The sequence below is a fragment of the Ruditapes philippinarum genome, unplaced genomic scaffold (assembly GCF_026571515.1).
Source record: "Ruditapes philippinarum isolate M1 unplaced genomic scaffold, ASM2657151v2 ctg1296_1_1_1_1, whole genome shotgun sequence".
NCBI lineage: Eukaryota > Metazoa > Mollusca > Bivalvia > Venerida > Veneridae > Ruditapes > Ruditapes philippinarum.
This window is the reverse complement of record NW_026855956.1, coordinates 38,107-173,656: the sequence shown is the minus strand read 5'-3', so window position 1 is coordinate 173,656 and position 135,550 is coordinate 38,107. Positions and strand designations below refer to the sequence as shown.

Sequence of the window (135,550 nt, the reverse complement as noted above, 5' to 3'; positions counted from 1 at the left end):
TTAAAAGGTTTTTATTACATTTTTCCCGTTATAATTATGTTTTCTGTTTACATGACGCTTAATTGACATGGGGTGTGAAGATTTATTTATCGAGCACTTTTGCAAACACAATACGCTCTTGTTTGGCACGTAAATTTAAAATGTTGAAAAATTTTTAAAATAATCTTTGAAAAATAAGGTGAAACATTTTTTTTCTCATTGTTTCTTTTTTATTTTATTTTGTACCTTAGTGGAACAGCTCAATACGAAAATTGGCAACGGAAAAAAAGCATTTGTGGTCTCCCTTATTTTGTCATATTATTAGTCAGAGCGTTGTTTATCGGGCATTTAAATGTATGGTAAAATGATCCCTCGGTAGCATTAAAACCGTAAGACTACGTGAAAATTGCAGACTCGGTTTGTCGAACACCGGATTGCAGAACACATGATTGTTGGTCTGATTTGAAAAAAATTAACCAAAAACTTTCCTACACAAAACTCCAAACCTGTGTTAAATAGCCGATAACACCCAGGAGACCGATATTATTTCGATTCAAACATGACCAAATACTAGTAAGCAAGACAAAACAACAGCAACGGATTTGACGAGTGTTAAAAGTAAGTAACTATTGAAATTCTAGAATAAGTTTTAAGTGATTTTCTCTGTTTTTTTTAACAACAATAAATACGCTGTATGAAATAAATAATAAGTACAAAATGTATTTTTTACAATAGGCAGGGACTTTGGAAGTTCTTGTAGATTTATTAAAAGGATTATGGAGTCTAAGGCCGCGTCTACACCTAGTCAAGTTTCTTACATGTCACATTTAGATAAGCTAAACAAATGGCCCTTTCAACATTTTATCAGGCACGGTTTTTACTGAAATGTCTCATAAAATTGCCCAGGATTTATACCATTGTCTTTACAATACTATCATGTTTCTGTAAAATGTGTGAATAAAAAAGCGGAAATTGATGCAATAAGCTAAAAACAATGGAGTAAATGAAATGCGTACATTGTTTTTAAATAAATTGAAAACGTGAGAGAGAAAAAATGAGCTTATAAATTGATGCAAATTCTTTTTTTAATGAAAGTTATTTACTAAATGAACAAGGTCATTTAAAAACCATTTTGATTCTACTTTTGAAAATTAGATCCTTTTTTGCTCTTCTGTGTATCAGTGTATCGATTTGTTCCTTGGACCAAGACATTATAAACATTTACTGAAATTCACAGGTCGTGTACACTGAATCAACAACAAAAAAGTGAGAAAATAATAAAAATAACAGCCCTAGCACACCTTCGGGGACACATGATTTGTGTCAATCTGTGTTATCAGTGTCTTGACAGCCAAAAACTTGTAGAAAAATAGAACGTGTTCTAATTTTCTCGCAAGGTATTATCTTCATGAATGTCACATAATTTCACTTTAAAAGTCATTCAAGTAGGGTGTCTACACTATGCAAGTCAAGAGAATATGATACTTGCATTCAAGACTTGAATTGGTGTAGACGCGGCCTAAGAAGAAAAAACAAAGTTAAGTGAAAATAGTAAAGTAAGATAAATTTAGTGAGAAAAATGGTTTGCTGTAATAAGGTATTTCGTTGTACTAAGAGGCTATAACTAATAATTTATTAGATGCTGTTGGTTTTAAGATACCTAAGCTGAGACCACAAGTGATTTATGCCAGATGATGATAGAAAGTACCAGTAAGAGATCAAATTTAATTACCTATGGTTTTTAGCAACACACAGAGCACAGAACACCATTTCATGATCACCACAATACATCTCAATATCCCTGTCTGGATGGTAGAGACATTTGAACATGTTTTCTTCGTCTGATGTGTTGTTAACGGAACCTTTCTCACAACGTTGAAAATCGTTGTCTTGTAGCTTGTGTTTTTTCGTTGCAGACACTTTTTTGTGATGATTCACACATGTTTCACACAGAAATTCTTTACATTCTGGGCAGTATTTCAGAGATTCTTGAATAATGCCGTCTTCAGCACATGGGGTGCACGTGTACTCAAATATCATATCAGAGCCTAGCACTGGGCTACTGTATTCACCTCCTTCTGCCATCTGATAAGATATAAAAAAATAACTCATTAAGTGAAATATACAAGGAAGCCAAGATTTAATTGAAGACAATACTTTTTATCATTTTCTCTTCATGTGGTTAAGACATAAAACTTTTTCTTTACTTTAATTCTTTTAAGCGACAAGTAAAGAGAATATATCTACTTGAAATAAATAAGTTCCTGTAAAACTTATGTCGAATATCATAAATGAAGAAAATACATTAATAAGAAATTTATCTGCACAATTTCACATTTATATATGACATCATTCACATATCTATTCCTCATTTGAAAAGATATATCGTTCTAAAGTATTTCCCGTTATTTATAGATACCAGCATATCATTCTAAAATGCAAGAATCGGATGTTAGCCGTAAACTATAAATTTATCTTTGCGCCCAAATATGTAATTACCACTGAAGACTACAACATGCTGATGAAACCTAAAATCCGTGTACATATTTCATGGGTTAACATAAAAATAAGTCACATTATTTTCGGCCACAACTTTCATTTTCAGAGTCTAAATTTGTTGTATTTTTATCTATATATTTTTTATAATTGTTGCTGCTACTATAATTTTCACCTCATGTACAGTGCATTCTAACAAATAATTAGTTTCTTGATAATAAAAATTAAACTGCCGACGTCATCGTGTAACATACTGTTTATGCCATAATAACTAAGTTAAACTTGCCTAACCTGGTTACTGGTGTATTGTTTAATACTTTTATTTCTCAATATCTTACTTAATATATTGCTTAAGCTAACTGCTAACTTAACTTAAGAAAAATACATCAAAAACACTTACTTTAGTAATTTTAGTTCTCCTAGTTTCGATTTCGTTTACCTACAAATTTTTAACTTGGTGAATGTGTAACGCCGATTTACATTTCTATGCGTAAACAAGATAACCGTACAGCATATTTTTTACATTTTATTGCATTTTTAGAACAGTAAATCTACTAATAAGTACACATATATGAAAAGTAACTGATATGTGGTAAATATATTTTATTTCAATGTTAGTTAATATGCAGTTCGTGAAAACCCCATGAAGTTGAATATTTTGGTATAATCAAAATGTATTACCGTTATTTTGAAATAGATTTTAGATTATTTTAGTAGATTCTTGGATCAGAATATATGCATTTAATATTCTGCGTGAGTTTTAAGTCACACACAAGCACACACGCACGCACGCACACACACACGCACACGCACGCACGCACACACACACTATGATGCTGGAATTTTCCAACTTTTCTGGTGAAAGAAGACTTCCCGCTCGTGCTTAGTTTTAGTCACGAGTGGGCATCTGAGTATTACCACTGATGTTTCGTAGACTAGCTGGATAGGTACATATAGAGATATAGATGAAATGTATGAGCCACCATTCGTTAAACACGTATAGTAACTAAAATAGAAACAAAAGTATCATTAGTTCACAATAATAAACAAATATTAATAAAAACACTATGCTTAGAACCTCGCATCTGTGTAAATTATCTCAAGGAAACAGGAGCTTACTTTGCAAGATTTGTGCTATTGCTAAAAACGTGTAACCCCCTTTAAAATTACTTGATTTTACCGAGCATATAGTCCAAAAGCATTGTTTATAAAATATGGCATCTTTGACGCCATGTTTTCGAGAGAGCTAATATAAGCAGTCTCAAAACAAAATTTAGGAATTTAGGAATCAAAGAAATTATTCTTGGCCAGTCGAAACTGCTGTGGCTACATTTAGCATGCTCTGAGACCTTATCTACAACATTTGGAGATTGAATTTGGAAGCTATTTGTATTGATATTGAATGCTATTTTATGAAACTTGAAACAATTTAGAACATTACATTAAACTGTATATATTTTTGTATCTAATACTTGATATGAAAATTAATTGAAACAAGAATTGGTGTCTGTTGGTATATACAACATTAATTAACGAATAAGTTACTATGTTGTTGATGTTGTGTTTCTACTTTTTCTTCTTCTTCTTCTGTAAAGGTTTACTATTAGCACAATGTCTTATAGGAATGGCTAATATTGTCATTAATTGGATAAAAGAGAATTGTAATAACATCTTTATTCATTACATTTTCACACGATTTCGCGATGAAATATAGAGGAAGATAAAAATTTATCATGAATTTACAGGCATATTATATTTTGTAATAAAATGTTATAATAATCAGATGTTGAAAATAATTTTATAGCCAATTAAACGCCAAAAATACTTACTTTCTAAGACAAGTACAAGTGTGGTCGTTTTTACAACGCCAATGGCATGTTTTGTCATTTAAAGCACAACTGCATTTCACTTATCCATTCCCCAATATTTAAGCTTGAATCATAGTCTCTTAATTATATAACTCGGTAAGACCAAAAGAATGCAATTGTTTATATTTAATTCTCAAAAACTAGAAGTTTGCTTTTAAAAATCGGGAAACAAAGTGATCCCTCGGAAGCATTGATCACAACAAAATTACAAGAGAATTGCAGACTCGGTTTGATTGAGTCTGTACATTGAGGGATAATGAATACGTGCAACATCCCTCACGCCCCCTAGCACCGGCTTGAGCGGTACTCAATTCTCAACACTCAATAGTGCTGGTATCAATGATCCCGAAGGACAAGAAAAATATAACAACACTGAAGTGAAGTACGATGCATTAAGTCATTAAGCCATTTGTAATGTAACGGTTACTTATATGGTATTCTAAGAAGAAATACAACTTTAGTATCGTCTTACTTCAAATTATATAATATAATATTCAACACTGCTTTCTCCATTATAGCCCTATAGCCTAATGATCACGGACAACATTTGCAAGCAAGCAACTTGTGTTAGACTTAAAGTTATATGCATTAAACGACACCTCAGGTATCAAGCTATAGACAGTCGCCGGTTTTTGTTTTTTGTTGTTGTTTTTTTTTTGTTTGTTTGTTTTGTTGTTGTTTGTTTTTGTTTTTTTGCCATTCAAAGGAAATTTGATAAAATTTAGATATTTAGAAATTAAGCAAACGATTTCAGGAATCAGAATTTCCAATTGTCACCTCCTTTATTATATAAAGTAAATAACACAGTTGGGTGTCTAAAATCTTATGGGACTTTTCAATTACTTTTCATTGCGTCGTAGAAAATTAATCCGAAAGGTAAATGGTGGAATAAACCCATAAAGAAGAAAATATGTTAGTCCCAGGTGCTTTTATTCATTGTTGCAATATCAGATTAATAGTGGGAGTTTCATAATATAAAGTTATTGTCATTATATGTTTTGTTAAGTTTTTTATTCTTATTCAATTAATTTAATATGTTAATAATAATAAAATTATTCAAGGAATGACTTAAAGTATCAGATTTAGCCATTCGAGTTTGGGTTGTTTTGTATATCGTGAAACAAAATTAGATTTTTATGTATATTGTTCCTTTGTTAGATTCCTTTTTAAGGAATTGGTGATTTAAAATAGTTTAATGTATTTTTTTTAATTCTAAATGTCACTTGCTTAGACACATGCTCTAAAAAAACTAAAAATCGAGAAACGGTTAATTCTATGATTTCTCGGCTTATAAAATCATATTTAGCTTCATCGGGAAAAAGATCATTTCACTTAATACTGGGAATCTCTACGAGTGAATCGGGGTGGAGCAATTCGTTATCAATTCAGTATACGGTTAAACAATAAATGTGAAGGTCGTTTAAAATATTTTAGCTGTCCTTTAGATGGATCACAGCTCTCCACACGTGTCCTTTCGAACGAGTTGATATCTCTAGTAAAGACTGACATGTACACCAGAGAAGGCAATTTGTGAAATATGACATCTAAGCTAAAAAGATAAAGCCCCCCCCCCCTCAAAATAAAAAAAAAATCAAAAAAAATCTAAAATTACTTTTTAAGTGCTTGTTATGGATACATAATTTCAGGTGTGCCTATCATTCAAATTTAAGTTTCGAACAGTTACTGGTACATGTAAGTTCTAAAAGAATAAAGGAATGTCTTGTGAAAAGGGGAGAAGATTTATAAAACATAGACCAACTGTAGACCTTGAGGAAATGTATACCTTATTCATGACAATGCAGAAACTAAAGAATGTAGGATGCTTTAAAGAAGGAATATGATGGTTTATCTTCATTTGTTCCATTCGCCTGTCACATCTTTAATCATGTTACATTTTTGATTCCATTTTTTCCAACTCTTTTAAGAATAGTTATCTGGACGCCGATATCAAGCTCGCAATGCAATGATCAGTTAATGTGTTAGTTTTCCAATTGTAGGATTGTTCCTATTAATGTCCTGACGGGCTCCTTGCCGGTGGGTAGTGTTGGGGATGCGTTCACTGAAGGTCGCTCTTCCTTGTTGATCTTATTTTTCATATTTGTGTTACATCTTGCGTAGAAATTTCAAAGAAGTTACTTATAACTTATTGTGCAGGTATCTATTTGAATACTTACAAAAATTAATTACATACATTATATATTCATTATTTTTCAAGCCTATTTAAACATGCTCTGCTGATATTAGTTTTATATAGAAATGTTTAAAATGTAAACAATGTGTAATAACCAAATATTTGTGAAATGAAATATTTCTGTTGATATGTCTATTAACAATCCCTACTTAATGTACAATGCACTGAATCTGTTTTCGGAGGAACGTGGAAACATGATGATTTCGTAATGTTCTGAATAAATAACCAACAACAACCAAATGCCTAGGACAGACAGCCCTTACTTTTTATGTTATATTGAAAATAAATGTCAGACTCTTTGTCCTTTTAATATTTTTTACTATAACTACGAGATGATTAATGATATTGTAAGTGTCATTATTCAGAGCATGCTACATGCTGAATAACAACAAAAGGGTAATTTAATGTTGTTATTTATTGACAAATATCAAAAACTGGAAAAAGAAAGTGTCATTTTCGTGTTTTTTCTCCGACATTTAAGAAAGGGATTAATAATGTAATGAGAACATGAATTTTACGAAAACATTTTCAGATGTACATAGCTTCTGAGACACCTTTAATGTTTTTTCGTAAATTTATTATGACGGCAGATTGAAACGAATATATTAAACCCAGATTAAAACGAATATATTAAACAAATGCCATAAGTGATATCCAGTGCCGAATGAGCTTTACCCTTCTGTCGCCTACATCACATGTACCACTCTCAACGCTCTTTATTATATTATGTATTAGTTTATAATTCTTATTCTAATGGCTTTGATAAAGTGGCATAAAACTATTGAAAACAAAAGCATCGCTCTAGAATTTATTGTTAGTTTTACGCGAGGAATTCTTCCGCTTCTATACTCTTGATAATGACACGAAAACGTGATAGCCATTATTAATAGAATCAAATAAAAGAAAGTATGGTTTATATAAATATATCATTTTCTTTGTTTCTTAAAATCATTAAAGATTGGTATTGTGAAGATTTGCAATAATGTTTAGTGGAACCATCATTTTACATCCAAGCCCGTGTCACACTAGGACCCAGTGCAATCACAAAGATTCGCCACAGTGTTTGATTTGCAATGCAAGATCGAGTAGAACGCCTATAGCGATATGGTGAACAGTTTGTGCATGCCCCAAAACAAAATCTGATGCTTGACAAAATTCTTTTAACCTTTTAACAGTATTACTTTGTCAGACTGCATGTAATTTCTATTTGGTTTATACAAATTTAATTTAGTTCGATTGTGTTAGAAGCTTAAAGCTTATTGAAACACTCTCGAATCCGTTCCTGCAACCAACCAGTACTAAGCAATGAATGTAAATTTTCTTTCTCAAGGAAATAACGGCTTGCCCCTGACAGCGTTTGAACCAACGCGGTCAGCAATCATTAGATTACTAGTCCGACGCGTTCAACACTCGACCACGCTGCCACTCTTTAATTTCTATTTGATTTATTATGGTGCAAAAGGCAGTTCCTTTGCCTTTGTGAAGGCTACTCCTTTGCCTTATTATATCAAGGAAATGGTTAAATAATGATATTATTATCAGGCTTTGACATGTTATTTAAATGTCAATACAACACGAAAGTGTATTCCTCGAGGTAAGTGACCTCATTTGCACAAACACACCAAAACTATTGGTACAATTACCTGTAGATTATCATAGATATTTGTTTTCACTTACTTGCAATTTTTCAGAAAAAAATCAGGACAATATTTCGATCTTTATTCTATTATAAATTACAAAAACAGCCCACCTGTTGCCATTACAATATAGTTTTATCAGCTTAATGTAAATATATAGGATGTGAAACCTTTGTATCTAATATAGATAATGGATAAAGTAGGTTGATTTGTACTTTTCCAGAAAAGCTTACTCTTTGTAAAAATGCTACTAAAGGTTTGCTATGATTATAAAATAATAAAGAAATTTAGTGGTAACAATATATTTTTCATAGTAATTTCTCACGATTTCTCACCATTTATCACTGAAATTTATAGGAAAATATTATACTGGCGTAATGTAATCTGTTCTGTAGTAAGCAAATAGTTTAAAAACGTTACTTACATATACTTGTTAACATTTAACATTAACATAATTTATTTCATAACTGTAATCAAATTGGGTTAAATAGAACATATTACAACTTGCAGAAACTGTCGACGAATGCTGATCTCATTGACTGAAGAACAGTTCAAGACTTTTCAAAACATGTTGCCATTTTTATGCATTCCATTTAATTTGTCGTGTGTCAAATTTAATTCTATTAATGCTGACCTATGATTTATAATTGTTATTAAGATAATCACACTTAGCACATTTGATAGTAATCGTATTTGTGACAAAGCTTATAAAACAAACACATGTTTTTACAAACGAAATAATACATAATATACATGATAATACATGAGTACAGATGAAGATGGTACCTGTAAACAGTATTTTTAAATTCAAAATTTCACCATCACCATTTTTAACGTTATATTCTGCTTGAGGCTATGCTAGGAAACGAGGAGAGAAGCTTGCACTTTTCAGGACCGTTTATGAAAGGGGCTACACTGAGGTCTGACAGGTAATTTGGTGTCCAAAAAAAAAATGTAAACAAATTTCCTCACAAATCACAATATTATAACTAAAATAACAATAACATTCACTTTAACCAACCCTCTAACAACAATTATGCTAGAAAATGCATTTTCACATTAGCTTTTGATGCAAAAATGAAAGTTGGTTTTCCCAGACATGTACAGAAGTTACCCACAATTCATCGGGTATGACTAAAATACGCAACGGACATTTTTGGGAAAACGGAGTAAACGGGGTAAAAAAGTCTATTGATTTTTTCTCAACACTCTAACCTATCATGTTTATATAACTTGAGTATAACGAAGAAAATATAAAAGATAATCAAGGTAGCAATTTCGTTGTCTTGAAAAATCAAACGCCAGCGTAGCGGACATTTTCTAGACAAAACGGAAAGATATTATATACATGTGCAATTATTTTCATTCACATTTCAGTTTCAATTTCAATATTTTAAGGCAAACATAATGCATCGGTGATATTTATACTATAACGAGCACAGTGTTATCACACTAATAAATGTATTTAACGCTATCTATAAGACTATAACGTATTTAAATCAAATACAGTTAATGACATGTCTCATTTGATTTGTTTGTTTTTGGGATGGAGTGGGGGTTACGTCACATAAAACTCTGTAGGTAATTTTGGCGACTCTTCAGTTTTACTGGTGGAGTAAGAACTCAGGTGCCCCCTTTGCAAAATTGTTTCTGGCACAAACGGGCATCTGTGTATGTAATGAGTGACGTTTCGTAGGCTATCTTGATAGGATCGTACATACACGTTCCACACACAATTACATCATATTCATACCATAGGCAAAATTAAATGCACGTTCCCTGTTGTAACAATATGAAACCCCAGAAAAAAAACCTATGAAACAGCTTCTGAATGTGGCATTTCTATCGTTATTCCACAAAAAGCACCCCCCCCCCTAAAAAAAACATCAATGGGCATGCTCTGGAGTGTTGGGAACTATTACCTACACTCCAGTTACGCACTGTGTATGTATATGAATTCGATTTAACTCTGACACGTTTTCAACAGAAAAGTCTTCAAACTATGATACAATAAATGTTTATGATTCTATTAGAAACTTGTTTAGAGTTTAATGATTTTTCGGTGAAAACGATATAGTTTACTTGTACTACAGATAAGATCAAAGTGCTGAAGGCACTGAAGAAAAGGCCGGATAAACTAACACATTTTCACTCCAGTTTCACAGGTAAATGAATTTTATATGTCACGGTTTACATCTTAATATCAGCTAACCTTTGCTTTTTGAGACTTTTGTTTTTGAAAATAATCTAAACGAGTAAAATAAACCCTCTTTTATGGGCAAATGATTAAATAAGTAGCACCCCCCGATTTCTCTTTCATAAATTGGCTTTGGCAAATTCTTTTCTATTCAAATATTAAGAACATTCTGTCAGTTACGTGTCTTTTACTCGAAATCTTCCTGGTGTGTATTTTTTGGTCACAGGAAGAAAATGACAGTCTGTTCGTATCTTTCGGTAACAGGACGAAAATGACAGTCTGTTCATTTGATCATGACTTTGAAAAATCATGTTTTGTGAACCAATTTATCCTGCCGATAAAGATTTTGCAATCAATCTGGTCGTTTATGTTCTAGTGCTTACACTTAGTATTTAATTCCAAAGAACATTTCTTAGGAGACCTTTAACGTTTGATTACGGTATAATCACTATAACTGAAATACTTAGGAATTAATTTTAATTCCTGTTACTGTGAAATTTTTCGTTCATGTGTTTAAAATACTTAAGTAGCTCTATAATTTTCAAAGCGATATCCAGTATTTCTGAAACAATTTACAAAGGCTTTTAATGCACAATCTTATAAATCTTAAAGTTTTACGAGAACCACCAACCTAATCTCCAGAACATACATACGAAAAACAAGATAAATCAAAAGGCTGCAAGCTCTGTGGTATTTTCTGATCTTTGCAATCTAAATCGCACTGTATAACTGTATTATTTTCCAGTATAAGTTTATTTTCATATACTATAATTCTTCTTGCTTGGTACCAGAGTTTGATACATAAGGAATTTTGCATGACTAGAGTTGCATCAAAAATCATTTATGTTCATTTTTATGACAGCCACATTTTATCCTTGCATATCGTGGCTATTTCCTTAACATAGAAAAACTTATAAAAAATAATTGCCTTGAATTGGATTTGAACCCCAGATACACTAAACGAGCGCGTTACCCTTGCACCACGGAGAAGATATACGAACAATGTCTGAATAAAATCAAGTAATACTAATTTTAGATTTTCCATTGCATTTCGGGTTTGTAATCCTTATTAATTTCGAGGTTTTTTGTTCAAGATAAACCTGTTGTTTAACATTGATTGTAAATAATTTTAACAAAAATCTTCTCGCCAAAACAGTCCGACATGTATATATTCCACTACTCGACAGTCAGATTTATTTGTGAAATACGCTCTCGACATCGCTTAAAATAGCATTTTCATTGATTGAAATGATATTCATCCGCGTAATATGTGAATGTGCATTCATTGACAATTCTATAACCCAAAGCTACTTTTAAACTTTGAATGCGTTGTAATTTGTTAGATACTTATAACAAAATGAAAATGTTTCTTTCTTTTAAATCGCTAGTTTTCAGCTGTTTTAAGAACTGCTTGTTGTTAGGTTTGTCGTGAAACCGCTGTGTCAGAGATTGAATGTTATCTTTGTATTTCCTGATCTTCGATCAGAAATACAAAAAGGAATGGTAACATTCAATGAATGCAACAGCCAACACAACCAAGCAACACAGGACCACAGCTAAATTATCAATGAAAAATTAATTTCAGGCTTTCAAGTGGTAAATAAAAAGACTAAACAAAAAAATGAAATTCAGGAAGAAAGAAGAGACAAAAGTAGAGAAAAGTAAAAGTTTTAGTGCTATAAAACAAGAAAAGCAGGGTTCTCTTCCTAACTTATTTATGCAATGAAATGCACCCACTCAATATTTAGCCATTGCAGTTTTTGAAACCAGTCACTTTGTTTTCAAAATAGTCGGGAAATGAACCTGACCTTTTTTATCAAAATATTTACAAAACTATTAACAATGAGTATGCCATGAAAAAAACAGGCTATAAGGAGCAAAACAATGGTTAAGATATGCATTGCTCTTTCCCAAGTTTGTATACCGTTTAGGAGTTGGAAGTATTATAAAACATAGTTTAAGCAATGGTTGTTGTATGAGATGAGGTTAATAATAATCTTACTGAATTCTTAAAGTTACTTTACTTACCTGCCCTTCACATTTGTCTTGCAAATATCATGATTTTATTTGTTTCGTTTAATTTGAAAAGAAAGTTTAGGGTTTAAAGAACAACAACTATATAATCAGTTTTAAGTTTATTTCACTAGTCACGCAATAACCCTGCTGTGGAAGCTTGACTGTGTCGGGGGCTGCGTCCTGTTGAACGTTGCCGTCGCCTTGTTTGTCTTTATTCCAGTTTTCCTTTTTGTTACTCTTATAACGCTCTCAATTTCTTTTCCACCGGGAAGCTTCAATATATTGTTAACATTAAAGCACAGCCCAATTGACCCATCACTAGTACGGAGGCCTTCCAATAAGAAAAAGAAATTTATCAGGATATCTGCTAAATCAATATATGATAATAATAATATTAATAGAGCCAGATTGTAACTCTTTTCGGACCTTCTTGATAATGTTTACCATTGCATGAAACAGGTATCAATTATATATAGTTTTTGAATGTCTAGATCAAAACGTAAGTAATCTTCTTATCACAAAGTTTATATCCAATGCGGATAAATATGCAAGTATGTATGTAAAATGATAAATATTAAATTTCAGATCTATCTAGCAAATGAGATCGATTTTTTCTTTATAGAATTTTAATTACATGCACTAGACATACATAAGAAATATTAACTAATAAAGTTGAAGCCTAAATGTCCTATAATGAGGCCGGATTTCATCTCGATTTAGCCAGTGTTTTCAGTGCTTTGATCAGAGTTAAAGAGAAATCTCTGGAATAACATTCTGTGTGTGCGTGTGATTTTTTATGCTTACAATACTCAAGTTCATGTTCGTTGTATAAAAGGTATTACGAAGTTTTTTTCTTGAACGGGTGTCAGATAAACCAAAGTGACCTTTGAAATAGGACCCATTACACTGTTTGACAAAGTAAATTTTCTTAGCTTAGATATCATGATATTTTAAGCCATTACAAAGTTAATACATAATATATAATAATTACACGAAAGCTCTCAAATTAACATAGAATATTTGTAAAATTTGTGAATGTCAGTTTCCAACTCCGTACGTTTAGCTAAATTCATCATTGTAATGGAGAAAAAAACATGATTACAACAATGTTATGCTTTAATATATTGAAATTGCTTTTGAAAGATTTTTCTCACAAGAACGTATGTGAACAAAAAGAAATTTAACAAACAAACCCAATAATTTGCTTTCAAATTTATGGATTGTTGTTATATTCCACTTTCGCACTTACGTGCTGCCGATACACAAAAATTTCTCCGTTTCGCTTTTTAGTCATCCCGAGAATCATCACGTGACCGTTGTTTTTATCAGATTTGCAAACTGAAAGGTGTTTTATAAACGCTTTCCCACAAAAATTGGAGAAAAATGTTTATTTCAAACGATTTGCCAATCCAAAGAATACATATCAATGTATCACTGATTCTGTTTGAATGTCCCTAACACGCAGGTAACAAAAAATTATCGGTTCGTGAAATTTTACTTTTTTTTGTGACATTCGGCCGTACCTCAGTGGAGTACCTTGAACAGGCGCAGTCAAACCGAGCCTGCCACATATTTAAATTAGTTTTGCCGATTTGGGCTTTCTTTTTACGATTCTTATTTCTCTTTATACTAATTTAATAGTCAATATAAAAAACGTAAGCGCATTACTAAACTTAAATAGCCCATTGCTTGTTGGAAACCGAGTGTAAATTGTCATTGTCACAAGTATAGAGCCATACCTGCCCAATGTTCTACATCGTTCGATGACTATATCTAAATATTCATCTTATCGATAATGCACTGTTCAATATGGAACTTGGACACGTCCTTTTAAGAAATTCAGCAGGTTAACCCTTATCATGGCAAATATTTTGAATGCTTTTGTCCAGCAATTAAACCTGGACAAAATCAAACTTCATTTAGGGAAAATTTCAAACTATGTACCGACAGAATAGCGAACAGTGTATACATGACCAGACTGCATGAAAGTACCGCCAGATCTTGTTCTGCAATGTCGCTTTAATACAGTCAGTTCCCGACAGCAGGATAAGAGTTAAAAGATACATTGTATCTGAAGAGAAAACTTAGTACCGTTCAAGCCGTTACTAGGGGCGTGAGGGATGTTGCACTTTTTCATTATCCCTGTTGTACTGACTCGATCCAAACGAGTCTGCATTTTTTCATGTAATTTTGCTGATTTTAATGCTGCCGACGGATTCTTTTCCAGATATTTAATTATTTAGGTATGTGTCAGTAACATCGAATACAATAGGTTTGAGAAACAATAATTAATTTTAAGTATTAATTTTACTTTATCAATGCTTCTTTTGTTTTTGAATGCCCATTTACAATTTTAAGCCATGAATATTGCCACCGTCGGAACTATGTTTGCTTAATACAATTTGTTTTTTAAATCTTCAGTATTTATAATAGAATTCACGTTGGTCACATCATCGGTGAGCATTAAATTCGTTGAATAACTTAAAAGTATTATCATCACAATGTCAAAAAATTGATAAATACAGAATCCCTAAAGAAAGCCCAACACGGCAAAATTGAAAATGTTGCAGGCTCGGTTTGATTGAGCCTGTTCATGGACGGTAATGAAAAGATGCAAGTTACCGTCCACGCCCCCTAGCTAACCGGCTTAAGCAGAATTCAACATTTAACATGAAATAGTAAAATTTTGAAATTTAGAAACATCCGCAGAATGTGTTTCATACGGCGGTTATCATGGAACCTCAATGTGAGCACTTCCCGTGCCATTCCATGAAAAGCGGCGTATGGTCCCCAAGTAATAAAAAGCCGTGTGCCCTAAACGAGAAAACAATGGGCGGAACTAAATAAAATGTAATTTTGAAAGGGGATCAGAGGTTATGAAGCCTGCGTATCACAGATAAGACGCCAAAAGACAAATTTAAAAAGCAGGCAACATATCCTAAGGGTGATTCAACATTATTCAAGTAGGAATATTGGAACCACCCAACTAGAAAATGCCGAAAAGTTGAAACTAAAAATACCACAAGCACAACATATAATGTCGTGCTGAACGATCTTCAAGGATCGAAACATATAACATCATTGATTAAATGTACGGGGGAGACTTTTTTACAGCCGCCACACGGCACAAATAACACGGATGTGATCATAAAATTGATAAATACAGAATCCCTAAAGAAAGCCCAACACGGCAAAATTGAAAATGTTGCAGGCTCGGTTTGATTGAGCCTGTTCATGGACGATAATGAAAAGTGCAAGTTACCGTCCACGCCCCCTAGCACCGGCTTAAGCAGAATTCAACATTTAAACATGAAATAGTAAAATTTTGAATTTAACCTTACTTTACTACAGGTTAATGTACATAAGTTATTACCAACCACATATTGTAGTGTCAGATTTTATCAATTTCAAATCAAACGCTTAAAAGTGTTTTATTTTACTTTTGTGGTTTGCTATAAGGAGACATAATACTTTTATACTGTTACCGTGTTGCATGTATCTTTATGAGTGTTGAAGAAGAATTTACTACACCAAACTATTTTGATGAATTTATAGTTTGTACGCTAACACAGGTAAATATAGATATTTGTATTATTTACAAGATAAAATCTTGATTAGTTTATGTAAACAATAACTGCCTACGAGTTTAGTTAACATAACATAAATTCCGAAATGATGTAAAAACAGACCTACGTCTTTTTTTATAAAAATGTTATATTAAATCATCTTTATTTATTGGTCTAAATTTATATTTAACTTATACCTGCCTTTAGATGTTTGTTTAAACTACTAGAAAAAGGATTATTCATTCAAAACAGACATTTATATCAAATGTGGTTTGGGTGACATGTCTTGGGTTTTTCCCTTAAATAAAAATTTTCCTCCTAAATATTCAACTTTACTGTAATATAAACAATAAGGGTTTGTGAGATTTTGCATGTAGAACAAGCTTGAACACAAAGAGCTTACTGTAGTTTCGTGTTCTTGCTTTCGGTTTTCAACAGCCGTTTAGTTAATTTTATACTAATTTATAGTAGTTCGATTTGTAGGAAGCTATAAGCTTACTATAACACTTTTGAATCTGTTCCTGGAACCAACCAGTTCAAAGCAATAAATTTAAAGTTTCTTGCTCGGGGAAACAACAGCTTGCCTCTGCATTAACCACTCAGGCTTGTCGCCACTGTTCATAATTATCATAATTATGCAGTGATATTCAGAGTAGAAATTCGCAGAATTAAGATTAGTTAAATATTAATTATCTTTGTGTTTTTAAGTATAACAATACCTGTTGTGTAAAGATAATTTCTGAGCACCAAAAATAAAATGGTAACTAACCAAAATGGTTAAAATCAAACGACGCATAATATTTTCTTTATTTTGTCACGTTATTTGCGCGGAAATAACAAAATTCACATGTATGCTTTAAGTTTCATGAAAAAAACAAACGGAAATTTGGATTTATCAATGAAACACCATACAAGATTTGTATCAGTATCTAACACATAAGATGAAGCAAATATATAAATAAATATTCCTTGACTGAAAAATGAACTTTGTTATGTCTTGACAAATTGTCTTTATAAGCAGAATTGTATCTCTAATACTCGTATCATATTTAACTCCTACATTACTAATTCCCACTCATGATAGAATAAAAAACTTGAAATTATTAAATTATGACCCTTGACATTTGAAAGAATATAATATAATCTGAGACAATACAAACTAAAATAGTGTTGTTTTTTTTCAAATTTATGGAGAATGAAACCAAATACCAAGTAATTTGGATATTTAAGCAAATGGCTTTTTAGAAATCATTCAAATTAGTATATACCCGTATCAGTACTCGCTTTTTAACCTGGTTTTCAACGAAAACCGGGTTATTGTAATGCTGAAGTCGGCGGGCGGGAAGGCGGGCGGGGGCGTCAACTTTTGGATACCGCTCAATGACTTTAGTTTGCTTTGGCCTATTGGCACCAAATTTGGTGTGTAGGTAGCTTATATCAAGAGGCAGTTTGGGATCGCTACCCAGGGGTCTGTGATCAAGGTCAAGGTCACTGTTGCTAAAAATATAAATCCAGTTTCCGCTCAATAACTTTAGTTCACTTTGGCCTATTCATACCAAACTTGGTGTATGGATAGCTTATATCAAGAGGCAGATTGGGATTGCTACCCAGGTGTCTGTGATCAAGGTCAAGGTCACTGTTGCTAAAAATATAAATCCAGTTTCCGCTCAATAACTTTAGTTCACTTTGGCCTATTCATACCAAACTTGGTGTATGGATAGCTTATATCAAGAGGCAGATTGGGATTGCTACCCAGGTGTCTGTGATCAAGGTCACTGTTACTAAAAGAGAAATTCATTTCAGCTCAATAACTTGAGTTTGCTTTAACCTATTGACACCAAACTTTGTGTATGGGTAGGTTATATCAAGAGGCAGCTTGGGATCGCTACCCAGGTGTCAGTGGTCAAGGTCAAGGTCGCTGATACTAAAATTAGAAATTCAGTTTCTGCTCAATAACTTGAGTTTGCTTTGTTCTATTGACACCAATCTTGATGAATGGGAAGCTTATATCAAGAGGCAGCTTTGGATTGCTACTCAGGTGTCTGTGATCAAGGTTAAAGTATTCAGTTTTCACGTTTATAACTTGAGTTTGCTTTGACATTTTGACACCAAACTTGCTGTGTAGCAGCTTTGGATTACCACTTAGATATATGGGAGCAAGGTCAAGGTCATTTGCTTACAATAGAATTTCAGCTTCTAATCAATAACTTAGGTGCACTTTGACCTATTGATTGCCGTCACATCAAAACTTGGTCGTTGAAAACCTGGTTTTCGTCGCATTGCGGCGCTTCTTGCTGTCGTTATGTTTAAGTGTCAGGAACTTTGAAAAGTCATGACATGAGTCTAAATGTTTTAAAAATTAAATTTAAAATATTATTTTAAATTTTACATTTATTTTAAAATTTATTTCAAATTTTATTTCAAATTTTATTTTAAAATGTTTTCTTTGAATAGAATAGTATCAACTTGAAAAGAAGAAAAAGATCATATCCTTTTATTGTGTTTACATTTTTATTGTACAACCTATATCATGTTATGTTAAGTATTTTTTTTTAAAAATACAGCAAATACAGTTGTTCAAATTTTTTGAACGTCCGTTGTATAAAAATAAAGTTTTTATTCCAGCCGGTTACCTTTTGCAACGCCGGTTTTCGGCGATTTCAACCTATTTTTTATGTGTTGTACCAATGGAAAAAAACACAAAATGACATATTTACGGTAAAAATTTCAAAGTTGTTGTTTTTTTTTCTTTATAGATGTCTTTTAACATTTAGTATGTCAAGCAATGTATTTCCATGGGCGTAAAAAAGTATTTTTGGGAATGGCAGGGAATTTGTATTTACATGGAATTATGCCCCTTTTCCTAAAATATCTATATTTACATACGCGCTGTTTTTTAAAAAAATGGGAATGCCAAAGTAAAAAGCAAAGGGGAAATTACAATTGTTTAATTGGGAAAAGGGGGGCAGTACAAAAAATTTTTAATGCTTTTTTTAGCTAATTATTGCCTCGGCAAAAATTTTGTTAGAAAATTTTTCCATTGCAAACCCCTTTTTATGAACACTGAAAAATTATTCATTTTCGGTATAAGACACACTCCTGATTTAAAGTGCTGATTATCTCCATTTACAAGGATAGAAGTAAGTTCACTTGACTGTTGTTATAATATCATCGAAAATACCAGACTAGTCTAAGAGTCAAGAAATCATAAGAAAAACTATGGTAATCAAAAAATGGATCTCCGACAATAGCCTGTTATTTTTATCAAATCAAAGTAACAGGCAAAAATGGTATCCTTATTGTATACATTTACTTTTAAAGTGAGTTTAAGTTTAAATAAAACTATGCTGTTTCCTCCTATTGTTTGAAATAATGTGTAGGCAAATCGTTTGAAAAGATCAAAAACCACAACGGGTCAGTCAGTTAAATCAGTACTATACTTTATACATTTTGAACACTTTAACGTTTTGCAAAGAAACCCCATGTGAGAAAAGATTGCCACAGATGCAAGTGTCAATTAACGCTTTCATTAATAAATAATAAATCAAAATATACGTTATTTCTTATTAAAGGGAAATTCAAAATAATGAGAGAACAAGAGTTTTCACGCAAAAGTGACGAATGTCCCCGCAAAGGTTTCTTAAGCATTGCAGAAAGATATTATGAAAGGAAAGAAAATGAAAGTAATTAATTACTTAATATTGTTCTTGTGAAATGAACTGCTATTTATAGTAAACTACCCATCTTGGTACAAGGGTCTTGGATGCGACACATCATCTTGATGTGGTAGACATTCATGCCAAGTTATTTTAAAATCCTTCGATGAATCACAAGGTTAGAGTTTGGAAACTAATGTGTACCTTCAAACTCTTCTTATGACCATAAGTACCTTCAAATAATTAGAGTAATCTTGACTTTGGAGGACCCTAGATAATGTTGGTATAACTTTTGGTCTAACCCTTTTGTATGTACATTATTTTTATGCTTAAGATAATGATGTTAGATTGTGTAAATTTATCATGTACAAAATATACAATAAAATATTATTAAACTAAAACTAAACTTTTAGGAAGGACTGGGTCTTACACACAAGACGTCGTCTTGATGTGGTGGACATGTATGCAAAGTTATTTTAAAACTCTTCAATACATGACAAAGTTACACTGCAGACACGAATGTGTATCTTTCAACTCTTCTTGAGAAAATGAGTACCTTAAATAACTATAAGATTGACCTTGGAGGTAGAGACATAGGTCTTGAACGCGTCTTCATGTGGTTGACATATATGCTACGTTTTTTAAAAATCCTTCTGTGCATAAAAGTTACAGTTCAGACACAAAGCTGTCCCTTTAAACTCTATTGTGAGAAAGTGAAACCCTTTTAACGTAATTGTGACCTATTTTGTAAAGGACATGGGTTTAAATGAAAAACATACGATGAAAGTCTTTGACTTCTTTTGCCAAGGTTTTTCAAATGCATGACAAAGCTACAGTTTCGACACAAATGTGTACCTTCAACCTCTAAGTATGACCTTGACCTGTTAGATAGTGATATGGACTTAGCTGCGACAAATTCGATGTGGTAGACACTTGTGCCAAGTTATTTAAAGATCCTTCAATGAACGACAAAGTTTTTTGTTGTTTTGATTTCGTTTTTTTCTTTTGATGCATTAAAAAAGTCAAGAAACGAATTGTGTTCCTATAATATTTAATATTTAATTGTCACAGCATGAACTTCAAAATGTAAGTGTGACCTTGACCTTAAAATAAGGGAGGTGGTTCTTGAACGCGATACAACGTAGTGATGTGGTAGACATTTGCCAATATATTTTAAAATCCCTCAATGCATGACAAAGTTACAGTCTGGACATGATTGTTGTGTGAGGATGCACAGACGGACATGGGCCTTAGTCGCGACACATCGTCTTGGTGTAGTAGACATTTGTGCCAAGTTATTTCATCATTTGTCAATGCATGACAAGGTTAAATGTGTATCTTCAAACTCTTCTCGGGAGAATGTGTACCTTCAAACTTATTTTGTGACCATGCGCTTGGAGGTAGTGACATGTGTATTGGACAAGACATGTCGTCTTGATGTGGTAGACATTTGTTCCAAGCTATTTCCAAATCTCTCAATGTATGACAAAGTTACAGTCCGGACACGAATGAAGTGGGAACAGACTGACGAAGCGATTTTAATATTCCGCTCTTCGTTGCCTTAAAAAGTTACTTTTCACTGATATACTAGTGAATAGAACTTTGTACAAACACATTCGCATTTAATGTATGAAGAAAAGAATGAAGCTAACATTTGATGTGTTTTATCAAAAAAGATTTGTGAATTTCTTTCTCATTTTAGTTTTGTCTGCTTTTCTTGGAAACACTCTGCGTGTACTTTCACGATAAGGATTAAAACATACATAGAGGTCTGTGTTAATAATGAAAAAGCTTTAAAGTTACAAAGAAAACAACACTTAAACAATCTTCATCGATTTATAATGACTAAGTATCACATGAGCTATTAAGCAAACCTACGTGAAACAAACCTGTGTTTTAATGTATAGACTGTTTAACCCTAAAGAAATTAAACAAATAAAAAAAGCTCTGACGACGCTACTATAATATGCGTGTGCACAAATAAAACTGGCTGTTTTATTAAATGCGGTTTTGATGATTGGTCTTTTCTCTCATAAATTGTTGTCCCTCTAATAAGAACTATGGCGTTGACACGTACACCCAACCTACATAAAGAGTTAATGTTTCTAAACTTTTCCTTTTCCATAAACTACTGAAAAATAAATTAATCTTAAAAATACAATTATGTACGGGAGCGCAGAGGGTACATTCCGATATTTTCTTGCCCTATCCCGTGGGAACGAGATATAACACAGAAAAAGAAGAACACAATGCTATCTTGTTCCCACGAGATACAACTAAGAATATAACTGAGAATAAACAAAAGACAAATTCCTAGAGATGTAACTCAGATAAACAACAACAAAAAATTCGCTATTATCTTCCCTCAGAAAATAAAGAAAATCTATTTATTTTATTTTTCCATAGCTGCATTTTTTTGGAACGACAAAGCATTTTGGCATTTTGTTTTTCGGGTTTTTTTTGGTTTGTTATCTTTTAAATTAGTTTCATCTCGTGGCCACGAGATATAATATTTTTGGAGTTATATCTCGTGGCCACGAGATAGGAAAAGAAAGACAATCGAAATATCCCCTCTGTTCTATATTGTAAGAATACGTGAAATATATCTAGACAGTGAGTGCATTTTAGATATAATATTATTAAACCTAGGTGCGATGAAAGAGAAATAAAACAGTTTTACACTTTTTACCATTTATGCAAATGATTGAAATGAGCAAATATTGATTAACGTTATGTAAACCATCTGTTTACTATGTTAAATATATAAGGGAAATCTCAAATTTTTGGATCAGGGGAGGACAGAAATGTGCAAATCATCACGTATATGCGTCGTATTTAGAAAAGTGAACGTCAATGTGTTGTTGTGAAATGACGCACGTCTCCGGTCAGTTTTATTTATATTGGAAAAGATTCGATATAGGTAGAACAAAAGTTACTCTTGAATTATACTATTAGAATATTTGGCAAATTCAATACTAATCCGGGGTTACAAAGAAATTCTTAAAAATGCAACTTCATGGTGTTATTCTAATTATGATAAATCTATCAATTATAAGCGAAAACAGATTTTAATATTAAAGATAATAACACTGAAATTTCGTTTAAACTCTTTTTTAAGCATAAAATGAAAAGAAATTTTGTTTGTTTGTTGTATAAGATGTAATTTTATTTAATCTCGAGAACTTTAAAAACAGAATACTGTTTATAAAGCCCAATCGATGAAATAAAATTTCATCTTACACACAACCAAACAAATACCCTTCATATAAACCACCAAAAGCATCTAATAAATTGAGAATACTGAATGAGTGTAAGTTCAATACAGAATTTGTTGCACTCGTTGAATGAATTATATTATGCGAGCCTCTGGCGAGCATGATATTATTTTATCCAACGAGTGCAATAAATTCAGTAATGAACTTCCACGAATTTAATATTCTATTTATCACTTACCCAAAATAAAGACCGTTTAAAGTGAAATAAGAGTCATTTTTCATTGACGCGCCTATAGTATAACGCTAACATTTAGCGCGTCTTTAAACTATGTTTGTATAATTCTAATGACGTCAAGTCGCCGTGCAATACCATATTTACGGAGTCGCAAAATCGGCACGGGTGTATGATAAATAAATTTACTTTTAAAAGTGGACGTGTAAACGTTGTTATTATATAAAGTAACGCAACTAATCTGAGCAAATATATTACTATTTATTTGCATTTTTTTCGTAGCGTAAGTCAGGCCGAAATACCTTATGCATTTTGCCGAGACTCTTATCCGAAAATTGACGGAAAGGGTCGGAAAATTATGATTGGAGATTTAACATATCTTAAGATAAACATAGTAGAAAATAAACCCTCAGAAAAAAAATCCGTATTCGTTTGAGTAGCTAGCTATTAAACAAGAATATATTAAACAAGCATGTAAGAGCATTTTAGAGCATAAAGTACAAATATGTTTTTAATAAACGGTCTACTTTTTGGCGTTATAGAACACCGATTAATTCAACACCGGTTCGAGTATTATTTTGATAAGGGGGAAAAAGGAGAAGAAAATACTGTTTTTTTATACGACTTGCAATTGTATGCGGCTCATAACGTGATTGTTATAAAGTAAAATGTCTTCCTGAATCATGAGGATTTTTTGCTACATACCTTCCTTGTTTTATTCTAATTTGCGGTTAACTCAGACATATTTTAAGTATTTTAAACGCTAGAATATTCACAATTAAACACTGCATGCTTTCGTTCAGTTTCTTTTCTGCTTTACGACTGTGTGATTTATATACATAGGAAGTAACGCACTTGGCGACAGTTGTAATCTAAAAGTACGCTTACTTTTTTAATACACTTCAATACATACAAATGAAGAAAAAAATATGTCGGGCAAAGTAATACACGTTTTAATTTTAAAAGGCGAGATTTGCTTCTTTGGACTGTGTAAAGGTTCAAAATAAACAGACAGCCCAGCCGGCTACGTAAGATTTCCGAAAACGCCATAATTATACTTTCTACGATGGATAACTTAGTGCAAAAAAGTCACCAAGGACAAGCGTTCATCCTTATTTCAGAATCAACAGACTGACACTTGAACTTAATTTAAAATATATTAACTCTGTATCAAATAAAAAAGACACATTTTCTATGTTAAACATACAGTAAATTATTATACATTGTATTATACATTCAGAGCTTTAACTACTGTTATTTGTTCCAAAGTTTGATACAAAAGTTCATGTCGACGGCCCTATATTCGAAATGATCAAATAATAATTACCAATCCAAAAGATAATGACGTCATGTTAATGAAGTGCCAAGGTAGCAATATTTATCCGATCAATGCTCTTTTTCAAAGACATAATTAATTGAATATGTATTGAAGGGTATATCAATTAACGGCAAAGAAGCCAGTTTCAATAGCGATCGATCGTGTCAAATTATAAGTCAGAAATAATTAAACTTATATTATTCTTGTGTATGTAACTGGAAATAAGACGAGATGGTTTGCTTTGAGTAATCCTTCAAGTCGGATGTTTTGGCATTTTTTGAAAGTACACCAAGAATTAATGCGCTACCAATCGATACTTAATACGGTTACAAAAAACAATTGTCGGTGTTCTTTTGATGGAGTAGAACTAGTGCGTGGGCTGCTGTTTTCATTATTTTGTTATTCAGCAAACAACAACAACTTGTAAAATATCAAGGAATATGGATACTGCAGGTTTATTTTAGTAGATCCATAGATGGTGACATTGATTTCATAAGAGTTTAAGTTCATATGTACCATCGTTGTTTCGTTGTTGTTGTTGTGTTTTGTTTTTTGCCTTATACAAGCAAAGTATTTTCGAAAGAAAAAAATGGCCGAATGGCAATCGCCAACAAATTGATAATTTTCTGAGGTATTTTGTAAAAAAGAAAAAAGAAAACGAAACACAAGACCACAACTCATCATTACTTTTAAGCGTACCGCGCATGCGTGTATTATATAAAATAGTTCCAATTATCAGACGAGTTTTATGGCTGTAATGCGTGCAGACGATGTGATGTATCGGAAACAATGATTTGATGACATTTGTATCAGACAGACTCCCCTTTCAAGTCCCTCTCCCACAGAGCTCGTTTATTGCAAAGTTCAAAGCATGATTGTTTCAAGGTTGGTGAAGAACAATTAATAAGATATGTATATCACACTATAAGGAACTCAGTATACTGTAGTTAAATGAAAAATATATGACTAATCATTAATACTACTCTGTTGTTGTTTACTTTGTGTCTACTTGGAATTTGTTATTTCAGGTCAATGCAAAATTAACCACAACAAAGAAAATTTCAAGTACAGTGAAGGTAAATTACGATTTGGCATTTTCCGCCGTCAGCACAAAAGAACACAAAGGATTTTAATCGATGAATTATTTCTTGTAATACAAATATAACAATACCTATTGCGTAAAGATAATTTCCGAGCACCAAAAACAAAAATAGAAACTAAACAAAATGGTTAATATGAACCGACATATAACAGTTTATATAATTATCTGGTTTTATTTTCGGAAAAGTAAAAATTCACAATTCAAAAACTGAATGGATTTTATCAATTAAATGACACACCATACAAGATTTTATCAGTGTCAAACACATAAAATGAAGCAAATATATAAATAAATAATCCTTGACTGAAAAATGAACTTTGTTATGTCTTGACAAATTGTCTTTATAAGCAGAATTGTATCTCTAATACTCGTATCATATTTAACTCCTACATTACTAATTCCCACTCATGATAGCATAAAAAATAAAAATAAAAAACCCTTTAAATTATGACCCTTGACATTTGAAAAAATATAACACAATCTGAGACAATTCAAACTAAAATAGTTTTTTTTTCTAATTTATTGAGACAGAAACCAAATACCAAGATTGCTGTTACTCACAATATGTGTCCGGTGTTTCTCCGGTCTTTAAAGGTAAGATTTATTCTAAATAGATCTTCATTGTTATAAAAGAAGGGCGTGATATACAGATTTCATAGGAAACAGATATACCAGAAAGTTCAAACTATTCCGAGATACGAAAACAAACACCTTTTTTCTTTTGCTTAAAGTGATTGCTTTTTCTATCATTTTGCATGTTTGTCAGTTATGTTAGTGAGAGTTATTGTTGTTGATATTCTTCTTTGATTAAAAAAGCTATTTTTAACAAAACCGTGATATAGCATATTGTTCTATATTAATCGCTGCTTTATTTTCAGTGTTAAATTTATTTTAATTTTTATTCTAAATTTTATTTTAGATTTTATTGTAAATTCTATTTTAAATTTTTAATTCAAGTCTTATTTTAAAATGTTTTCTTTAATAAAGAATGGTATCAACTTGAAAACTTAAACGATCATATCCTTTTACGGTGTTTACTTTTTATTATACAAACGTTGAGTATTGTTTCGAAAATACTGCAAAAACAATGAAACAAATTTTCTGAACGTCCATAGAAATAAAATTTTAATAGCTGTCGGTTAGCTTTTGCAACGCCGGTTTTCGGTGATTTCAGGTTATATCTTTATACGTTGTACAAAATTGAATAACACAAAATGACATATTTACAGGTAATATTTTCAATGTTGTTATGTTTTGCTTCTCTATCTATAGATGTGCTTGGAACATTTATGTATATCATAGCAGATAGTAGTTTACCAATATTAGAAATTTGGGTTAAAAAATTTTATCTTAAATTTTCTGTGACAAATTAAAGGAAACAAAAAAATGTTTTTTTAAATTTCTATTTTTGGAAAATTTAATACCTTTTTTTCTCAAAGATGAAAGGTAGGCAATGTTTAAAAGCAAACCAAAAGTTCGTCTTCCATGTCTTAAACTCAGGGAAAAGAACGTTTTCAAAAACCCTGTGGAAAAGTTAACAGTTTGGACACAAATTTTTGTGTAAATTTGTTGACCGACCAGGAATAATGGCTTAGCCGCACACAGTCTTTGGTGAGTAACATTTTTGCCAGTTTTTTAAATCCTTTAATAAAAACAAAATTACAGTCCGGACAGGGAAAGTTGATTTAAATATTAGTTACCTCAACTCGCTTTATGTGTAAAACCTTCTGAAATATTTAAAGGGGCTTGGGCACGACATTCGTCTTTATGTGGGTTTATGACATTTATGCCAAGTTATCTTAAAAATCTTAGATGCATGACAACGTAACAGTCCGGACACTAATGTGTGAACCTATTAACTCTTTTGTGATAATGTGAAACTTCAAAATGTTAGTGTGACTTTGACCTTTGAGGTAGGGACGTAATTCTTGGACATGATACATCGTCTTGAAATGTTAGACATTTGTGCCACGCTATTTCAAAATTCCTCTATGTATGACAAAATTAAAGTCCGGACACGAATAAAGTGGGGACGCATAGACGGATAGATAGACAGACAGACGGACGATGCGATTTTAACATGCCGCCCTTTCGGGGGCATAAAATAGGTTTCTATTCACTTATATACTAGTGAATAGTACTTTATATAAATATATTTGCATTTAATGTATAAAGAAAAATATGAAGCTAACGTTCGATGTGTTTTGTGAATTTCTTTTTCATTTTATTTTTCTCTGCTTTTCTTCGAAACACTCTGCATGTACTTTCCCCAAAAGTATTAAAACCTTGAAATGGATCTGTGTTATTAACGAATCAGCTTCAAAGTTACAAAGGAAACAACACTTAAACCATCTTCATAGGTTTATAATGACTAAGTATTATACGAGCTATAACGCAAACCTACGTGAAACAAAAATATTTTAATGTATAGAATGTTTAGCCCTTCAGAAATTGAACAAATAAAAAAGCTTTGCCGACGCTAGGGCAAAAATAAATTAAACTGTTTTATTAAATGCGGTTTTGATGATGGGTATTTTCTCTCATAAATTACTGTCCCTCTAATGAGAACTATGGTGTTGACACGTACACACAACCTACACGAAGAGTTAATGTTTTTAAACTTTACCTTTTCCATAAACAACTTAAAAATAAATCAAAAATACAGTAATATACAGAAACACAGAGGGTACATTCCGATTTTTTCTTGGCAACGAGATATAACTCAGAAAAAAATGGTATCTCGTTCCCACGAGATACAACTAAGAATATTACTCAAAATATAACAAAAAAGAAAATCCCTAGAGATATAACTCAGAAAAACAACAACAACAACAAACATTCTCTATCTCCCTCCCTCAGAACTTTTTTTTTCTTTGGAAGACAGCATTTTATTTTTTGTTTTTTGCTGTTTTTTTTTCTGAGTTAAATCTCGTGGCCGACAGATAGGAAAAGAAAAAAACCAACGAAATGTCCCTCTGTTCTTCCGTAGCCATGCAGTATATTTAGAGAATACATTATACTTTTGATCTGGAAATATATCTAGACATTGAGTACGCTTTTCGATATAAGATTATTAAACATAGGTACGATGAAAGAGAATAAAAACAGTGCCCATTCATGCAAATGATTGAAAATAGCAAATATTGAAAATATTTAATTAACGTTCTGTAACCCAGTAGTTTACTTTGTTAAAATATGTGGAAAATATAAAATATATATAAAATATAAGGGAAATCTCAAAATGTTGGATCAGGGGAGGACAGAAACACGCAAATCATCACGTAAATGCGTATTATTTCTGAAAGTGAACGTCAATGCGTTGTTGTGAAATGACGCACGTCTCCGAACAGTTTTGTTTATATTGAAAAAGATCCGATATAGGTAGAAAAAAAGTTACTCTTGAATTATAATATTGGAATATTTGGCAAATTCGATGCTTATCCTGGGTAACAAAGAAATACTAACAAATGTAACTTCGTGGTGTTATTCTAATTAATGGTAAATCTATCAAATATAAGCGCAACACGTTGATTACCCTATTTTGAAAGGCAGTGCACCGTGAAGATATACGATAAAAGTTAACATAACGTTACTCCCGGATTAGATGGAGGAAAACCCACACTTGCCGAGTTGCGGTTAAAATATATTATTATAAATACTCTTTTAAGGTTAAATAAATAAATGCAAGATATATTTATTGGATAATCAAATGCCATTTTGCACTACTTAACTATAAATTACATAATTGACTGCGGAACTGATAACCTTTGTTGTATTGGTATATCTTACATTTTTATGTTTTTACATGTCAATTAACCGTTGGTGAAATCCTATTCTTTTAATTGTCTATTTTGTTCAGCTTGTGAACATAGAATATATTACCTGATGAAATTATCTTAAATGGACCATAATGAAATATCTTAAACCATTTGGATGATCATATATTTTTCTATATCAAGTATATACTTTGCTATTCCATAGTTTTTTCCAAACCGCAAGTACCCAATAATTGATGGGGGGGAAAAGATCTTGAGTGTGATCCCTCCCTCGGAAGCATTAATCACAACAAAATTACATGAAAATTGCAGACTCGGTTTGATTGAGTCTGTACATGAGGGATAATGAAAAGTGCAACATCCCTCACGCCTCCTAGCACCGGCTAGGTAAGTCGCACATTATATTTTCATTAACGGTAACAATCTCGGTTAAATTTACATCACAAAGTTACGATGTGTCAACAAACCATTTTATGATCACTTTGTAAACAGAAAGGTATTGTTACAAGTTATTTAGTTGCAAAAATTGCATAGCACACAGTTTTTATCTTTATGGGTGCAGGTTTCTGTGATAAATATTTTATATTTGCAAGCGCTTTTATCGTGCAGTGAATAAATAGGCAGCTCTAAATAAAGCTCTAAATAAACAAATAAAGAAAATGCTATTCCATATAAAGCATTTATTTATTTTAACTCTTGCAAAACAAGTCAATCAATAACATAATTGTGGTAAGGTATCACATGATATGTTAAGCGAAACTAACAAAAACAACGTTTTCATATGAGTCATGATTAAAAATATCATGACTAATACAATATTAAACATTGGTGATTAATGACGTAATGAGTGTTTACAAATGATACAACAATGTTTAAATAAGAGAAAAGAAAAATACAACACAAAAAAATAACCTATTGCACATAATAAATCAAACTGATTCAATGCTAAATTGCATTTGCAACTATTTGTGATATGTGAATAATAAAAGTTCCATTGAAGATCCGTAATAAGGCAATGATGTGTTCACATGTTTAAACTGTATAGAAGAAACATTTATTTATTTTATACATGTTCGTCCAGTCCAGTTTTCAAATAACATTATTATGCATGCATTACAGAGCAAAGGTCAAGCAATGGTTTGCATTCTATTCAAACATGCAATTATCACATTCAATTAAATATATTCTGCACCAATATCTTTCCCTTTTTCCTGTCGTGTTTCAAACTTTAACAGCGTTACTTCAACATTCCTTCTAAATAGTTTAAAGCAGCATGCAACCAGATTTATGCTAATTTTTATAAAAATGTTTAAAAATGTGATAAAAACAAAATATTGTGAAGTGCACAAAAGAAAATAATTTCATATTGCAAAAGCACTTACAAACTAAAGTGAATTACCAAAAAGATGTCAAAGAGTGCAAAAATTACTGCGTTATTTAAGCAGTAGAAATATGGTGAAAAATACTGCAAAATCGGTCATAAATCGCACATAACATGGAAATCATTACTTTCATCTTGAATCTTCTTACTTTTCTTAAAATGTTTTTCTCATGTTTGATTTTCTTTAAATATTTTGGTTCATCTAGAGGCATGCAGCATTTAAGAGATATTCTTCTGGGAGCGTTATATGAAGCAATTTAAGATTTAAATTTAAGTTCTACCTTTATTTAACATGTTTTATTATCACTCTTACTTGTATGGTATGTATAAACTTTCCTAGAAAGTTTATTCAAAGACAACTCAGTACCTATGTGCAGTTTTTTAATCTTTATAGGCACTTTTATGGGTCATTTATATATTTGTTTTTAATAAATAGTGAATTATCCTGCAAATTAGTTGTTCTATAAAAGGAACACATGGATTATAACTGCAAACCACTTAGAAATGGTATTTTTCAAAAGTCAATGCCCCTTTGAGTTTCTACAGCTAGAATTTCATTTGAATATGTTAATTGCATGAACTACAGAAAATAATCTAACCAACATGTTTTATAACATTTGAATTAATAGGAATTGTATTACTAGTAGTATTGTACTTTGAACATTTTCTATATCTCTTATAATCTTGGAATAAAACATATCATGTAAAATAGTATGTGGACGGATAAAAAGTTCACTGCACATTTGCAACAGCAATAACTGATAAAAAAAAGTTCTTTATGAAAGAAACAGTATTTTGGCCATTGCTTGATCCATACGAGGTCTAACACCGTTAACGATTTACTACGCAAATATATATCTTGTTGAAACCAGTTAAGTAGGCCAACCATACAGATATTGCAACAACCAAATTAAAAGTTGTGCAACACCATGACAATGGACTACTACCGGTTATCTCCGGAACTGTCAATAGTTTTTTTTTTTTCATTCTCAAGTCGTAATTGGATACGAACGAAGAGTAAGTTCTACAAAAACGACCACGTGGCTATATTACAGATTCCCTCTTCAGTTACACTCGGACACAGTAGTGTAGTGTGGATGGGCGTCTATTCCCGTACTGATGTGAAACCTCCGTATACAACCGTCCATCTGTCCATCCTTGCCCTGTTTGAAAAGAAAATTCAAAGTATATTAATAAAAATCAATGGGTTTAAACAAAAAAAGAAAGTAATGACCCATCAGCAGTCATATTCAAGTATCATTGTTCAATAAGTACTAACATTAGCCAAGTATGTCAAATAAAAAATATTTAAAAGAGCATAGAGTTTCGTTATATCAGAATCGATTTAAAAATGCGTATTAGCGAACAATTTCAACCGGTACACATTAATTTTACTTCATCTAATGATATACTGTTTACTTTTATTTCTATATAGTTACTTTTTAAAGTGGACGTGTAAACGTTGTAATTAAATAAAGACATGCAACTAATCTGAGCATATATATATTACTATTTTGTTTGCATTTTTTCGTAGCGTAGGTCAGACCGAAATACCGTATCCACTTTTCCGAAGATTGAAGAAAGGGTCGGAAAATTATGATTGGAGATTTAAAGTATCTTAAGATAAACAGAGTAGAAAATAAACCTCTAAGAAAAAAAACATTCCGTATTCGTTTGAGTAACTAGCTATTAAACAAGAATCTATTAAACAAGCATGTAAGTTCGCATTTTAGAGCACTTGTTTTCAAAATCACATTATTAAATACCCATTTAATAAGCGATATGAATTTCTCTTTTCACAATTGAGTAAACATATCATTATTAAATTAGATATGTAAATAGTAAAAATACGTACTTAAACACCACGCCCTACTTTATTCGATATTTAACAGTAATGAAAAATCAAAATATTATTTCAAATTACAGACTGATATTTAGGGCCGTGTTTGAGCAAATAGTTTGAGATAATTTGCAAATTATATTTAACTGCACAAATAGGTTTTTAATAAACGGTCTACTTTTTGGCGTTATACAACACCGATTAATTTTAACTCCGGTTCGAGTATAATTTTGAAAAGGGGAAAAAGAAGAAGAAAATACTGGGTTTTTAAGCGACTTGCAATTATATGCGGCTCATAACGTGATTGTCATAAAATAAAATGTCTTCCTGAATCATATGGGATTTTTGCTACATACCTACCTTGATTTATTCTAATTTGCGGTTAACTCAGACATGTTCTTTAGTATTTTATACAAAAGAATATTCATATGAAAACACAGAACGCTTTCTGTTTTTTTTACTGCTTTACGACTGTGTGATTTATATACTTAGAAAGTAACGCATTTGGCGACAGTTTTGATCTAAAAGTACGCTTATTTCTTTAATCCACTTTAAGACATATAAATGCAAAAATAATGTCGTGTAAAGTAATACATATTTTAGTTTGAGATGGCGAGATTTGATTCTTTGGACCGTGCACAGATTCAAAATAAACAAGTCTTGCCACGATAGACAGAATTCTAAATAGTATGCCCGAAAGCGCCACATTTATACTTTCTACTATGAATATGTAAGTGCAATAAAGTCACCAAGGGCAATTTATCTTTTATTTCAGAATTAACAGATTAATACTTGAACTTAATTTAAAATGAATTCACTGTATACACTCTGTATTAAATAAAAACAAGATACATTTTCTATGTAAAATATTTATTATGATATTTATTTAGTGCTTTAGGTACTGTTATTTGTTCCAAAGTTGGATACAAAAGTTCATGTCGACGGCCCTATATTCAAAATGATCAAATAATTGTTACCAATCCAAAAGATAATGACGTCATGTCAATGAAGTGCCAAGGTAGCAATATTTATCCGATCAATGCTCTTTTTCAAAGATATAATTAATTGAATATGTATTAAAGGGTATATCAATTAACGGCAAAGAAACCAGTTTCAATAGCGATCGATCGTGTCAAATTATAAGTCAGAAATAATTAAACTTATATTATTCTTGTGTATGTAACTGGAAATAAGACGAGATGGTTTGCTTTGAATAATCCTTCAAGTCGGATGTTTTGGCATTTTTGAAAGTACACCAAGAATTAATGCGCTACCAATCGATACTTAATACGGTTACAAAAAAGGCAATTGTCGGTGTCTTTTGATGCCGTAGAACTAGTGCGTGGGCTGCTGTTTTCGTTATTTTGTTATTCAGCAAACAACAACAACTTGTAAAATATCAAGGAATAAGGATACTGCACGTTTATTTTAGTAGATCCATTGATGGCGACATTGATTTCATAAGAGAGTAAGTTCATAGGTACCCATTATTTTTCCTTATGCAAGCTGATTATTTTTGAGAAAGAAAAAAGGACCGAATGGCAATCGCCAACAAAGTGATAATTTCCTGAGGTATTTTGTAAAAAAAGAAAAAAGAAAACGAAAGACAAGAACATAACTTATCATTACTTTTAAGTGTACTGCGCATGCGTGTATTATATAAAATAGTTCCAATTATCAGACGAGTTTATGGCTCTAATGCGTGCAGACGGTTTGATGTATCGGAAACAATGATTTGATGACATTTGTATCAGACAGACTCCCCTTTCAAGTCTCTCTCCCACAGAGCTCGTTTATTGCAAAGTTCAAAGCATGATTGTTTCAAGGTTTGTGAAGAACAATTAATAAGATATGTATATCACACTATAAGGAACTCAGTATACTGTAGTTAAATGAAAAAATATACGATAAATCAATAATACTACTCTGTTGTTGTTTACTTTGTGTCTACTTGGAATTTATTATTTCAGGTCAATGCAATATTAACCACAACAAAGAAAAAATTAAGTACAGTGAAGGTAAATTACGATTTGACATTTTCCGCCGTCAGCACAAAAGAACACAAAGGATTTTAATCGATGATTTATTTTACTTGTAATGAAATTCAGAACATTGCATCATTTGGAAAGATAATTACTTAGTACTTAATACGTACAGTAACACCGGTCTTAGTAAACACCTTTACAAAACGAGGTCATTCCACGCAATGACTTTGTAACAGTCAAGTGTAACAAAAAGAGAACATCAGTACTAAATTGTCATGCATTTTCGCCTGAATATGGTATTAAATTTTGATTGACATTTTTCAGAACTTAACTGTATTTGTTATTCAAAGCAAGCTGGTTTTTTTTACAGCAGACGAGATAATAAAGAAGGTAATAATGGTCATTTGCGTAGGGATATATCTAGCCGTGATGCCAATTCTAAAAAGAAACAACAACAAAAACCATAACTGTCTCGTACCTGTAATTCTTTTACACTTTTAGATTGATAGTGCGCCGGGTTTCTGTTGCCGAAATTGATTGACGTAAAGCCCCCGCAACTGACGTAATACTGTTCGAAGTACTCTAATTCATCTACGAGAAATATACCTTTTCCGTGCCGTCTGATGAATCGCACCTGAAAATAAATAATAATATTAAACAAAATCGCGGGGAAAAAACGTACTGCAGTAGACATAGGTTTTGAACAGTGGCCATGTTCAATAACATTCAAAGTATAGATTTTATAATTTCATACTTCGGCTACAAAGTTTTTACACCGAGCTTAAATTCAGATATGCTAACTATGATCGCAGGAAGAGATGATACTTTGTACAAACGTTCATCATATTGTACTGATATTACTGAAAATTGTAGTAATAATTTAGACAATCGCTACAAAACAGTAACAGTAATTTAATGGACAAATAAAAGACGAAAAATGCACATACGAAAGAAAAATATTCCAATTAAATGAAAATCACTATAATTAAATGTAGTATTAAATAAGTGTAAAGGCAAATTTACAATCCGAAGAAAGAATCTTAAAAGAAGTACGTATGATACTATGCCACTGTGCCAAAATGCGCTAAATATTACGTTTGAAAGAATTAATAAATTATTAAAACAAGTACTTATAAAATACCAATTTATATGATATGAAAGAAAATATAAATAAAGCGTTTGAAAATCCGGAGCGTGTGTTTTATTGAACATACCCTATGCCATTCTCCGTCATCAACTCGAACTGGAATCGTAAAGTCAGCGAAAGAACTCATGCATCTGATCTTGAACTGTGGGTAACCTTCGTGCAGACTACCGGAAACCATGTCTTGAAGGTCGTTCCGCCTGACTGCATAGAATAACGTGCCGTTACCGGAAGTTGTCTTGAATTCAAATCTCAGTGAATGCCTGAAATATTGATGATGGAACTATTTTCTTTGGCGCACCTTTATCTGAAGGGGGATAGGGTTGTAAATGGTCACCGAAGTACTGATGTTAATTAATAAAGCGCGAATGCCCGCAATTATGTACCAGTTTAACCTTACGTTTGAAACATTTCCCGAAGTTCACTTGGTGCAATCGCTGTTCATAAAAAGTACTGAAGCTTTTCAAAAAAGATTGGATTCAAAACAAAATAATAAAATTAAACTTTTCTTATTTAATATAGACGTAAATTTAAAATTACCGGCAATTAGTTTTCTGAGTTTGGCGCCATTTTTACAATACGCAAATATAATTTGTTTAAATCATTAATAAAAATAATGTTTTAATAACGAAAATATTTTTTTGATCGTTTGAAATAAAATAAAATATTACAGACTTGTGTCTGAACGTTGACAGGAAAATCGTTCCTCTTTATCAAGGTTAAATACTTAAAAATAAAAATTGCGGTTTACTTTGTCAATAAAAGTTTAAACATGAAAAAGATAAAGCCGCGCGTCAAACAATGTATCATTAAGCATTAGGAACAAATTGACCGTGTAATGTCAAAGGATGGGGTGAAAAAAAACTGTGCGAACAGAAGAGTATAAACATAGTAAAAATACCCCTTACAGCTTTTTGGGCCTTCAAAAATCATGCTTGTTTGCAATACTGAATTATATGGTCCTCTTAAAAAATCCTTAAATAGAACCTTATAACATACGAAAAATTGAATGCATGATTTTTATTGAAAGCAAAACTTTATCCACATATTTGATTTCGTAAAGAGCCTCTTTATATATCAATTCTAGAGTAATAATAATAAAAAAATTGTTATTCTTCAATATTGGACATAAATATTTCAAAGCATGTTGTTAACACTTCTTTTATTTTAAAGTGTTCGTCTTTCTGTTGCCTATATTTCTATATCTATCAACTAATTAATATATATAATACTGGAAAAAAATGGAATCTTATGTTACTGGGAATTTGGCGTGGGAAAGGCAATGTCATTGAAAAATGACGAATCACCTTGACTTTTCATGACTTTGACTTCCAGACAGGTCAACGGAGTTTTTAATATGTATATTACACGCACCTGTCCTCGAAGGGTTCTGAGAGTGAGTCTATATATACATTGCTTTGATCAAATGGCTCGATTTTGACACCATAGCTCGTCTGTATGTCGATCTTCGAAGACTGAAAAACAACAAAAATTAAAAAATGAAATATACTATAATCTAATTTTGCCGTTTGCCGACATGGCAGTGGTACAATGTGCAATATAAGAAAAAATATAAGACCTATTCATATTTAGTCAAGGAAAAACAAATTTAGATTTAAAAGGTGCATTGATATCATGCGTACTACTTAGTTTATTCAAAATTATTTTAATTCAATTGAGTTGGAAGCAACATTCTCGAATCCATTCCTGAAACAACAAGTACTAAGCAGTTAATGTAAAGTTTCTTGCTCAAAGAAACAACGGCTTGCCCCTCACAGGGTTTGAACCCACACGGTCAGCAATCCTTAGATTACTAGTCCAACGTGTTAACAACTCGGACAGTGTGTACTGCTTAAAAGCGAATGGTATGAATTGAAACCTGAACAGTTTGCACTTCAACTTAAAAAAAATATTGAAACTGTTTTATATGTTTATAATTGAGAATGAAATAATTTATGATCTTATTTTCCTGACCTGTATCCAATATCATGAAATATGTAAACCTTTTAATTTAAAGACGGTAGAAAAAATGAGTAGACAAGACGCGATCTATCATTTTCCACCCACCCTTCATTATCAAATGTTAAAAAAGTCCTATTTCAATTTCTTTTGTGGTAAGAAAAACTCCCTGTGGCATTTATACAAATATATGGAAAATGAAATGTGATAACTTATGGCGTTGCCAGCATTTCTCAGAACACATGAGTCCACTGGTTTGAAATGTCACTCAATGATGTCTTTTAGATTGAGTTAGAACAGAAAGTGTTGGCATTTGTAATTAAAGAATGATGCAACGATCGTTTACGGGAAAACTGCTGGACCCGTGGGTGGTAAGTCCTTGCCACCAGTATAGAGCCAGGCCAGCCTGTATACCAGTGAAGTTTATACTGTTGGCTGACTAACATAAAAATAAATTGTCAGCAAAACACGGATAACGGACAAGTCCAAAAACGGAAAGTTGACAAGTTCATTTAAGAAATTCTGCAGGGTGGGCGGTAAAAACGTTAATGCACGTGGAACGGCCAATGCGTCGAGAAAATAATACACTAGACTTTTATTGTCATCTTGTATGCTAAAATACTGACTTTATAGTTAAATTATAATGTAGGTATATAATTATTTTACCTTTTGTATAATAGATTTGTTGCGGTTTGTTTCTGTCAAGTGACTATAAATGTATATTATAAATTGCTTTAACGAGACCCTTTCTCCCGCCAGTCGTCAGTACTAATTACTTGTGAGTATTTCGTAGGTGTTAATATAAAACATTACTATAAATAGAATCAACTTTTTCTCTTCCGATATATTTTTCTATTTCTACATTATGTATATTTGTTAAACACTTTTAAATACGATAATAACTCAGATTTTTTTTATTGTATAAAGCATAAAATCAATGATCTTTATCCTGCTATCTTGTTTAACTGAAATAAAACATTTGGAAAAAAAACATAAAAACACATAAATGAATGAAAACATCCACAACAAAAAGCCAGCAACATTGGACCATCGGTCAAGAGCCCAGCAGGGCACCGAAAAAAAACAGCAGGGGGCAAGGGCGAAACACCAACAACGTAGAACCACCGGAAAGGAGCCCAACAGTGCAACAAGCAAAACCAGCATGGTACTGGGGCAAAGTACGGGCGGAAAACACATTATACAAAAAAAAAAAAAGAAAAAAAAAATTCTGAACATTCGGAATGTTACTTTGAGAAAATAAGAATGCTTTACCAACAACATTACAACATGATATGGCTTAGATAAATTTGTGATAGACGCGGATCGAGTAAAAAATATTTAAAAAAAAACGTCCAACTGGTTTATCTTCCAAAATGTCATTGAGTCAATGATCTGAATCAGTACTTTTAAGGACTTCGTCAAGCATAATAAATAATGATAAAAAAAATCATGCGAGCTGTTATCATACAATTGATAAAATAAATTCATCTGATCTTGATATGAATACATTTCATCTTGATAAAAACTCATCGGGTCTTGCATTTAATCGATCGATCTTCATTTAAATTAATGATATCTTAATGACATAACATAATATATAAATATACGGGATCTCGATACAAATTTATCAGATCCTCGCCTCGAGGTTATGAACTTTGACCTATTTTCCACCAAGTTCTGTCTTAAATCTCAGGATTTTTATTGACAGTTTCTGACCAATTAAGTACTTGAGATCTTAGTTTGAGTTCAGAATTATTATTATTATTATTATTATTATTATTATTATTATTATAATTATTATTATTATTATTATTATTATTATAACGGACTTCGGTTTAAAACATGTAAATCACGAAAATGATTTTAATGAACAGCAAATAAATGTTTCATTTAAGACAACATAGTATCATATTAAAAATTCAGCGTCATGTTTTTCTTAATTACTCAGACTATTTTGCAAAATCCTTGTGAATACCTTACGTTTGATGGTGCTAAATAAATTTGTACATTCTTTCAGACTCTAACTGTAATAGTAAGGTAAAGCGTGATTTTCATATTTGTAACATTATAATAAGCTATATCTTGAGTGAAACCAAAAGCAATGCAATAATTCATGTCGTTTTGCTTAAGATATAAATAAAAAAAGAAATGAAATAAAGTGATAGCTATTGTAATTTATGTCTGACAAATTCATGACACGTGACACTTTCTAAATTTTCCCTTATTTGCGTTTGAATCATTTTGTTCGTGGAAAACACTCCTACTTAAATAATTAACTATGTAATTTAACGCTTTTTTCAAACGATTAGATATTCCATTTTAAACTACTTTAGTTGTATTCCCATTGATAAAAGTAATCAAATTATGTGCTAAGATTTGCGTGCACGTTTCTAATTAATTTCCGTCTAGATAAAGTTTCCTTTAGGTAATAAAAGAACTATGCTATGATATTTGATCCTTTTAAGAATGATAAGTTTGACCTTCAAACGTTTGATAGAATAAATTATGAATGACAAAAATAGCTAGCATGAACTTTATCGGCAAACATATAACATAAACATATGACTTTTAAAGCGGTAAGACTCCAGAGTTGTATATAGGCACATTTTTAAAGGTATAACTTCAAAAAGGTATAATAAGTTCGAGAAATGAATTAACATTTACAATCAAAGAGTAGCTGTGATTGTTTTATGTAAAAGGTATACACAATTTGATATTTTCATGTGAATAATTTTACCCCGTTCCTAACTTAACTCCGCGCCTTGACTCGTTATAACTTTTAGTTTCAGTTTATTGGCAAATCGGTATATACAATATACCTTTGGCCATTTACAACATAAAAAGGATGACCAAAATATCACAATTTACATAAGACAGTACCACAAATGAAACAATACCGGACAACTGTTATACAAAAAAATTAATAAGCAGTAATATATGCAAGTCTTTCCTTTCTCAGCGGCAAAGCATAAAATACAAATTTGGCAATATGTCTTAGAGTTCTGTATTATTTGTAGAATAAGTGTCATGTGTTGGTATGATTCTAAAATCGTGTGTTTCGAGCAACTCGACCTTATCTATATCGTAAATATCACTTTTTATACCATTGCGAAAAAAAACATCCGCTCCGGATGTATGTGAATTTGAGAAAAATGTTTTTCTTCTTTTTTCTAAATGGCGCTATTTAATACAAATTTATTCATGCCTTTTAGTTACGCTGTAAATTAAGTTTTCAGCTGGTGATATTTTAGTGGTTTTTTTGCATATAATTCGAAACATGAATTTATTTTCAATTATCTTCTAAACTTTAAACCTTTATTTTTTTGTGTCCATTCCGGTTTTGTTTTAAAGAGAGCCTCCTGTGTCACGACAAATACTAAATTGGATATTACATGCATAATTTTACACCAGCTAAGGGTATTTTTCCTTAAATGTTATTTAATGTCATGGTTAAACAACCTAGCTATACAAAGGTATATCATTAAATTACGAAGTATTTAAATGCAAAACAAAAATACAACAGCGAACAATAGCATAACAAATTCTCTTTATAGAAAAATAGCAATAAACATGCAATATTATAAACCTGCAAAATTAAAATCATGAAAATAATAATCCTATTCTCTCAATAGGAATAACAAATTATAACTATTCAAATAACATTAAAACTTACTTACCCCAGAACATATAGAACGATCACGACGCGAACTTCTTCCTTCGCAGTAAATTATCAAGGTAAATAACAAAACATAGATCGTACTAATCATCTCAGAAACAAGCATTTTTCGTATTATCTACTTAAATTAGATATTTCAAACAATTTAAATATACTTGTTATTATTAAGCAAATAAATTGTATCTAAATAGTACAAACTACAATGTTATTTAAACAGTTTATAATATAAATTTCGAATATTTGAAAACACAAATTATTTGAAAGTATTGTCTATATAAGAGCACTGACGGTAACAACTGCTTTAAAACGTTCTGTATTCCGCTTAAATACACCTTTTTCACCGCGCACCTGGTATTTCATAATCTAAATCTCACTCATTCATAAAATACTCCTTATCGGTGGGAAATTACTTTACTACGTTAGAAGCACGTGACATGGACTTCAATTTTCCGATTTGACGCATTTTTATGACTTTGCGCATGCGCTTTAGCACACACTCTGTCTTAAATGGATTATCTATATTTTTAATTTATGCTTCACATGATGTCATCATTTAAACATTGAATTATTCATTCGAATGTGAATAACCCATAAGTTTTCAATTGAGATAATAAGGGCATGTAAATAAACATATTTACTTTGTTAAGCTGATAAAAGGAAGTTTAATACACCATCCAAGAATCTGAAATCTTAAATGACGGTAAATGTTTATAAACCAAGCGACTTATTCATTTGCATATATATATGGAAAGAATGTTCAGGCGAGATACGATTAATCGACATTATTTGATATAAACAATATGCGGTATGTTAGAAAATATCCCTAATTTGTAATAAACAATATTTGATAAAAACAATTCAATGTATGTTAAAACACAGGGCAGTATTTTCATTTCTGCATTATAAGTGTCTGGTCAAAAAAATCCCAAATTTGTAATAAACAGTATTCGATATAAACAACACACAATATAGTAGGATATATCCCCAATTTGCAATAAACAGTATTCGATATAAACAATGAACGGTATTTTAGAATATATCTCAATTTGTGATTACAGATTGGAAACGATGTGGCCCAGTGTTACCTTTTTCCCCAGTCTCCTTCGGACCCTTCCACTGAAAACATGTTTTACATTTGACCGACCAACCAGCCAATAACTTATCATATAGACATTCTCTGTCATTTTTATCAGCCAACATCAAAAGATGTCTTGAAATGCAACCAGACTTGTAATACACTGTATCAATCAAATTTGATAATCCCAAAGACGAACAATGACAAATCAAGAGAGAAAAATGTGAATTTTTAAACAGATGATATAAAAGATACACACGTATAAAAAACTAATCTTTAGCAGCACAGGCAGGAACAAAAGAATTTGATAAGCATCGTCAAATTTCATTTATAAAGATATATGGTCGTTGCCTTCTCACATACACCAAAATTAGGTTCATTACACTGTCATTGAACCTTCGCAATTGAAATATTCGCTGGGAGAAAATAATTGATACAATTTGATTAACTTGATAAAGGTGGTATAAAACAAGGCACATCACAGCTTCTTTGCCGGTCAGAATCTCATTAAAATATATATATATAAAGATATGTCTACACTGCAAAATATCGAACCTACTAACCTTTGGAAAGACAAATGACAATTGGTTGTTGTGTTGCTTAAAGATACCATATGCTCCTCCTTGATTAATGTATTTTAATCACAGAAATTTATTGAAATCTACGACATTCTTACTGAATGAGTCTAATTTTGAGTAAAAGAATGAATAAACAATGTATGGGAGCTGCGTTCCCTTTTATAGGTCAAATAAATTCAGTCCTTTCTTTTAAAAAAAACTGCCAGTTTTTTAATGACTCAATAATTATTGATACAATGTATATTCATATTGTGACCACCTATAGTGTGTAGAATATTAAACATTACACATATACTTTGTGTGAAGTCAAAAGATGTGTATTTCATATTTACACCGAGACTGTGGAGTAATTATCAATATTTTTTAAATATCAAATTTGAGCCATTAATATAAAAAGTACAAATACATATAGGTCTAAATTTCCGTAAGTGAAAATCATTTGCTAAAAGTATTATGACAAGATTTAAAAAAAAAACCAGTCCCTATAAATCCCTTCTTTGTGACTGTAGCTCAAAGAAAATATTATTTAATTTGACGATGATCAACGTTCATTTTACAAAAATGTACACATTTCAACAGTTTTTAAATTTTCATTAAAATATTGAAGGCGTGCTACTTTAATAATTCATACCATATTTGCTATTTGATGTTTTTCTTTCTGTCAGTTAGCTATAATTGATATACGTCGTTATTTCAAACAATTTGTTATATCAAACCCAATAAGAAATTTTGTTCACCTACCACAAAAGGAGACTTTATTTTATTTTATTTCATCTTGTATGATGCAGTGAAGGCCTTTTTATGCTCCAAATTATTCCGGGTTCCACTCCATTACATTCATGCTATCTTTAATAAAGTAGACAGGGAACCAGACAATTTTCCTAATTGGCCGTCAAAGGCTTCTATTGGGTTTCCACATTTTTTTTTTTAAAAAATCTTTGGTGTTACTAGTTTTTTAATTTTTGGGGGTTTAAACTTTTTTAAACAGATGGTTCACTCCTTGTTATGGCCCTTTTTTTAAAATCAGTTTTACTTTAAACTTGCCCCAAAATAAAACCAAACAAAAAAAAATTTAATCCCCTTAAAAGGTCAATGATCACCCCCATATAAAAATTTGGGAAATGTTTCTTATAGGACTCCACTAATGCCCAAAAAAACCTCTAACATAGGTTCCCCTGGGGTTTCTTAAACAGAAAAAAAAAAATGAAAAAAAAATTAAAAAAATTTTTAAAAAAGAAAATTTATAACTAAAAATTTTTAAATTTAAAATCAAATTTTATTTATTTGGGGGAAATGCCCCAGGGGCATTTAAAAATTTTTTTAAGCTTTTTCATTTTTTAGGTCATTTTCCCAAAACCCAATGAGTATTCTTAAAAAAACGGAGTGATTTGTACACCCCAAGTTTTTTTTTTGGAAGCCCGGAAAATTTTTCGCCCCGTTATTTTAAAAAACCCTTTCATTTGGGGGTTTCTTTCTTGAAATTTTACCCATTTCCATTTTTTGAATCGGGTTTAAATGGGTTTAAATAGGGGAAAACGTTTGGCATTTGTACTTATCAATTTAAATCGTTTTTTAAAGCAGATTCAATCAAAAAAAAACCCTGAGATTTTCTTTTCGTTTTTGGCGTTTCTTGAGGGGTTTTAAAAATTATTTTTGTTGTGAGTTTAAAGGTTTTTATTTTACAGTTTTGTTCACACTTGTCTTGCCCGTTTTAAAGTCAAGAAAATTACTCGTATCTCCAAACTTACAAGCGCTGTGTATGTTCATATTTCACCCACCCCTTTCTAAATATTCTACTTTTTACACTTTTTTGCCTACACATTTTTAATGAAATGAAGTTTTCTCATAAAACAATGACATGTCAATTTGTATAAGATATATGTTACGCTGTTAAACGTTTTATTATAAAAGGTATGTCTGTTCTGTTAAAATAAGACAACATATAGGTTGTGTGTCGGTGTATATGTACAATTATACGTGTTGTTTATTTTCTGATTCGTACAATGTAAATTATAATTGTGTCATAGCTTGGAGACCTTTTGTTACCCGCACTCACTGTCTGTCTAGAGCATGCTCGTTGACCGGTTCATTTTTTGGGGGTTTACCTATTGTGACGAACAGGGAAAGGTGATAACGATTAGAAAAGTCATTTCAGATGCTCGTAAACATTGGTTACTTTTTTCTAGGGGTTTAATATCGTTACGCCGGGGAACGTGGTTTATTTGTGCCTAAGATACAAAAGAGAAAGAAACTCAAAACACACGGCAATATGATTTTTTTTTGGGGCTATCCCCCCTCGTAAAAAAATGGCCCCTCTTGTTTCGGCTTTTCTTTTTTTTTTACACTTTTAAACCAAAGTAAAAACCCTTTTTAAAAAAAAAATAGAAAAACCCAAAAAAAAATTTTTTCTTTTGTAAAACGTACATATAAAACCAAATGTTTTCTCCCACGGGACTTTCCGGGGAAATAACCTTTACATTTCTTTTCCCGTAGTCACACTTAAAGATTTTATTTTTAGAATTTAAAATTTTAGAAAAACCGCTAGGGTTACTCACATTCCCAAATATTTTTACCCATCTATGAAACCCCAAACAACAGCGATGATTTCAGCCGTATTTGTTGCTTTTCAATCCAAATTAAAAAACAGCTTTTTATAATACACAAATTAGGTTTTAAAAAGAAACCCAACTCAGGGTGCCCGGTTCCCAAATTGACTTTGAAATTCCCTTTTTATTCGTTATAACTATGGGGGAATAAAGCAAAAAATAAAAAAAATTGTCATCTCCAGGTACAAAATTTTTATAAAATTTTAAAAAGAACATTAAAATATTTTTAATGGACCATGTTGTTTGACACAATAACTACAAAAGTTTGAATTTTAATCAAATTGATGTTTAACCCTTGAAAAAAGAAAAGAATAATGTGAAATGACATGTTTTTTTTAACTTTCCCCTTGCGGCATCTTTTTTGGGAATGTTTTCCACTGTTCCTTTTACCGTTTATTTTTTAAAAAAAGGGGTAGTGTTTTTCCCCCAAAATTAAAGCCGCTGAGGGAGATTAATGACTCCCCGGGGAATCTTAAATTGAAAAGGGAAAGAAAATTTCTGAGCAAGGTCTAGGCCAAGTTCTCTAGAGAAAACTTATTAATATATAAATATATAATAAAATATAAATATATACGAACACTGCTTTTTAACAGCTTCTATATACAAGAGTTTAAACAATAACTGGAATTTGACGTTAATTCATTATTGGTTGATATCTTATCGTTTTCTGTTTGTTTGTGTTTGTGTGTGTTTTGTTCTTTGCTGTTTCCTTACCAAGTTTTGAGCAATATATATTCTCGACAAAAATATTTTAATAAATTGTGTTTGAGGAGCTTTGACAAAAGATCAAACCATTTTTATAAGATTTTTATAAGTTTTAATTGGACATCATCATTAATTAGAATTTGTTAATCCTGTGTTGTCTTAAGGGTGTTTTTAAGCAGTTTAGAGCATAATAATAGTGGCTTTAAATGACTAGTCTTCCCGATATTTTCTAAAAAGGGGCAAAATTTTAAATTTGGGTTTAATTAAAAAAATAAACAAAAGGCTCGCTTTTTGGGTTCCATGCTAAAATATTTGTCTGTGAAATAGGAAAATTTACTTTTTCGACTCCTTTAACATTAAAATTTGAGATCATTTTCCGGGGTTTCAAAAAAACCTAAACCCAACAAAAAAAAAGTAAATTTTAAAAAACAAAGATAAGTTTGGGGCAAAAAAACAGAAATTTTTTAAAATGAAAATTAAAGAAAAAATTCTAAAATGTTTTTAAAAATCTTTTAATTTTTTGGGCTTTCTGGTTGTAAAAAAATTTTGCAACGTTTTAAATTTTTTTTGGGTTAATTTTTCCCCACCCCTTAGAAAAATTAAATTCGGGGTTAAAACGAAACACGCGAATGGATCTAAATCTTCTGGGCCCCTTCGTAAAATTTGAAACATTAACCCTCGTTTAAATTATTTCCCAATTTTTCCCTATTTACGGTACAAGGGCTGCACTGGAACCGGTCGCAAAAAACCCCCTTTTTAGGCGGGAGGGAAATTTTTAAACAAAATTTCCACGACAAAGGAAAAAAGGTCAGGACTATAAGCGGAAATTTTAAAAAAAAACCATAATTCCTCAAAATTTAACGTTTAAAACCAAGGGTGACCGTTTTGCGTTAGGTGCATTAGTCCTTTTGCACTCGGATTTTGGGTTTTTTGTTATTTTAGTGATTTTTTTTAAAACCCAGTGATAACTTTGGTAAACAGCAAAAATGTTTCCAGGGACACTTACCCCCTCGGGCCCCAGAGCGGCACGGCCCACTTTTTCCCAAAATAAAAGGGTAAAAAAAAACATGGGATTTTTTAAAAAAAACTTTTTAAAACCTTTTTTTTTTTTAAAAAAGGGGAACCCTTTTTTGGCCTTTTAACGTCAACATCAACTGGGGACCGCGTTTTTTCCCTTAGGGCTTTTTGTAACTGAATTTATTGTGGGCTCAAAACCCAAAAAAAGGCTCGGGGGACCAATTCTCCTCGGGTTTTTCTGGGGTTTTGATCGAAACCAAAGTCAATAAGGGCCTTTTTTTCCAATCCTTTTCCTTTTCTGGTCAGAGGTTAAAAAAAAGGTTTTTCCCGGCGCGAAACACTTTCCTTCCTTTTTCTTTCAAGAAAGAAAAACACATAAACCACAAACTAAGGCCCGAAATGTCATTAACCCTCCCCCAAAGGGTATATCTTGAAATTTTTCCATCAACAAAGGGCTTTGACAGTGAAATGATTTTTTCCGAAGATTTTTGGGGAAATTGGCCTTCCAGGGCGGGGATCATCCTTAACTCTACCTTCCTCAAACATTGACACACCCAAAGAAATTTGCCGTTTAGGGAAGGGGGCCATTTTTCTTCAAAAAAAAAATCTAAAACCCGTTGGGGGCCTTTTAAACCCAAATCCCCAGGGACTTATGACTCTAAAACCACAATGCAAGCTCAGTCCAAAAAATTTAAAACGTTTTTTCCCAAAACCCCCAATTTATTTTAAAAAAATATGTTTTTCTTTTTTTCTGTCCTTTTTAAAAACCCCCCGGGAACGCCCCTACGGGCTGAAAGTTGGGCTTGCCCTTAAAAAACACTCAATTTTAGCGACCATTTCCCGGGGAAAATTTCCCTAGGTGGCGGATGTCATTCCCAATCCCTGGGGGATCACACTATGCGCGGGGAAAGAATTCTCACTTTCTTCTATGAAAAAAAAAGGGTTGGGCAGGTCTTCAGCCCTTTATCTTTTAAAATGTTCTTCTGGTCAAAAAATCTACTTGACATTATTTACGCAATCATCTTTGAATTTTTTAAATATAAATTTTAAAGGGGGGGCATCCTAAAAAATCAACCAGGGCCCCCATGTCCCCCCCTTCGCGGTCCTTCATCTCAAAAAAATTTTTAAAAGTGTAGTAAAAATTTAGTTTTTTATTTTTGGGCCCGCTGGAATGAATATATGTCCAAATTTCCCTTTCCAGCGTCCATGTGGGTCCACTGTAGAAGTCCCCTTTTGGGGACGCCCTTCCCTTTCAGGGCTAATTTTTCCTTGATTTTGTTCTTCTTTTGGGTGGGTTTGGTGGAGAGGAGGGAAAATGAAAATTTACTGCATGGCATCAACGTTTTCTTACGCAACATCACAAAAAACGGCTCTTGTTTCGCGCCAACTCTCCGAGTTAGTCACGACAATCCCCAAGCAATCGTCTCTTGTTACTAGAGGTGTATTTGACCTTGAACGTGTGCCTTCTCCGCGACGTACACGCCTCTGTCGGGATCAGGGGTGGGGGGCCTGGAGAAGATCGTCACACGATGTTATTGGTGTTAACAGTAAAGCAGTACTTACAACGATCCGCTCCACTGACGATTCGCCGCGTGAGCGATTCAAAGAAACTGAAATGACGACTCTTCTCACACAAATGGCTTTAGCGCGTAGGAGCTGAACATGATTTTGTTTGTCACTAAAATGTCAGAGGCAGTCACGAAACTAACCTTTTCTTGTTTTTTTTCGTTTTTTTTTTTTTCGTATATATTTTTCACAGTATGTGGTTTGTCTTAGCAAGTGACATTGGTGATAAAAGTCATAAAACAAAGTAAATTCAATGATTTCTTAAAACGAAATAGCCATAAAAAATAGTTTAACCTTATAAAATCTCTATTTTTCTCTTTTTTGTTTGTTTCAAACATACAATTTAAAAAGTTACAACCAAACTATAATTACCAAGATTTGTTTATGTCTTTTTATATATACCTATGTATTTCTTTTACCTTCTTAAACATTTAATGACATCTTATCAAGACTTAAGTATATCATTGCAACGTTTCGCGATCTATCACTTATACACACGCACTATTTTTAATAATAAAAACATTTACTATCAAAACTAGCTTAGCATTATGTCACTCCCACTTTAAATTTGATACAGTCACAATTTAAATAAAGCACCATGGGGCATCATGGACATTAACATTAAAATCATAAAAATGTTTCTTTTATTGTTTTTTTATTTAAGTTTTTACATTATGGTTTTATTATATCATTTATCATATTGAATAATTTCCATGAAAAGTTATTTCCTGAAGATTCTAGACACCCTACTGGGACTAAGATATAGTTTTATGTTGAACAATAAAAAGTACATTCACAAATGGAAAATTTTCTTTGCTCAACACTTCGTTACCAAATCAAAAAATTCCTTTTTGTAAAACACAAGTCTAACACATTAAAACTGTTTTTAGATTCTGATTTATTTTATTTTTTATTATAATTTAAAAAATCATTAACATTTTGTTTTAATTTGCAAAAGAAATACAAGCATAATAGCATAGAAATTTACAAAAAAATGAACGTGTATTATATAACAAATGATACATCCGAATGAACGCCAGTCCATAGGGCCTTTAGAGCCCATCAACCTGCATGTACCGGCTAAGTTTGGAGGTTGTATGTCTAGGATTTCTTTTTATTGGTCCAGGTAGAGTTGACCAAACAGACAGACAAACAGAGATCAAAAACAACATGCCTTGCGATTAATCAATCCAGGGGCATTAAAATAATTAAAAAATCTAACTATATAAAGTCATAACATCTGACGTAAGTTGTCATTTCATATAAATACTTCTGAAATTTATAAACTGACCCTCTGGAGCAAATATATAAAATTTTCTTACTTATTCCAGAACAAGATTCATATACAATTATAATAATAACAAGCCTGTAAAACATGTAAGCAACAGCTCTTATATATTGTTAAGAAATTAAAAATCAAGCATAAATTTGGCACATAAATATTAACAACACCTTCTCAACTACTGAATTTGTGTATTGTGCTTGCCTGAAATAAAATCTGGAACTGTCCATTGGAAGTACAATTTTGAAATCATCGAGGATTCATATAAAACTAAACAATCATAATGAATTATCTTAAAATCTCTGATTAAACTGAATAACAATTTACAAAATGTGACACATGATACTTTTGGAAATCCCTTTAACATTGTATACTTTAAGCAATGCTTACATAATATGTAGAAAGTTTACAGTTATTCTTGAAATAATTACCATTGTAATTCAAAAAGAATATGTTCAGTAAATTTTATACAAATCAAGAGCCAACAAGAAATCAAATAAATTCTTAAATAATACAATAAAGTAAATATTTATTCATCAAGAATACAATAATAATGATCCATTTAGTATAGAATGAAAATGTATCCATTAAGAAGAATACAATAAAAATGAATCAATAAATTAATCCATTATAAATACAATAATATTAATCAATCATGAATAAAATAATATCATTAAAACAATTAATCAATCGATTTATAAATACACATAATTATTAGGAATTAATTAAAACAATCAAAACAAACATTTTTCAATGAAAATAATAAAAATTCCTCACAAAAAATATTAAAAAGAATATTCAATATTCATTTTAATATAATACATTCCCTTGACTTTTCTTCATAATCAAACAATATCATTTTTTTGTTTACAAGACAAAAATCATTTTGGAAATTAATCAAAATAAATATGTTGTATAGACATTCTAAAAAGATACACTTCATTCAAATAGATGTTTGCAATTCAAAAATAATTTTCTATTCAACATCTGTAAACCTTTAAAGTAATAGTAGCCTGGAACCCCGTTGTATCGATCTATTTACCTAAAATCACAACTGCAGTTAAAAAAATTAAATATTCCTGAATCTTTATTTTGAATCATTTATTTTGATCCTTTTGTCATAATATATACATGGCAAACATCACTGATATATACTTTTTAGCTTTGGAATATACGGATATTTATGGACATGTCAAACAGTTTGAAGAGTAAGGTCACGCCATTATATTGATGCATTGTGAGAATCGCTCAGTAAGTCAAAGTTTGGGAAGCCTGACTCATCTTTATGCTAGATTTTTCAGTCAATTAGAATCAAAGTTGTATGTTTTAAAATGTCAGCATAAATTTAGGAACTTTCAACAGACAGAAATGTGCTTTTAATAAGAACACACTATTTATAAGTCTATTTATTATCTACAAAGTCTGACGGTACTGGAAACATGTTTTTGGTCATTTTTTCGGCTCGAAACAGATGCAAAAGAATTTCGTGACACTGTTGTAAATGTTAGCAATCAGTAGCTAGTGCATTTGTAAAAACATCGAAAGATTTGTAAATAGATCGATACAATGAATAGCACGATACAATGGGGTTCCACTATAAATCTCCATAAATAACTAAACCAATTTATTGTCATATTTTTATATACTTGTGATGACTGGCTATTATCAATATTTTTTTCAATTCAAAAATAAAAAAAATAAACAAGATTGCATTTGAGAAAAATGCTATGCCACCGTATTGATACCTAAGCTCTAGGCCTTTTGGGTCTTTACAAGAAGGTATTTTAAGTTTTTGAAGCCTTGTACCTTCAGACAATAAGATTTTTTGATTTTTTACTATATGTATATATTGAAAATCAATGGCCCCCGGGGCGTGGGCAATTTTGACCCCAGGGCTATAATTTGAACAATCTTGCTAGAGGTTCACTACACAATGTTTCATGCAAAATATCTAACCTCTAGCATTTGTCAATTGCTAGAAGAATTTTTTTTAAAGTTTTGACTATAAGTTTTTACTATATACATAGAAGGAAAACCAATGACCCCCGGGGCGGGGCCGATTTTGACCCCAGGGCTATAATTTGAACAAACTGGGTAGAGGTCTACCACACAATGCCTTATGCAAAATATCTAAGCTCTAGGCCTTTTGGGTCTTTACTAGAAGGTATTTAAAGTATTTACTATATGTACATATAGTGAAAATCAATGACACCCTGGGCGGGGCTGATTTTGACCCTAGGGCTATAATTTGAACAATCTTGGTAAGGGTCTACCAGACAATGCCTTATGCAAAATATCTAAGCTCTAGGCCTTTTGGGTCTTTACAAGAATGTATTTTAAGTTTTTACTATATGTACATATAGTGAAAATCAATGACCCCTGGGGCGGGGCCGATTTTGACCCCAGGGCTATAATTTGAACAATCTTGGTAGAGGTCTACCAGACAATGCCTAATGCAAAATATCTAAGCTCTAGGCCTTTTGGGTCTTTACAAGAAGATTTTTTAAATTTATTCTTACAATTCCTTTTGGTTGCCATTGCATGGAATGAAATTCTTTGAACAACTTTGGAAGCCCTTCACCCAAGGATCAATCCTGCCAAGTTTGGTCTAAATTGGACTAGTGGTTTTTCACAAGAAGATTTTTTAAGTTCACTATATAATCTATATAACACACAAACAAACAAACACACACACACACAGGTGAATCGCTATATGCCACCGCATCGCAGATGCTGCGGTGGCATAAAAACTGATTTAATCATCATTATTATGTTGTTTTTTATTTATAATAATTGGTTACCCTGCAAACACTTTTATTAAAACATTATATAATTGGTTCATTTAGACTTAAATCATTTCTAATTAAAAACTATTTTTGATATATTGTCTATTGAAATGACCTTCGCATAATTATGTTTTTATTTCTTTTGTATTTTTTTCATATAAATTTGTCATTTAAGGAACACCATTAAAAGTTTATCGTATTTTTTTTCTTTTTAACAACTCCATAAACATAATGGCTCAATGGAATACAGCCTTGATCTTATAAAAGTAGAGCATATTACATATATAGAGAAGGTTACAATATAATTGTTCAAACCTTTTAACCTCCTGAATTTTCCCAATGGACTTGTCCAGCTTCAGTTTGTGTAACTGTCCATAATCAAACTTTAGGGATATCAAAATTAAAAGTTTAAGTAAGTAAGCTAACAGTATAGAACAGAACATATACTTTTTTAATATTAGAACTGAGCCAACATGACTCCTATTCTGAACATGTTTGATAATTATCAACATGCAGGCTGGCCTGGCTCTATACTGGAGGCTAAAGCTCATAAATGTTGGTTCAAGCAGGTTCTGGGACAAATTTTCAAAAAGTTCTATTTATAGCACCACTATGACATCATCTCTCCTCTTCCATTCAAAACACTAATAGAACACTTTGCCTGGGTTCATTATTCCATTAGGATCTAAAGCTTGTTTGATTTGTTTCATAACTTGAAGCCCCTCTTCCCCTATCTCTTTAACCAGCAGCTCTCTCTTTCCTAGTCCAATCCCATGTTCCCCTGTACATGTGCCATTCAATTCAAGAGCAATTCTGCAATGATAAATAAAAGTCAGTTCAATTTAAGAGCAATTATACAATAATAAATAATAGTCAGTCCAATTTAAGAGCAATTCTTCAATAATAAATAATATTCCATTCAATTCAAGAGCAATTCTGCAACAATAAAGAATACTTTACTGAATTCATGGCCAATTCTTCATTATCAAATAATAATAAGTAATTGTTCAATGAATTCAATGACAATTGTGCAATTTAACATACTAAAAACAAAGAATTCTGACATACCAAGGAAGAAAGAGTCTTCCTTCAAATTGCAGGGCTTTTTTTTCAGAAATAATAACTCAAATAATTAACCACTGAATCCATGGGTAACACAGAGAAATAAGCTGTGACTCATTTTTAGTTTCCTGGCACTTTGGTAAATTAATGATTTTATTTTCATACTAAAAATAGCCTGGAATTTAGCCAATTTCTCCCTAGGGAACATTGGTCAGGACTTTACCATGTGTTTGTTTTACAGGGTGGCCCAGGATCTTACCAGAGCTTATCTGGTCTTTAAGGTAAAATCCCTGGTGTTATCCACTGTTGGGCAGCCAGGGTTTAAAATGACTGGTCCATCGCATCAATGAATATAAGAATCTTACACCGGCTGCCGGTACAGACCGGAATATCTAGCTTGAGGGTAACTGTTTACAGCAGTAACGAGGCTCTGCCGAGTTTCTGCTAAACAGTTTCCCGAGAGCTAGATATTCCCGTCTGTACCAACAGCCGGTGTTTAATTCTTTTTCTTGCATATAACATGTCAATTTCTTACGAAACAGAAGTTATGAAAACTGATATTCTCATTACACACTTTTTTCTTATAGCAGCATATGAACATACAACTTCATTCATAACGGAAAAATGACGTCATCCTAAGAACGCGATTCATTCATAAAAGTCGCGCGTCAATGACGTCATTTAAAGCACGCGACTTGTCTTACATGGGAGTGTAAGACAGAGTTTTCTAGAACCGGTGTTAATGGTAGATAATCCTGTCTCTGAGATGCAAGAATGAATGATGAATGTTTTGTTAACATCGAAAGCAATTTTGTAATACGAGACAAAATGAAAACTCAATTCATTTCAAATAAAAAAAAAAATTAATATTCCTTTTATCTATGTTTATAAAACTCAAAACCCATCGGTGGCAACTGTTTGTACCCATTGGACCCACAAGTACATTAGTCAGGCCAACATCGCCCTGAACACCTGTGCTATCTGATCATGGTCTGCACTGTCTACTATTCAGTCTCTATATTTTGAAAATGATGTTTTGTCCAGATTGAAATATCCATTTAAGATATTTAGGAAGTTACTCACAAACCCATCAGTGAAATTCTGCCAAACTGATAAACATGGAATAGAGCTATGGTTCTTTATGTAAAAATGTAAATAGTAAACTAAAAACTCTTCAATAATACTCACATAAATGAAAAGATATTTCCCCTTAATGCTGCATGACTCAAGATGAGCCAAAACTTTTCAAGAAAATCAAACTCGAGAAAAATGTACTAAAATTTTTTAATTAGATTCAAGTAATAATTTACATGTTATGTCCAATTAACGACTGATTTTGCAGTATTTATCACCATATATGTATTTCTACTGCGTGACTAACACATTAAGGGCTATTTTTGCATAAACTGACCTCTTTTTGGAAATTAATATTGATTGTATAATATGCAATATGTCAATAATTGTCTTTGTTCACCTCACAATATTTTACTTTTAAATGCATTTTCAGAATTTTCATGAAAATAAGCATGAATCTGGAGTCATGCTGCTTAAAGCCAAAATGAAATAGATGGAATTTTTTTTCCCTCAAGATATTTACCTTATTTTTTCTTAAAAAAGCCTTTAAAATCATGTTTGAATGCACTTACACAATAAAGAGTGCATGGCCTTCAAGAAATGTTAGTATGCACTTTAATAATTAATATCATTCTGATTTTGATAAATTTTCAGATTGAAGTTTGTGGTCCTTTTCATTAAATATCCGTACATACAAATTCAGCAATTTTGCCAAATCAGAAGACACAAACCTCAGGAAAATTTCATGTGCATTAAATTTAAAATAGTAAAGATTGTTCAAATAATTCCATTGATTCTATTTGCTAATTTTATGTCCTTATATAATAAAAAAAAATCAAGTTATATGACAAAGAATGTCTACGGTGAATTTATGGGTAATGTCAACTGGTAATATAATAAGTTTGTGGTCAGATTTTGATAATGAATTTCAAATCAGTAGAAGGGATGATCTGATAGTTGATGAAAATCATGTTATGCCAAGGTTATTTGATTTATTAACTTTGCTTGAAATTAAGAAATGATGAATACTTGGTGAAAGCTAAGAACGTTTTTAATTTCTATAAGACGTTAGTATTGAATTGTTATTGACAGAAAAAAAACAAAAAACTTGTGCTACCCAGGACAAAGGAATAAAATTTTTGCATATACCAGGCATTAAGTATCATACAAGACTTAAGTATGAAATTTATACCAGATATAGAACAGAACAGAACAGAACAAATATTTTATTTGACTTAAGCATTACAAGCCCATCGTCGTTAACAATGAAAAAAGAACATATATATATTGGTATGACATATTGTATCAACCATTTTCAAAATGTATAAATTGACCAAACAAAAGTAGAAAATATTTTCCAAATACAGTATCAACCACTTATGAAATATTTACCAAATACAGTAAAGAAATTGAACATCCTTTGTAGTATTTTAACCCAAAGATTTGCAGAAGAATTTAATCATATTCATAACCAGGAATCTAAACCTCTAAACCAACCAGGCTTTTTTCTTACTAATATATTACCAGAGTGGTTCTATAATACTTCAAGCCCCAAACAAGCAAAATTGAGTCGCGCCATGATAAAAACCAATAGTGCCTCCTGACCAGCTTGGATCCAGACCAGCCTGCGCATCCGTGCAGACTGATGAAGATCCATGCTGTTCGCTGTCAGTTTCTCTACTATAGTGTTTGTAAGCTAACATCATGGATCCTGATCCGACTGCCTGGATGCGTAGGCTTGTCTGGATCCTTGCTGGTCACAAACGCACTATGTGGGTTATGTCATGGCACGGCTCATTTACCAAAAACAAAATACAAACACACTCACAGTGCAATTTTCTCAGATGTTTCTTGGACAAATTCCAGTTCTTTGGGGTTATTTGGGTCTAATAAAAACAAAGTGTGGAAATTACCATCACCAACATGACCTAATATGAATCCATCTGAAAATAGGTACACAAATACCACTGATGAATTACAAGAGTCATTAAAACATATACAAGGGCACGAGGGGTGATCAAAAAGTTCATGAACATGTATTCATATATATCCAGTCAAGTTTTTTAACATGTTTAGTCTAAGAGTATTTTATTTTATCATGTTTCCTTTAATGCTTTGTGGCAATGAAAAGGTCTGAAAAATGGTAACATCACTTAAGAGGAAATTCAAATGTTTTTTATCCTGAAAATAGCCCAGTGATTTTTAAAAAAAGCGGAGATTTTCTTTTTAACAAATGTTAAAGTTTATAGTAAAAACAAGAATGCCAATTTGTCATAAATCATGCCCATCACAAATTTTTTGTAAAGTCTCTAAATAGTGAACAATTACATTAAATCAACTAAATGATCAACATTAATCTTTTGAATTTCTTGTGTGACCTTTCATGTTTGCACATGACCTTGACCTTGACTAAAAGAACCTGAATTTTGCATGCATCACCCCACCTCATAATGATGAATATTTATGCAATGTTATAATAAAATCCCTCATACATGAACAAGTTTTGTTCCAAGCAAACATTGTACCTCTGACCTCTAAGTGTGACCTTGACCTTTGACCTAGAGACCTGGTTCATCCACACAGCACTACATTTCATGGTGGTGTACATTTATATCAAACAATATTAAAAGCTTTTTGAGCTTTAAGAAAAACTAACATAGTAAATTGGTGCTAGAATAATAATGTGACCAAATGCTACAGTACATGTTGTGCACTGTATGTCCATGAAACAAAAACTTTAGAAAAATGAATTTTTATATATATACTTCTTTTGACTGAACCTAAACTCCCAGTCCTTCCTTCAACCAAAACCAAAAACCAAATTCACTTTCAATTTTATGTAAAGTACCATCAAGCTAGTTGGTACCCAAAATATGAGAGCACATTTTCACAAACTTTTTTGTCACCCCTCATATAATGGAAACAATCTCAAATATGCTCAGTTTATAATTTAGTCTTGTTCGACTAGCACATCCATTATTTTTCAAAACGAGCCTTATTTGTAAAGTCTATAGTAAATGCAGGCAAACTTGATTACAGAGGACTGTTATAGGCCTGAGAGTCTTATCAATTGTGGAAGTTTATCTTAAAGGGACTCCACTGAGAGTTTTTGACATGATAGGATATGTCTAAGTGAGGATAAACTTTATGTGAAGGATGTTGCACTTTTTCATTATCAATACAACCACATTTTAATGCTTCTGACCAACATTTCTGTGAAGTTTCATGACTCTAGATCAAACACTTTTTGAGCTACACACGACACAAATTGAAAATTGCAAATTTCTATTAAGTCAAGGGCAATAACTCTAACAAAAAGAAATAAATCAACATGCAAAACCCCAGGTGCACAACTTCACATGCTCATCAACATTACTGTAAAGTTTGCTGACTCTTGCTCAAGTATTTTTAGAGGTACATGTGACACAGTATTTCTTAACGGCTTTTAAGGGCAATTACTCTACAAACACTGAATTAATATACAAGCAAAACCCCAGATACACAACTACACATGCTGAACATCATATCTCCTTCATGTTCATTATTCTAAGTCATGTTAAAAAACAATTGACCATAATGTCACTTTTTAAATAAATTAAAATAAAGAGTTCCCCACTTAAGGAAGACTAAGGAATCATACAAAATATCAAGTTTTGGTAAGAATCAACACAATGGACATATCTGTACCTGTTAGAGTAAGATACAATTGAATTACAACTAACATGATGTAAACTTCCCTTAAATTTTATTCATACCCAACATACCATACAGCCTTCTTCAATTTATGACTGACTAAAAAAACTGATTTATTCACTTTTAAGAAATATCACTTTGCCTGACATTTGAAAAATGAAAGGAGAATTTACTTCATGACCTCATATCTATGATTAAATTCACTACACTCAAATAACCTTCAAACATGCTCATCAAATTCTTTCATTATAAACCTTTTTCTCTTTTTGTGTTCAGATTTTTAATTTTCTAAACCAAATTTATAACTTTTTTTCACCCACAAGTACTGAAAGACAGCTTCATCTTTCAAATGCCAATATTCTTCATATTAATCAAAGTATAATTGTGAAAAGATTAATTTCTAGGTGTAAATGTCATTTACAATGGGAAGAAAAACCACACTGCAATAAACATGTATTTGAAATTATTAATAAATTTTTATAAAATAAAAATTTATTAATTCTAAACAACCTTCACAGGAGATTTATGAAAATTTAAATTATATTTTTTTCAATGGTTTTGTCTTTTTTTTTAAATTTCCATGTATTATGTGCTACATGATTTATTAAACTAACACCTTCACAATCTTAAATTCATTATCATTATAATACAACAAACACTAAAAAAACCACAAGAGAGTCATGAGAGCCCTGGATCGCTCCTCAGAATACCAGTTTATCATATACTTCTAAATGAAATTTTGAGAAATATTGATAAATTAAATGCGTATTTTTATTTTCCGAAATTTTCACTGCATGTAAAAATTTATTTTTCACTGCAGTGAAACATATTTTAATAGTTTCACTGGTGTCTTGCCAGACTGTTTTATTCTAAATTCTGCCAGTACACAAAATTTAAGGGAAAGTCTTTTAAATTATATTCTCAAAAAAGAGAAAAAAGTATATAATAAACATAATTTCAAGTTGTTTTTTTTATAATACAGGATTTATTTTCATCTTCTGGTACGAAAATAATCATATTTCACATGTGGCTACTGCCACTCATGAAATTATTATCATTTTCATACCACTCAATGAAAACAAAAACTTGAATATCCTATATATGTTTGAAAATAATAAATAAATTGTTTTTTGCTTTTTTCTAAAAGTGCAATGTTTGATAATCAGTCCATTTATTGAAATGATGAAAACATGTAACATTTATATTAAATGGACTTGTCCATTTTCCAATCTGGACAAAACCATTGACCATCAAAAGGGGAAAACTTCAAAATATGTGCAGACTGAATAGCCAACAGTGCAGGTGCAAGTGTCCACCTTTGCATTTCCACTGGGTGGAGGGGGGCGAATGATGTACAATAATCTGGCAACTATCCTGGGGAAGAAATGTCCCAGATTCCATTTGTACAGTAGGAAAAGATGATTGTTTTGTTTTTGGTTATGACTACTGAGTGACAGACGCGTCCTCACCCCCATCCTCACCCCCAGCCACTCCCAATTTGCTCTTTCATAAAAATACCTCACTCTGAACTATTTGTTCTGTTGAGCTAAAACGTAAATCTAGGTTAGATTGAAATACGAAACAGATATGGATTTTAATAATTGTGCCTTTTATGCCCCGAATTTTGAATTTTGATATAGGAAACAAAAAAAGGAGCAATAATATGAGATATCCAAAAGGATAGCCAGTTCAGTTATAATTCATTAAAGTCCATAGCTATGTTGACGTAATAGTCTTTGAAATGTTTGAATGGTTCCAGTCTTCTAAATTTTAGAATTTATGTCCTTTTTTAACAGTGAGAAAGTTTAAGACTTAAAACAAATAATTCTGCAAAAGAGATTTGTTTAAGATGGATGATAATTCATATTTGAGAAAGTTTCACACAAATTATCAACAGAACAACCTTGTTGTGTACAACATTCCTAAGGCTAATGGGAAACTGCTCGATTTTTCTGGTGTTTTCTTTTTAAACTTTACATTGTCCAGGATTTTAATTTTTTTGTTTTCTTTTGTATTTTATGTAAATCTCCAATATTATGAAAGCAAAAAAATATCTGAACAAGTTAGGCACTAAACAAGGGTTGTAAGGAAGAGTGTATTTAACAAACTCTGAACCGACGTATGGAAATATGACTAACCGACGTTTGGAAAAATGACAAAAAAACCCTAAATGGGGAATTTTTGATGGGATATATCCCCATTATTCAATTTGGTTGAGAGGCCTTTGGCTGATCACCTTTTTATTCTTTTAAAGCTGCACACTTCTAAATGAGAAAAAAAAAATCAAGAAAATGAAATTTGAGAAAAATTGTACTAAAATTTTAAGAAAAGTAAAACAAGATTATATGTCATGTGGGACTATTGACTGATTTTGCTGTAATTTATTACCTTATTTCTACTGTCTAACTAGCAAAGTAAATGCTATTTTTATATTTTTTACATATTTTGACCTTTTTATGGTAATTTATGCCAACTGTAAATGCCATTTGCAATGTGTAAATTACTTTCTTTGTTCACTTGAAAATTAGCATAAATCTGGGGGAATACTGCTTTAATTACACTATCAAACTGATTTTTCACTAAATTATCAAAATGCAAGGTTACATAAATGTATACTAAATTAACTGTCTCAACTTTTCCAAAGCTAGTGGTCTCACAATCCTTATCTTTATAAGTCTTCCATTGCCATTCAATTAATTTACATTTAACAGACAAAACAATATTGTAACCTTTCAAGATACAAGCCTCCAGATGGTAAAATGGAAAAAATAAATAATTACAAACTCAAGTAAAAGGTAAATCCTGGATAAGTTAGCTTTAATATGTAAATCAATTATTACCAACCTCTTAATTTCAAAGTTGAAGAAAAAAAATCTTTTAAAATCTGAAGGCATGCTGCTTTAATGTTAAAATCAGCAAATGGACGGGAGTGTAATTACAGACCATTTCAAAATTTTCATTTCATCAACTAACAAGTAACATATTCAAGAATATACTTTTATTTCCCAAGCTTACAGAATGTTGCAACAAGATTGTCCTGTATAAAAGCACTTACAACGCCATTTTATATGACACGTCCTTAATTTTACGTAAAGTTTCGTGGTCATCTGGATGTACTGGATAGAAAACATGGAAATTTCCATCGCCCACATGACCTACAATAGGACCTGCGCAACAAAGAGTTAATATCATGATATATATCATCATCAAAAACATTAAATGTATCCAATGTTTGGCAACATGGGTATTTTTTTCCTAATAGCAAAAAATCATTTACGATATCGCTGTTGAACTTGAATTGATATAAATACATCATTGTTAAAACATTACATATATCAAATATTTGAAACATGGCAACATGAAGATTTTTTTTCTAATAACAACAAAACAATTACAATATCCCTGTTGAACTTGAAGGGTATTTGACCCAAGACATGATATAAACAGGACAAGCAACTACTGTCTTATATTGGCGTCAAATCGCTAGCGGATCAATCCATAAGAGAAGTATTTAAATTATATATAAATTCTATTATTATACAAAAATCACATCAATAAATTTTCATAACATCATACAGTATTAAGAAGACCATTTAAATGCAAAAGGATTGCTAAAATCTTACAACAATTGCCTTATGTTTCTGCCGTTTGTTTTATTTTCTTTGAACAAACAACAAAACAAACCCTTTCACAATAATCAACACAACAAAATGGTGTCACTCTTGCCTGATTGGACCAAAAGATAACACAATAATTGATTTCTTCAAAGTTTAAAGAGACTTACCGACTATTCCAGCTTCATTGATCATTTCTTTAGTTCGAACTATGACCTCTGGAAGATTTGATACAGGAACACATACATCTGTGGAATATGGCTGTAAAAATATTAAAACTTTCATATTCAGAGCATTTACTTCAAAACTTATAACCATACAAGAGAAAACCTTGGACCCAAATGGCGAAGTTTTAAGCATTTTCCTTCAATTCTGGGCTGTTTATCAAATCATTTTATTTTTGAATTACGTAGGTCCCTCCCGTCTAGACTACAATGTTGAAGTATACATTGAAATTGAACCATGGTTAAATAGTTGATTACAATGTATACCGACATCATCCACCTTAGTTGAAGAACCTAATGTATGTTCACAGTAACGGTTATTACGGTATCCTTATAACAGTGGATTCTTTATTCTTTCAAACAAACAAAATATCCTGAAATCTTAGTTACAATGTATAATATTAGTTATGAAGATTTTTGACAGGATATATGGCCCTAGTGGCTAAGGTTATATTTACAAACGGCAAATATAAAGCCATATAACCTGTCTGGGATATTTATAATTACAAATGTAATTTATGATACAGCAAACTTCCTATTTTTAGAGAAAAAACAAGATTTCTTCATGAAAGGACAGCAACTGTGTATATATACCTACATAAACGTAACAATTATCCAATGGAAAGCTACAGTACATTGCTACAAACATGCAGTATTATAGTAATCATATATACCTTGGATCCCGGCCTCAGCGCCATGCATGCGTATAATATTTCATGTCTTGCCTTCCATAAATGATTCCTCTCCTCTGGATCTGTTGCCCATTTGAAATCTGAACCATTATTCATCTTAACCAGGTCCTCTGATGAAAATTTCAACAACAAAAATATCATCAAATTTGATGTTTGAATAGTTATAACATACTTTTTACAACATGAATAATGCAAATAATTATTGTTTCTACTTTTCTGCTTTAATTAAAATTTATATAGTATCAATAATTTATTAAAAGGGCTCGTAATTTTTTATTAACTCATGAAAATAAACTTCCTCACTGGTAATACCTATAATAACCAAGAAAAGGTTAATGGCCGTGTATCACGCAAAAAAATATTTCAACCTGAGAGAAATTATCCTTATCTGTTATTAGATCTGATGATTTCTATAAGAATACAAAGTATTGTTTGTGAAAGTATTGTTTGTGGACAAATTACATGAAAGCAGGAATTTATCAGTAATTACTTAGTATTTATGTAACTCACTGCAGTGTTGAACCTTTAGATGCTTGCAGAAATGATGATCAAAGTAGAAAAATATCATTTTTTTGCTGATTCTTACATTTTTCATTCATTATCGTACATAAATTTGTGTGTAGAGATGATTAAATGTTTTAAAGTGCATTTCATTCAATGAAAAGGCGAGATTTTACCTTATAATCATTCAAGCGCCTTTTCCGATATATATGGAAACATGGTATTTAGTGTTGTGCAATTTTTTAAGTCCCACTAAATTATTTAACTAGGGATGATCACATGAGAGGAAGAACCCCTTTAAATACAGGTTACTATGGCAACATAGCCAGTACACAAGAAAAAGAATCATACTGAAGGAAATGGGGTATTTTATTACCAACTATCTGTCTTTTCGAGAGGGTTACTACATCACAACAGCAGGTGTCAAGTGCTGTGCAGCAGACGTAAAAAGTTGCCCCGGACTTCACGTCAGTGTTGTCATATATTTCCGGTCTTTCTGGATCATTGATTCCAACAATTTTTAGTATTAAAAATTGAGTACCGCTCAAGCTGGTGGTAGGAGGTATGAGTGATGCTGCACTTTTTCATTATCCCTCATGTACAGACTCAATTAAAAAATTAAGTCTGCAATTTTCATGTAACTTTCCTATCTTTAATGCTTCCGAGGGATCACTTCTTTTCCAGATATTTAATCACAGTTTATAAACTATTTTAATGCAGTTGATTTTATTTTTTATCACCTTACCTACAATCTCTGTTTGACCTTTTAGAGCAGATTCTGCACCATGGAATTCCAGAAATAAAGATGGCGCTACAGGCAATTCCAGATGACTGTATTTGTTACATGCATCAATAGAAACTTCATCTAAAAACTCTGAAATACAAGTATGTTACACATTTAATAATTTCAAGACAAATGCAACACACATTCATGATTTTTAACAAAATATAGTCAGCCAAATCAGGAGAAAGGCTCCTAATCAAAAGCACATGTCTAAAACTAGTACATCATACACATATTATAATTTTAAGGTAAATAGATAATACAACACACATTCATGATTCTTAACACAAAAAGTCAGCCAAATCAAAAGATCAAAAGGTCACCTGTCAAATGGACAAGTCTTGGAGATAGTCCTATTTTGCTTTTAACGAAGTGTATAAAATTTCAACTTGTTTCAAAGCCAGATGGCAATGAAAAATGAAAATATCTGAGGTAGTACGCAAACTTTAAAGTAAATTCTATTTGAAAAAGGGTCATTATTCTGTCAAAATGCTGTCAAAATGCTTGATAGAATTACCATCTCCTGTCTACAAACAAAGACATACAAATCGACGGGTCAAAAACATTATACCCTCTTATCTACATTAACCTATGCATTCACATGTCAACTACACAATTATTGCCTTACCTATCCTAGCCATTGGTATACCACATTGTAACACCTGTACTGTTGTATCAACAGCTGATTGTACATCTGGGAAGTGACAAGTTGCTGATATAGTCTGAAATACAAGGTTCATTTTGATACATCAAACAGAAACTAAAAGAAATTCAAATAAGATCATTTACTAAGATCTTATTCATAAAATGTACGTTTTTTTTTCTCTCAGCCTATCCAATCAAAAGTAGAATGTTTTTTTTTTAATTTTGTGCATACATGTCTCGATAAAAAATCAAATTGTCAATAGTGTATCATTGTGTAATTTTTATTGTAATGTTTAATATGGATATTGCATTAATAAATTATATAGACATAATCATATAATATCATATGTAAATAATATTGAACTAGTAATAATATTTATAGTGTAATACATATATCATGTGTAAATATCAAGCAAAAATTGAAACACATTGCCAATGTATTGTGATATCTCGGAGCTATGAAATGCAATGGCTGCAGATTGCCAAAGAACACTGTTACATCAAAATCAACATAATGATGAAGGGGAGCGGTGGCCTAGTGGTTAAGGTGTCTGCCTGTCAACCCAGAGATCATGGGTTTGAGCCCTATTTGGGTCCCGACCATATTTCTGCATATGACACCAGTACTGGTTGGTTCCAGGAAGCAGACTCGAAAGTGATTAATATAAGTTGCAAGAATTTATTTCGCAATAGAGCGTAAATAAATATGTTTAAACCAACATAATTATGATAAAGAACAATCAAGTCACAATGGTTTTGTAAATAACCATTACCACTGAGTAAATATTACATGGCTAATTGTTACCATAGCAACTTACTGCCTCTGGTATCCCATGAAGCCTCAGTGTTGTCTTGGTGATAATACCCAGAGTTCCCTCTGATCCGACAAACAGATTTGTCAAATTATACCCAGCAGATGTTTTTCTAAAAGAAAATTCAGGGAAAATATGACATATTATCATGACAGTAAATTTTAGAAAAAAAATTCTTAAAGGTAATTTTAGACCCATTCTATTTATCTGATCTTAAGTATGACCATGAAAGTATGACCATGACCTTTGGCCTACTCACATGAACACAACACGCTGTCTCAACATATATGACGTTTGTCCAAAAAATATTCAAAATCTTCTTACAAAATCTGAAAAATATTCTGCCCAAGATATGTTTAAGACTCGCATTTGACTTTTAAGTTCAACATTGAGACTCCTCTACCCACATGCTGTCTAGCCCATGTTAACATTTGTGCCAAAAACTCTAAATTGTCAACATGTGACAGAATAACACTAGGAAAACATGGGAAAGAATACATACTTTGTTCGTCTACCCTTCCCTGCTGTGTCAATTACCCTGCCGTCTGCTAGTACAACTTCCATATTGAGTGTGTTTTCTCTCATTGTACCATATCGTACAGCATTTGTACCAGACGCACTTGTTGAACACATTCCACATAAACTGGCGTCTGCTCCGGGGTCTGAAGTCATTAATCAAACACAATGATTATATAATAACTTGGGATATTCAACAAATTTCCCCTTGCCATATATTGATAATAATTTATATATGTTTATTCTATATAAAGTATTAATTTCTGACAGCAAGCATTCATATTGTACAACATGACAGTTCAATGCAATATATTTCCATATTTGATGCTAAAGCTTTCAATAAAATGATCCTATATTTGACAGTTGAGCATGTAAGCTTTTTCTTTTAGCATTAATGATAAAAGCAGTTAACAACAAAAGTATCCAAATGAATTCTATAAGGAATATTAAAAGTGTCTAGCAAAAACAGTATGTTATGAAATATATATGGACTTTTCAAATCATGATATAGTATAAGGTATAAATTTTGCAGTTCTTCAGTATGATCTGGGTCAGAAGGGCTAAAAATAGATTTCTTTAAAAAAGAAATCTTTTAAAATCTCTTGAAGTGCAAGGTCTAGAGCTTAGAATTTTTTACATTGAAGAGGTAAATATGGCATTCATTTTAAGGAACATAGTTTTATCACCCATTACCACATTGTGTATTTACAACCAATATCTGTAACTGTTGGTATTCCTGGAAGTTTTAAAGATTTCCTATCTATCTGTATCAAATATATATGTAGATATTCATACTAATTGGGTGGTAAACATTAAGTCGAACAATCTTTATTATTAATTTTACCTATCGGGAACCAGAGCCCTGTATCCCGTATGTAGTTATTCAGCGCTAACCTTGACACACCTGATTCAACACAGCAGTCAAAGTCTTCAGCATTCACAGATATAACATTGTTCATTTTGGTGACATCTAGGCACAATCCACCCTAGTTAACAATAACAGTTTATCATTTAATGTTTCTAATCTTTTTTGTGCCATGGGGGGGGGGGGGGGGGGGGGGGAGAGAGTTTCCCTAGCCCAAAATAGGTACATGTATATTTTCCCCTAAAAATGCCCTGTGCACTTCTTCACCAGAACCATGACTTAACAGCATCTGACTTTGGTTGTTTGATTGGGTTTTATGCCAAACCAACACAGTACAGGTGATATGGCGACGTTCCAGCTTTACTGTTGGAGGAAGACCTCAGGTGCCCTTCCGTGCATTATTTCAGGCACAAACAGGCACCATAGTAGAACCACCTAAGCTCAGTAAGCTAGCTGGATAAATTCCTCACATGAAAGAATCCAAAGTCCCTCTCTGGATTCGAACCCACAGCAGAGTGGGGCAAGTGAATTGAAGTCAAAAAAGAATGAAACACTTGTTTTGATCAAAGATGGGATTATCTACCACCCGGGTACCTTTTTAGTGGAACCTCAACAGAGCCTCGTTACAGCTTGTAACGGTTACCCTTGAGCTAGATACTTCTATGTGTACCAGAACATCATATTCTCATATGATATTATGACCATTATACAACTTCAATAATGGAGGAACATCACAAGAACCCCTTAGTACATTGCAACTATCATTACTTCATGTATCATTCATATCACTGTCATTGTCAACATCATTATCATTGTTATCATCATTCTCAACATTATCATCATCATCAAAATTTATAGCCATCATCATTATCATTATTATCATTTTAATCATGGTCATTATTATCATATTTATCATCATGCTGTATTCTGATAAAAAAATTCAGTCTTTGTGACACAAACAGAAACTCATTACCTGTACAGCATTAATGCCGCCCTCTAGTCCAGTACCACTACCGAAGGGTATCAGAGGTACACCATTATCATTACACAGTCGAGCAACTTTACTCACATGATCCACGGACTCTGCGAAGACCACAACATCTGGTGGCTCCACGCTTAAATCAGGTCAAAGATGAATTTATCGTAACAGTTTTTACTAATAGTGATTGTTTTTATCTCGTGCAAGGTTTTTTACTAATAGTGATTGTTTTTATCTCGTGCAAGGTTTTTTACTAATAGTGATTGTTTTTATCTCGTGCAAGGTTTTTTACTAATAGTGATTGTTTTTATCTCGTGCAAGGTTTTTTACTAATAGTGATTGTTTTTATCTCGTGCAAGGTTTTTTACTAATAGTGATTGTTTTTATCTCGTGCAAGATACTATCAATGAACTCAGGCTGTTAAGCCTTGCGAAGAATGTGAAAATTAATTTTCTTATAAAAAGACTGTACTTTTCCTATAGGAAGGAGATCAGCTATATTCTCCTAAGAAGCAAAATCAATGTGGTTGCTTCATTGTTACAATGTAAATTCAGAAAATAATCAAACTGGTCAGTATTTAGTCCTTTACAAATTCCTCAAATAGCAAAGCCAAAGATAGTATAAAAATAAAATTTTCACTTTACTACTCTATATTTACAAATAATAAATGGAGTAAAAAAAATAAAGGCTCATTATAACAGTGACCATTTAAGGGCAGCTACCACCCCAGTGCCTGGCACACCTTGAGAGATCCTATCCAAGTAAAATCAACTAGAATTAAATACAAGGGCCAAATCAAGATAAACCTATAATAACTGCACATTCAAGTAGTTTCTGAGAAGTAGTGCGGACAAGCTTCTGTGTAAATATTATATTTAACAAAAATTCTTGCTTTGAGTAATTGACCACTTTTTCTATTCCTCATGACCTTTTGTTATATACAAATAATAGGTGATAAAATTAGTACCTATGATAGGATTCATCATGTCCATGCTGCTCCCTCACAGCATCTGCTGTCGATACATTTGAGCTGCCGACAATATCCTTCACATCATCAACAAATGAACTTGTAACTTTTACAGATTTTGCTACCTGTAAAGAAAGGATAGTAAAAACTATGAACTTAAACTATGAACTTCATAGTTAAAACTTCAAGAATCAAGCTGACACACCTTGCTTCAAGTATATTTAAAAAAGACATGTATTTAATTTACTGCTCAACCATATAATAACAGCAACATAAAATTTCTAAATAAATTATTAAGGCTATTACATGTGAGATCCTTTAAATATTCGACATGTATTATCATTTTATGAGACGAAAGACATAAAACAAAATATTGTTAACAAGAGCGACGAGTGATCACATGTGTTGCCTGATGATAGCCAATTAACATTTTGTATTGCAGGGTGATTGACCAGTTTGTTCCCTATCATCATGCCTACTCTATAGCATGTTGCAGCTACTATGTTACAGGAGACATAAAAATCATTTATAATAAGCTTTGTTTCATAATACAAGTACAATAACTGAATCAAAAATCATTCAACCTGAAAACATATTTCAGCTACTGTGTAGCAGGCACACAAAAATCATTAACAGGCCAAAATGTCTTTTTTATTCAGGGGCCATATTAAAGTCAGCCAAAATTCATTCCACCCGAAAACCCATGTACTATGGCAAAGTATTTGAGGTACAAGTTCCAACCAGTCCTGAAAAGTTTCACTCTAATTACATACGTGGTTTAAGAGAAGTCCATGTAGTCCTGACATACTTTCAAAATAAAACAAGAACTGGTTGAACAGGGAGATGCTCCCCAAATAGGTTTTTGGACACAGGTATTAAGTATACCTCATGTAGTGTCGGACAAAGTTCAAAGCGTAAAAATTAACAAAGGGCAAAAACTATAACCAAGGCAAGAGTTATAGTTGTTTTGCACTGCACTTCTATTTAATGAGACCAATCTTCCTACAAAGTTTCATGTTGATACCTCTTATGGTTTCAGAGTTATGTCCCGGACAAAGTTTAAAGAAGTGTAAAATGAACAAAGGGCAATTACTCTTTAATTAGGCAAGGCAGAGTTATGGTTCTTTTGCACCGCACTTCTACCCAATAAGACCCAGAGCTACAGATAAGCTTTTGAGTTAATTGGGTATTTACCCCTGGACTTGACAAGCAATTGGGTAACACAGAAACAAAATTGGGTATCATTGAAAAATTTATTGGTTTGCATAGATTTGCATCGGTCAAAATATTGTCCAGGATCTCGGAAACAATATACACAAAGACTGTTAACAAACATTGTCTAAAAAGTTCATTTAACAAATTTTTTACAACATCTGGCTCGGTGAAATTATATAACCAAATATTTTGTTAGACTGCATTGAAATAATTAATTTTTATCAGCCCCGTTTCGCCATTTTGTTGAAGCAGAAAGTAAATAAACCTCAGTCTGGACTGCTATTTAGTTATCTCTCATAAGTATATAAAGCTTTTCCGCTAAAAAATATCTTTAATATAACCAGTCTACTCAATTGTTCCCGGTTAACAAATGGAAAACGAAAGTACAGAAAGGGAAACAGGCTATTTTCGGATTTGTTTGGCAGTTTTTGCTAGGTGAATTATGGTCCAAGATATTGAAAATACGCTAGAGTATCAAAACAAATTGGGTACTGATATTTTGATTTGCGTTTTTATTACGCAAAAATTTTATTTTATTTGGGTAAATTGGTCAAAATTATTGGGTAATTACGCAGATACGCTGCTTATCTGTAGCACTGAGACCTACATGTATCTACCTCCAAAGTTTCATGTTGATATCTCTTATAGTTTTAGAGTTATGTCCTGGACAAAGTTCAAAGTGTAAAAATGAACAAAGGGCAATAACTACAAAATTAGGCAAGACAGAGTTATGGTTCTTTTGAACTGCATTTCTACTCAATGAGATCTATTTACCTACAAAATTTCATGTTGATATCTCTTGGAGTTTTAAAGTTATAACCCATACAAAGTTCAAAGGGTAAAAATGAACAAAGGGCAATAACTCCAAAATTAGGCTAGACAGAGTTATGTCTTTTTTACACTGCACTTCTACCCAATGAGATCTATCTACCTACAAAGTTTCCTGTTAATATCTCTTATGATTTCAGAGTTATGTCCCGGACAAAGTTCAAAGTGTAAAAATAAACAAAGGGCAATAACTCCAAAAAGACACTTCACCCCTCAAATTTTGAAGACACTTCACCCCTTAAGACACTTCACCCCCCAAAATCAGTAAGACACTTCACCCCTCATCCAATTTTGTTCTATAAAGTAAATAAAACAAGTTGGTCAACAACAAAATGCTTATATATGTTTATATTTAATATTTTCAGTATATTTGATTAAAAATTTTGCATATTACCTTTATTTTTACTAAGTTTAAAGCTGATTTAGGTTAATTGGTTGTATTGCCAAATGATATATCACAGCACTTTCATCCATTAAGTGTTAATTGCATGTCACCTTGTTTATTCAACATGTTGATTAGTTGTTTATTCAACGGTTATCTCACAATTGATTAGATAATTGAATTAAAATGGTATAATTGTATGAAAATTAAATTTATTCTTAATAAATAAATTAAATAAATAAATAGATAAATAAAATGAATATAAATGAATATGAATGAATGAATCAGTTGCTTTATAAAATATAGTAAACAATTATCCTGCATTTAATACAAAGATCATTCATAATGTCATTTATTAAACAAATAAATAGCACCCGTTATGTAAATTAAGCACAAGGTTAAAGCACAAACCATCACCAAATGACCGTAACTCAATGATTATTTATGGTAAGGATCAAACTGAAATCAAACTTAATTAAGTACCAAAACTTCAAGAATTAAATCAACTCAAAATTTATTAGACAATGGCTTAAAACAATAAACATACTCAATCACTATTGAATGTATTTAACATACTCTACAAAAATAATTGTTAAACACAAAATAAACAAATGAGGAGTGAAGTGTCTCAATCAAATTTCTTAAAATGAGGGGTGAACTGTCTGAGGGGTGAAGTGTCTGCAAAAAAGGGCCTACGGTGAAGTGTCTGGGGGGTGAAGTGTCTGTAAGCCATCAAAAGCAAAGGGGCCGAAATGACCCAGATTCAGAAATTCGGTCTTCACGACCACTTACATGAGACTTCGACCTTAAGCTGCCTTTCAAATTTGCAAGAGTTGATTTCGAGCGAATTGCATGTCGGACTAAGCGATGACAATTCATATTTCACTTGAAAAACGCAAAAACAGCTGATACAAAAGTTTTATTTATTTTCTTCTTTTCTAACTGCGACTGGTTTACGGTATGATCACGTATTACTAGAACGGAACATTTTCTGCGGAAAGTGCTATAATTTTTTTTTTAATTATATGCGTCACTGTCTGAGGGGTGAAGTGTCTGCAAAAAAGGGCCTACGGTGAAGTGTCTGGGGGTGAAGTGTCTGTAAGCCATCAAAAGCAAAGGGGCCGAAAATGACCCAGATTCAGAAATTCGGTCTTCACGACCACTTACATGAGACTTCGACCTTAAGCTGCCTTTCAAATTTGCAAGAGTTGATTTCGAGCGAATTGCATGTCGGACTAAGCGATGACAATTCATATTTCACTTGAAAAACGCAAAAACAGCTGATACAAAAGTTTTATTTATTTTCTTCTTTTCTAACTGCGACTGGTTTACGGTATGATCACGTATTACTAGAACGGAACATTTTCTGCGGAAAGTGCTATAATTTTTTTTTAATTATATGCGTCACTGTAAAAACAAGCTTAATGCAATTGTAACAGTTCCTTGGGAAGTATTTTTGTCCCAGCAGCCCCTTTGTAGTTTTATAATCAAAATATAACTTATTTAGACATATATAACATTTTTCGCATCTGAGATGTATAAATGCACGAATACAGGTACATTAACCCTCTATTTAATTCACAAATGCTTTACTTTACAAATAGTTAATAAAATGGATTATTGTAAAATACTGGTGAGTGGTGAGAGTAGTCGGCCTACTCTAAGCTATATTCTACGATTTTAATATGAAGGCCAGCTTGTTGCATTGGATGCTATACTGTAACAATTGGATACACACATGTAGGCTACTGAAAAAAACATTTAGCATAATTGTAGCGGGAGTGCGGCGGCACGAAATACCCAAATATACCCAAATATACCCAAATATAGCAATATTTATTTTTGTTTGTATAAAATATAGATTATAATGAGAAATAAATAAATATTATTTGGGTATTTCGTGCTGCCCCGGGAGTGTATATACATGTACCCATCAACCTTTTGTTATTATTTATAAGGATTAAATATGTTTTTTTGTTTTGGAAAAAGTTACCAATTTTGGGTGCTTTGGTGCAGAATAACATAGGTTGAGGAAATATATCAAGGACATGATTGTATGAGTGTATGTTCAATACTGAATTTAATCTGCGACAAAAAACAAAATTGGTCCCAGATTTAATGAAGAAGAACATAATATTGCTACATTTGAAACAATATCCACACGAATATAATACTCTTGTCACATATTCAAAATAAGGACGATTTACAGGGGGGGAATGTTTTCATTGACGCGTCTATGTAGTGTATGTAGAGACGCTAACTTTACTGCGCTTTTACACAGCATTGCTCTTACATTTGTGTAATATTGTTGTTATTCAATCGCTTAACTACGCTCCTGAGCTTGGTACATGTGGTAAACTTATTTGTGGTGAACCAATTAAAGATGTGATTTTCCTGAAGTCATTTGCCTTTTTTAATAGGAGAATAGGATGAAGCTTACTGAATTAATAAAAAATACAAAATGTTCACTTTTAGTAAAGTTTTGGAAGTAAGTAGATTTTGGAAGAGATTGTTTAATTAACATGCATATGAGCCGCGTCACGACAAAACCAACATAATGGGTTTGCAACCAGCATGGATCCAGACTAGCCTGCGTATCCGCGCAGTCTGATCAGGACCCATGCTGTTCGCTTACAAACTCTATACAGAAACTGATAGCGAACAGCATGGATCCTGATCAGACTGCACGGATGCGCAGGCTGGTCTGGATCCATGCTGGTCGCAAACACATTATGTTGGTTTTGTCGTGACACGGCTCGATCATATGTGCCTTAATAAAACTAATATACCTTATTTTTTTTCTTTCTTTAATTTTTTTTTATGTATATTTTGTATATATATTCAGTTAGTTTTAACTCTTTATCTGGATAAGTACTGAAGTGTAAGTGACGTAAAATTTTAATCAAAAAGCATTTCTAAAGCATCGCTTTTTTAGTGTTTATGTTATACATTATAAGGGCTTTTCCTTTCTATAACAGAGCCATTTAAAAGCATCTACCTGTCTAGAAATATTTTTTAGATAGTTTTTCCCTAGAAATAAGTAAAGTTGATTTTCGACTTTTGCAAAAATAAAATGCAATGTCAACACAAATTTTAAAAAAAAGTCTGAAACTTTGTGAAACATTATTTATGTAGACACTTCCATTTCAAAATGTGCACCTAAAATGCACTAGAAGCCACCGAAGCCGTTTAACATGAATATTTCATTTTTTTTCCAGGGTGTGGACCCCCAGACCCTCCTTAAAGGGGTTGAGTTTGGACTTTCAAACAAATGCCCCCAGCCAGAAATTTCTGGATCCGGTCCTGTTATACAAAGTTCCCTGTAGAAAAAAATTTTATCCCATAGATCACGTGACCAGGAACTGGCGTAGGTGGGAAAATCACCTGCTCACGGTACAATTTTTGTGAAAATATTCAATTAATCTATATAATGCAATTTAACATAAAAGCCTTGAATACACTGTGTGTTGATTTTTTTCGAAATTTATGTGACAGAGGTTCACAGCAAAAATTATTACTATAAAAGACCCTATATATATATATATATATATGCGCTCTACAAAAGCGGTTAAGAATAAACTAAGATTTTGGGGTTTTTATAATGATAACTTGTTATAATATTACATTTGTGTGTGTTTGATTTTGTGTAATTTTCTTCATAAAATTTACTTAATGGACCTCTAGATATTGATAAATATATAACAATTGTTCTGACTTCGAATTTACACTAAACAGTTTTCAAGTGAAAAACAATAAAACTAGGGTTACCATGGCAGACCATATTTTATATGCACTTACTGTTATCCTTGACAAATGTGTCATCATAAATCAGTCATCATTAAATATTTTGTAACCATATAAGTGTACCTGGCAAAATATTTAGTGATGATCAACGACAAATAGTGGTGTACAACTTAGATACTTTCCGCGAAATAGAACAATGGACTGTCCATTTTCCTCTATGTAAAAATTCAATAAAAATATTATCTGCATATATTTTAAAAGTAGATTGAATAAAAGGCTTTCATAAAGAGCCTTCATAAATACATATTCCAAAGAAAATATAAATAATGATAAAAAAATTATAATGAAAAATATTTCCCATCAAGCCTTTGCAACTTCCTTTTCCGGTTATCAGCCACACGATGGTCCAAGGCAAGGTAAATTTACATGTGTTTCTGGCTTTGTTGAACTAAATGAGACGAAAAGACATTCTTCATAAGTAAAATTTACTACATCGATTTTAACATGTTAATGTTAGTAGCTTTTATCACGAATTAAAGACTTTGTTTGAGTATATTTGCGAGACGGCTTCACGAAGATCGCGAAATCTCGTGACGAATTGAAATTAAAAGGTGAAACTTGGTGCTGCAGTGACTACTTTCATCAACATATCACCATGCATTTTTATTGGAATGTGAAATTATCGAACATACAGGATCGATAATTATGATATATCACATATTTTTGTCGATTATTTCATAATTTGCATTTTCTGTCGTTAGACTTTTTTTTTTAAGTTAAAATGTGTTGCAAATTTCAAGATAGTATAGGTATCAAATGTGGGGGACATTGTTTCTTCTAAAGGTAGTAGAACTGTCATTCCAATTACTAAGCTGCAAATATATGATAACTTGAAAAAGCAAGACCCAGGGTGTTCACTACACTAACAAAGTTTGCACTCTTACCCTATGCTACGACCGGATGTAAACAATACGTTCGCACAGGGCATGCGCGGTGGTTAAATCCCACCCATTTTATTCGATTAAATTCTAGAACAACCATGGTTAACCATAGCTAAAGATACTTCAGCAAACAGGTTTTATAGTTTTGCTAGACCTGTTCGCTGAAGCCAACCCCGTATCGAAAGTCAACCAGACCCGTGACATTTTTATGTCATGCTGTAATTCAATAAATTTGCGTGATCTGGACAAAAACTATTTTAATACAGGTAGTTAGATATATTTGGGACCCTTCAGTCTATATTTTTGAACACAAAATGTTAGATTAATGAAATATTGCCTCAAAGTTTATCAGCGGGTTCACATTTCATAAAACTCGCCGCCATTGCTGCCCTAATTATCACGTGACCAGCGAGAATTTAGGTTCATGACATTTGGTGACACGTGACCCAAATGCTATTTTTAATTGAAAACATGGCTTTGCAATTATGAATAACGGTGTATTTATTCAATAACAGACATTGTACCAAAAACATGTTGGATTTATATTGTTTTGAGTGATGATTCATGAATTATTTTAGCAACCCCACACCAATTTTTATGCCACCGCAGCATCTGCGATGCGGTGGCATATAGCGATTCACCTGTGTGTGTGTGTGTGTGTTTGTGTGTGTGTTTGTGTGTGTGTTATATAGATTATATAGTGAACTTAAAAAATCTTCTTGTGAAAAACCACTAGTCCAATTTCAACCAAACTTGGCAGGATTGTTCCTTGGGTGAAGGGCTTCCAAAGTTGTTCAAAGAATTTCATTCCATGCAGAAATCTGGTTGCCATGGCAACCAAAAGGAATTATAAGAATAAATTTAAAAAATCTTCTTGTAAAGACCCAAAAGGCCTAGAGCTTAGATATTTTGCATAAGGCATTGTCTGGTAGACCTCTACCAAGACTGTTCAATTTATAGCACTGGGGTCAAAATTGGCCCTGCCCCGGGAGTCATTGATTTTTATTATGTACATATAGTAAAAACTTTAAAATACCTTCTTGTAAAAACCCAAAAGGCCTAGAGCTTAGATATTTTGCATAAGGCATCTTCTGGTAGACCCTTACCATGATTGTTCAAATTATAGCCCTTGGGTCAAAATCGCCCCCGCCCCGGGGTCATTGATTTTCACTATATGTACATATAATAAAAAACTTAAAACACCTTCTTGTAAAGACCCAAAAGGCCTAGAGCTTATATATTTTGCATAAGGCATTGTCTGGTAGACCTCTACCCAGATTGTTCAAATTATAGCCCTGGGGTCAAAATTGGCCCCGCCCCGGGGTCATTGGTTTTCCTTATATGTATATAGTAAAAAATTATAGTAAAAACTTTCAAAAAAAAATTCGTCTAGCAATTGACAAATGCTAGAGGTTAGATATTTTGCATGAAACATTGTGTAGTAAACCTCTAGCAAGATTGTTCAAATTATAGCCCTGGGGTCAAAATTGCCCCCGCCCTTGGGTCATTGATTTCAATATATACATATAGTAAAAATAAATAAATCTTATTGTCTGAAGGTGCAAGGCTTAGAGCTTTAATATTTGTTAAATTATATCATCTGAAGGTACTCTACAAAAGTTATTCAAAGTTTTGCCTCTTGTGTCAAAATTAGCCCCGCCCCCTGGTGGCCATAGTTTTCCTTATATGTATATAGTACAAACTTAAAAAATCATCTTCTCTAAATTTACAAAGGCTAGAGTTAAGATATTTTGCATGAAACATTGTGAAGTGAACCTCTGGCAAGATTGTTCAAATTATAGCCCTGGGGTCAAAATTGGTTCCGCCCCGGGGGTCATTGATTTTCATTATGTACATATAGTGAAAAAAAAAAAATATTTTTGTCTGAAGGTACAAGGCATAGAGCTTTGATGTTTGATATATAATATCATTTATAGGTCGTCTACCAAAGTTGTTCAAAATTTTCCCCTGGTGTCAAAATTGGCCCTGCCCGGGGGCAGTGATTCTCATTATGTACACATAGTAAAAACAGAAAATAAAACAAATGTTTTCTGAATGGGAGAAAGCTATAGCTTAGATATTTGACTTGAAATGTTGTTTGGTGGACCTGTATCAAAATTGTTTTGAATTAAACCCTTGGGTCAAAATTATACCTTGCCCAAGGGGACAGTGACCTACTTTCTTGTCCTTTGATGTACAGCAATGACATTTTGACCATGTGCACAATTTTAGTTGTAAAATTGAACTTTGATATCAGGTGACCTAGATTTTGATGATGTGACCTACTTTCTTGTCCTTTGGTGTACAGCTATGAAATTTGAACCATGCGGTGGCATAGCATTTTTCTCAAATGCAATCTTGTTTTATTTTATTGTATTTATAAACAATTTATTTCATCTTATAGTGCTCATTATAAGCATTTCAGAACAGTTTTCCTTTTCTAAATATCTTTAAAAATAAAAAAGTTATGGCATTTAATAATGTTGAAATTTGCGCATTTTTTAAGAATTTTTACTATATACAGTCAATAAGAAATGCTTGCGCGTTGACGGAACCGAAATGACTTCGTTTATGACAAATTTCACATTTAAAATACCATAACTTTTTTATTAGTTGAGATATTTTGATGAAATTTGGAATATAGGTAGATTAGGTGTTACTGAATATAACTGTGTTATTTTACAGACCATTAAATGTAGAAGAGCAATTACTTAGTCTAATACAGTGGGCAAGGTATCGATAAATTTTTTGAAAAAAATTTATTCATTTTTCATTTATCGACATATATAAAGTAACAAGAAACTACAGCAGCACTGTATAATGAAATCCAACATGAATGAATATCAAATTGCTCTACAGCATCTGCAATGTCATGCTTTTATCTTTTTTTTTCTCTTCTCAAAAAATAATTATTCACTTCTTTTGCAGTTAGTAAATAACTCTCTTCTTCCAGAACTCCCGCAGTCTCGAATTATAGCAGTATATTCTAAATTGAACATAAGTCAAACAGCCCGAAATTCCTCACTAGACCAAAAGAAATGAAATTGATTTGATTTGCTATTAATTGAGATCAAAATTAAGAATGTTTTTCATTGCTAACATAAATTGATGCACCTGGATATCAGTTGTCTTTGTCAAGAGCTCTATAATATCAATATGATTTATTTTGCCGATAAATGCCAGTCAGTAGGACATAATTGTTTAAATTAATTAATGTTATTTATAAGGATCTGCTTCTCCCATTTTCCAGATTTGTTTTAAAAGGAGTCTTCTTCATCTTTTACCATTTTCTTTGAAATTAGTTGACTTCATTTCATCGGATTTCAATGAATAAGCATACATCTCGGCAATTAAACATACTTCCACATTACAATTTTGGGGCAGTTCTTGCAATGATTGGTAATGTATACTGTTATCATATATTTTGCAGATAAATGCCAGTTGGTATCATATACTTTTTAAATGCTATTGAAGGATCTGCTTCTCCCCTTTTCCAGATGTTTTTTAAAGGAGTTTCATCTTTAACCATTATCTTTGAAATTAGTCGACTCCATTTCTTAACATAGCTGATTTGGGATTTCAATGAATATAAAGCAGACATCTCAGCATCCCCATTAATAATTTTGGGACAGTTCTTGTTGTGTTTGGTAATGTATACTACTATATGACAAGATTTATTCATTAACAGCATTGGTTTGTCATCTTATATTTGTCCAAATGATCCAAGTGTTGTCAAATATTGTCATCATCAATATTATTTCATGATATTTTTAGCTCACCTGAGCTTGCTCAGGGTGAGCTTTTAGGATCGGTGAATGTCCGTCGTCCGTCGTCCGTCGTCCGTCCGGCCGTCCACAATTTCTTGTGAACACTCTAGCGGTCGCATTTTTGCCTCAATCATCATCAAACTTGGTCAGGATGCTTATCTAGTTGAAAGCTCGGATGAGTTCGAACATGGGTCATCTCGGATGAAAAACTAGGTCACAAGAGCTAAAAATAGAAAAACCTTGTGAACACTCTAGAGGTCACATTTTTGACCCAATCATCATCAAACTTGGTCAGGATGTTTGTCTAGGTGATAGCTCGGATGAGTTCGAACATGGGTCATCTCGGATGAAAAAGTAGGTCACAGGAGCTATAAATAGAAAAACCTTGTGAACACTCTAGTGGTCACATTTTTGAACCAATCATCATCAAACTTGGTCAGAATGCTTGTCTAGTCAATTGCTTGGATGAGTTCGAACATGGGTCATCTCTGATGAAAAACTAGGTCACAGGAGCTAAAAATAGAAAAACCTTGTGAACACTCTAGTGGTCACATTTTTGACCCAATCATCATCAAACTTTGTCAGGATGCTTGTTTAGATAATAGCTCAGATGAGTTCGAATATGGGTCATCTCGGATGAAAAACTAGGTCACCGGAGCTATAAATAGAAAAACCTTGTTAACACTTTAGCGGTCACATTTTTGCATCAATCATCATCAAACTTGATCAAGATGCTTGTCTAGGTGATAGCTCGGATGAGTTCGAACATGGGTCATCTCGGATAATAACTAGGTCACAGGAGCTAAAAATAGAAAAACCTTGTTAACACTCTAGTGGTCACAATTTTGACTCAATTGTCATCAAACTTGGTCAGGAAACTTGAATAGGTCATTGCTTGGAATAAATCGAACATGGGACATCTCGGATGAAAAACTAGGTCACATGAGCTAAAAATAGAAAAATCTTGTTAACACTCTAGTGGCTACTGTTGTGATCCAAATATTCTGTTAATTGGTCTGAAAGTTTTTTTTGATGATTTCTAAGTCAAGATCAAACATGGGTCATCTTGGATGAAAAACTAGGTCACACCGCCCAAATATGGAAAAACCTTGTTAACATTCTAGTGGTCACATTTACGACTCGATTATCATCAAACTTGGTCAGGATGCTTGTCTAGGTAATTGCTTGGATTAGTTCGAAATCGCATGTGAAACTAGGTCACCGGAGCTAAAAATAGAAAAATCTTGTTAACACTCTAGTTGTTACTGTTTTGATCCAAGTATCCTGGAAATTGGTCTGAAAGTTTGTTTTGATGATTTATAGGTCAAGTTTGAATATGTGTCACCTGGGTAAAAAACTAGGTCGCACTGCTCAAATATGGATAATCCTTGTTAACACTGTAGTGGTCACATTTTTGACTCACCTGTCATGAGACTTGGTCAGAATGCTTGTCTAGGTAATTGTTTGGATGAGTTTGATAATTCAGGTGAGCGATCTAGGGCCATCATGGCCCTCTTGTTTTTTGTCAGGTCGGTCATGCACCTGGAAAAAAATAAAGTATAAAGTTAGTAATTATAATAAATCATACATGAATTAAAAAGAAATGCTGGCAAAATAAGTTTATATACATTGTTTAAAAATATTATTTATCCTATATATATATGCGTAGAGGTTAACAGATTTTTTTCAGGTAAAACTGTCACTGGCAGCAGGTCGACCCTGCATTCACCATGTAAATTGCTCATTAGAAATAAATTTCTGCTTTAATTAATTATAAAACCGTAAAAAAATAATTTAATATTTAATAAAAAATGATTTCCTTGTTAAATATACGATATCTCATTGAAACCTGAAGCATCGGTAAAAAGAAACAAAAAAATTTAGAATTTGAAAATTGGCCGAAACTGAGCAGGTGCCCGCCGAAACATATATCTCAATTTTAAAGACAAATGCGCTAATATTTAAAAAAATAATTATATATTGATATATTTTATTATAAACCAAGACTTTATCTACCATAATTTTATATTGTTACTCGTTTATACGTGATAAATCAGTAATGGAAATAATCGGATTTCACCGCGTCGGTGAATTCAAAATGGCGGACTCTGATGGACTGTTGAATTTCCACAACTCGCTGTATTTAATCGTAGATGCGGGTGCTTTAATGGCAACATAATTTTTATGATTTATGAATCATTTTAAAGATAATTCAATTTATTTTCTAGAACACTATTCGTTTTTCTTCACTTACCGATAGTTTTCAAGCAAATCGTCGGCGAGTATCGGGCGTCATAACTTTCTTGTTGTAAACATATTTAAATGACGAAAAATTCCGCGGTGAAATGTAAACATATTTCTGATTGGTTGCAAAAAATCATGAATATTAATTAGCAACAAATGACCCGCAAATAAGGTCATGCGGCATACATGTGACAAGCGCGTGTCCACAATCGGGTTTTTGTAAAATCGGCCGAAAATACACCTGTATATTAAGATTAACTGATAATGATTAAAATGCATATTATGCATGAATAATGAATTTTATATCATTTTGAAGACAATTTATCACTGATTTATTTCATATAACTTTTATAATGGTCAATATTAAAATTTATTGTTTTACAATCAATTTTATGAACACACTATCGATTTTTACGCTAATTTCTTAAGCTGTAGGCTTATCAGTTGGGGTTGCTAATTATTTGTTTGTTTTTATATAAAATCATACACTTACTAAAAATAGTGTATGGTCCGTTACTAAAAATAGATGTTAGAATTTCCAAAACATGAAGTCCCGCGAGATCTCATTTGAAAGCAGACTCCATATTGGTAAACATCCTCTACATATTTCTCTAAAAATAGTTGGGTACACAATGTCATTGAAGTTACATTTAAAAACAAAACATGAATTGGTTCAAAATTGATTTGTTTATCAAATGATATTTTTATTTGACCCAAATTTGATTAAAAAGGGTGATTTTAGTAGGCTTTTATGTCCGGCGCACAAACTGTCAAATTCTGGTAGCCTTTGCAAATAGGATTGACCCATAACTTTACTGTCGCAACGTCAAAATAAAAGCGACATATAAAGTTATGGAAGCCAGAACTAGGTTAACCACTACTTTCGGTTTCAATTTTGCTGACAAGGAACAGTTTGAATCAACGTAAGCGTTAATTTTAATTGCAATGTCCAAAACTTTGCACTACACGGCGTAATTTTCATTACATATCCGGTATTATCACCGTCATAGTAGTTTTAATTCCAGTCGGTCAAAATGACGGTACACATTTTCATGTAAACAAACAGATTTAACTTCTTAGACAATTGAAATAAGGAATGGACACACGGTAAACTCTGTTGCAACGTAAAGTATATTCATAAACCTGTTTGAGAAAAATTGTCTCCGTGTTCAAATAAATTTCAAAAACGGGAAAAAAAGCAGTCTTTTACCGATACCCTGCAACGGAATCTTATTATTTTGACGAATTAAATTGACTTTATAACGCTCGTATACAATTATTGATTGATTGATTTTCATTATATTTATTTTGTAATACCTATCATTCAGTATGCAATCAAACAAAACCAAGTTTTCCTACATTCAAGGAAACTGTAAGTTAGGACGAGCTTTCAAAACGAACAGGTAGCAATTTCCAACACGCTTACCGAAACTTCAACATGGCGGCTCAACGTGGCTCATTTGCATAATTTATTCATAAACGCAGGAGCATAGAACTTTGTTAGTGCACTAGCCATGAAATCCTGAGGGTCATTTTGACTATGGTTAACTGACTACAAGGCCAAATCCCCATGATTTTAACAAAATTTGACCCTCCAGTTAAAATCCCGAGGGTCAAATCAGGCCTTCTGGAAATTTGAAGGGTCAAAGAGTCATTATAAGGGTCAAACGAACCCCCTGAAGACCGCAAGGTTTTGTAAAGATTACACGACGGAATTGCTATTACTCTGAATTAATGAATATTTTTATTATTGTTGTATCTTTATTGTACATAATATCATATTAAATATGATAATATGAAATTAGGCAAAGCCTATGAACGGGGAAGTCGGTAAAAAATCCTTTCATTTTTCCGTTTTAAAGGTGTCATTCGGTATTATATGTACCCACTTCCGTTTTCACTTGGACAGTCGACGATTATTATTAATCCGAAAAGTTGAGATTTGTTCCGTAATCGGAATACACCGCCTTTTATCATTGAGTTACATTGTAAATGGCGGCGCCTAACTAGAACTGACACTGAAAATTTCATTGATATGTATAGAATTCTATATATTTTTTTTTAATTTGAATTTTCTTTTAAATATACATGTGTAGACTATAGCCGGGCAAGCCAAAGCCCGGGCCCGCTTCGCGAGCCCGGACTTTGACTTCCCCGTATAAACAAATTATTTGCAATAAATCTTCAATCTTGTTAGATAATGATAAATATGTCAGATTTCATTCAGACTTAGTGCAGCAGAGTGCTTTTATTTTTGTTACATTGAAAGGAGACAACTCCTGAAGTAATGCGAGTTGAATTGATCATTTTTGTCTGCATTAGTGAACTTGATAATGTAGTGTTTTTCTTCATCCCAGTTAAGCTTTTAATTGCTTTGTTTTATTATTTTTAAGGAACGCTACGTTGAATCAGGGCGTGTAGCCTACATCGGCTATGGAGACGACAAAGGAAAGCTTTGTGTCATTGTTGATGTCATAGACCAGAACAGAGTAAGTTTAGTTTTGTATTTAAGTCTTACTAACTATCTAGCATAAAGAACATCTTTATGAATATTTATGAACATCTTACAGAGACAGGACCCTCATCTTGCGAAGTTTGATGCTGAAATAAAAAAAGATTCTGATCTACTGCTGATTGTGATAAAATTTTGTATTGTATAGATTTTGCTAAAAGATTTTCAGGAATGGTAAACTGCTGGCGTCATTGGACTTAATGATTATCTTTTCATCAGCAGTGTATAAAATAATACTCAGTTGAAATTTCTTACCCTTTTAAAAAATAATATTTTATATGCTGTGTAACAGGCTATATATTCAAACTTACTGAAATTATAAAAAAAATATACTACTTATATCTCATCATCATGTATTTCTTACCATTTTTCAGGTTTTGGTAGAAGGACCCTGTTCTAATGTCGCCAGAAAACAAATGAACTTGAAAGCCCTCCAGTTGACCACATTCAGATTAAATGTGCCAGCTTCTTGCAGACAGAAGATCATTAAGAAGAACTGGGAGAAAGACAACATCACAGAAAAGTGGAATAACTCGACCTGGGCCAAGAAAATTGCTGCAAGAGAAAAGGTACACAGCATTACATGAGATATAGATCTGTGTATTGTAAAAATAGTTTTTGGAATGGATTGATCTGTTTCAACAAAATTAATTACACTGAAAAAAAGTCCTTTAAATTTGGATTTTTGAAAATTTTCTTCATAACTAATCTGATAAGATTAAGTCAAAAATTTACTGAATAAATAACTAATTTTGCCCCATAGCCAGTCTGGACAAATGGAAATTTTCAAGAATTTACTACATGTATATAAATCATAAAATGTCATAAGACAAGTTAAGTCAAAATCAGATTTTGCAGGCCCTGAAAAAAGTATTTGTAGAAAAAACCATATCACTTTTTTAAAAGGTAATGTTTATGATAAGAATGGAGGTTATAATTATGTTTACATATATACCATAATTTTACTGTTCATGATACACCCCAACAATACATGTGTGGTTCTTAAATTTCAAAGCTTATATAATGAAAATTGTTATATATTTCAGAGGGAAACACTCACAGACTTTGACAGATTCAAGCTCATGAAGGCAAAGCAAGCGGTGAGTAAAATATTTCAATATAATTATTTATTGATAAAGCTCTCAAATTTGGATATTTCAGTAAAATCACGCTTGAATTCTAGAATAAATTAAAGTTGACTACTGAATGTATTGCAGGGTTTTCCCTTCTTTTGACAGGTCTTGTTAATGAACCTTGTCCGATTTGTATTAAAAAAAAACAATTTGCCCCCAAAAAAAATGCTTCAAAATTAACAATTTGGCTACTTATCAATTCCTCTTCTAACATTTCTTTGCCTTAAAAATTTTGGTGGGAAACTTGCAGTATATTTGCAAAAAGGGATAGATAAACCGTGATGCAAATTCATATGGGGGGGGGATGGCATGATTTTAAAGAATTTTTCTTGGGGAAGCAATCCTTAAAGACCCCTGCTATAGAAGGGAAAAAAGCCCTGGATGGACTCCAAGAGTGGTTGCAAATTTTGGAGTAAAAAAAGTTGCTTCCAGGTTGTATGTTCTTTTCTTTTATGAGCACATGTATGATGAACCAATGTATCTTGATAGGAACTGCCGTCATAGTTTACGGTGCTGATAAATGCATTCTGATGTGTGCTGTCTGATATATATTTGATAAAATTGATCATCCTCAAGATTTATAAATAGGAGAAAAATTAGTTGGTATGATTCATTACTCTTCTTGCATCAGAAGTAGAATAATGTTTGTTTGTGAATGAAAAACAATTCAAGTTTACAACCTTGACACTTATATGTGGGAATAAGCATAATTACAGTAGCAACTTATACTTTTCCTTTCACACTGCCCCCTTGTGGCTGAGGGGTTGCCTTTTAGGGTTGAAGCATCTAAATTGCAGCCATTGTTTATCCCTGCGTGATAGTAAGAGTGGACTAAATGAGTTTGAATTACTTGAGTCTGCATCTTGTAGCTCCAGTAGGTAAGGTGGTTTTGATCGTTGCTGTTGCTGTTTGTTTGGCAAAATCATCTATCCTGTTTTCAGCGCCACATGACTTTAAGAAACTGTGTAAGATTGCTGTAAAACTAAACAAAAGAAACTATCCTTGCAGTGCATTTCTTTATTGACTCAAGATACTTAACGTTTTAAGGAGTTTAGAGTCGCAGTCCGATGGTTCCAGATAATGAAGGCTTATAAGCAACTTCAATTCTTGTATTACTATGTTTATAGCATTGTTAAAGTGATGTCTGAGAGCATCCATAAGTGTAACCCGTTGTTTGTTATCACAAATTGCACGCATGATGAACCCATGTATCTTGATAGGAACTGCCGTCATAGTTAACGGTGCTGATAAACTCATTCTGAAGTGTGATTTGTGATATTTATGAATTTAAGTTGTTGAAGCTTTTGTTACACTAAATTTTTTAAGAGTTAAATTGGTGAGTTATGCTTCTTTTGGATTAGAAACGGCCATATGACTTTAAGAGTGTTTATGGATAGGACTATGGAATGCAGCTTGAAAGATCAAACATTAGTTAATACTGTTGATAAATTATATTTCAGAAAATCTGTATATTTAATATTCACATCTATGTATTTTCATATTTCAGAGAAATCGTTTGGTTAATATCGAGTTTGGCAAGCTTAGAAAAGCAGCAAAGAAGTCAGGCGGCAAAAAGAAATAAACTGTACATTTTCCTTAATAAACAAGTTCGTCTCCAAGACACAGAGTCTCCTTATTTATTAGCCCCCACAGCTATGGAGTTTAAATAGCCAACATCACACTTAAGATCTTGTGATATTCTTGAAATTTTACATATTTTTAGATCCACTTGCCAAAGAGAATTGAGGCTGTCCTAATCTTGCTACTCTTGCTGTTGTTACACCTGAAGGCACCTGCATTCACTGATATTTATATATAGAGATGAAACTTTGCATGTTATAGAATTATATAATATATATTTCTGTCCAAAAATCTGGAAACAGTGATCCCTCGGAAGCACTAATCACAACAAAAGTACCTGAAAATTGCAGACTCGGTTTGATTGAGTCTGTACATGAGGGATAATGAATTAGTGCAACATCCCTCATGCCCCCTACCACAGACTTGAGCGGTACTCAATTCTCAACATTTTATAGTGCTGGCATCATTTATCCCGAAAGACCAGGAAAATATAACTACACTACAGTTGAAGTGAAGTACGGGGCAACTTTTTACAGCTGCCACACTGCACTTGACGCCTGCTTTTGTGAAGAATAAAAACTGGAAACAGACTCCCAGTGTAAGTTAGGCGTTGGCATTGGTTTATAACTACTTATGAAATCTAATTGCAAATGGCCACTATCAATGTGCACTAACCTATGAATTTAGTGTTTGTATACACTAATGAGTTCTACCTACCACACCAACATTTAGCTGACTTTTTCGGAGCTATTGCTCCAGTCTGAAATTTCACATTGGTCATAATTTTTAAGCTCGTCTGATCAAGCTCACATTTATTATCATAGAAATAGTCTCCGTCCGACATTTTTGTCCGGAGCATATCTCTAAAAGTATTTGAGTAATCAACTTGAAACTTCATAGCCTAGGTGGATAGACCTCATTGAGGAGGAATGCAGTGCACAAGAATGATAACTCTACCCTGCATAATTTTTGAGTTATTGCCCTTTGTTATTTTTCAAAATTGATTTTTGTCCAGAGCATAACTCCAAAAGCCTATGAGATATCAACATGAAACTTCATAGGTGCATAGATCTCACTCAGGTGTGCAGTGCACAAGAATGATAACTCTACATTTCATAATTTTTGAGTTATTGCCCTTTGTTCTTTTTCATGCTATTTTGTCCAGAGCTTATCTCAAAAAGTATTTGAGGTATCAACTTGAAACTTCATAGGTGGATGGATCTCATTGAGGAGGAGTGCAGTGCACAAGAATGATAACTCTACCCTGCATAATTTTTTAGTTATTAGCTCGACTTTTTTTTTTGAAAAAAAAATAGAGGTATTGCTGTAGTCAGGTCGGCGTTGCCGTTGCCGTCCGAAAACTTGTACCTGGATCATAACTTTTTTATTTCTTTGTGTATTGTCTTCATACTTGGCCACAACAACCCTTGGGACAAGACCTTTCAGTAGACCACACTAACCTTGACCTTCATCCATAAATGACCTTGACCTTCAAGGTAAAAAGTCCAATTTTTGCTTGTTCATGCTGTTATTGGCTGTAACTTTGTTATTTTTGAATGGATTGTCTTCAAACTTGAACATAATAATCTTTAAGGATATCCCTTAAAAATAACCAGCCAGACCTTGACCTTCACTCATAAATGACCTTGACTTTGAAGGTCAAATTATTGAAATTTTCATTTTTTTGGCTTTTATTGGCTGTAAGTTTGTTATTTTTGAATGGATTTTCCTGAAACTTGAACATAATAATCTTCAAAGATTACTGTTAAAGATATACCGAAAGACCTTGACCTTCACACATTAATGACATTGTCTTTGAAGGTCAAATTATTGAAATTTTCATTGTTTTGGCGGTCACTGACTGTAACTTTGCTATTATTGAAGGGATCAACTTCATATTATAAGAGAACATTCTTAAGGACCAGACCTTGTTGTTTATCAAACCCAACTTTGCTTGGGCTCTTAAATGACCTTGACCTTGAAGGTTAAATTACTGAATTTTCTCAGATTTGTGCATTAAATGACCATATTTAAATATTTATTGTTGTGTGTGTGTCTATATATATATATTTACAACAACAACAACAATAACTAAAATTGTGTCATTGTGTCTATTTATAGAATTGCGTCATTGTTTCTATTTATAGAATTGCGTCATTGTTTCTATCTAGAGAAATTGGGTCATTGTTTTTTTTTTTTATAGAAATGCGTCATTGTTTCTATTTTTAGAGATTGCATCATTTTTTCTATTTTTAGAAATTGCGTCATAATTTCTATTTTTAGAAATTGCATCATTTTTTCTATTTTTAGATATTGCGTCATAATTTCTATTTTTAGTATTTTTAGAGATTGCATCATTTTTTCTATTTTTAGAAATTGTGTCATAATTTCTATTTTTAGAAATTGCGTCATTGTTGCTATTTATAGAAATTGCGTCATTGTTTCTAATTTTAAAGATTGTGTCATTTTTTCTATTTTTAGAAATTGCGTCATAATTTCTATTTTTAGAAATTGCGTCATTGGTGCTTTTTTAGATATTGCGTCATTTTTTCTATTTTTAGAAATTGCGTCATAATTTCTATTTTTAGTAATTGCGTCATTGGTGCTTTTTTAGATATTGCGTCATTTTTTCTATTTTTAGAAATTGCGTCATAATTTCTATTTTTAGTAATTGCATCATTGGTGCTATTTTTAGAAATTGCGTCATTGTTGCTATTTTTTGAAAATGTGTCATTGTTTCTAATTTTAGAGATTGTGTCATTTTTTCTATTTTTAGAAATTGCGTCATAATTTCTATTTTTAGAAATTGCGTCATAATTTCTATTTTTAGAAATTGCGTCATTGGTGCTATTTTTAGTAGAAATTGTGTCATTGTTGCTATTTTTAGAAAATGCGTCATTGTTTCTAATTTTAGAGATTGTGTCATTTTTTCTATATTTAGAAATTGCGTCATAATTTCTATTTTTAGAAATTGCGTCATAATTTCTATTTTTAGAAATTGCGTCATTGGTGCTTTTTTAGATATTGCGTCATTTTTTCTATTTTTAGAAATTGCGTCATAATTTCTATTTTTAGTAATTGCATCATTGGTGCTATTTTTAGAAATTGCGTCATTGTTGCTATTTTTTGAAAATGCGTCATTGTTTCTAATTTTAGAGATTGTGTCATTTTTTCTATTTTTAGAAATTGCGTCATAATTTCTATTTTTAGAAATTGCGTCATAATTTCTATTTTTAGAAATTGCGTCATTTTTTCTATTTTTAGAAATTGCGTCATAATTTCTATTTTTAGAAATTGCGTCATTGGTGCTATTTTTAGAAATTGCGTCATTTTTTCTATTTTTAGAAATTGCGTCATAATTTCTATTTTTAGAAATTGCGTCATAATTTCTATTTTTAGAAATTGCGCCATTGGTGCTATTTTTAGAAATTGCATCATTTTTTCTACTTTTAGAAATTGCGTCATAATTTCTATTTTTAGATATTGCGTCATCATTTCTATTTTTAGTATTTTTAGAAATTGCTTCATTTTTTCTATTTTTACAAATTGCGTCAATTTTTCTATTTTTAGAAATTGCATCATTGTTGCTATTTTTAGAAATTGCATCAATTTTTTATTTTTAGAAATTATGTCATTTTTTGTATTTTTAGAAATTGCGTCATTTTTTCTATATTGAGAAATTGCGTCATGTTGCTATTTTAAGAAATTGCGTACTGTTGCTATTTTTAGAAATATGCTTAATGTTTCTATTCATATATATACAAAATATATAAAGAAAACTAATGTGACAAGACAGACCAACTAAATTTATAAAAAGGAAACGTTAATATATGTTCAAACCTTTCTATGTTTGCGTTTAGAAAAAGTAAAAAGTCGAGCGTTGCCCCCGCCCGGCGGTGGCTCTTGTTGCCCTTTGTTATTTTTCAAAATTAATTTTGTCCAGAGCATAATTCAAAAAGCCTTAGAGATATCAAAATGAAACTTCATAGGTGCAAAGATCTCACTCAGGAGGTAAGAATGATAACTCTACCTTTCATAATTTTAGAGTTATTGCCCTTTGTTATTTTTCATACCTAATTTTTCACCTGAGTGGAGCATAACTCAAAAGTGTTTGAGATGTCAACATGAAATGTCATAGGTGGATAGATTTTATTGAGGAGGAATGCTGTGCACAAGAATGATAACTCTTCCCTGCACAATTTTTGAGTTATTGCCCTTTGTCCTTTTTCATACTATTTTGTCCGGAGCTTATCTCAAAAAGTATTTGAGCTATCAACTTGATAGGTGGATGGATCTCATTGAGGAAGAGTGCAGTGCACAAGAATGATAACTACCCTGCATAATTGTTTAGTTATTGCCTTTTTTTTATTTTTCAAAATTAATTTTTGTCCAGAGCATAACTCAAAAGGCCTTTGAGATATCATTATGAAACTTCATATGTGCATAGATCTAACTCAGGAGATGTGCAGTGCACAAGAATGATAACTCTACCTTTTATAATTTTAGAGTTATTGCCCTTTGTTATTTTTCATACTTAATTTTTCAATTCAATTTTTTTCTCAAAAAGTATTTGAGGTATCAACTTGAAACTTCATAGGTGGATAGATTTTACTGAGGAGGGATGCAGCACACAAGAATGATAACCTACCCTGCATTATTTTTCAGTTATTGCCCTTTGTTATTTTCAGCCATGAGAATTCACATAGGTTTCAAATCTGTAATCACTATAGCCATCAGTTTTCATTACCAAAAGACCTCTTAAAATGGAATTATTCTGCTGTACTACATATACATTCTTCCAATGAGCAAACACATTCGGCGGGGGATGGCCATGTTGACATGGCTCTTGTTTCATTTGAGCAAGCTCGCACTTATTGCATTAACAATTAGGTCACTGGAACCATAGATAGAAAAGTCCTGTTAATACTAGGGGCTACTGTTTCTGTACAAATGTGCTGGAAATAGTCAGAAAGGTTGTTTTAACTATTTCTAGCTCAAAGTTCCAGTATTGGTCACTTGGGGGTCTAAAAAGTGGCCACAGAAAAGGCCTTGTTTACACTGTACAAAGAGACAACTGTTTTAAGTCTAAATATCCTGGAAATTTGGCAAGAAAAGTTGTTTAGGTCAAGGCTACTGTTTCAGGAAATTTAAAAAGGTTGTTCAGAAGATTATCCAGTTTGAATATGGGTCACCTGGGGGTAAAAGAATCTAGGTCACAACCCAAATACTGAAAAACTTGTTAACATTTGCACTATTTCAGGTGCACATATCACTGAAAGAGTCTGACACTCTGTTTTTTTGTGAATGGATTGTAACACCAGACTAATATTAAAGTTGTCCAGACTGAACTTGACCTTCAATCTTAAATGACCTTCAAGGTCAAATGTTTTGTTGTTTGCTATTATTGTCCATAACTGTTGTTGCGAGGGGGGCATACTTTAACTAGTGGCAACAACTCAATTTAACCATGATTAAAGTTGAAAGATAATGATTTTTCTAACATGAAACAGTCTATTTTTGCACGTGCAAAAAAAATTCAGCAGGTCATTTAAATACATGTGGTTTCGTAAACATGGCCGAGTTGTATTGTGATTTGAGAGTGAAACAAAGCTTATTGAAAATTCGTGCTTTGCGCCTCAGAAATAAAACAGATCTAGATTAATTTTACGGAGAAATTATCCTTCCATATCGTACAATTGCCAGGTGGGTGCCAATGGTTAAGGAAGGTAGAACTAATGTTATGAATGATCCCTGCCTTTGGCGGCCAATTTCCGCTACCTCTAAAAAAGACATCAGCACTCAAATAAAACCATAGTAGATAGTGCGTCATATGTGTTTTCCAGCTTGAAAGAAAAATGAAGGAAAGTGTGTGCCCGTTGGATCCCGCATTTGCAGAAAAGGAAGCGGGTTGAAAAAGCCTCTGCCTTATTGACTAGGTTCAAAGATTGAGACCATAGACGATGAGAGAAATTGTCACAGGGGATGAAACGTGGCTTTAGTAATAAACCAAGTAACATAATGTGTGTAGGTAAAAACGATCGGCCAGTTGTTGCTCGACGTAACAGGAGCGTTAAAAAGTTATGTACACTTTATTTTTTTGACAGTGATGGCAGTGTGGCAATACCACGTGACATTGACGTCATTTTCGGCATCATTTCCAAGACAAATGTTGCTCGATTCGGAAAAGAAAATAGCCGTAAATATTTTATTTCTGTACCAATTTCTTTGGGATATGCACCAGTCTACGGGGAAAAATATAAGCTTTCCATAGAATATTGGATCTTCGTCAGTATATAAGCCGTTTTATCAAACACTTTGCCTAACCTTGGAAGTTGCTTGTTTTAGAGCGGGCTTCAGTTGCAAGCTATTTCGTTTTCTGGCGTTATCTGGTCTACGCCATGATTAAAAAGTCAGGTTTACATCAACCGGGAGTACGGAAGGCAAAACTCTACCTAAATATGTTCATTTTTTTATTATGAATGACATAAATCTTACATTTTTCTTCAATTGTCAAATCTGGCACCAGTTCCAAGTCGAAAAAAAGGACTACAGTTTAAAGCCGATTTTAGAATCCGTTGCAAATGCGAAGCAACATGCCTACCGTTCTCTTTCTATAATTATGTTAACCATGAAAAACTTTTTATTTTCTATACAATTTACATAAACACAAATGAATATTTAAATAATTTTTCCTCGCTGCGATATTGAAGTGATTTTAAAAGTAGTAAAATTGTTGTCTGTACTGCAGTATTTGTAAAGAAATTGATTTACTCTTTAATCATTGTTCTTTCAAGGTAATGATTATGAAACATTTATTTGTGTCATGTAGCAATACTAAACATGGAATAGAAAACAGAAACCCTAAATTTCCCCTAAAACGGCAAAATTGAAAATGTTTCAGGCTCTGATTGACTTAGCTAGCCTGTCCAATGAACGTGCACATTCCGGATCACTTCGATTTGTATGCTGTAAAAAGGGTTACGTCTCGACGCGGCAATTTTAAAGTCAAATGTTTTTCTTTTGTAAAGAGCCTTTGTATATATATAAAGAACCTGTAGCAATCTTTTAGTATGATAGATTAAGCTTTTTAACACAGTGGCACTCGTTGATAAAAAATATTTCTACATCCTGTTTTCATACCCACGGTAACCGTTTTCGTGAACTGGATATAACTTCGTTAACTTAAGAACACTATTAAACACTATCTATTTTATAATTGCATTTATTTCTGTTGATGAACTGCATATCTGACAAATTTAGTTAATTATATCAGTCAACTCAGCTTTATCAGAGAGCTCACCAATATACATTGTAAAGAGAGGAAGGGAACGGAATATTTGTGGTTTGAAAACATTTAAATCGAGTAGAACTTTTTTAACAATAATGTCTCTTTCAACTGAATAAAAACGATAGGGCTATTTGGGACTATTTCTTATCGATGTGACCATTGGCTGTAAATGCATGGATTATTGCACGCGGCATGACCTGCAAATGTCCTAAACAGCCTTTTTGTAGCATTTTAAGATTAAAAAAGGATCGCACATTAAAATCTAAAACATGATAAACGTGACGCATATACTAAATAAGTGAATTATCAGATATGTAAATAAAGAAGTAAGTCATTTGACAGTTGAAGGATAAGAATTGAAAATACTCTTCAAATGCAATCGTAATTTTACTAAGCTTATGTTAGCTATCAATTATTCAATGGACGCATCAGTGGCATATGGACCCCAGTCATAGATCTTGCCGATGTTGCTATTACAGATGTTAATGTAAATATTTATATAATTATTGATAATCTTTGTTATTTCCGTCTTGTTGAATGTTTTGTTTCAAGAAATTTGATTTTGATCGATGGATGTTGGTTTGTAAAATCATTTATCTGTTAACTATTTTCTACTTTGTTTACTCCACATGGCGTCCATTCTCGTTCTTATTCATGGTTATTTTGGGTCTTTTTGATAAATAGAGAATTATAAGCAATGCAACTAAGTAACAATTCTATCAGATTTACAAGGCAAAGTTCCAAGTTCAAATTGTGTTTTAGTTTATCAAACTCTATAGAACTTTATTATACAACAATTCCAGAAAAATATATACCTTTTAAAAGTCTCTCTTTTGAGGACAGAAGAACCTGTTCGTCACATTCACGAGTGTCAGTGTTTGTCAGAATAAACTGAAAAAATACCTTTAGCTTAACAACACTCGCGTTAAAGTGTAACCCTTTCCATATCATACAAAGTGTTTTTATATTAACTCTTTCTCTCACTGAGAGCACATATATTTCTTATCAATTTCGCCATTGTGAAATAGAATAAAACACATTTAACTACATAGGAAAAGATGAGCAATACTTTAAACATCTTCAAAACGAAACCAAACATTATTTTCCGACAGGACTAAATCTACGTGATTTGACGTGCACTATTGCGATACAAGTAAGTGTTGTTGCTTTAAGGAACAATCAGTTTTTTCATAATCTCTCTGTGAAAGATCAACAATGAAAAACTAAATTGTAGAAAGAGAACTGTAGGCATGTTGCTTCGCATTTGCAACGGATTCTAAAATCGGCTTTAAACTGTAGTCCTTTTTTTCGACTTGAAACTGGTGCCAGATTTGACAATTGAAGTAAAATGTAAGATTTATGTCATTCATAATAAAAATATGAACATATTTAGGTAGAGTTTTGCCTTCCGTACTCCCGGTTGATGTAAACCTTACTTTTTAATTATGGCGTAGACCAGATAACGCCAGAAACGAAATAGCTTGCAACTGAAGCCCGCTCTAATACAAGCAACTTCCAAGGTTAGGCAAAGTGTTTGATAAAACGGCTTATATACTGACGAAGATCCAATATTCTATGGAAAGCTTATATTTTTCCCCGTAGACTGGTGCATATCCCAAAGAAATTGGTACAGAAATAAAATATTTACGGCTGTTTTCTTTTCCGAATCGAGCAACATTTGTCTTGGAAATGATGCCGAAAATGAAGTCAATGTCACGTGGTATTGCCACACTGGGAATAGTGTCGCTGTGCCTGAGAGGGGCAGTGTCACATGAACATTTTACCGTGACCATGTTCTCACTGCTGCATTTAATCACTACATTACAAAGAACTCAAGGTCCTCAATGATTAAATAACTCCATGATAATGCACCTGCACACCGGTCATCCTTGAGGAGAAGAGAATTGAGGTTTTGCTACATCTCGCTTATAGTCCTAACCTCTCTCCTTGTGACTTTTGGTTAAATCTATGAATCAAATTTTGTCTTCGCGGTCGCCCGTTCGAAATCCGTAGTGCCGTCGGAAGCGCTCTCTGTCAGTGTATGAACAGTATACCCAAAGAACAGGTCAACAATGCTTTTTGGAATGGATTCTGAGGCTGGAAAAGTGTGTAGAGGTCCATGGTGAATATTTTGAAGGACTCTACTTATAAATGATTTTTCACAGTGATGACTTATTTATATAAACGCACTGCCGTTGCCACTTATTAAAATATGCCATTGTCTTCATACTTAAAACACAAGATCTTCAAGTTGACCAGACAGAACTGGACCTTCACTCTAAAATAACCTTTAATTACCATTATTGTCGATTTTGACGAATCTATAATCAGTTTAATGGGATCACCACCGGGTAAACGACTACTAGGTACTTTGGTCATGTTTTTTACCCCAAATATTCGAATGTTTCTATTGGGATTTAAATGAGCGTAGATAAGTAAACATAATATAAATCCCTGACCTGTCTAATTCTAATTATGAGATTAGTGGATATATTAAGACTTTCACTACAAAATACATCGGTACAACAAAAATCGGATTCCGAAGTAAAGTGAACAGTTAAATGACAGAAATATGTGGTCAAATATGTTTTAACAAGGAAATAATTATTTCAGAGAAAGACGCAAAGATCAGTCTTCAATCAAATGAATGACTCCGTATTGTGTAATTAAAAAGTTTATTCAATTCTAGGGCAACGAATCATAATTTGATAGTCAATTAAAATGTTGCTTAACTTGCAGATGTTATTATCATTCAATGATATTAAAATGACATAAAGTATTTATGATGAACAGTCCTAGAATATTTTGATAAGGAACCGTCAGTTGTAAAATGGTATTATGATCTTATAATGAACAGTCGTCATACCTGCTGGTATGTCATTTATAAATGGTTTTTAGGTTTTTCAAAATTTGCATGATTAACAGTCCGAATGTAGACCTCAATGAAATGTTCTGGAATATTAACAAAATGAATAGTCAACAATATTACCATATTTATGAATGGTTGAACGATAAATGGCGCAATGTACATATCTTCTTATTTAACAGCACATTTTAAGCAAAAAGAAAAGAAACTATAAGTCTGAAACATTCTGTCATAGCCTCCCCATCAGTACATTCAGTGCTTTGATTAATGAACTGTTTTAGAATTTCGCCTGAAATGTCATTTTGGAGCTGCACCTGACCATATCTATTATTGCTTTTCCCCGAGAATGTAGTGTTACCAAGACAAACTGCCGGAAATTGGGAAACCAAAGTCCTTTTAATTATCGTTATTGACCCACAAACCTGGAACATCCGTTATGCTCAAAATGTTTGCGAAACTGCCGTTAGATAACGAATCATTTGGAGAACTTATCAGACGTTCAACGAAGAAAAAATTATCCCGTGAAACTATTTTAATTTTCGTAAAAATCACTATGAAATATCCTAGAAATGGAAAAAAGAATAACGATCGGAACGGCTTTTATTGATTAATTATCTCGGAGTTGGTACTAATAATCTAGACAAATAAAAATAATACAAAAATGTATATATATTTTTTTTGTACCAGTAATAATTAAAAGTACATGTACTTCTAGCAATATATCACGTGGTTTTATAGATGTAAACATATACAGAGGGTGTAATCTTTGATAATGTATAATGAATATAATTATATACATTGTATATATCGATCTATTGACATTGAAATGAAAATAAAGTATACTTCGATAAAATTATACTTCGGTAAATTTATGATTGAAATTATGTCTGACCGTGTGTTAATTCCTTTACATTTTTAGTTTCTTACTAAATATTGTGATTTATTGTATATAAAGATTGGCTCATTTTTGCTGGGGTTTACTTATTGTGACGATAGAGAAAGGGAAAGCGATAGAAATATCATATTCAGATGCTCGTTCATTGGTTATTTTTTTCCTTTGGTTTATTATGACATCAGGGATTTTTAAAAACACTCGGCAATCTGATTTATAAATACTCGGGGGCTACGCCCCATCGTACAATGTTTCGCTATTACTTTTTGTATGCATACATGCTGTACAACTTAAAATTCGTTAATCAAATTTTAATTAAATATATATTGTCTTTAGCAATATAGTATTAGTTATGAAATACAAGAGAGTTTAATATCATGAGTTTAACTGGTATCCTCTATAAATCTATAAATAGATTGTCCTATTTATAAATTTGAGGATTTTCCGATTTGCGCAGTATATAGTACAGTACATAAACACAAACGCTCATTATTGCCAATTCGATAACACAGAAATAAGATATACGAAAATAATACTTATTTCTTGGAATGCATTTTAATTCATATTGTTTTCTCTCACTATTTAAAAAAAAATAGTTATAGTCTTGTGCTTAATATAAAAATATTTTGATTTTGTATATAAAATATAGATCTACAGGTATAAGAATTGTTTTTTTCCTAAATGTAGCTGTAAATATTAGTACTATTTTTTCTTACAAAAATGAACATTTTCCCTCGATATATATTCTTAAAGCAAGACGTAATTACAAATTGAATTTTATTTATTTGTTTCAACTCATGTGTGTGCATATATGTGTTTTTAATCTTTCAGATTCAATGCGAATAAACTATATTTTACTCTAATTTCAAAACACAAGATAAATATGCGTACAAAATGTAATTCAAATATTTTTCTTTTTCCCTAAAGGCACATGGCGGGTGTTTTGTCTAAGCTTGATAAAAATTTCAACAATTATCGGAAATCAAATTTGGAGGAAATCATTGAGACAAATAAACTGTCGGAACTGTCCGAAACAGCATTTTCTGCTAAAGCTGACAGTAACCAACAAATATCGGATGTCAAAACGACTGATTTAAAGACTGAGAGCAGCAATACTACCGGTTGTCGTCTAAGAAACCGTAAGAAGAAAGTTAGAAAAAATACTAAAAGAAACATGGCCGACGCTAAGGACGTTACAACGGAAAGAAATGTACCTGAAAGAGATGTTAGTAATGCTATTGATGACGCGGCGGAAAGAAATACCTCTGATGGAATTTTAACGAATGCTGATGGTCTAAGACCAGAGAGAACTAGTTTAAACACAGACCAAACTGATTCAGTTGATACAAGAACAGATGGTCAAAGTGAATCTAATAGAAACCAAGAAGTTACTAAGAACAACTCGAGACAAGGTGCTAATGGGCCAGCTCAAAGCAAGGAATCGTTTAGTGATCGGTTAGGAATTGTTATATTCAATCCAAAATATAGACAATATGCGACTCAAGAATCAAGGTTAAAATCTTACAAAAACTGGCCGAAAGATAACAAAGTCAATGTAAGTACATTAGTAGATGCTGGTTTTGCATATACCGGAGTTGGAGACTCTGTACGATGCTTTTATTGTGGAGGGGCCTTCAAAGACTGGTCCGATGATTCTGATCCCTGGAAGGAACATGCTTTATATTTTCCACACTGTGGGCATATTCGTCAATGTAAAGGTGTTGCGTACATTAAGCACATTTGCGGAGAAGGTGATAGTGACTATGAAGTTGATGGTGATGACGATGTGCTAATAGATAGAGTGAAACTTGCTATGAAACGAAATGAAACTGCTGTCATGGCTGCTAGGGATTTTTGCGCAGACGAAAGCCTTCTTAGAGATGGAGTTAAAAGAATACTTAAAGAAAAAAAAGAAACATTTTCTGGCGTAGATCTCATTAAAGCGACAGAAGAGATAAAAGACGAACTTGAACGACGACAAACATTAACCGAACTTACGGAGACAGCTTGTTTAGAAAATGATTCATCGGACGATTCAGAAGCAGAGGTCAATAAAATGGAACTACTGGAAGAAAATAGAAAACTAAAAGATCCTGTCTTATGTAAGATATGTCTTGATAAGATTGCCACAATTATAACATTACCTTGTGGCCATATGTCTAGTTGTTCTCAATGTATTTCGGCGTTGTCTACATGCGCTATATGCAGAGCTCAGATAAAAGGGACTGTTCGGGCTTTAATGGTTGTTTAAATTAAAATCGCAGAGTTATTTGTCTACGGTTAACAGGTTGATAACCTGCAGACATTGCTTACAATTTATATAGTTTTATTACGGCAGGAAAGTTTATTTATGACAGTCGCTATATGCGCTTTCTACATCAGTCTGAATTTTGAACTCACACATGTGAGTGGGTGTCCATGAAAAGTGGCTTATTATATAGAATGGTACGACATTTACCCATTTTCGATATGGCGGGAACACACACTTTGAACATAACATGTATGGTCTATCATTATTGTGCTTAATATTGTCTGTACATAGTTTTGAACTTTTTACTATAACATACATGTATTCATAAACTTTCTTATTTATAATTAATTCTGACATAAACCTAGTCAGTTCAATGTGGTATCTTCAAAGAATTTCTAGAAAAAAATGGTGCTCGGTTTCAAATGAAATTTAGCTTTCAAAATGTTAAATTTAATTTAGAAATTACCAAAGTAAGGCATTGTTATTGACTTTTATAAACAGTGTGACAGTATACTCATAAATATCTCGTATTAAATCTAAATATAGAAACTTGTATCAACAATTTTCGGATTTCCATATTCTCTAAAAATAGTGATATCTGACCAACCTAATCGTGACTCACTAAATAATTATGTAATGTTAATGTAATAAATTATGAATAATTATATAGAATTACTAAGGAAATTGCCTGTCTATCTTTGCAGCATAATTGCGTTTTTTTTCTATGGCGGTTGTTTTGCTTGTGTTCATTTTAGGTTGCGATTTGTGCCTGGCATTATTTTTCCTATTTTTTATTGTTTTATATTAGAATCAAACACTTATTTCAATGCGAACTTTTATTATGTATTTTTGTGTATGAATGTGAGTTGTAAATGTTACATAGACCCCCCCCCCCCCCACCCCAGAAAAAAAAGAAAAAAAAAACGTCCTGTTCTGTTTAATACACAATGTAAAATGATCCTTTGCTAAGCCTGTACTTTTATTCAATTTGTATATGCATAATCTTTATTGAGTTTATTAATTTCTTGGCTGGAAGGACGATCATTATTCATGCACATGTATTTATGTACAAATGATTTATATAAAAGGGATAACTAATTTGCATTAGATATCGGGAGATATGGAATAAAAATTGTTAGTTGGACAAATGCAAGTTTGTATTTTTGTAATATTATTTTTGTTTGTTCTATGTCTGTTTTGTTTTTCGTTGTTTTTCCTCTTGATATCATTATTCTTAACAACATATTACTATCATTCTTTATTAATCTTATTGATCACTTTAAGTATTTTAATTTTAGTTGAATTTGCTGTACCCCTGTTATTTAGCTTAGTATATGTAAATGATAATGCAAAAATAAAGTTTGATTGTTGCGCAAAAAGAAATAAATCTTAACATCATTTGTACGTTTATCTAAATATGTTATATGCAACTTGTTATAACAAACAGAATTGTTAAATACACTTTAATTAAAACCAATCAAACTAGAGATGAGTTAATTTGGGCCACTTCAAAATTTAAAAGACTACAGCTAGTTGGGTCTAATTCCGTACCGGTATGTTACTGAGTAACTCATAACTGTTTGTTAAAATTCAAGCCAACCGTAGTTACTTACTGACATCCGGGACATAATCTACTCACAAATACTTTCTGGTTATAAAATGAATTACACACGAGTTTTAACCGGTTTTCAGCGTGCTCTGTCGATATAAGAGTACATTCACAATGCTTAGACATGTTTCTTTCCTACATGGTTATTAATCAGCAGGAGTTTGGTGATCGAACCCTAGATTTGTATCATTATAACTTGTATTACACTATCGCTGTCCCGTAACTCTTATTCGTATTTTTCCACAGTTAGCTTGATTTTAAGAAGCTATATATCTACTGCAGAATTATTGTTTGAATTAAAAGAAGAGTTTTTTCCCCAAAATGCTTGTATGAATAAGATATGGAATGGTATATAGCCTGAAAAGCAAACGGTGCTGCGCATGCACGAAATCATTGCTAAACGGTTAATGGTGGTGCTGGTAGTTTAATTAACCTCCGGATCACGACAGTAAGCCTCGTTATATTTACCAGAGCACAATTCAGCCACGACGGTTTAAAGTTAAAACACTATACTTAAATAGCAAAATAATAATTTGTTCTTGAACATTTTATGTTTTTTACGTTAAAAATCTTGTATGTATCGTGATTGATATTGTTACTGTGTGTATACCACACTCGCAAACAATTATATATGTATAACTATATAATTATGCAAATAAAACAATTTTCAAACATCGAAGAATATGTAAAATGTGTACTGCAAATATTTGTACACATTATATTTAAACAATAAATTACATGCATTCATTTCTTATTGGAAAATTTGACTTAGAATGTGTAGAAAATAAATTTCTAATTACCTCCCTTTATTTACATGAAATGTTAAATTCGGTAATATCTTTATAAATAATGCTTATTGGAACTTACAATATTGACACATCTTAATTTGAGCATCATATATATGAAATAAAACCATGAAAAAATTGTGTTACAGGATCTTTAATAACAATGACATTTTATTGCACAACTTTTCGAGAATCGAATATAAGATTATGATACAGTTGATAGATTTTATAAAAAATATTTCATAAGATACATTTTGTAGCTTTTTATACTCTTTAATGTGAATAATAAGAAAATGAGTTATTTACCTACATACTAAAATTGCAAGTTGTAAAAAAGACGGACGGTTTGATAGTGAAAACCTCGGGCAAGTTGTCAAATGACCTGTTAAAACGTAAGTTGACAAATGAAATGTAATTTACAAGCGCGGTGCAACTTTGATGTATTTTCATGATACCGTTAACACCTTTCTCTACGGGCCTGGTTTGCACTGCCAAATTTTCAAGTTTTACCGTAAAACATGGCCATTTTAAGCTTTTTAGAAAATATAAGGACATACGGGAATCCTCCGTTACTTCTATAAGTGAAAAATGAATATTATTTAATTTTACTTATGAAATATGGTATTGCATGTGTCAAATAAAAAAAATGAAGAAAAAAATATAAATAAAAAAAATAGAAAATATGAAAGTGGGCTGAGTCAAAACTCATATTTATGTTTTGGAACTACTTTCTCGGCAGTCCGTAGCTTAAGCTATTCATATCATTACCAGAAATTATCTGGTTATTGTATGTTTTCTCAAGGGAGTTCAAGATGAAATTTTATAATGTTTCGTGAAAATATATTGCATATTTCACTCAAACGAAAACAATATCTATCTAAAAATGCAGAATATCCGATGTAATTTTAGACATAATCTGTACTATAGCGCCCCGTTATAAAAAGAAACAAAACAAACAAACAACAAACACACAATCAAAAACAAAAAAAACTTATGAGACATGAGTTTAATGATTAAATATATTTCAAGCTGCCGTCACAAAGATAGAGCACAACGCGTTTGTCTGCTTAGCTCAATAGGGAGAACATCGGAATAGCAAACCAGAAATCGCTGGCTCGATCCTCGGGCGGGGCGAAATTACTTTGTAACAATTCATCTCAAACATTGAGCCTAGTGGTCATTCATTTCTTCCTCAACGCTGATGCAGAAATCAGGTGACATTAGCTGTCGGTCACTTTAACTACTCGTTAGTCAATCAGGAAATTAAGCTGTTTACTTTGGTGGGTCAACCGCAGAGATATGACCAAAATGTGTTAAGATCCGCGTAAAACAGTTCTATCGTCGTATGAAACAAATTCTTCATGTACATTTTGTATTCAAGAAAATCTGATGATGATCAAAGTCTTTTAACACCCAAAATGGTACATATTGTAAAATATCATATTAACTCACCATGCTGCATTAAAAGGGCACACATCCTCGGACATGAATACGATTTTCCTCTGGAGAAAAGTTCAACCTGTGTTTTATAAAGTTTAGATGAATAATGCATCGTAAACGCTTATCACATAGCGTTGCAAAAATTATAAATAAAAACAAAATAAAATAAATAAATAAATAAAATAAAAAACGCACAGTGGTATTTTGTCTCCCATTCACAGTACTAAATCATTTAAAGTTAACTAGTTGCTATAAAGCCAAATATGGTTAATGGGTACCGAAAATAACAAATAAAATCTTTCAGAAATAAGAATGTGGTCTTATAGTGGGTCTTTATATAGTAACAGTTACTTTTTAGGATCTAGGATGTTAGCTGCACCTAAATAAGTTTCACCATTTGAAAAATAGAAACTGTTCATGATTCAAACAACGAAAAGTATAACGTGTAAAAACCTATGTCAAAGAAACGACAACAAAAAATGAAAAATTAAACACACGCGAAAAGATTCACTTTACAGTATTTATATGGTCATTATATGCCTATTGTAAATAAAAAAGGGAGTACTGACAACGGATAAAATATGTCCAGGCTTTGTAAGTTTCACATACCTGTATCTGTTGTCATTTCTGTGAAGCGTTACTGGACTAACACGTGCTTTTATAAACATGTCTTCCATGCGCAGACGCGTGTTTGAAACCTCTCACAGACCGTCATCAAGAATGTCAAGGACAAATTTCAGCTCACCAAATAGCAGACGATCATATTATAGTTCTAATACGCCGATAATTCGATCAAGCCATTTCGAAATTCCTACGTTTGTCGGAAGGAATATTGGTAATTCTTCTTCACACAGATTCCGTTCCGTGACCCCACCGCCACATTTTGGGAGTTTAAGCCAACCGACATTTTATTACGAGACGCATCATTCAGTGCCAAGCACATATCGCGATATATCGCCAAGAGTTACGAGCGAAATCAACCGGGATTATAACGATTATAGTACATCGATACATTCTTCATTAAATCCCAACGGAAGAGGAAATCGCGATATTTCGCCTCGGATGACAAACGGTAACCGAAGCAACTACGAAGTCATAAGCACATCCTCACATTCCTCTAGACCGGCTGATACTCGGTTTAGAAGTAACAGTTTACCGAGGAACCGGGCTTATGGGAATGTAACAGGTTCCCGTTTCATTGATGACGCCGATATATCAGACATTGGTCACAGCTCTTCGCTACGAAATCGTGACTTTTCACCGTCCCGTAATGACAACTGGACTCGATTACCGATCCACTACGATAATCGCGATGCATCAGATTATCGGGATTCCAGGAATGCTGGAAACGTAATACCAATCATCTCAGGTTCAAATGTTGGACATGCAGATGGCATATATAATGGGACATTTCCAAGGACAAGTTCTTCGGGCAACAGAGTATCTTTGCCAGATGGGAGCATGGGTATTGGTGTACCGAAGCCTGTGACCTACTTTACGTACAGCGATGACGATGAGGATAAGAGGGCCTACAACTGGGATAGAAATTGTAAGTTTCCTGAATTATTTGCTTCATTTTCTAAACACAACTTGATATATGTTCAATTCATTTAGAGTGAAATAATGTTTGTTTCCCAAAATGTGATTTAGAAACAAAGATGTTTGCATATACAAATTGACCGACAATCAGTTTATAAATAGCAGAAAACGGGATTTAGTAAAAGCTAAAAATATTGTCTGCCTACAGTGCAAGTAGGGTTATGAATTTATTTATTTGAGATTTAGCAAAAATGCATGTTATAGTGCTCGTTAGTAGTATATAGGGATATTTTGTTATCAGCAGAGCGTGAATGCAATAGACAGCGCAAATGAAAATAAAATTGGTATGGATATCGAATTATTAATAGACTTGAATTTTTGGGAAACCAATGTGGAAGTAAAGTGCTTTTTTTCGTACTCTTAATTATGGCTAAAATCAAATGAATTAATTTTAAATGCCTTGGACAAAATTTACGTTTAAACATGTCACTTCAATAAATATTAATGCCAACCAATCAAAAGTACTTAAAAATACCAATGAATTTGACTGTCCATCTGAAACAAGAACAAAAAAATACAAAAATAATTGTTTGCCAAATTTTCTAGTTTTATTATAAGTTCTGCCCTTAAACTGCCAAAAATTTTAATTTTACAGTCGTAATATTGCTCATTTTGTATTATTAAATTATATCAAATGCAAAGAACCATTTTTTTTTTCAGTCAAATGGCTAATTTTCACGTTATTTTGACGTTTTTAACGAAACATATAGTAACATGACAGTCCAGCCACTAGAAACCATTTGCGCAAATGCTTTCATCAGTATAAAGAGTTACAAGTTATAAAGGTTAAATGTTGAGGCTTGTCTTTGCTCCATATTCAAACATTTTTTTAAACTTAAATTTCATTAATTTCAGACTTTTGTCACTATAAACAAATTCACAGCACGCAGTGTTCTTTATTTATTTGCTAAATTATTGAAACATGTTTATTACATATGTTTAAGTGAAAATACCTACAAATATCATTTCTAGTAAATTCTAATCTGACTAACGGGTAAGATTATGTCAGGGTACGAGTTTCTTGGTTTCCCATACAGAGCTCTTATGCTGTTCAATTGATTTTTAGTAAATGTAAATTAATGCAGAAATTCCATTATCTATTGTCGAAATGTTTTAAATGTTTGGTTATTTCATAAAAAAATATTCTATTTCAAAATAACATATTTTCGGACGCTCAATTGAGAGTGTTAAATTTATCTGAGATAAGGTCATTGTTGGTGGTAGGGGAATTCGGCTCTTTTAGAAAAATATCACTGTCATTATTTCAGCTTCTTCCACAAACAACACGGTTCAGTCTGATATTAACGTCACAGAAATTGATTGTCATGTTACTGAAAATGCGCGGGAACACCATACAGATCGGTTTGCAAAGTCACGTGACCAGTTTCTCGTGGTGAGAAGAGCTCAGCCTTTCCGAGTCAGTGTTACTCTTAACGTAAGATTTTCTGAATCCGAGCACGATGTCAGTATGGAATTTACAGCAGGTGTGCAAATCTACCTTTAGCTTATTCTTTTAAGGAATATTCATAGAAGCTTGGTCTGTGACCCATTTTCTCGATTTTGTTCTGTCCCGAATATCTTTCCTAGTTTTATTTGTCTTTTCATATTTTTCTGAGTTACTTGCCATTTAGATTGGAATAATATCATTATTTTGATGTGATCGTCTGTTGCCTTATCTGTATAATTGTATTTTGCCTTTGTCTTTTTAATTAGCCCATGCGCGAAAAAAAAGAAAAGATGCATTATCTTGATTAATATGCTTGGCAACGGTCCGCGTCGTATAAAAAAAGGTTCATAGACCTTTTTATCGTATTCTGACAATGTAGTTGGATTCTTATTCCATAAATGTATGTAATTCAGTCTTTCTATTCAGATACGGATAGCGCGTCCAAACATATTTATATGTTCCATCATATCAAGTACAATTACTTTTCAAAAAGCTTTTACCATCGCGTTTTGTTGAATAAGAGTTGGAAATAAAGATATGTAGCTGAAAGAAATTATAAGATTTGTTCCGCCAAGATAGCTAGACTGGGTTGGGTCTTTTTTCTCGCTCAATGCCCTGTTTTAGTTTTTAAAAAAGCTTGTACTCTTGCCTGGCTTTCGTGCATTCTTTGCAAACTGCGCTCTGCATTCCTTTTACAGGAATTATTTTTACGGAGCACCTAAGTATGATTGTCATGTACAATATATTTTGCTTCATGAATATTTATTTAAATAATAAAATTACCGTTAAAGGACCTTCACCTCAGCCTGGGAAAGCCACCTATATAAAGCTATCGGCTGCATCACCACTGCGAGATTCTGACACATGGAGTCTAAAAATAGAACGTGTCATGGGTAACAGAGTGACGCTTAGCGTTCAAACATCACCGGAAACTATTGTTGGCCAATGGAAAATGGCAGCCTCTATTGGGTACCGGAAGGAAGAAGCAAATAGGTCTCGCACTTGGAAAGAAGCAAACTTTTACATTCTTTTCAACCCATGGGACAGAGGTATTTAAACAGTGTTTTTTTCTCCTTCTTTTGTTTTATACTTATTTCAATACATTCATACCCGTGGCAATTTATCAAAGATCTTTATATAAAGCAGGACAATTATAAGCATATTTTCAATTCTTGAAAGCATGTCAATTTTATTTTTTTTAAAAGAGGAGGAGTGGGTGGTGTTTAGTTTGAGATGTGCCTTAAAATCATAGGATGTTTCTTTGATATACTTTACTGCTATATGATACATGTAGTTGCATTTCAATACATTTGTTGCATTTCAAATATTGATTTTTAAAAGATATAATTTATATATTTTTGACATTTTCTTAAGGTGTATATATAGGCGAACCAATCTTCGCATTAGAATGTTTATTGTCAGTTTTATTTCAGATGACGCCGTTTATTTCCCAAACAGGGACTTACTCGCAGAGTACGTTCTAAACGATAGTGGATGTATTTTTACTGGTGGATACGACCAGATTGCCGCTAAACCTTGGTTTTACGGCCAGGTATTCATTATAATAGGTTGTATAAGTTGTTTTACCATAGAGGAGACCTCATTAAATGTTCAAGTGTTGTATATGCTGGGATTCACTGATGCAACGATTTGCGCTTATTTGACTGTTCTTATCGAAGATATAACTGAACTGAAACATTTATTTTTTTGCATTCTTTAATGAAATACTCGAATGTCAAAAGTACGCGAAATATAAGAGTCAGTTAAGTAATATGACGGTGGTTTCAAAAATAGCCCCAGTGGATACCCATATTTGCCATATTAGTAAAGACCTTATAACAATATAAAATACATGTGTACATATTGCCGTTTTCCAGTGTCGTTCGTTTCAACGTTGGCATGCATGTTTTACATTTCTCCAGCCAGCCTTGGCGCCTAATATTGAAACGCTGTAGGAAACGTTACAATATTTCTTTACTTTTTCAGTTTGAATCTGGTATACTTGAAGCCGCCCTTTATTGCATAAAGAAGGCGTTTAAATCCCAGCCAAAGAGAGCCATGGGGGATCCGGTTCGGATGTCGAGGGCAATCTCCAAAATAGCACGTGATTTTCATACAATACAGCTTTAGATTAATTATGTTTGTCGGTTGTTGTTTTTCTCTCTCTCTATTAAGTGCATGAGTGTTGAGTAAATACTGTATGTAAATCGGGTTGAAAGGTGCATACGCAATGTGGAAATTTTGCATTCAATTTGTTGAATAATTTTTGACTTTTTTATCAAGTTAAATTCCAGAGATTTAGAAACAGTCTTGTTCTTACATAAACCACAAAAGCAGGTGTTTTTCAAGAATGAACATAAAATGAAACACTTTTTCTCCGGGAAATATATTGTTTACGCAAATATGCCAGTTGACAGTAGTTTTCATTCTATTCTCATAAAGCAAATGATCTTTTTAAGAACGGCCGTAACATATGTGTTTTTAGGTCAATAGCAATGACGACAATGGAGTTTTATCCGGTAACTGGTCGGGTAACTATAGGAACGGCACCGCCCCTCTCTCCTGGGTGGGCAGTGTGTCTATTCTTAGGGAGTTTATGAAGTCAAAGATGCCCGTAAAATATGGACAATGTTTTGTGTTTGCTGGTATTGTAACTACAGGTGAGTATTAAATCACATTTTTGTACATGTATGTTATTTACTTTATATCTTGATTTGATCCAGCAATCCATACGGCCTGTGCAACATCCCGTCCATAATTTTAACATTATATGTTCGTTTTTAGTTTAACATTCATTTAGAAAACAATTAAAATTCTGATAATAATACATTCATTGTTTAGGCAATTATTTGTTTGAAAGTTGTGTTTTTTATTGGATTTTCATCCATAATTTCAGTTGAAAAAAAGAGTTTATCTTTTAAAAAATCTTTGAATTGTAAAAAATCGCCTTGAATTTTTTTAATCACAAACAACAGTTTATTATTTTAATAATCTTTCATAATCTTTAATAATATTTAAATTGTTGAAAATCTCCTGGAAAGATTATTTTTAATCACAAACAACAGTTTCTGGGCTCGAAACTTTAAAATTATGATACTGCTTTTCGACCATGCTCTTTTTTTACAAACGTGTTTTTCGTCCCGAAACACACTGTAAGACAATGAAAAGTTGATATAACTTGTAGACTTTAGATATTATTTTTTCCACGGATTGTTTCAGTTTGCAGAGCGATTGGTATTCCATGTCGGACAGTGACCAATTTCTCGTCTGCACATGATACTGACGGAAGTGTAACTGTTGATGTACATTGGGATAACCGTGGCAATTCCGAGCTAACATCCCTGAACACAGACTCTATATGGTAAGGCAATGAATTTATCTATGCAGAAGAATTTCTCTGAATCCAAGCTCAGTCCATACAGCCCTTGAGTAGTTTTTTCCTTTCACTTTTACACTATGGAAACCATCACTATCAATGTATAATGTGTGTCAACTTCGCGCGTGGCTTTTTTTTAAATTTAAAAAATATCATATAATGATTTATGATTTTCCATTTTCATTTCAGCGTCAGCGGGCTCTCGGGTTATTTTAACATACTAGTATTTCAACCTGATTTCACATCTTTTACTTCTATTTTCATTACCAGACAGAAATGGCATATTCTCTCATGGCGTTAGATCTTTTACCATTTCATTTACAATCGTTCATGTTCAATGATAAAAGCTTATATATTTATATCGAAAGAATAAAATAGTCTTATATGACGGTAAGCTATTTAATTTCAGTGTCAACACTGTGTCCAATCATCTACAGACGGAACCAGTTACTAGGACAGACCTATCCATTTTTATTCTGTCGCTCAGTGTAACGGTTGGACACTGTGGTTTGAGAAACCGGATAGACTTTCACTATTTTGTTCTGTATATTTAAAGAAAAAAATATTCGTTTTTTTTTCTTGACAGGAATTTTCATGTCTGGAATGACGTTTGGATGAGGAGAAAAGATTTGCCGGCAGGGAACGACGGTTGGCAGGTTTTAGACTCGACGCCACAGGAAACTAGTGATGGTAAAAAATGATTACAATTAATTATTCTTTGCTTAATTTTAGCATATTTTAGTGTAAGATATCTACAAAAACATAATGACGTGCACTCATGTGAATTACAGTCAATAGCTCGTTCGTTAAAAAATCGGAAATTGTAGCCACTTTCCATATCTGTAATCATTTTAGAAAGCGTGGGATCTCTTTAATGTTTGCTTAGACTTTATTTATTTCAAAATTGTCATTTTGTTTAGGTGAATTCCGATGCGGCCCGTCTCCCCTGACAGCCATTCTGAATGGGAAATGTGACGTGAATTACGACACGGCATTTATCTATGCTGAAGTGAACGCGGACCGGGTGCACTGGGGTAAACAGGACGACGGGAGCTGGCAGACGATGAACATAGACAAATCTGCGTGAGTGCATTTAACATATAGAAAGGTTGAGAAATATGTACACCCAATAGGAAAACATGTAGCGGCATGACCGAGTGGTAAACATGTCGGACTATAGTAATGCAAGGATTTCTAGCCCCCGTAAACGGCCGTTGTTGGCGATTAACGTGTAAAATGTTTATGCCAATGAACTATTTGACTTGACTTGGCTTGTTTCCTTGGGTAAGAATTTACACTCATTGCTTGGTACTGGTTGTTTCCAGGTGTTTCTTTAAGCTTGTAATTTTACAACATAATCGAATCTTTATAAAGAAAACTACATGTAATAGCCTTTGTCTCGTGTCACACATCTTCATTTTCAAAACTAAAATCAATAATAATACAAATAAAAACATAGACAAAAAGAAAGCAAACTGTATCAGAACAAAATATTTATAAACAAATTGTTGACAGATGGTGCAATGACATACCGAGCGATATTAAAATAAAACAATCTGATTTTTTCAAAAATGAATCGGAATCCCAGCGTTCTAGTTATGAGTCATGGAATTCCATTTATGTCATTCTGTATTTTGATTTTCAGTAAAACGAGCTTTATTTTGCACAAGTTATATAAATAGGCATACGCTTTTGAAAAACTGACTACTATATATAGACCATTTATTTGTGTTTGCTTACTTGTAACGTTATCTCTTATTTCTATATAGATTTACTATCCCTTGAAAGCAAAGTTCAGTCTTGAATTAAATACAAATGTACTTTTACATTTAAAATTGTACATACATTCAAAGAAGAAATGTCATTCATTACCACATTGAAAGTTTGCCATGAATGCAAAAGCTGCAGGCACTAACATAAATATATAAATAAATACTTTTTTCTGAAACTGCGTTGTTAATTATTTTGCGGCAAGACACCTGGTCATTCACATTAGACTCGTGCATCAAAGTGTTTGCCAAAAATTAAAATGCTGTTTGATTGTGTGGTTGACTACTTTTTTAAAACTAATTAACTGGTCATTATCGTTTTTTATAAGAAAATATATACACGTATTAATTATTTGCGTGTTAGAAATATTTTGTAACCATTATTACGAAGATGGGAGAAAATAACTTACTGTAAGTCCTATAGTGAAAACTAGCAATATTTGAAAATTTAAATACCCCTGTTTCACTAAAAACCTGAATTATTTCTAACATTTAATTAATTAATTCATTCATTCATTCATTAATTCATTCATTCATTCATTCATTCATTCATTCATTCATTTGATTATCTAAAAAAGTTGTTTTCCTTTTATTTAGTTTGTAAGATGTTAAAAGCAAAGAAGAGCTATATTCATCTTTGATTAATAAGTGATCAATTGATTGATTGATTAATTTGATTTATCTTATATATAGAGTAGGGAAGATGTTGAGTACAAAGAAACCGGACGGTCTTCCTATACCAGATAATTTTGACGACTTTGAAAAATTCAGAGATGATATCACGTCCCAGTACAAATACATAGAAGGTAGGCTTTTCTTAACTCTTAATGGCATTGCATTTAAGCCCTTCCCCCTGTCAAGATCAATCCCTTGTTTCCTTGAGCAAGAAATTTTACACTCATTAATTGCTCAATATTGGCTGGTACCAAAACGGATTCAAAGTTGTGTCTTTAAGCTTATGGTTTCCTACAAAATGGAACTAAAAAATTCGATATTAACTTACGACTTTGCATGCAAATTTCTAAAAGTAAGTTATTTGGTCTAAGGCCATACTTTGTCATGACTACATTACCATTTCAGTTTAACTTTCTTTATAAACATTTAAATGACACACCGTGGCTGTTTATTTTTATACTGTGCAAATAGCCCTATAGTGTATTCGAAAAGTGAATTTTTTTCTTTTGATATTTTGCAAAACAGGAAGTGAGAGGGAGCGGATGTCTGTCTTGTCAGCAACCCAAAGTGCCCCACGTGGTCTAAGTAGAATTTATACGAAGGACAATGTAAGCTTCTTTTTTTACTGTTTTAATGTAACATCAGAAAAAACTTACTCTCCTCTTCAAGGGGCAATTTACATTAGGCTGCTTTTGTAGTCTACGATAAATACTTTACATATACTGTAAAATAAAAAAAAATCGGGAGGCATTTAATTTTGCGAAATGAAGATTTTCTCGAACATAAAAGTCAATTTTCGCATTCATGTAAGTGTCATATCAGTTTCACTGAACTAAATTTAGAAACTCGCGATGATATTTAACATTGGTCCAACAGTCCGAAATTTTGATTTCGCGAAATTTTTGCCTCTCGAAAATATCTGAGTATACAGTAATCGCAAGTAAATTACAAATATTTGAATGGAGGATGATATGTTACAAACATTAACGAAGAGTAAGGAATATATTTATGCACGATTTCAGATGAAAGACACATTTTTGTAAATTTCCTTTATTATAATAATGAAATGATGCACGGATGAATGCTAAATAACCTTCCGAAATAAACATTGAACAACATTTTTTCCAGGACATTAAAATTCAAATACTGACACCAAAATCTGTCAAGATCGGGGAGGATTTTGAGGTGGTTATTGAGATGTCCAATTCGTCTGGTGTTTCTAAAACTTTATCCGGACGACTGATATGTGAAGTGACAAAATACACGGGAACCGTCGTACGTCAGTGTAAACAAGAAGCCTTAGATATTGAAATAGAAGCTTATCAACGTAAGTTGTAATAAAAAAGAAAATTACTTTTAATGACAAGATTTAAGACTAATACTATGTACAAAGATGCAAAATGCATCATTTATAAAGGAAGTATTCATGTGAAAATATGCACGGATCTACCAATGCAACGTTTTTGTCACAATTATTTGCAATGAGTTTTTTTTACAATATTACGATATGTATACGAAATCAACGTCAACGACGTTTAAACAGAATATTAGACAACAAGTAAACTTTAGTTAACAATGGGTGACATGAGCGTTTGGCACTTTTGTATTGTCATAAATGATAAAATTGTCGTAATAGATTATAATTATATTAGTACAGTAATGTTATTGGAAGAAAAGGCATTAAATGCAATTCGAATAGTATAGAAAATGAATTTCATTTCATTTTCGCATGTCCTTTTTATAGACAGCTTAGGCTTGTTATTAACTTAAATATTATTTCCATTGGCCAAGTTTGTTCAAATTCAAATCTCTTTAACTGTCCACAAAATAATGTTATTTATTAACTTGCAAAATGCGTTAACAAAAAGCTAACCTTTGGCGCGGAAATTCTCAGACATATAAACCTAGTTTACACGGGATATTATCAGACGCCGCGTGCACGCGGCGTCTAGTAGATATGCATTCGTTCAGTCAGCAATGGGGAAAATTTTAGTCTTGTTTTTGTTTAATTTTTTTGTTCTCACAAAATTACACAGTTTTCAGATTTTCGGATGAAAATAGCGTCATGGAATTAAATAAACGTTTAACAAAAGTGATACTTCCATGTTTAAATATAACATTCTCTTTATTTCTATCTTTTTTTTATTATATTTATTTTTTACCAATAAAATAACGTGCCAATGAGCCAGTCTATATTCTAAAGCAGGAAATAACCGAGTGGAATATCGTCGGCTATTATCATTTTCAACAGAAAGGGCCGAAAAGTTGCGGTTATATAATAATAATAATAATAATAATAATAATAATAATAATAATAATAATAATAATAATAATAATAATAACAATAATGATGATGATGATGATGATGATAATGATAATAATAATGATAATAATAATAATAATAATAATAATATACAACTATTTTTTTGCAAACAGAACAGAGTGTAACGATGCATGTCAGCGTGGACGAGTATGTTGACGCCGTGTCGGAGGGAGCAATGTTTAGATGTGCAATGCTTAGTAAAGTGAAGGAGTCCGGGCAACAGTTTGCAGCCCTGGAAAGCTTCAGGCTCCGACTGCCCGACTTGACAGTCCAGGTAGGGTTTTCTTTAAAGGAACTCCACTGAGGTCAAAAAAGCCTTAAACTATAAATTTGAAAACTTTTACATAGATCAAATAAGGCACTTAAAATGGATAAATCTGAAATGATGAAGAAATATCAAAGATTTTTTTTGAAAATCGATTTTTTGGGTATTTTTGTGCGTTTCTATGCCAGTTTTTTGTTTAAGAAACGTTGCAACGCTTTTCATTTTTGGATCATTTTGCACAATTCAAGTAAATATATACTGGGAAAAAAAGAGTGAGGAAATGAACTGAACAAGTTATTGGTTAAGACCAACACTAAATGTTTTTCAAATCTTAGAAAATATTTCAAGTCCCGTCATGCCAAAAAACTTCAGTAATCCTTTTTTTAATTTTATGATATTATATATTTTATAATACGGCTTTAAAGTTGCATGCGTCCAAAAGATTAAATTCTAACTGAAAACAGAATTCAAATAATGCATGCCGAATGATCATAACTTATAGTTTCAGACAGGCAAGTTGTACATTCATTCAAATATGATTTTGCTTTATTTTTTTATTTTCAACTCTAAAATCTTGGTGAGAAATACTTATTTTTTTATAATCTAAAAATATTTTGTTTTAAATGTTTAGATTCGAGACCGGTTTTTGAGGACAGGGGTGCCAGTAGAAGTGATGATTAGCTTTGACAACCCGTTTAAGACAAGATCCCTCACAAATTGTGTCATTCTTGCCGAGTGCCCCGGAATGAGCCACATGAAAGTGTTTTCTACTAGGTAAGCATATAGTTTGAATTTTAGAAAAAAATATTCGTGACGTCACCATACAGACTATTTTTAGAATTCAATTTGACAAATTTATTTATTTTCCCGAAACTTTTATTTTCAAAAATCTATACCTGTTGATTAGTTGTACTTATTTTAATAAGCAATTATTATTCAAAATGTTGATTTTGTCATGTAACTATATGATGAGCGGTACCTAACGGGTAAAGTGTCTGCTTCTCAACCAGATATCATCGGTTTGAGATTTTTTATGGGTCACGACCATGTTTCTTCATATGAAATCAGTACTGGTAAATTCCAGGAAGCAGAATCAATAGTGATAAATACAAATATAAGTTGAACGAACTTGTTTCACAAACCAACTTTAATATGTGTTGGCAATGTCCACCATTTTGTCTCCAGTGTAAACAAACTACAAAACTGTACAAAACACAATCATGGCTTTTAAAGAAAACAAATGCTCGCGGTATATATACATGTCTGTCATGTACCATAACTATACAAACATTACTATACTTGGAAGTATTGCAAGTGCATATACATATTTACACATTAATGAAAACTGTGCCGTAGAGATAATTTTTCATATATTTGATTTATTTTCAGGAATGTAATGGCGGATGAGAAGTTGCAAACATCGATACAGATCACACCCGACACAAGAGGAACATGTCCTTTATTTATGACATTCAACTGTGATCAGATCCATGATATTAAAGGAACATGTACACTTTATGTACAATAACATTTATGTAGACAATGGAATTCACTGAAAATCGTGCATATTTTAATAAAATAGACATTATACCTATTTATCATATAGAAAAAGCAGAATTTAAATATACATATGTATCAAACACAGAATACTTAAGACTGTATCCACGGCCGAAAAAAGAACGTGTCCGATATATATTATTTTATAAATATGGACTGCATTAAATATTGACCGGAAGCAGGATTTTTTATGGAACGACACGCTTGCCATTATTATTCAGACGTCTTAGATGGCAATCTCAGCTTTATTTTTACCAAATCCAAAGCACAACAGAACCAACTAAATAGTCGTTTTACTCGTTCATGTATATGTTTATATAACTAACACACTTGTACACACTACATTTTCTTTGCATTCTATAAGCATTTGAAATTGTCGATGTGTAAATGCGGCTTTATTGAAATTTTATCCCCCACCCTCTCATTTCTTTCTTCTTTGCTGACGTTGAGTTACAACAACACTGACAACATTTCGCGAGATATTTTCAACAAATTTGTTCGTTTCCCCTAGTAAATCAGGCTGTCTTTTACTTCAAACCTTTATACGAGATAATGGTTAAGAAACTCGTATCTTGACAGGAAATAAAGAAACTATACCCGTTACGAAGCTTATCAAATATTGCTGCTACCTCAATGGAAAACATTTGCTCGGTGTGAAACATGACTTGATGACTGAGGATAAAATGATAAATGACTAGATGATCAAGGATTAAATGGTAAATGACTTGATGATTGAGGATAAAATGATAAATGACTGGGTGATTGAGGATAAAATGATAAATGGATTAAATGGTAAATGACTTGATGATTGAGGATTAAATGGTAAATGACTGAATGATTGAGGATTAAATGACTGGGTGACTGGAGGACAAATGGATTAAATGATAAATGACTAGATGATTGATGATTAAATGGTAAATGACTTGAGGATTGAGGATAAAATGATAAATGACTGAATGATTGGGGATAAAATGATAAATGACTGGGTGACTGAGGATAAATGGATTAAATGATTAATGACTGGATGATTGATGATTAAATAGTAAATGACTTGATGATTTAGGATAATATGATAAATGACTGGATGATTGAGGATAAAATGATAAATGATTGGATGATTGAGGATAAAATGATAAATGACTTGATGATTGAGGATAAAATGATAAATAATGAAGGATAAAATGATAAATGACTGGTTGATTGAGGATAAAATGATAAATGACTGGATGATTGAGGATAAAATGATAAATGACTTGATGATTGAGGATAAAATGATAAATGACTAGATGATTGAGGATAAAATGATAAATGACTGGATGATTGAGGATAAAATGATAAATGACTGGATGATTGAGGATAAAATGATAAATGACTTGATGATTGAAGATAAAATGATAAATGACTGGATGATTGAGGATAAAATAGTAAATGACTTGCTGATTGAGGTTAAAATTATAAATGACTGGATGATTAAAGATAAAATGATAAATCACTCGATGATCGAGGATAAATGACCGTTGATCGTGGATAAATGACTCGATAATAGAGGATAAATGACGAAATATCGAGGATAAATTATTATAATCGAGGATAAATGACAAATGATCGGGGATAAATGGCCAATAATCGAAATGGTGGAAAAATGAGGATAATCGAGGATAAATTACCAATGAGCGAGGATAAATGACTGATGACCGAAGATAAATGACCGATTTTCGAGGACAAATGCCTCGATCGATCCACAGTTGAGCTAAACACCTTAAAATAATATTTTATACTTGTTTTGGTTAAAATTGAAACATAAAAAGTTTAGTGCTTTGCAAATTTGAAAACTTACAGTATTAAGATTCTTATCTTCTTGACCTATATTACTTGTCCTTCATATTAAACTAACAAAAAGACAATATAAACAATGGAGTTTTATTTTACTTACACTTTAGTGTGCATTCTTTTTATAAATCTTTTATTAATCATCGGAATAAATGCTGATGACGAAAACCATTTACCGACTGCAAGTATGAAGAATGTAACGGTGCACTACTGCCCGTATCCATGTACAGTTGGCAACCAGACCTTATGTTATCCTCCCCCGTGTCCGCCTCCAACCTGTGTGGACCCGGCGAAATATCAGCCGACGGATTGCTGTGAATATTGTCCCAACGGTAATGTGCTGTGTTTTTATCAATATGATTACTTCTATTGGCTACATTTAACATTTAAATAAATGGAGTATACGATTGCATATAGAAATATAGAAGATAAATAGGTAATATAGTGTATTTTGCGCATGTTATAAATAAATCTTGCTAATGTTTGGGTGAGAAAGTTTTATACAAAATTTATTTTAGTTCGATTGTGTTGGATTGGAACACTTTCGAATCAGTTTCTGGGACTAACAAATACTAAGCAATGAGTGTAAAGTTTCTTGCTCAAGGAAACAAAGTCTTGCTCCTGACGGGGTTTGAACCCATGCAGACAGCAACCCTTAGATTACAAGTCCGAAATTTAAACACTCGGACACGCTGGCACTACGGGTGTGAATGGTACACCGTTAAGTTTAAACCATAAACGACATGGCTCAAAGCAGCCACCATAGATTGACCTTTGCCACTGTTATAGACTTAGGCCATCTGCAAATCTGACTTGGTTCTACACTATTGGTAGCGCTGTTTTTTGTAGTTTGATATCACTGAAAAAAAGGAATGGATTGTTCCAAGCTTAATGCCGGTCAAGCCCATTACACGAAAATCAGCATGGTTAAGTTTTGAACTATATCTTCTGTAAGGAGAGGCCTATCTTTGATTTCAGGTCCGAATTGTCGAGATCCAGCTGGTGGAATAATTCCATGGAACCATTGGAAAATAGTTGACGGAAAAAATTGCACGTGCTTATATTTTGCACAAAAGCCTGTTTGTGTATGAATAATGCATACTATGTACTGCTGTTTGTAATTTTTCACAATAAATAGTGTATCATTTCCAAATGAGAACGACTACTTTTTCCACATGATATCTGAATTTTGTTTGAGTACTGGATTACTAATCCGATAATCTCTTTATTTGACCAATGTGTTAAGCGGGCGTCTATGAGTTAAGCGGGCGGACAGCCTTACTCTGCATGCATGAATACATGCAGCACACGGGCTTAGGAGACCAAGAGATCTTAAACGAGATATTTTACTAACAAATTTCTAATTATACTTTAATATTAAAGGGCCTTGACTGGTTTTTGTTGTTGTTTTTTTTTTTGGTGTTATTTGTTTGTTTGTTTGTTTTGTTTTGTTTTTTGTCATAAAATATGAAATAATTTCAAGAGATTTCAGTTTCATTTGATGTAGATCGAGAATAATAACTTGTGCGAAAAAATTTCAAATCATTCGCTCATTTCTTTTTCCAAGAATAAAATGTGAAAAAATGACCCAACATTAAACAGCATTGCAACGCCTTTCACTCAAACCGGGCTAAGATAGCACAAACATTAAAATTTCAATCATTTCAGTGTATATTTCTTATAATTATCTTTTGCATATCTTTATTTTAAATACCGCAGATGATCTATGTAAGAAAATCTCAGTGGAGATCCTTTAAACGTAATGTACATGAACACATCTGAGAACTATTATCAAAATTCCTGCCGTAAAAAGCTCAGCTCCTGCAACAACAAACGTGACGTCATAACTCCCGGTTGTGTCGTACAGAAATCCTGAAAAAAAGAAAACATTCCGTCACGAAACCGTACGTCTTAGTATAAAATTTTGCAATAAATATTATCATTTAGTTTTGGCCCTTTCATGGATAACAAAATGCACACTATCACATACCCGTGCCGCTATTTCGACTCCGTAAAAATGGTATGGCACGGCTGTGCATAAATTATCACGTTATACAAACATAGCGTTAAAGAGCGTAAACGTTACACTATGGGTGCGTCAAATAAATTGTAATTGTTTCTACTGTAAACAATTCTTATTTTGGGTACATGTACTTAGTATTTTGGAAATTTGATAAAAAGAATATTATCCGTGTAGGTTTATTACTGAATTTATTGAACATGTTGAATAGATTATATAATGCGCAGCCTCTGGCGAGCATAATATGAACTTATTAAACTGTTCAATAAATTTCGTATTGAAATAACTTATATTTATGGCGTTATTTTCTGAATTTTATGCACATTTATACCAAAACTAGATCTATAAATATTGCTTAGTGTATGGGGGATAAAAATGTGTATTGCACAAGAATTGAAGGTACCTCGAACTTTCTTGCTGTTCTAGCAACAGACCTGAGTAGAATTATCGACCTATCGCGCAAACTAAATGGACATACTAAACTTTTTCACACAAAATACATAAACGTTGATGACCTAATGACGCAATGACTGACCACGTTCGTCACAAACCACGTGTTTTACTTTTACCTCCAATAGGTGTCGCTGCTGTAGAAGATATTCCAATAAAGAGAAAATATAAACCGAATGATCTTGCAATCAGTTCTGCTGAGAACAGTTCTGCCAATACTGTTGGACATAACGCAATATATCCGCCTAAAATGAAATGTAATCAGTCACGTGACAATAACATTTGATAACACATTTGATATCTTTCCTTAGATACTTATCTTTTTATTTATTTTATGAAGTTTTATGTTAAAAATAACGTATGAAGTTCAATAAAAAATGACTTTCAGGACATATCAATATAAGTAATTTTTCATGATAAAATAATGTCGAAAAATTGATAAATACTTTCTTTATTCTTTATATGGGCTCTCTAGGTTACACGTTCCGTTTCATTTGGAAAGCAACTCTATCTGTAAAATTTTAGCTCACGAGACAAAAATGTAAAGCAAGACTGAATGATACATGCCTGCGAAGAAACCGTAGATAGATGAGTAGATCACTAAAGTTGAAAAGGTTTTCAAGAAGCAGGACAGCATTGTAGACAATCCCAACAAAAGTAGTAGAACAGAAACTAGCATAATCTTATTCACATATTGCCTATCTCCGAACCATCCGAGTACAGCCCGGCCTATAGTGCTTGCAATACCTGGGAGTAAAATGTAACAGCTAATACTAAGTGAACAAATAATAACGCAGGCGGAAGATGTAACAATTATATGTTATAGTACATATCTATCTTCCTTTTTGTGAAACAAGGATTTGCCAGGAAGTAGACAGTGACAAATCAATGTGATTTTGAATGCGACAAATAAGAGTGCACGTAGCAGCACTTTATGCAGACACCTTCCCCATAATGTGATCACTTAAAAAATGAATTAAGGCAGTACAAAATTTTAAGAATAATTTATGTTTATCCTACTTAAAACATTATCAGGATCAAAAACTCCTGTTGTAACCCAAATATCTACGACATTATGGCTCTATCTCAATCTATGAAAGTTGTTTTCTACCTCAGGTTTATATATAAAAATGTGTTAATTGAGTGTTGAGCAAACTAGGTAAAAATATAGCCAACTTACAAATTTTTACAAATCCTACTTTTTAAATGGTTACAACAACATTTCTGTCCCATTCATTTATAAAATGTGTAACTTGCTGAAATATTGAAATAATAAAGAGCCGTTTTTCAGCACATAGTGAACATTACACATGTATGCTGCATGTAAGTTTTTTGTGTGTGGTATTGTTTGCATTTGTTGTTTTCTGCTGAAAATAATGTCTGCATAATTCATTTTTTAGATTCAATTATAACTGCATTAAGGTATACGATGGATAAAAAGTCATCTTAAACTAAGAAGTGTATACTTCATCACATTCTTAACAAAAATTACAGAAAACACCAAATGTTTACCATCTTGTTTAAAAATAAGTGACTATTTAATTTGAAATTTAAAGTGAAAGTCAAAAACAACAACAACAATAACAACACCTTATTTTCATCGAGTCATAAATTGTCTGAAACCGGGAGATTGCTATGTGTGCTTGCTTTACCATGGCAGCTCTCGAAAATTTTGGAATTCAGTCACGGTTTTGAGAAAATTCTACAAGAAGATTATCACATCATTTGATATACATTAGAATTCTGGGTACCCTCCAATAAATCCAGGATATCTTAAAGTAACAGCAAAGTTATCTATAAAAATATTACTTGTAATAAATCGAGTAATATTTACTTTGACCATATATAAAAGTCACGTGGGATGGCTACATAGTAGAGGTGTTAAAATATAATTGTAATACACCCTTTGTTAGCCATTGAAATAGTATTTAATGTATAAAGGACTTTCAAAAATGGTTATTATTCAGAGCGGGCGCTATGGTGCAGTGGTAACACTGTCTGCCTACAAATCAAGGGGTCGTGAGTTCGATCCCCCGCTACTCCACTGAACGAATAAATGACTACAAGACTGACAAAACCAGGACATCGACACAGAATGACGGCAACCATAGTATACAAGAGAAGACCTTAACGGAACAGGAAACAAGTACCGAAAGTACAATACCGAAGAAGACGACCGATAACAGAAGGAAGAACGCAGACAAGAACTGACAACAAGCGAACAGAGACGAGGACCAATAACAGAAGAACAGAGACGAGGACTGAAAACATAAGAAGAGAGACAGGGACCGTGAACACAAGAACTGACAACAAGCGAACAGAGACAAGGACCAAAAACAGAAGAAGAGAGACAGGGACCGTGAACACAAGAACTGACAACAAGCGAACAGAAACAAGGACCAAAAACAGAGCGAACAGAAACAAGGACCAAAAACAGAAGAAGAGAGATAGGGACCGTGAACACAAGAACTGACAACAAGCGAACAACACAAACAAGAACTGACAACAAGCGAACAGAGACAAGGACCAAAAACAGAAGAAGAGAGACAGGGACCGTGAACACAAGACCTGACAACAAGCGAACAACACAAGAACTGACAACAAGCGAACAGAGACAAGGACCAAAAACAGAAGAAGAGAGACAGGGACCGTGAACACAAGAACAACAAGCGAACAACACAAGAACTGACAACAAGCGAACAGAGACAAGGACCAAAAACAGAAGAAGAGAGACAGGGACCGTGAACACAAGAACTGACAACAAGCGAACAACACAAGAACTGACAACAAGCGAACAGAGACAAGGACAAAAAACAGAAGAAGAGAAATAGGGACCGTGAACACAAGAACTAACAACAAGCGAACAACACAAGAACGACAACAAGCGAACAGAGACAAGGGCCAAAAACAGAAGAGAGACAGGGACCGTGAACACAAGAACTGACAACAAGCGAACAGAGACAAGAACTGATAACAAGCGAACAGATACAAGGACAAAAAACAGAAGAAGAGAGACAGGGACCGTGAACACAAGAACTGACAACAAGCGAACAACACAAGAAGTGACAACAAGCGAACAGAGACAAGGACCAAAAACAGAAGAAGAGAGACAGGGACCGTGAACACAAGAACTGACAACAAGCGAACAGAGACGTCGACCAATAACAGAAAAACAGAGACAGGGACCGATAACAGAAAAACTTACAACAAGCGAACGGAGAAGAGAACCTGAAGGACAGAGACGAGGACTGAAAACAGAAGAAGAGATACATGGACCGTGAACACAAAAACTGACAACAAGCGAACAGAGACAAGGACCAAAAACAGAAGAACAGAGATAGGGACCGATAACAGCAGAACTGACAACAAGCGAACAGATACGAGGACCGATAACAGAAGAACAGAGACAGGGACCGTTAATAGAAAAACTGACAACAAGACAACGGAGACAGGATTGATAACAGAAAAATAGAGACGAGGACCAATAACAGAATAATTGACAACAAGAAAACGGAAACCATGACTGATTACAGAAGAATAGAGTTGGGAACCGATGATAGATGAACGGAGAAGAACGAAGATGAGAACCGATAACAGAAGAACGGTGACGAGAACCGATAACCGAAGAATAAAGACGACGACCAAAAACAGAGACGTGAACCGATAACAGAACATCTGACAACAAAAGAACTGAGACCAGGACCGATAACAGAAGAACGAAGACGACGACCAATAACAAAAAACGAGCATCAAAACCCAAGAGTACTCAGAGAAAGGTGCCTTTAATTAATGTATATTTTGCATGCACATGTTTAACCTCCTCACACATACGCAGTAGGAATCTGAGTAGTCACGTTATATGCTTGCATATAAGATAAAATACATGAAAACCCTATATCAAGCAGATAGGGCAGGTAAGAGTGAAGTGTTCGCTGCGTAAACCCTAAATACAGTTCTCTTATGTTTAAATGCCTTAAAATTTTCAGTACTATCTCTAATATTATTTCTATATTAGTATTATACTGGCCTATAGAAAAATGTCCACCATCTTGGATTATTCGGCCATATTGGATTGTTTTGTTTTTTTTAATTCTGTTTTGGTGTCTAATTTGTTTTTACCTAACATGCTTTGTGACAAATTTCAGGCTTTTCCTTTCCTTAAAAGTTTTATTTGATATATCGTCCATTTGATGTTAAAGAAATTTGGTGCCCATTTTAGTGGTCATTTCAAATGGCCATTTCAATGGTCAAGATCAAGTTTTTCAATTTGGTATCCACTTTTACCGGATTCAGCATACCTTAAATAGGTTAAATACACCAAGATACCACCTGTACTACAAAATGCCTCTAGCATCTTATAGGGAGCCAAATTCTCAAAATCAGTCCTGTAAAAGGTATGGAGCGCACACAACAATAAAATAAAAACCAACTTACCAATAGAAGAAGCTAACCACGCTGACTCATTTTTTGTCATTCCCAACTCAAGTGCACGATCTACAGTCATGTTTAACACTAATGAATACGCTAGATGACATGCAATCAACGACAGAAGAAATATCACGAATTTTACATCGGTCAACAATGAAATATCAAACATATTCCGAATTGGACTCAACAGCCATTTACATTTTGGACTTTTGCTACATTTCTCTGCTTTCGGTTCTTTCTCTGTATTTTTCTCAATTTCAAAATAATCCCTTTCGGTTAAATCCTCATCAACTTCAGCTAAATCGGTTTCTAATATGATATCATTTTTGTCGCATGAATTATTAGTCTTACGATTTTCGGTTTCAATCATAATCTGCAATTGCTCGTCTTTTACTGGTTTTGCATTGGTTACATTGCTTTTAACGGGAGGTAAAAGTAATAGACCAAACACAGACCCCTGTATGCACATTCCTGCTTCTAGTAAATACTGTACCCCGCCATCCGTATTCATTTATCCAAAAACGTGTTATTAGGTTAAAAATAAACATCCCAATGCCTGCAAGTTAAAACAATGTATTCATTGTTAATAGCACACTAGAAAGAAAAGAATAAATATCTGAAAAAAGAGATCCATTGGAAGCTTCAAAATCGGCAAAATTACATCAAAATTGCAGACTCGGTTTGATTGAGTCTACATATGAGAAATTATTAAATAGTAAAACATCCGTAACGGCATCCCCCAGTACCGGCTTGAGTGGTACTCAATTTTCAAACTTGCTGGAATAACTGATCCCGAAGGACCAGAAAAATATAACAACACGTCGAGTCTGGCGCAGATACACAAATCATGAGATCGTGTGCTTTATCCTCTGCTACTCTTGAATAATAAAACGTTTGACATCGTTTAGCTGTCAGACATGAACAATCTTTAAATGTGTTGAAAACTGACAATTACTAAATATTACTGATTTCGTTGTAAGGACTTACCGGAACCACACAATGTTATTCCACATGCAAGACCTCTATGTTTGTCGAAATATTGCACCGCTATCACATTTGCTGATAAGTACATGAATCCTACGCCCGTACCTTGAATTAAAATGATAATAGTTAACACCGTTACATGATTTCTTTGAGAAAATGTTTATTTCTTCATTAAGGACTTGATATTGAAGACCGCCTGTAGCTAATTTATTTGCGCTCGAACACACCAGTGCTAGAGTTTTAGTGAACATGACCATGACATAAGAATCCGTAGTTCACTGGTAACGCTCTTGACTTTTCAACCAGGGTCGCAGTCGCAGGTTCGATTCCACGCTCATTCACTAACAAAATTAGATGTCTCTCAAATGAGTCCCAGAACAAAGGTCGACTCAGGGACAAAGCAAGTGCTGTATCATGCACTGTCCCGAAAATAACAGTAAATTCATCGAAAATGAAACAACAAGAAGGGCTTATACCAAAAATCTCTCGGGTGAGATGAAATTATTTGCTAGGCCATCTTTTACAACTTACCACGGATATAAGATACCAAATTCTGATATATTGTTATATGTCCTTGTCTAGTAATTTTCCTCCTTATAATACAAAGACCTTAATATGGCTTCTTCCCAATGGAAACGTTCCTTAAAAGCATGCAGTTTTCTCAAAGTTCTAAACTTACCTCAGCTTATTTACTTCCCAAATTAGCAATTTTAGCTTAGAGGCTTAGGACTTTTAAAACCACTGCTGCTGACTAACCACCAAGAAATTTTAGCGATTTTTTCCCCAAATTAAGAGGTTATGGACTTTTCCCAATTAAGTGAGAAAAACCACTGCTTGTCATTATGCAAAGCTGACTTACCACCAAGAACACCGTAGGTAAGGTACAGATATGTAACGTTTGTGGCGAACGAACTAATCAACAAACTGACGGACGATAACACAGCACCAGTCACTGCAACCATCCGACAACCAAACCTGTCACAAAGACCTCCACTTATTGGTCCTGATTAAAGAGGAAATTTGTTGAATAATTATTATTTTAACCAAAACATGGTGTGTTTTACGGAAGAAAAAAAAGTCGAGAGATGTTTACTCACTCGACTTTGGTTGAGTTTATAGAAAATAGCATAATCATAATAAATCTGCAACAAATTAATACATGTGTACACAATAGTACGTACTCCTGACCTTCACTCTATTGACAATTTAGGAATTTTGGTGGTTAACATTATCAAACTTTTACGCACTTGAATGGAGAATAGTTGTTAAGATATCGCTAACATTTAGTGGTTTCGAGCATTACAATCTGCAGAATTACAGGGCGAGGGTTATATTAAAGTACGATGGTGTCCAAAGATGTTGATGTACGAAACAATGTGTAATACAATGTAACAACGATATTCTTGCAGTAAAAAGTATACGTTTTACGTTTCGTTATTTGTTGTTGTTTTTGCATAAAATTCATGTGTGTGATGAATAAAAATATCGTCTGCATCATATGTTTGTAATGGTTGCAAATATCCGTTTCTTAAACCTACTAAGATTACAGAATGTATGATTATGTTTGTAACAATGTCAATATCATATAACTGTTATATATATGTAAATGTAATATTTGTAACATTAATATTTGACATGCTCTTCTTTAAGGAGGAGATAAGGAATATCTATATATATCTATCTTGCTTTTTTTTTCGTATAAAGAAATCGGGTGTGCAATAAATTATGCTCGTATAATGCTATTTTGAGTGTTATAATTCTATAAAATAAAACTACTGGGGCGTCATTGCAGTCAGCTTTCTTTGACATGGCACCCTGAGACATGCGTTTAAAAAAAACGCGAAACTCGTGCTATTTTATCCTTTAAGTCATTTAATGTCCACTCGTAAGCCCACAGTTTCTATGAAAATATACAAAGATATTTCTAAGTCTTAGAAAAATAAAGAATATAAAAAAAGCATGCACAATTCATGCCCTGTAAACGTTAAGAAAGAAAAAACTTACCAGTGAGGCAAGAAAAGCCAAGCATTAATGCTCCAACGAGAGCTATCCTGGCACGATCAGCATCAAAGTACTCTGTGAGCTCAATCAGCAAGTTGCCAAAAGTAAACAATATACCATCCGTTAATACGATTAGACAAAACCCCGACATCACGACAATCCAGCCATAGCAGCCGTCCACCCGTCTGTCTGTCACGTCACAAATCATGCTTTATTTTCTACAATGTAAATACACTGACTCGAATTCGGGAAACCTCCACGATTATTCATACATATCTGAAGTTTGACGAAAGGAGCCGAGAAGTTGCGACTGCCCTGAGAAATACGCCAATACCTGTCAAGATAACATGTGAGTGAATACATTTAATCCATAGAGGTTATTAACCCGGCCGTAATTGTGTTAATGAAATTTCCCATGGGTTTAGTGGATAAACTGTTTTAACCTCACACGTAATCCTTTGTTTTTACTGAAGCACCTTCTTCGTGAATTAACAACTGAAGAGCACGAGGACGCAGTCGGAGGGCTTCTGCAGATGTTATGCACGATAAAATGTGCATAAGAGCTATTCTTTCAGATAAACGCAAATTCCACACAGAGACACACACGCGCGCGCGCATACACACAAACACACATACGTCGCACGTATAAAAAATACGTACAAATTGTTCAAACAGGAGTGCCAAATACATTCAAATATGTCACAAAAATTTACTGTGAAGTTTACCTTTTTACGGGAGACAAAAATGGGAAACGGGCTTAAATGTATTAAAATCGTACAATTTAGACCTGCCAATATTTGTCTAGAATGATATAACAGTGAAATTTTGTTAAGGCCGACAACTTTGATGTTTCATGCTTTTGTTTGAATTCCGCTTTCAATTGTCAAATGCATCCATAATTGAATTAGGTTTTCAACAACTGGATATTAAGGGCAATACATTTTTGTTAAAGAACATTTATTTATTTATTTACCGATATCTTTGGCGTTTGCATGTGTTTTACATCTATATACGTTGCGTTTGTTCAAAAATTCATTTTTGTGTTTAAATGTTGAATTATGCTTAAGCCGGAAAAGAAAATAGAGAAAAACAGAATCCATTAAGAACGTCCAAAACGACAAAATTGAAAATGTTGCAGGCTCAGTTTGATTAAGCCTGTTTATGACCAAGAAGACAACAACTTGAAAGGATGACTGAAGAAAGTGAGAAAAAAAAGAAAACCACCTCAAAAGAAGATAATAAAAAAAGTGATAAGAAGAAAAAGATGAAACTTCTAAGCTGTCTTGGATTCATTTCTAAACGGAAAGGAAAATAAGGGTATAGCAAGAAATGCCCAACACCAATGCTAGGTAAGAAGTCCGCGCTCACTGCAAATGTTCTTAATCACGGGGGAGGAAGTGTTACACGAAGGATGGAGTTCTTATGATAACTTGTTCAGGAGTTCTTGTGATAACGGTCACGGAGTTCGTCGGAAAACATATGTATATACTACAAAACACTCGTTAAAATTGGTTATTTTCATCTTTCAAAAATGAGTTTTAGGTGCTTAATTAAACTTTAATGATTAAGCTTGTCTTACATCTTGTATTATGTGTCAAAAACTAATTCACAGGCCATTTTTAATCGCCTCTTGCTATAAATCTGGTAGTTTCAGTAAAATTTCCAAATTATTTTGCCAATTCACAAGTTTTGACCGGTTTATTTCTGGTTTTCATCCTTGCCATACATAATTACCTAATTATAATGCAAAATTGCAAACATAAAGCACCGGCTAACAGATTTATACCCAAATTTTCAAATGTCCCGGAGTTCTTGTGATAACTCTGAAGATGTCACAGAGTTCTTATGATAACTTTTTTATTGCCAGTGTGTTTCTTGCGCTAAATCACGGCACGTTTAAGCGTTTTTTTTATTATTCAATGAGATTGTAAATCATTATTAAATGTAGTACGCTCATCCTTTGCGCAAAAAATAGGATATATAATGTTGGTTTTGAGTGAATTTTAGTTCAAGAGATATTATTTCTTACCCCCGTTTCTTTTTCATAGTATTTTTTTTTGTTTAACGCAGATTTCGTAGTTATTTACTGGTTTCCTAGCAGTTTCCGGCTCCTAGCAGTATTCTGGCCCTTTATCATTTTCATCAAGGCATACAGACTATTTTTTCTCAGTTAAGTATCTATGTAACTGCATCAAGTAGAGAATATTTGTTTTTTTTATGAAATACAGCAGTTATAATAGTACAGCGATTAATATGTTTCAAAGTGTTTGTCTGTTGTTTTAAGTTACATTAGAGAACTTGCGACACTTACGAATAACAAGACCTCGGGAATTCTACTTTGAATGCCCATGGACAATAACTGAAATCCCATTCTAGGTAAATCACTACTTTTAAACAATAAATTTGCAGACGACACGGAAAAGTTTGGGACATTGCTATATATTCAAAATAAAAAAGGTCCAAAAACTGCTATGAAATTTTGAATAAATGTGAGCAAAGGTGTACATCTCAGGCCTTTATTCTATTAAAATGTAAAATAAAAGAGCAACATTAAAACATGGTAATGCTTGACAAGGTACCTAACTTTGTTCTGTCAAAGTTTGCACTCTTCGGTAGACATATTTTTATTTTATTTGTTAAAAAGTGCGATTTGGGACGGGGAACTGCTATGAAACCAGTAGGACATTTATGTACGTGATAAAATGCGCTTTGAAATACTCAAATATGGTATTTTCATGTATATTTTTCTGTCGATGTTTGATGAGTATTTCCCCTATGTAATCTTAGTGGAGGAAACTCTGCTACTTTTGCTGTAATTGATAACAAAAACATGAAGTCAAACTTGGTTCGCTCGAACCTGGAGGGACAGTTCAAATTTGTTCGTTAGAGCCAACTGCAGTTGAGTTTTTATCATGTTTGTACTTTTTTCAGACATAGGTGTGGAAATTATCTTGGTATATACTAATTTATTATGGTATAAAATGATACAAATTACTTAGCCCTTATAGGTAAGGGAATCATGCCTATATATTGTCTGCTTTCTTGAAACATGTAAAACTTAGAACAACGTGTATGTTTTGAGACATTTTTGTTTTGTGGTTTAAGCCATTATACTGCTGAATATCAGTGGCCGCTGGCTTAATTTTTACTGTAGATGATAGCCTATCACCTATTTATCCTTTGCAAACACTTAAGATCAACGTTTTATCCACATGTTTGTGCAAAGAATGAGCGTACTGCATTTCATAATGATTTAACATCTTATTGAATGATAATAAACGCCAAAACGTGCCGTGATTTAGCGCAAGAAACACACTGGTAATAACAAAAGTTATCATAAGAACTCTGTGACATCTTCAGAGTTATCACAAGAACTCCGGGACATTTGAAAATTTGGGTATAAATCTGTTAGCCGGTGCTTTATGTTTGCAATTTTGCATTATAATTAGGTAATTATGTATGGCAAGGATGAAGACCAGAAATAAACCGGTCAAAACTTGTGAATTGGCAAGTAATTTGGAAATTTTACTCAAAACTACCAGATTTGAAGCAAGAGGCGATGAAAAATGGCCTGTAAATTAGGCTTTGACACATAAAACAAGATGTAAGACAAGCTTAATCATTAAAGTTTAATTAAGCACCTAAAACTCTTTTTAGAACGATGAAAATAACCAATTTTAACGAGTGTTTTGTAGTATATACAGATATTTTCCGACGAACTCCGTGACAGTTATCACAAGAACTCCTGAACAAGTTATCATAAGAACTCCATCCTTCGTGTAACACTTCCTCCCCCGTGTTAATACTGTGTCCGCGTTTTTGACATATTTCAAATAATTCCTTAAGAATACGGTAAGCCATTTTTAATTATTTCTTTTATCCGAAGGATCACTACATGACAAATAATCACTTCAACCTACTCATTATAATTTACCGATGTACAGAAACGTCCGAACAAAAATTCAAATGGTGGGTTGGGTAGCAAGGATCGAATGACTTAAAGGCACATAGGCCCTTAGATATTATACAATTTCTACCTCCCAAGAAAAGGCATAAGATATTAAATAAAACGATTAAGACCAAAAGAAAATAGCGCTTGATGTGAAAAAAATTATCGTGATAGTATTAAAATATTAAAAGTAGTATTTTGAATTCCATACAAAATACTATTAGTGAATCACTTTAACTTTACTAACGGCCTAAAAACCAACAGAAGCAAAACATTTATAAAAGTATTAGAAGTACACAAAAAAGAAAAAGCTTTTAAAAAATAAAAAGGCATTTCTGGGACAAAACAAGCCTTTTAAATGTCATAATTCTTAAGATACTAGTGTAAAAACAAATTGTACATGTACATAACTACATGTATTTGCTATACAAAACTAATATTAAATGTGCGTCAGGAGTGTATTGTACATGACTTTCAGACAGACATCTGGATCCATATCAAAATACAATACAGTTTCTACACAACTTCATCCGTAAAATCGATAAATGCCTTCGCTATTGGTCAAAATATGAAGCAAAAAACACTTTATTTCAGTAACTCCACAAAAACAGCATTAACAAAACCTCATATCATAATTTACTTCATTAATTAAGTGGATTGTGGACAGTCCATATGATGAGTAACAAACAAAATCATAAAATAAATTACAACATACCCGCTAGGCTACATATTCAAGCTGTTAACAGTAATATAATAAACAGAACAAGGGAGGCAAATGGAACCAATATGCTATTGGGAAGCAAATTTATTAAGTGCCGCATTGACGTTCTTTCAGTAAATAAACATGTCACACTTTATACACACAATCTTTTATTTTTTTATTATTATTATTATTATTATTATTATTATTATTATTATTATTAATATTATTATTGTTATTCACTTTAAATTGTATATTTGATACTTTACTTCTGTTTCATTGTGTTTAATAAAGAATATAAACAATAGATTTCAGAGCAAAGGGGAAGCATTACGAGACGGGAATTCTATTACGTCCGTACTATTATACTTGTTTTATGATGTACAAGTGAGCCAGGAAACTTGTTATATATATACACAAATGCTGAAACGCATATGTTGATCGACATACCGATTAAAGTGTACTCATTTTGTTGAGCTGAACTGACTATAATATATTACATTTAAAAAGATCGACTACAATAATGGTCATCGACTTACTATTGATTATGAAAAATGTTTATGATAAAATATAGGATAAAATATAACAACTGCCTAAAGTATAAAACGACTGTACCACTTTTTTTATCAATCGAATATTTACGATTATTTACAGTACAGAATTTTCTCTGTGGCAGATTACAGTATACACAAATGAGGTAGAGACTTGAAAACTGAAATCAATTAGGTATTGAAAAAATCTTACGTTATTTTGAGCCTACCATTACTCTTTGATAGGTATGATGACACTTTAAACGATATAAAAACTTTAAATGAGCATAGTATCAACAGTAACGCCCTAACTTTGAGCATAAACATAAACCTTTATAGTTTCAGACATTTCTGAAAGTTTTAGGCATCTTGACAAAATGGTTAACCACGCCAGCTACGATATCAACCTTTAAAGGCGCATTATGCCTCAAAAGTGAGTAAATATTTACTTCTTGAGAAAGGTCAAACATGAGATCTATAACGATAAGATAATGGCTTTAGGGCATGATAGATGTTTGTTGGTGCTAAATGTAAAATAATATGTTATAAAAGCAGCAAAATGTAAACAAACTCGTATGAGCCGCGTCACGACAAAACCAACGCAATGTGTTTGCGACCAGCATGGATCCAGACCAGCCTGCGCATCCGCGCAGTCTGATCAGGATCCATGCTGTTCGCTTACAAACACTATTACAAGTAGAGAAACTGATAGCGAACAGCGTGGATCCTGATCAGACTGCGCGGATGCAACAAAACATTGCTTCTCTATTTGACAAAATTGTAAATAAAAAAAGCTTTTCCAATCCAAAAAGCAAATTAAAATGGGTCCGAAGTGTTTAGCTTGAATTTTTTTATGTACATATTATAATTGAGGACTCGCTGAAGAATCCGC

The 135,550-nt window shown here is 32.6% G+C and overlaps 9 protein-coding genes and 1 long non-coding RNA gene across 14 annotated transcripts; 5 read left to right on the top strand and 5 right to left on the bottom strand.

Annotated features, from left to right (window-relative positions):
* Nucleotides 1-1,672: 1,672 nt before the first annotated feature.
* On the bottom strand, nt 1,673-2,934 carry LOC132744931 (transcription intermediary factor 1-beta-like). Its single transcript, XM_060733722.1, has 2 exons — nt 2,876-2,934; nt 1,673-2,064 (listed from the first exon to the last, which is right to left on the bottom strand). Exon 2 carries the CDS (start codon nt 2,062-2,064, stop codon nt 1,708-1,710), a length of 357 nt encoding a protein of 118 aa, XP_060589705.1. The 5' UTR covers nt 2,876-2,934; the 3' UTR covers nt 1,673-1,707.
* A 28,632-nt stretch (nt 2,935-31,566) lies between these two features.
* LOC132744941 (laminin subunit alpha-2-like) lies at nt 31,567-41,429 on the bottom strand. Its single transcript, XM_060733735.1, has 5 exons — nt 41,236-41,429; nt 36,974-37,074; nt 35,670-35,862; nt 34,934-35,089; nt 31,567-31,793 (listed from the first exon to the last, which is right to left on the bottom strand). Exons 1-5 carry the CDS (start codon nt 41,338-41,340, stop codon nt 31,695-31,697), a joined length of 654 nt encoding a protein of 217 aa, XP_060589718.1. The 5' UTR covers nt 41,341-41,429; the 3' UTR covers nt 31,567-31,694.
* An 11,997-nt stretch (nt 41,430-53,426) lies between these two features.
* LOC132744940 (probable D-lactate dehydrogenase, mitochondrial) lies at nt 53,427-72,672 on the bottom strand. 4 transcript variants are annotated; one of them, XR_009627768.1, is made up of 13 exons: nt 72,495-72,671; nt 69,278-69,402; nt 68,305-68,446; nt 67,311-67,452; nt 66,453-66,612; nt 65,957-66,062; nt 65,122-65,215; nt 64,455-64,583; nt 63,191-63,318; nt 62,463-62,553; nt 61,734-61,845; nt 56,814-56,928; nt 53,524-53,662 (listed from the first exon to the last, which is right to left on the bottom strand). XR_009627768.1 is itself a non-coding variant. In XM_060733731.1 (12 exons), exons 1-12 carry the CDS (start codon nt 72,579-72,581, stop codon nt 53,494-53,496), a joined length of 1,488 nt encoding a protein of 495 aa, XP_060589714.1. In that variant the 5' UTR covers nt 72,582-72,672; the 3' UTR covers nt 53,427-53,493. The 4 variants fall into 4 exon arrangements, 3 of the variants coding, with proteins under 3 accessions (XP_060589714.1, XP_060589715.1, XP_060589716.1); XM_060733731.1 differs by lacking the exon at nt 61,734-61,845 and having other exon boundaries at nt 53,427-53,662; nt 72,495-72,672; XM_060733732.1 differs by lacking the exon at nt 56,814-56,928 and having other exon boundaries at nt 53,427-53,662.
* A 3,052-nt stretch (nt 72,673-75,724) lies between these two features.
* LOC132744938 (large ribosomal subunit protein eL14-like) lies at nt 75,725-87,664 on the top strand. The gene is made up of 5 exons (XM_060733730.1): nt 75,725-75,862; nt 84,792-84,887; nt 85,285-85,479; nt 85,957-86,010; nt 87,551-87,664. The coding sequence occupies exons 1-5, from the start codon at nt 75,848-75,850 to the stop codon at nt 87,623-87,625; spliced, it is 435 nt and encodes a 144-aa protein (XP_060589713.1). The 5' UTR covers nt 75,725-75,847; the 3' UTR covers nt 87,626-87,664.
* An 11,489-nt stretch (nt 87,665-99,153) lies between these two features.
* Nucleotides 99,154-101,817, top strand: LOC132744937 (putative inhibitor of apoptosis). Its single transcript, XM_060733729.1, has 2 exons — nt 99,154-99,327; nt 99,598-101,817. The coding sequence occupies exon 2, from the start codon at nt 99,602-99,604 to the stop codon at nt 100,919-100,921; it is 1,320 nt and encodes a 439-aa protein (XP_060589712.1). The 5' UTR covers nt 99,154-99,327; nt 99,598-99,601; the 3' UTR covers nt 100,922-101,817.
* A 3,383-nt stretch (nt 101,818-105,200) lies between these two features.
* On the top strand, nt 105,201-109,932 carry LOC132744944 (uncharacterized). The gene is made up of 5 exons (XM_060733738.1): nt 105,201-106,304; nt 107,623-107,838; nt 108,593-108,850; nt 109,235-109,353; nt 109,788-109,932. The coding sequence occupies exons 1-5, from the start codon at nt 105,422-105,424 to the stop codon at nt 109,929-109,931; spliced, it is 1,620 nt and encodes a 539-aa protein (XP_060589721.1). The 5' UTR covers nt 105,201-105,421; the 3' UTR covers nt 109,932.
* A 477-nt stretch (nt 109,933-110,409) lies between these two features.
* LOC132744943 (hemocyte protein-glutamine gamma-glutamyltransferase-like) lies at nt 110,410-118,357 on the top strand. The gene is made up of 10 exons (XM_060733737.1): nt 110,410-110,461; nt 111,021-111,162; nt 111,764-111,867; nt 112,098-112,260; nt 113,640-113,752; nt 114,147-114,229; nt 114,750-114,948; nt 116,058-116,218; nt 116,841-116,983; nt 117,599-118,357. The coding sequence occupies exons 1-10, from the start codon at nt 110,410-110,412 to the stop codon at nt 117,735-117,737; spliced, it is 1,299 nt and encodes a 432-aa protein (XP_060589720.1). The 3' UTR covers nt 117,738-118,357.
* A 238-nt stretch (nt 118,358-118,595) lies between these two features.
* On the top strand, nt 118,596-120,716 carry LOC132744936 (uncharacterized). The gene is made up of 2 exons (XR_009627767.1): nt 118,596-119,928; nt 120,575-120,716. It is a non-coding gene; the product is annotated as an uncharacterized LOC132744936 (long non-coding RNA).
* Nucleotides 120,717-120,863: 147 nt separating this feature from the next.
* On the bottom strand, nt 120,864-130,201 carry LOC132744935 (monocarboxylate transporter 12-like). Of its 2 annotated transcripts, XM_060733727.1 has the most exons (7): nt 129,483-130,192; nt 128,338-128,481; nt 127,482-127,583; nt 126,501-127,050; nt 122,634-122,813; nt 122,186-122,311; nt 120,864-121,468 (listed from the first exon to the last, which is right to left on the bottom strand). In XM_060733727.1, the coding sequence occupies exons 4-7, from the start codon at nt 127,003-127,005 to the stop codon at nt 121,350-121,352; spliced, it is 930 nt and encodes a 309-aa protein (XP_060589710.1). In that variant the 5' UTR covers nt 127,006-127,050; nt 127,482-127,583; nt 128,338-128,481; nt 129,483-130,192; the 3' UTR covers nt 120,864-121,349. The 2 variants fall into 2 exon arrangements, with proteins under 2 accessions (XP_060589710.1, XP_060589711.1); XM_060733728.1 differs by lacking the exon at nt 122,634-122,813 and having other exon boundaries at nt 129,483-130,201.
* On the bottom strand, nt 127,719-129,687 carry LOC132744942 (monocarboxylate transporter 12-like). Its single transcript, XM_060733736.1, has 3 exons — nt 129,483-129,687; nt 128,338-128,481; nt 127,719-127,897 (listed from the first exon to the last, which is right to left on the bottom strand). Exons 1-3 carry the CDS (start codon nt 129,685-129,687, stop codon nt 127,719-127,721), a joined length of 528 nt encoding a protein of 175 aa, XP_060589719.1.
* Nucleotides 130,202-135,550: the final 5,349 nt, after the last annotated feature.

Excerpts from the sequence above, each read along its gene's own strand:
- LOC132744931 (XM_060733722.1), bottom strand. The coding sequence starts at position 2,064 with ATGGCAGAAGGAGGTGAATACAGTAGCCCAGTGCTAGGCTCTGATATG.
- LOC132744941 (XM_060733735.1), bottom strand. The coding sequence starts at position 41,340 with ATGCTTGTTTCTGAGATGATTAGTACGATCTATGTTTTGTTATTTACC. Across the intron at positions 35,090-35,669 it reads ATGACGGAGAATGGCATAGG|GTGCGATTCATCAGACGGCA; the intron begins GTATGTTCAATA and ends ATTTATTTTCAG. Across the intron at positions 31,794-34,933 it reads AAAGTGTAAAAGAATTACAG|GGCAAGGATGGACAGATGGA; the intron begins GTACGAGACAGT and ends CTTTTCAAACAG.
- LOC132744940 (XM_060733731.1), bottom strand. The coding sequence starts at position 72,581 with ATGAATTGTCATCGCTTAGTCCGACATGCAATTCGCTCGAAATCAACT. Across the intron at positions 69,403-72,494 it reads GCTTAAGGTCGAAGTCTCAT|GTAGCAAAATCTGTAAAAGT; the intron begins GTAAGTGGTCGT and ends CTTTCTTTACAG. Across the intron at positions 65,216-65,956 it reads TTCATGGGATACCAGAGGCA|ACTATATCAGCAACTTGTCA; the intron begins GTAAGTTGCTAT and ends CTTGTATTTCAG.
- LOC132744938 (XM_060733730.1), top strand. Across the intron at positions 85,480-85,956 it reads AAATTGCTGCAAGAGAAAAG|AGGGAAACACTCACAGACTT; the intron begins GTACACAGCATT and ends TATATATTTCAG. Across the intron at positions 86,011-87,550 it reads TCATGAAGGCAAAGCAAGCG|AGAAATCGTTTGGTTAATAT; the intron begins GTGAGTAAAATA and ends TTCATATTTCAG.
- LOC132744937 (XM_060733729.1), top strand. The coding sequence starts at position 99,602 with ATGGCGGGTGTTTTGTCTAAGCTTGATAAAAATTTCAACAATTATCGG.
- LOC132744944 (XM_060733738.1), top strand. The coding sequence starts at position 105,422 with ATGTCTTCCATGCGCAGACGCGTGTTTGAAACCTCTCACAGACCGTCA. Across the intron at positions 107,839-108,592 it reads CAGTATGGAATTTACAGCAG|GACCTTCACCTCAGCCTGGG; the intron begins GTGTGCAAATCT and ends TTACCGTTAAAG. Across the intron at positions 109,354-109,787 it reads AACCTTGGTTTTACGGCCAG|TTTGAATCTGGTATACTTGA; the intron begins GTATTCATTATA and ends TTACTTTTTCAG.
- LOC132744943 (XM_060733737.1), top strand. The coding sequence starts at position 110,410 with ATGCCCGTAAAATATGGACAATGTTTTGTGTTTGCTGGTATTGTAACT. Across the intron at positions 111,868-112,097 it reads GCCACAGGAAACTAGTGATG|GTGAATTCCGATGCGGCCCG; the intron begins GTAAAAAATGAT and ends CATTTTGTTTAG. Across the intron at positions 114,230-114,749 it reads GAATTTATACGAAGGACAAT|GACATTAAAATTCAAATACT; the intron begins GTAAGCTTCTTT and ends CATTTTTTCCAG.
- LOC132744935 (XM_060733727.1), bottom strand. The coding sequence starts at position 127,005 with ATGAATACGGATGGCGGGGTACAGTATTTACTAGAAGCAGGAATGTGC. Across the intron at positions 122,814-126,500 it reads GTGGTTAGCTTCTTCTATTG|GTATTGCAAGCACTATAGGC; the intron begins GTAAGTTGGTTT and ends TTTTACTCCCAG. Across the intron at positions 122,312-122,633 it reads TATCTACGGTTTCTTCGCAG|GCGGATATATTGCGTTATGT; the intron begins GCATGTATCATT and ends ATTTCATTTTAG.
- LOC132744942 (XM_060733736.1), bottom strand. The coding sequence starts at position 129,687 with ATGATTTGTGACGTGACAGACAGACGGGTGGACGGCTGCTATGGCTGG. Across the intron at positions 128,482-129,482 it reads TGGCTTTTCTTGCCTCACTG|GACCAATAAGTGGAGGTCTT; the intron begins GTAAGTTTTTTC and ends CTCTTTAATCAG. Across the intron at positions 127,898-128,337 it reads TACCTACGGTGTTCTTGGTG|TGCATGATACAGCACTTGCT; the intron begins GTAAGTCAGCTT and ends TTTTCGGGACAG.